We start from the raw sequence: 144,179 nt of genomic DNA, 5'->3' as shown, positions 1-144,179 counted from the left end.
TGCGATTTTGAAATCGATTGTGGATTTGAAAAGCAGAGTAGTAGGGGAAGATTTCATTATATGATACCATTTTTCTCAAACTTGTTGCGTTAGTGGTCAAATCGGCAGTTGTTTGGAATGTAGTGAATCTGCTAATTTTTGACAAGATTTACAGCAGATAGTAACCCACCAACAGTGCCTTTCTAAAACAGCTCTAGTTTCTGATTGGTTGATGCGATTTTGAAATCGATTGTGGATTTGAAAAGCAGAGTAGTAGGGGAAGATTTCATTATATGATACCATTTTTCTCAAACTTGTTGCGTTAGTGGTCAAATCGGCAGTTGTTTGGGATGTAGTGAATCTGCTATTTTCTGACAAGATTTACAGCAGATAGTAACCCACCAACAGTGCCTTTCTAAAACAGCTCTAGTTTCTGATTGTTTGATGCGATTTTGAAATCGATTGTGGATTTGAAAAGCAGAGTAGTAGGGGAAGATTTCATTATATGATACCATTTTTCTCAAACTTGTTGCGTTAGTGGTCAAATCGGCAGTTGTTTGGAATGTAGTGAATCTGCTATTTTCTGACAAGATTTACAGCAGATAGTAACCCACCAACAGTGCCTTTCTAAAACAGCTCTAGTTTCTGATTGGATGATGCGATTTTGAAATCGATTGTGGATTTGAAAAGCAGAGTAGTAGGGGAAGATTTCATTAAATGATACCATTTTTCTCAAACTTGTTGCGTTAGTGGTCAAATCGGCAGTTGTTTGGAATGTAGTGAATCTGCTAATTTTTTACAAGATTTACAGCAGATAGTAACCCACCAACAGTGCCTTTCTAAAACAGCTCTAGTTTCTGATTGGTTGATGCGATTTTGAAATCGATTGTGGATTTGAAAAGCAGAGTAGTAGGGGAAGATTTCATTATATGATACCATTTTTCTCAAACTTGTTGCGTTAGTGGTCAAATCGGCAGTTGTTTGGAATGTAGTGAATCTGCTAATTTTTGACAAGATTTACAGCAGAAAGTAACCCACCAACAGTGCCTTTCTAAAACAGCTCTAGTTTCTGATTGGATGATGCAATTTTGAAATCGATTGTGGATTTGAAAAGCAGAGTAGTAGGGGAAGATTTCATTAAATGATACCATTTTTCTCAAACTTGTTGCGTTAGTGGTCAAATCGGCAGTTGTTTGGAATGTAGTGAATCTGCTAATTTTTGACAAGATTTACAGCAGATAGTAACCCACCAACAGTGCCTTTCTAAAACAGCTCTAGTTTCTGATTGGTTGATGCGATTTTGAAATCGATTGTGGATTTGAAAAGCAGAGTAGTAGGGAAAGATTTCATTATATGATACCATTTTTCTCAAACTTGTTGCGTTAGTGGTCAAATCGGCAGTTGTTTGGAATGTAGTGAATCTGCTAATTTTTTACAAGATTTACAGCAGATAGTGACCCACCAACAGTGCCTTTCTAAAACAGCTCTAGTTTCTGATTGGTTGATGCGATTTTGAAATCGATTGTGGATTTGAAAAGCAGAGTAGTAGGGGAAGATTTCATTATATGATACCATTTTTCTCAAACTTGTTGCGTTAGTGGTCAAATCGGCAGTTGTTTGGAATGTAGTGAATCTGCTAATTTTTGACAAGATTTACAGCAGATAGTAACCCACCAACAGTGCCTTTCTAAAACAGCTCTAGTTTCTGATTGGATGATGCGATTTTGAAATCGATTGTGGATTTGAAAAGCAGAGTAGTAGGGGAAGATTTCATTATATGATACCGTTTTTCTCAAACTTGTTGCGTTAGTGGTCAAATCGGCAGTTGTTTGGAATGTAGTGAATCTGCTAATTTTTGACAAGATTTACAGCAGATAGTAACCCACCAACAGTGCCTTTCTAAAACAGCTCTAGTTTCTGATTGGATGATGCGATTTTGAAATCGATTGTGGATTTGAAAAGCAGAGTAGTAGGGGAAGATTTCATTATATGATACCATTTTTCTCAAACTTGTTGCGTTAGTGGTCAAATCGGCAGTTGTTTGGAATGTAGTGAATCTGCTAATTTTTGACAAGATTTACAGCAGATAGTAACCCACCAACAGTGCCTTTCTAAAACAGCTCTAGTTTCTGATTGGTTGATGCGATTTTGAAATCGATTGTGGATTTGAAAAGCAGAGTAGTAGGGGAAGATTTCATTATATGATACCATTTTTCTCAAACTTGTTGCGTTAGTGGTCAAATCGGCAGTTGTTTGGAATGTAGTGAATCTGCTAATTTTTGACAAGATTTACAGCAGATAGTACCCCCAAACAGTGCCTTTCTAAAACAGCTCTAGTTTCTGATTGGTTGATGCGATTTTGAAATCGATTGTGGATTTGAAAAGCAGAGTAGTAGGGGAAGATTTCATTATATGATACCATTTTTCTCAAACTTGTTGCGTTAGTGGTCAAATCGGCAGTTGTTTGGAATGTAGTGAATCTGCTAATTTTTGACAAGATTTACAGCAGATAGTACCCCCAAACAGTGCCTTTCTAAAACAGCTCTAGTTTCTGATTGGTTGATGCGATTTTGAAATCGATTGTGGATTTGAAAAGCAGAGTAGTAGGGGAAGATTTCATTATATGATACCATTTTTCTCAAACTTGTTGCGTTAGTGGTCAAATCGGCAGTTGTTTGGAATGTAGTGAATCTGCTAATTTTTGACAAGATTTACAGCAGATAGTAACCCACCAACAGTGCCTTTCTAAAACAGCTCTAGTTTCTGATTGGATGATGCGATTTTGAAATCAATTGTGGATTTGAAAAGCAGAGTAGTAGGGGAAGATTTCATTATATGACACCATTTTTCTCAAACTTGTTGCGTTAGTGGTCAAATCGGCAGTTGTTTTGAATGTATTGAATCTGCTAATTTTTGACAAGATTTACAGCAGATAGTAACCCACCAGCAGTGCCTTTCTAAAACAGCTCTAGTTTCTGATTGGTTGATGCGATTTTGAAATCGATTGTGGATTTGAAAAGCAGAGTAGTAGGGGAAGATTTCATTATATGATACCATTTTTCTCAAACTTGTTGCGTTAGTGGTCAAATCGGCAGTTGTTTGGAATGTAGTGAATCTGCTAATTTTTGACAAGATTTACAGCAGATAGTACCCCCAAACAGTGCCTTTCTAAAACAGCTCTAGTTTCTGATTGGTTGATGCGATTTTGAAATCGATTGTGGATTTGAAAAGCAGAGTAGTAGGGGAAGATTTCATTATATGATACCATTTTTCTCAAACTTGTTGCGTTAGTGGTCAAATCGGCAGTTGTTTGGAATGTAGTGAATCTGCTAATTTTTGACAAGATTTACAGCAGATAGTAACCCACCAACAGTGCCTTTCTAAAACAGCTCTAGTTTCTGATTGGATGATGCGATTTTGAAATCAATTGTGGATTTGAAAAGCAGAGTAGTAGGGGAAGATTTCATTATATGATACCATTTTTCTCAAACTTGTTGCGTTAGTGGTCAAATCGGCAGTTGTTTGGAATGTAGTGAATCTGCTAATTTTTGACAAGATTTACAGCAGAAAGTAACCCACCAACAGTGCCTTTCTAAAACAGCTCTAGCTTCTGATTGGATGATGCAATTTTGAAATCGATTGTGGATTTGAAAAGCAGAGTAGTAGGGGAAGATTTCATTAAATGATACCATTTTTCTCAAACTTGTTGCGTTAGTGGTCAAATCGGCAGTTGTTTGGAATGTAGTGAATCTGCTAATTTTTGACAAGATTTACAGCAGATAGTAACCCACCAACAGTGCCTTTCTAAAACAGCTCTAGTTTCTGATTGGTTGATAAGATTTTGAAATCGATTGTGGATTTGAAAAGCAGAGTAGTAGGGGAAGATTTCATTATATGATACCATTTTTCTCAAACTTGTTGCGTTAGTGGTCAAATCGGCAGTTGTTTGGAATGTAGTGAATCTGCTAATTTTTTACAAGATTTACCGCAGATAGTGACCCACCAACAGTGCCTTTCTAAAACAGCTCTAGTTTCTGATTGGTTGATGCGATTTTGAAATCGATTGTGGATTTGAAAAGCAGAGTAGTAGGGGAAGATTTCATTATATGATACCATTTTTCTCAAACTTGTTGCGTTAGTGGTCAAATCGGCAGTTGTTTGGAATGTAGTGAATCTGCTAATTTTTGACAAGATTTACAGCAGATAGTAACCCACCAACAGTGCCTTTCTAAAACAGCTCTAGTTTCTGATTGGATGATGCGATTTTGAAATCGATTGTGGATTTGAAAAGCAGAGTAGTAGGGGAAGATTTCATTATATGATACCGTTTTTCTCAAACTTGTTGCGTTAGTGGTCAAATCGGCAGTTGTTTGGAATGTAGTGAATCTGCTAATTTTTGACAAGATTTACAGCAGATAGTAACCCACCAACAGTGCCTTTCTAAAACAGCTCTAGTTTCTGATTGGATGATGCGATTTTGAAATCGATTGTGGATTTGAAAAGCAGAGTAGTAGGGGAAGATTTCATTATATGATACCATTTTTCTCAAACTTGTTGCGTTAGTGGTCAAATCGGCAGTTGTTTGGAATGTAGTGAATCTGCTAATTTTTGACAAGATTTACAGCAGATAGTACCCCCAAACAGTGCCTTTCTAAAACAGCTCTAGTTTCTGATTGGTTGATGCGATTTTGAAATCGATTGTGGATTTGAAAAGCAGAGTAGTAGGGGAAGATTTCATTATATGATACCATTTTTCTCAAACTTGTTGCGTTAGTGGTCAAATCGGCAGTTGTTTGGAATGTAGTGAATCTGCTAATTTTTGACAAGATTTACAGCAGATAGTACCCCCAAACAGTGCCTTTCTAAAACAGCTCTAGTTTCTGATTGGTTGATGCGATTTTGAAATCGATTGTGGATTTGAAAAGCAGAGTAGTAGGGGAAGATTTCATTATATGATACCATTTTTCTCAAACTTGTTGCGTTAGTGGTCAAATCGGCAGTTGTTTGGAATGTAGTGAATCTGCTAATTTTTGACAAGATTTACAGCAGATAGTAACCCACCAACAGTGCCTTTCTAAAACAGCTCTAGTTTCTGATTGGATGATGCGATTTTGAAATCAATTGTGGATTTGAAAAGCAGAGTAGTAGGGGAAGATTTCATTATATGACACCATTTTTCTCAAACTTGTTGCGTTAGTGGTCAAATCGGCAGTTGTTTTGAATGTATTGAATCTGCTAATTTTTGACAAGATTTACAGCAGATAGTAACCCACCAACAGTGCCTTTCTAAAACAGCTCTAGTTTCTGATTGGTTGATGCGATTTTGAAATCGATTGTGGATTTGAAAAGCAGAGTAGTAGGGGAAGATTTCATTATATGATACCATTTTTCTCAAACTTGTTGCGTTAGTGGTCAAATCGGCAGTTGTTTGGAATGTAGTGAATCTGCTATTTTCTGACAAGATTTACAGCAGATAGTAACCCACCAACAGTGCCTTTCTAAAACAGCTCTAGTTTCTGATTGGATGATGCGATTTTGAAATCGATTGTGGATTTGAAAAGCAGAGTAGTAGGGGAAGATTTCATTAACTGATACCATTTTTCTCAAACTTGTTGCGTTAGTGGTCAAATCGGCAGTTGTTTGGAATGTAGTGAATCTGCTAATTTTTTACAAGATTTACAGCAGATAGTAACCCACCAACAGTGCCTTTCTAAAACAGCTCTAGTTTCTGATTGGTTGATGCGATTTTGAAATCGATTGTGGATTTGAAAAGCAGAGTAGTAGGGGAAGATTTCATTATATGATACCATTTTTCTCAAACTTGTTGCGTTAGTGGTCAAATCGGCAGTTGTTTGGAATGTAGTGAATCTGCTAATTTTTGACAAGATTTACAGCAGATAGTACCCCCAAACAGTGCCTTTCTAAAACAGCTCTAGTTTCTGATTGGTTGATGCGATTTTGAAATCGATTGTGGATTTGAAAAGCAGAGTAGTAGGGGAAGATTTCATTATATGATACCATTTTTCTCAAACTTGTTGCGTTAGTGGTCAAATCGGCAGTTGTTTGGAATGTAGTGAATCTGCTAATTTTTGACAAGATTTACAGCAGATAGTAACCCACCAACAGTGCCTTTCTAAAACAGCTCTAGTTTCTGATTGGATGATGCGATTTTGAAATCAATTGTGGATTTGAAAAGCAGAGTAGTAGGGGAAGATTTCATTATATGACACCATTTTTCTCAAACTTGTTGCGTTAGTGGTCAAATCGGCAGTTGTTTTGAATGTATTGAATCTGCTAATTTTTGACAAGATTTACAGCAGATAGTAACCCACCAACAGTGCCTTTCTAAAACAGCTCTAGTTTCTGATTGGTTGATGCGATTTTGAAATCGATTGTGGATTTGAAAAGCAGAGTAGTAGGGGAAGATTTCATTATATGATACCATTTTTCTCAAACTTGTTGCGTTAGTGGTCAAATCGGCAGTTGTTTGGAATGTAGTGAATCTGCTATTTTCTGACAAGATTTACAGCAGATAGTAACCCACCAACAGAGCCTTTCTAAAACAGCTCTAGTTTCTGATTGGATGATGCGATTTTGAAATCGATTGTGGATTTGAAAAGCAGAGTAGTAGGGGAAGATTTCATTATATGATACCATTTTTCTCAAACTTGTTGCGTTAGTGGTTAAATCGGCAGTTGTTTGGAATGTAGTGAATCTGCTAATTTTTTACAAGATTTACCGCAGATAGTGACCCACCAACAGTGCCTTTCTAAAACAGCTCTAGTTTCTGATTGGTTGATGCGATTTTGAAATCGATTGTGGATTTGAAAAGCAGAGTAGTAGGGGAAGATTTCATTATATGATACCATTTTTCTCAAACTTGTTGCGTTAGTGGTCAAATCGGCAGTTGTTTGGAATGTAGTGAATCTGCTAATTTTTGACAAGATTTACAGCAGATAGTACCCCCAAACAGTGCCTTTCTAAAACAGCTCTAGTTTCTGATTGGTTGATGCGATTTTGAAATCGATTGTGGATTTGAAAAGCAGAGTAGTAGGGGAAGATTTCATTATATGATACCATTTTTCTCAAACTTGTTGCGTTAGTGGTCAAATCGGCAGTTGTTTGGAATGTAGTGAATCTGCTAATTTTTGACAAGATTTACAGCAGATAGTACCCCCAAACAGTGCCTTTCTAAAACAGCTCTAGTTTCTGATTGGATGATGCGATTTTGAAATCAATTGTGGATTTGAAAAGCAGAGTAGTAGGGGAAGATTTCATTATATGACACCATTTTTCTCAAACTTGTTGCGTTAGTGGTCAAATCGGCAGTTGTTTTGAATGTATTGAATCTGCTAATTTTTGACAAGATTTACAGCAGATAGTAACCCACCAACAGTGCCTTTCTAAAACAGCTCTAGTTTCTGATTGGTTGATGCGATTTTGAAATCGATTGTGGATTTGAAAAGCAGAGTAGTAGGGGAAGATTTCATTATATGATACCATTTTTCTCAAACTTGTTGCGTTAGTGGTCAAATCGGCAGTTGTTTGGAATGTAGTGAATCTGCTATTTTCTGACAAGATTTACAGCAGATAGTAACCCACCAACAGTGCCTTTCTAAAACAGCTCTAGTTTCTGATTGGATGATGCGATTTTGAAATCAATTGTGGATTTGAAAAGCAGAGTAGTAGGGGAAGATTTCATTATATGACACCATTTTTCTCAAACTTGTTGCGTTAGTGGTCAAATCGGCAGTTGTTTTGAATGTATTGAATCTGCTAATTTTTGACAAGATTTACAGCAGATAGTAACCCACCAACAGTGCCTTTCTAAAACAGCTCTAGTTTCTGATTGGTTGATGCGATTTTGAAATCGATTGTGGATTTGAAAAGCAGAGTAGTAGGGGAAGATTTCATTATATGATACCATTTTTCTCAAACTTGTTGCGTTAGTGGTCAAATCGGCAGTTGTTTGGAATGTAGTGAATCTGCTATTTTCTGACAAGATTTACAGCAGATAGTAACCCACCAACAGAGCCTTTCTAAAACAGCTCTAGTTTCTGATTGGATGATGCGATTTTGAAATCGATTGTGGATTTGAAAAGCAGAGTAGTAGGGGAAGATTTCATTATATGATACCATTTTTCTCAAACTTGTTGCGTTAGTGGTTAAATCGGCAGTTGTTTGGAATGTAGTGAATCTGCTAATTTTTTACAAGATTTACCGCAGATAGTGACCCACCAACAGTGCCTTTCTAAAACAGCTCTAGTTTCTGATTGGTTGATGCGATTTTGAAATCGATTGTGGATTTGAAAAGCAGAGTAGTAGGGGAAGATTTCATTATATGATACCATTTTTCTCAAACTTGTTGCGTTAGTGGTCAAATCGGCAGTTGTTTGGAATGTAGTGAATCTGCTAATTTTTGACAAGATTTACAGCAGATAGTAACCCACCAACAGTGCCTTTCTAAAACAGCTCTAGTTTCTGATTGGATGATGCGATTTTGAAATCGATTGTGGATTTGAAAAGCAGAGTAGTAGGGGAAGATTTCATTATATGATACCGTTTTTCTCAAACTTGTTGCGTTAGTGGTCAAATCGGCAGTTGTTTGGAATGTAGTGAATCTGCTAATTTTTGACAAGATTTACAGCAGATAGTAACCCACCAACAGTGCCTTTCTAAAACAGCTCTAGTTTCTGATTGGATGATGCGATTTTGAAATCGATTGTGGATTTGAAAAGCAGAGTAGTAGGGGAAGATTTCATTATATGATACCATTTTTCTCAAACTTGTTGCGTTAGTGGTCAAATCGGCAGTTGTTTGGAATGTAGTGAATCTGCTAATTTTTGACAAGATTTACAGCAGATAGTACCCCCAAACAGTGCCTTTCTAAAACAGCTCTAGTTTCTGATTGGTTGATGCGATTTTGAAATCGATTGTGGATTTGAAAAGCAGAGTAGTAGGGGAAGATTTCATTATATGATACCATTTTTCTCAAACTTGTTGCGTTAGTGGTCAAATCGGCAGTTGTTTGGAATGTAGTGAATCTGCTAATTTTTGACAAGATTTACAGCAGATAGTACCCCCAAACAGTGCCTTTCTAAAACAGCTCTAGTTTCTGATTGGATGATGCGATTTTGAAATCAATTGTGGATTTGAAAAGCAGAGTAGTAGGGGAAGATTTCATTATATGACACCATTTTTCTCAAACTTGTTGCGTTAGTGGTCAAATCGGCAGTTGTTTTGAATGTATTGAATCTGCTAATTTTTGACAAGATTTACAGCAGATAGTAACCCACCAACAGTGCCTTTCTAAAACAGCTCTAGTTTCTGATTGGTTGATGCGATTTTGAAATCGATTGTGGATTTGAAAAGCAGAGTAGTAGGGGAAGATTTCATTATATGATACCATTTTTCTCAAACTTGTTGCGTTAGTGGTCAAATCGGCAGTTGTTTGGAATGTAGTGAATCTGCTATTTTCTGACAAGATTTACAGCAGATAGTAACCCACCAACAGTGCCTTTCTAAAACAGCTCTAGTTTCTGATTGGATGATGCGATTTTGAAATCGATTGTGGATTTGAAAAGCAGAGTAGTAGGGGAAGATTTCATTAAATGATACCATTTTTCTCAAACTTGTTGCGTTAGTGGTCAAATCGGCAGTTGTTTGGAATGTAGTGAATCTGCTAATTTTTTACAAGATTTACAGCAGATAGTAACCCACCAACAGTGCCTTTCTAAAACAGCTCTAGTTTCTGATTGGTTGATGCGATTTTGAAATCGATTGTGGATTTGAAAAGCAGAGTAGTAGGGGAAGATTTCATTATATGATACCATTTTTCTCAAACTTGTTGCGTTAGTGGTCAAATCGGCAGTTGTTTGGAATGTAGTGAATCTGCTAATTTTTGACAAGATTTACAGCAGATAGTACCCCCAAACAGTGCCTTTCTAAAACAGCTCTAGTTTCTGATTGGTTGATGCGATTTTGAAATCGATTGTGGATTTGAAAAGCAGAGTAGTAGGGGAAGATTTCATTATATGATACCATTTTTCTCAAACTTGTTGCGTTAGTGGTCAAATCGGCAGTTGTTTGGAATGTAGTGAATCTGCTAATTTTTGACAAGATTTACAGCAGATAGTAACCCACCAACAGTGCCTTTCTAAAACAGCTCTAGTTTCTGATTGGATGATGCGATTTTGAAATCAATTGTGGATTTGAAAAGCAGAGTAGTAGGGGAAGATTTCATTATATGACACCATTTTTCTCAAACTTGTTGCGTTAGTGGTCAAATCGGCAGTTGTTTTGAATGTATTGAATCTGCTAATTTTTGACAAGATTTACAGCAGATAGTAACCCACCAACAGTGCCTTTCTAAAACAGCTCTAGTTTCTGATTGGTTGATGCGATTTTGAAATCGATTGTGGATTTGAAAAGCAGAGTAGTAGGGGAAGATTTCATTATATGATACCATTTTTCTCAAACTTGTTGCGTTAGTGGTCAAATCGGCAGTTGTTTGGAATGTAGTGAATCTGCTATTTTCTGACAAGATTTACAGCAGATAGTAACCCACCTACAGAGCCTTTCTAAAACAGCTCTAGTTTCTGATTGGATGATGCGATTTTGAAATCGATTGTGGATTTGAAAAGCAGAGTAGTAGGGGAAGATTTCATTAAATGATACCATTTTTCTCAAACTTGTTGCGTTAGTGGTCAAATCGGCAGTTGTTTGGAATGTAGTGAATCTGCTAATTTTTGACAAGATTTACAGCAGATAGTAACCCACCAACAGTGCCTTTCTAAAACAGCTCTAGTTTCTGATTGGTTGATGCGATTTTGAAATCGATTGTGGATTTGAAAAGCAGAGTAGTAGGGGAAGATTTCATTATATGATACCATTTTTCTCAAACTTGTTGCGTTAGTGGTCAAATCGGCAGTTGTTTGGAATGTAGTGAATCTGCTAATTTTTTTACAAGATTTACCGCAGATAGTGACCCACCAACAGTGCCTTTCTAAAACAGCTCTAGTTTCTGATTGGTTGATGCAATTTTGAAATCGATTGTGGATTTGAAAAGCAGAGTGGTAGGGGAAGATTTCATTATATGATACCATTTTTCTCAAACTTGTTGCGTTAGTGGTCAAATCGGCAGTTGTTTGGAATGTAGTGAATCTGCTAATTTTTGACAACATTTACAGCAGATAGTAACCCACCAACAGTGCCTTTCTAAAACAGCTCTAGTTTCTGATTGGATGATGCGATTTTGAAATCGATTGTGGATTTGAAAAGCAGAGTAGTAGGGGAAGATTTCATTATATGATACCGTTTTTCTCAAACTTGTTGCGTTAGTGGTCAAATCGGCAGTTGTTTGGAATGTAGTGAATCTGCTAATTTTTGACAAGATTTACAGCAGATAGTAACCCACCAACAGTGCCTTTCTAAAACAGCTCTAGTTTCTGATTGGATGATGCGATTTTGAAATCGATTGTGGATTTGAAAAGCAGAGTAGTAGGGGAAGATTTCATTATATGATACCATTTTTCTCAAACTTGTTGCGTTAGTGGTCAAATCGGCAGTTGTTTGGAATGTAGTGAATCTGCTAATTTTTGACAAGATTTACAGCAGATAGTAACCCACCAACAGTGCCTTTCTAAAACAGCTCTAGTTTCTGATTGGTTGATGCGATTTTGAAATCGATTGTGGATTTGAAAAGCAGAGTAGTAGGGGAAGATTTCATTATATGATACCATTTTTCTCAAACTTGTTGCGTTAGTGGTCAAATCGGCAGTTGTTTGGAATGTAGTGAATCTGCTAATTTTTGACAAGATTTACAGCAGATAGTACCCCCAAACAGTGCCTTTCTAAAACAGCTCTAGTTTCTGATTGGTTGATGCGATTTTGAAATCGATTGTGGATTTGAAAAGCAGAGTAGTAGGGGAAGATTTCATTATATGATACCATTTTTCTCAAACTTGTTGCGTTAGTGGTCAAATCGGCAGTTGTTTTGAATGTATTGAATCTGCTAATTTTTGACAAGATTTACAGCAGATAGTAACCCACCAACAGTGCCTTTCTAAAACAGCTCTAGTTTCTGATTGGTTGATGCGATTTTGAAATCGATTGTGGATTTGAAAAGCAGAGTAGTAGGGGAAGATTTCATTATATGATTCCATTTTTCTCAAACTTGTTGTGTTAGTGGTCAAATCGGCAGTTGTTTGGAATGTAGTGAATCTGCTATTTTCTGACAAGATTTACAGCAGATAGTAACCCACCAACAGTGCCTTTCTAAAACAGCTCTAGTTTCTGATTGGATGATGCGATTTTGAAATCGATTGTGGATTTGAAAAGCAGAGTAGTAGGGGAAGATTTCATTAAATGATACAATTTTTCTCAAACTTGTTGCGTTAGTGGTCAAATCGGCAGTTGTTTGGAATGTAGTGAATCTGCTAATTTTTTACAAGATTTACAGCAGATAGTAACCCACCAACAGTGCCTTTCTAAAACATCTCTAGTTTCTGATTGGTTGATGCGATTTTGAAATCGATTGTGGATTTGAAAAGCAGAGTAGTAGGGGAAGATTTCATTATATGATACCATTTTTCTCAAACTTGTTGCGTTAGTGGTCAAATCGGCAGTTGTTTGGAATGTAGTGAATCTGCTAATTTTTGACAAGATTTACAGCAGAAAGTAACCCACCAACAGTGCCTTTCTTAAACAGCTCTAGTTTCTGATTGGATGATGCGATTTTGAAATCGATTGTGGATTTGAAAAGCAGAGTAGTAGGGGAAGATTTCATTATATGATACCATTTTTCTCGAACTTGTTGCATTAGTGGTCAAATCGGCAGTTGTTTGGAATGTAGTGAATCTGCTAATTTTTGACAAGATTTACAGCAGATAGTAACCCACCAACAGTGCCTTTCTAAAACAGCTCTAGTTTCTGATTGGTTGATGCGATTTTGAAATCGATTGTGGATTTGAAAAGCAGAGTAGTAGGGGAAGATTTCATTATATGATACCATTTTTCTCAAACTTGTTGCGTTAGTGGTCAAATCGGCAGTTGTTTGGAATGTAGTGAATCTGCTAATTTTTGACAAGATTTACAGCAGAAAGTACCCCCAAACAGTGCCTTTCTAAAACAGCTCTAGTTTCTGATTGGTTGATGCGATTTTGAAATCGATTGTGGATTTGAAAAGCAGAGTAGTAGGGGAAGATTTCATTATATGATACCATTTTTCTCAAACTTGTTGCGTTAGTGGTCAAATCGGCAGTTGTTTGGAATGTAGTGAATCTGCTAATTTTTGACAAGATTTACAGCAGATAGTAACCCACCAACAGTGCCTTTCTAAAACAGCTCTAGTTTCTGATTGGTTGATGCGATTTTGAAATCGATTGTGGATTTGAAAAGCAGAGTAGTAGGGGAAGATTTCATTATATGATAACATTTTTCTCAAACTTGTTGCGTTAGTGGTCAAATCGGCAGTTGTTTGGAATGTAGTGAATCTGCTATTTTCTGACAAGATTTACAGCAGATAGTAACCCACCAACAGTGCCTTTCTAAAACAGCTCTAGTTTCTGATTGGATGATGCGATTTTGAAATCGATTGTGGATTTGAAAAGCAGAGTAGTAGGGGAAGATTTCATTAAATGATACCATTTTTCTCAAACTTGTTGCGTTAGTGGTCAAATCGGCAGTTGTTTGGAATGTAGTGAATCTGCTAATTTTTTACAAGATTTACAGCAGATAGTAACCCACCAACAGTGCCTTTCTAAAACAGCTCTAGTTTCTGATTGGTTGATGCGATTTTGAAATCGATTGTGGATTTGAAAAGCAGAGTAGTAGGGGAAGATTTCATTATATGATACCATTTTTCTCAAACTTGTTGCGTTAGTGGTCAAATCGGCAGTTGTTTGGAATGTAGTGAATCTGCTAATTTTTGACAAGATTTACAGCAGATAGTACCCCCAAACAGTGCCTTTCTAAAACAGCTCTAGTTTCTGATTGGTTGATGCGATTTTGAAATCGATTGTGGATTTGAAAAGCAGAGTAGTAGGGGAAGATTTCATTATATGATACCATTTTTCTCAAACTTGTTGCGTTAGTGGTCAAATCGGCAGTTGTTTGGAATGTAGTGAATCTGCTAATTTTTGACAAGATTTACAGCAGATAGTAACCCACCAACAGTGCCTTTCTAAAACAGCTCTAGTTTCTGATTGGATGATGCGATTTTGAAATCAATTGTGGATTTGAAAAGCAGAGTAGTAGGGGAAGATTTCATTATATGACACCATTTTTCTCAAACTTGTTGCGTTAGTGGTCAAATCGGCAGTTGTTTTGAATGTATTGAATCTGCTAATTTTTGACAAGATTTACAGCAGATAGTAACCCACCAACAGTGCCTTTCTAAAACAGCTCTAGTTTCTGATTGGTTGATGCGATTTTGAAATCGATTGTGGATTTGAAAAGCAGAGTAGTAGGGGAAGATTTCATTATATGATACCATTTTTCTCAAACTTGTTGCGTTAGTGGTCAAATCGGCAGTTGTTTGGAATGTAGTGAATCTGCTATTTTCTGACAAGATTTACAGCAGATAGTAACCCACCTACAGAGCCTTTCTAAAACAGCTCTAGTTTCTGATTGGATGATGCGATTTTGAAATCGATTGTGGATTTGAAAAGCAGAGTAGTAGGGGAAGATTTCATTAAATGATACCATTTTTCTCAAACTTGTTGCGTTAGTGGTCAAATCGGCAGTTGTTTGGAATGTAGTGAATCTGCTAATTTTTGACAAGATTTACAGCAGATAGTAACCCACCAACAGTGCCTTTCTAAAACAGCTCTAGTTTCTGATTGGTTGATGCGATTTTGAAATCGATTGTGGATTTGAAAAGCAGAGTAGTAGGGGAAGATTTCATTATATGATACCATTTTTCTCAAACTTGTTGCGTTAGTGGTCAAATCGGCAGTTGTTTGGAATGTAGTGAATCTGCTAATTTTTTTACAAGATTTACCGCAGATAGTGACCCACCAACAGTGCCTTTCTAAAACAGCTCTAGTTTCTGATTGGTTGATGCAATTTTGAAATCGATTGTGGATTTGAAAAGCAGAGTGGTAGGGGAAGATTTCATTATATGATACCATTTTTCTCAAACTTGTTGCGTTAGTGGTCAAATCGGCAGTTGTTTGGAATGTAGTGAATCTGCTAATTTTTGACAAGATTTACAGCAGATAGTAACCCACCAACAGTGCCTTTCTAAAACAGCTCTAGTTTCTGATTGGATGATGCGATTTTGAAATCGATTGTGGATTTGAAAAGCAGAGTAGTAGGGGAAGATTTCATTATATGATACCGTTTTTCTCAAACTTGTTGCGTTAGTGGTCAAATCGGCAGTTGTTTGGAATGTAGTGAATCTGCTAATTTTTGACAAGATTTACAGCAGATAGTAACCCACCAACAGTGCCTTTCTAAAACAGCTCTAGTTTCTGATTGGATGATGCGATTTTGAAATCGATTGTGGATTTGAAAAGCAGAGTAGTAGGGGAAGATTTCATTATATGATACCATTTTTCTCAAACTTGTTGCGTTAGTGGTCAAATCGGCAGTTGTTTGGAATGTAGTGAATCTGCTAATTTTTGACAAGATTTACAGCAGATAGTAACCCACCAACAGTGCCTTTCTAAAACAGCTCTAGTTTCTGATTGGTTGATGCGATTTTGAAATCGATTGTGGATTTGAAAAGCAGAGTAGTAGGGGAAGATTTCATTATATGATACCATTTTTCTCAAACTTGTTGCGTTAGTGGTCAAATCGGCAGTTGTTTGGAATGTAGTGAATCTGCTAATTTTTGACAAGATTTACAGCAGATAGTACCCCCAAACAGTGCCTTTCTAAAACAGCTCTAGTTTCTGATTGGTTGATGCGATTTTGAAATCGATTGTGGATTTGAAAAGCAGAGTAGTAGGGGAAGATTTCATTATATGATACCATTTTTCTCAAACTTGTTGCGTTAGTGGTCAAATCGGCAGTTGTTTTGAATGTATTGAATCTGCTAATTTTTGACAAGATTTACAGCAGATAGTAACCCACCAACAGTGCCTTTCTAAAACAGCTCTAGTTTCTGATTGGTTGATGCGATTTTGAAATCGATTGTGGATTTGAAAAGCAGAGTAGTAGGGGAAGATTTCATTATATGATTCCATTTTTCTCAAACTTGTTGTGTTAGTGGTCAAATCGGCAGTTGTTTGGAATGTAGTGAATCTGCTATTTTCTGACAAGATTTACAGCAGATAGTAACCCACCAACAGTGCCTTTCTAAAACAGCTCTAGTTTCTGATTGGATGATGCGATTTTGAAATCGATTGTGGATTTGAAAAGCAGAGTAGTAGGGGAAGATTTCATTAAATGATACAATTTTTCTCAAACTTGTTGCGTTAGTGGTCAAATCGGCAGTTGTTTGGAATGTAGTGAATCTGCTAATTTTTTACAAGATTTACAGCAGATAGTAACCCACCAACAGTGCCTTTCTAAAACATCTCTAGTTTCTGATTGGTTGATGCGATTTTGAAATCGATTGTGGATTTGAAAAGCAGAGTAGTAGGGGAAGATTTCATTATATGATACCATTTTTCTCAAACTTGTTGCGTTAGTGGTCAAATCGGCAGTTGTTTGGAATGTAGTGAATCTGCTAATTTTTGACAAGATTTACAGCAGAAAGTAACCCACCAACAGTGCCTTTCTTAAACAGCTCTAGTTTCTGATTGGATGATGCGATTTTGAAATCGATTGTGGATTTGAAAAGCAGAGTAGTAGGGGAAGATTTCATTATATGATACCATTTTTCTCGAACTTGTTGCATTAGTGGTCAAATCGGCAGTTGTTTGGAATGTAGTGAATCTGCTAATTTTTGACAAGATTTACAGCAGATAGTAACCCACCAACAGTGCCTTTCTAAAACAGCTCTAGTTTCTGATTGGTTGATGCGATTTTGAAATCGATTGTGGATTTGAAAAGCAGAGTAGTAGGGGAAGATTTCATTATATGATACCATTTTTCTCAAACTTGTTGCGTTAGTGGTCAAATCGGCAGTTGTTTGGAATGTAGTGAATCTGCTAATTTTTGACAAGATTTACAGCAGAAAGTACCCCCAAACAGTGCCTTTCTAAAACAGCTCTAGTTTCTGATTGGTTGATGCGATTTTGAAATCGATTGTGGATTTGAAAAGCAGAGTAGTAGGGGAAGATTTCATTATATGATACCATTTTTCTCAAACTTGTTGCGTTAGTGGTCAAATCGGCAGTTGTTTGGAATGTAGTGAATCTGCTAATTTTTGACAAGATTTACAGCAGATAGTAACCCACCAACAGTGCCTTTCTAAAACAGCTCTAGTTTCTGATTGGATGATGCGATTTTGAAATCAATTGTGGATTTGAAAAGCAGAGTAGTAGGGGAAGATTTCATTATATGACACCATTTTTCTCAAACTTGTTGCGTTAGTGGTCAAATCGGCAGTTGTTTTGAATGTATTGAATCTGCTAATTTTTGACAAGATTTACAGCAGATAGTAACCCACCAACAGTGCCTTTCTAAAACAGCTCTAGTTTCTGATTGGTTGATGCGATTTTGAAATCGATTGTGGATTTGAAAAGCAGAGTAGTAGGGGAAGATTTCATTATATGATTCCATTTTTCTCAAACTTGTTGCGTTAGTGGTCAAATCGGCAGTTGTTTGGAATGTAGTGAATCTGCTATTTTCTGACAAGATTTACAGCAGATAGTAACCCACCAACAGTGCCTTTCTAAAACAGCTCTAGTTTCTGATTGGATGATGCGATTTTGAAATCGATTGTGGATTTGAAAAGCAGAGTAGTAGGGGAAGATTTCATTAAATGATACCATTTTTCTCAAACTTGTTGCGTTAGTGGTCAAATCGGCAGTTGTTTGGAATGTAGTGAATCTGCTATTTTTTTACAAGATTTACAGCAGATAGTAACCCACCAACAGTGCCTTTCTAAAACATCTCTAGTTTCTGATTGGTTGATGCGATTTTGAAATCGATTGTGGATTTGAAAAGCAGAGTAGTAGGGGAAGATTTCATTATATGATACCATTTTTCTCAAACTTGTTGCGTTAGTGGTCAAATCGGCAGTTGTTTGGAATGTAGTGAATCTGCTAATTTTTGACAAGATTTACAGCAGAAAGTAACCCACCAACAGTGCCTTTCTAAAACAGCTCTAGCTTCTGATTGGATGATGCAATTTTGAAATCGATTGTGGATTTGAAAAGCAGAGTAGTAGGGGAAGATTTCATTAAATGATACCATTTTTCTCAAACTTGTTGCGTTAGTGGTCAAATCGGCAGTTGTTTGGAATGTAGTGAATCTGCTAATTTTTGACAAGATTTACAGCAGATAGTAACCCACCAACAGTGCCTTTCTAAAACAGCTCTAGTTTCTGATTGGTTGATGCGATTTTGAAATCGATTGTGGATTTGAAAAGCAGAGTAGTAGGGGAAGATTTCATTATATGATACCATTTTTCTCAAACTTGTTGCGTTAGTGGTCAAATCGGCAGTTGTTTGGAATGTAGTGAATCTGCTATTTTTTTACAAGATTTACCGCAGATAGTGACCCACCAACAGTGCCTTTCTAAAACAGCTCTAGTTTCTGATTGGTTGATGCGATTTTGAAATCGATTGTGGATTGAAAAGCAGAGTAGTAGGGGAAGATTTCATTATATGATACCATTTTTCTCAAACTTGTTGCGTTAGTGGTCAAATCGGCAGTTGTTTGGAATGTAGTGAATCTGCTAATTTTTGACAAGATTTACAGCAGATAGTAACCCACCAACAGTGCCTTTCTAAAACAGCTCTAGTTTCTGATTGGATGATGCGATTTTGAAATCGATTGTGGATTTGAAAAGCAGAGTAGTAGGGGAAGATTTCATTATATGATACCGTTTTTCTCAAACTTGTTGCGTTAGTGGTCAAATCGGCAGTTGTTTGGAATGTAGTGAATCTGCTAATTTTTGACAAGATTTACAGCAGATAGTAACCCACCAACAGTGCCTTTCTAAAACAGCTCTAGTTTCTGATTGGATGATGCGATTTTGAAATCGATTGTGGATTTGAAAAGCAGAGTAGTAGGGGAAGATTTCATTATATGATACCATTTTTCTCGAACTTGTTGCGTTAGTGGTCAAATCGGCAGTTGTTTGGAATGTAGTGAATCTGCTAATTTTTGACAAGATTTACAGCAGATAGTAACCCACCAACAGTGCCTTTCTAAAACAGCTCTAGTTTCTGATTGGTTGATGCGATTTTGAAATCGATTGTGGATTTGAAAAGCAGAGTAGTAGGGGAAGATTTCATTATATGATACCATTTTTCTCAAACTTGTTGCGTTAGTGGTCAAATCGGCAGTTGTTTGGAATGTAGTGAATCTGCTAATTTTTGACAAGATTTACAGCAGATAGTACCCCCAAACAGTGCCTTTCTAAAACAGCTCTAGTTTCTGATTGGTTGATGCGATTTTGAAATCGATTGTGGATTTGAAAAGCAGAGTAGTAGGGGAAGATTTCATTATATGATACCATTTTTCTCAAACTTGTTGCGTTAGTGGTCAAATCGGCAGTTGTTTGGAATGTAGTGAATCTGCTAATTTTTGACAAGATTTACAGCAGATAGTAACCCACCAACAGTGCCTTTCTAAAACAGCTCTAGTTTCTGATTGGATGATGCGATTTTGAAATCAATTGTGGATTTGAAAAGCAGAGTAGTAGGGGAAGATTTCATTATATGACACCATTTTTCTCAAACTTGTTGCGTTAGTGGTCAAATCGGCAGTTGTTTGGAATGTAGTGAATCTGCTAATTTTTGACAAGATTTACAGCAGAAAGTAACCCACCAACAGTGCCTTTCTAAAACAGCTCTAGCTTCTGATTGGATGATGCAATTTTGAAATCGATTGTGGATTTGAAAAGCAGAGTAGTAGGGGAAGATTTCATTAAATTATACCATTTTTCTCAAACTTGTTGCGTTAGTGGTCAAATCGGCAGTTGTTTGGAATGTAGTGAATCTGCTAATTTTTGACAAGATTTACAGCAGAAAGTAACCCACCAACAGTGCCTTTCTAAAACAGCTCTAGCTTCTGATTGGATGATGCAATTTTGAAATCGATTGTGGATTTGAAAAGCAGAGTAGTAGGGGAAGATTTCATTAAATGATACCATTTTTCTCAAACTTGTTGCGTTAGTGGTCAAATCGGCAGTTGTTTGGAATGTAGTGAATCTGCTAATTTTTGACAAGATTTACAGCAGATAGTAACCCACCAACAGTGCCTTTCTAAAACAGCTCTAGTTTCTGATTGGTTGATGCGATTTTGAAATCGATTGTGGATTTGAAAAGCAGAGTAGTAGGGGAAGATTTCATTATATGATTCCATTTTTCTCAAACTTGTTGCGTTAGTGGTCAAATCGGCAGTTGTTTGGAATGTAGTGAATCTGCTATTTTCTGACAAGATTTACAGCAGATAGTAACCCACCAACAGTGCCTTTCTAAAACAGCTCTAGTTTCTGATTGGATGATGCGATTTTGAAATCGATTGTGGATTTGAAAAGCAGAGTAGTAGGGGAAGATTTCATTAAATGATACCATTTTTCTCAAACTTGTTGCGTTAGTGGTCAAATCGGCAGTTGTTTGGAATGTAGTGAATCTGCTAATTTTTTACAAGATTTACAGCAGATAGTAACCCACCAACAGTGCCTTTCTAAAACATCTCTAGTTTCTGATTGGTTGATGCGATTTTGAAATCGATTGTGGATTTGAAAAGCAGAGTAGTAGGGGAAGATTTCATTATATGATACCATTTTTCTCAAACTTGTTGCGTTAGTGGTCAAATCGGCAGTTGTTTGGAATGTAGTGAATCTGCTAATTTTTGACAAGATTTACAGCAGAAAGTAACCCACCAACAGTGCCTTTCTAAAACAGCTCTAGCTTCTGATTGGATGATGCAATTTTGAAATCGATTGTGGATTTGAAAAGCAGAGTAGTAGGGGAAGATTTCATTAAATGATACCATTTTTCTCAAACTTGTTGCGTTAGTGGTCAAATCGGCAGTTGTTTGGAATGTAGTGAATCTGCTAATTTTTGACAAGATTTACAGCAGATAGTAACCCACCAACAGTGCCTTTCTAAAACAGCTCTAGTTTCTGATTGGTTGATGCGATTTTGAAATCGATTGTGGATTTGAAAAGCAGAGTAGTAGGGGAAGATTTCATTATATGATACCATTTTTCTCAAACTTGTTGCGTTAGTGGTCAAATCGGCAGTTGTTTGGAATGTAGTGAATCTGCTAATTTTTTACAAGATTTACCGCAGATAGTGACCCACCAACAGTGCCTTTCTAAAACAGCTCTAGTTTCTGATTGGTTGATGCGATTTTGAAATCGATTGTGGATTGAAAAGCAGAGTAGTAGGGGAAGATTTCATTATATGATACCATTTTTCTCAAACTTGTTGCGTTAGTGGTCAAATCGGCAGTTGTTTGGAATGTAGTGAATCTGCTAATTTTTTACAAGATTTACCGCAGATAGTGACCCACCAACAGTGCCTTTCTAAAACAGCTCTAGTTTCTGATTGGTTGATGCGATTTTGAAATCGATTGTGGATTGAAAAGCAGAGTAGTAGGGGAAGATTTCATTATATGATACCATTTTTCTCAAACTTGTTGCGTTAGTGGTCAAATCGGCAGTTGTTTGGAATGTAGTGAATCTGCTAATTTTTGACAAGATTTACAGCAGATAGTAACCCACCAACAGTGCCTTTCTAAAACAGCTCTAGTTTCTGATTGGATGATGCGATTTTGAAATCGATTGTGGATTTGAAAAGCAGAGTAGTAGGGGAAGATTTCATTATATGATACCGTTTTTCTCAAACTTGTTGCGTTAGTGGTCAAATCGGCAGTTGTTTGGAATGTAGTGAATCTGCTAATTTTTGACAAGATTTACAGCAGATAGTAACCCACCAACAGTGCCTTTCTAAAACAGCTCTAGTTTCTGATTGGATGATGCGATTTTGAAATCGATTGTGGATTTGAAAAGCAGAGTAGTAGGGGAAGATTTCATTATATGATACCATTTTTCTCGAACTTGTTGCGTTAGTGGTCAAATCGGCAGTTGTTTGGAATGTAGTGAATCTGCTAATTTTTGACAAGATTTACAGCAGATAGTAACCCACCAACAGTGCCTTTCTAAAACAGCTCTAGTTTCTGATTGGTTGATGCGATTTTGAAATCGATTGTGGATTTGAAAAGCAGAGTAGTAGGGGAAGATTTCATTATATGATACCATTTTTCTCAAACTTGTTGCGTTAGTGGTCAAATCGGCAGTTGTTTGGAATGTAGTGAATCTGCTAATTTTTGACAAGATTTACAGCAGATAGTACCCCCAAACAGTGCCTTTCTAAAACAGCTCTAGTTTCTGATTGGTTGATGCGATTTTGAAATCGATTGTGGATTTGAAAAGCAGAGTAGTAGGGGAAGATTTCATTATATGATACCATTTTTCTCAAACTTGTTGCGTTAGTGGTCAAATCGGCAGTTGTTTGGAATGTAGTGAATCTGCTAATTTTTGACAAGATTTACAGCAGATAGTAACCCACCAACAGTGCCTTTCTAAAACAGCTCTAGTTTCTGATTGGATGATGCGATTTTGAAATCAATTGTGGATTTGAAAAGCAGAGTAGTAGGGGAAGATTTCATTATATGATTCCATTTTTCTCAAACTTGTTGCGTTAGTGGTCAAATCGGCAGTTGTTTGGAATGTAGTGAATCTGCTATTTTCTGACAAGATTTACAGCAGATAGTAACCCACCAACAGTGCCTTTCTAAAACAGCTCTAGTTTCTGATTGGATGATGCGATTTTGAAATCGATTGTGGATTTGAAAAGCAGAGTAGTAGGGGAAGATTTCATTAAATGATACCATTTTTCTCAAACTTGTTGCGTTAGTGGTCAAATCGGCAGTTGTTTGGAATGTAGTGAATCTGCTAATTTTTTAAAAGATTTACAGCAGAAAGTAATCCACCAACAGTGCCTTTCTAAAACAGCTCTAGCTTCTGATTGGATGATGCAATTTTGAAATCGATTGTGGATTTGAAAAGCAGAGTAGTAGGGGAAGATTTCATTAAATGATACCATTTTTCTCAAACTTGTTGCGTTAGTGGTCAAATCGGCAGTTGTTTGGAATGTAGTGAATCTGCTAATTTTTGACAAGATTTACAGCAGAAAGTAACCCACCAACAGTGCCTTTCTAAAACAGCTCTAGCTTCTGATTGGATGATGCAATTTTGAAATCGATTGTGGATTTGAAAAGCAGAGTAGTAGGGGAAGATTTCATTAAATGATACCATTTTTCTCAAACTTGTTGCGTTAGTGGTCAAATCGGCAGTTGTTTGGAATGTAGTGAATCTGCTAATTTTTTACAAGATTTACCGCAGATAGTGACCCACCAACAGTGCCTTTCTAAAACAGCTCTAGTTTCTGATTGGTTGATGCGATTTTGAAATCGATTGTGGATTTGAAAAGCAGAGTAGTAGGGGAAGATTTCATTATATGATACCATTTTTCTCAAACTTGTTGCGTTAGTGGTCAAATCGGCAGTTGTTTGGAATGTAGTGAATCTGCTAATTTTTGACAAGATTTACAGCAGATAGTAACCCACCAACAGTGCCTTTCTAAAACAGCTCTAGTTTCTGATTGGATGATGCGATTTTGAAATCGATTGTGGATTTGAAAAGCAGAGTAGTAGGGGAAGATTTCATTATATGATACCGTTTTTCTCAAACTTGTTGCGTTAGTGGTCAAATCGGCAGTTGTTTGGAATGTAGTGAATCTGCTAATTTTTGACAAGATTTACAGCAGATAGTAACCCACCAACAGTGCCTTTCTAAAACAGCTCTAGTTTCTGATTGGATGATGCGATTTTGAAATCGATTGTGGATTTGAAAAGCAGAGTAGTAGGGGAAGATTTCATTATATGATACCATTTTTCTCGAACTTGTTGCGTTAGTGGTCAAATCGGCAGTTGTTTGGAATGTAGTGAATCTGCTAATTTTTGACAAGATTTACAGCAGATAGTAACCCACCAACAGTGCCTTTCTAAAACAGCTCTAGTTTCTGATTGGTTGATGCGATTTTGAAATCGATTGTGGATTTGAAAAGCAGAGTAGTAGGGGAAGATTTCATTATATGATACCATTTTTCTCAAACTTGTTGCGTTAGTGGTCAAATCGGCAGTTGTTTGGAATGTAGTGAATCTGCTAATTTTTGACAAGATTTACAGCAGATAGTACCCCCAAACAGTGCCTTTCTAAAACAGCTCTAGTTTCTGATTGGTTGATGCGATTTTGAAATCGATTGTGGATTTGAAAAGCAGAGTAGTAGGGGAAGATTTCATTATATGATACCATTTTTCTCAAACTTGTTGCGTTAGTGGTCAAATCGGCAGTTGTTTGGAATGTAGTGAATCTGCTAATTTTTGACAAGATTTACAGCAGATAGTAACCCACCAACAGTGCCTTTCTAAAACAGCTCTAGTTTCTGATTGGATGATGCAATTTTGAAATCAATTGTGGATTTGAAAAGCAGAGTAGTAGGGGAAGATTTCATTATATGACACCATTTTTCTCAAACTTGTTGCGTTAGTGGTCAAATCGGCAGTTGTTTTGAATGTATTGAATCTGCTAATTTTTGACAAGATTTACAGCAGATAGTAACCCACCAACAGTGCCTTTCTAAAACAGCTCTAGTTTCTGATTGGTTGATGCGATTTTGAAATCGATTGTGGATTTGAAAAGCAGAGTAGTAGGGGAAGATTTCATTATATGATTCCATTTTTCTCAAACTTGTTGCGTTAGTGGTCAAATCGGCAGTTGTTTGGAATGTAGTGAATCTGCTATTTTCTGACAAGATTTACAGCAGATAGTAACCCACCAACAGTGCCTTTCTAAAACAGCTCTAGTTTCTGATTGGATGATGCGATTTTGAAATCGATTGTGGATTTGAAAAGCAGAGTAGTAGGGGAAGATTTCATTAAATGATACCATTTTTCTCAAACTTGTTGCGTTAGTGGTCAAATCGGCAGTTGTTTGGAATGTAGTGAATCTGCTAATTTTTTACAAGATTTACAGCAGATAGTAACCCACCAACAGTGCCTTTCTAAAACATCTCTAGTTTCTGATTGGTTGATGCGATTTTGAAATCGATTGTGGATTTGAAAAGCAGAGTAGTAGGGGAAGATTTCATTATATGATACCATTTTTCTCAAACTTGTTGCGTTAGTGGTCAAATCGGCAGTTGTTTGGAATGTAGTGAATCTGCTAATTTTTGACAAGATTTACAGCAGATAGTAACCCACCAACAGTGCCTTTCTAAAACAGCTCTAGTTTCTGATTGGTTGATGCGATTTTGAAATCGATTGTGGATTTGAAAAGCAGAGTAGTAGGGGAAGATTTCATTATATGATACCATTTTTCTCAAACTTGTTGCGTTAGTGGTCAAATCGGCAGTTGTTTGGAATGTAGTGAATCTGCTAATTTTTTACAAGATTTACCGCAGATAGTGACCCACCAACAGTGCCTTTCTAAAACAGCTCTAGTTTCTGATTGGTTGATGCGATTTTGAAATCGATTGTGGATTTGAAAAGCAGAGTAGTAGGGGAAGATTTCATTATATGATACCATTTTTCTCAAACTTGTTGCGTTAGTGGTCAAATCGGCAGTTGTTTGGAATGTAGTGAATCTGCTAATTTTTGACAAGATTTACAGCAGATAGTAACCCACCAACAGTGCCTTTCTAAAACAGCTCTAGTTTCTGATTGGATGATGCGATTTTGAAATCGATTGTGGATTTGAAAAGCAGAGTAGTAGGGGAAGATTTCATTATATGATACCATTTTTCTCAAACTTGTTGCGTTAGTGGTCAAATCGGCAGTTGTTTGGAATGTAGTGAATCTGCTAATTTTTGACAAGATTTACAGCAGATAGTAACCCACCAACAGTGCCTTTCTAAAACAGCTCTAGTTTCTGATTGGTTGATGCGATTTTGAAATCGATTGTGGATTTGAAAAGCAGAGTAGTAGGGGAAGATTTCATTATATGATACCATTTTTCTCAAACTTGTTGCGTTAGTGGTCAAATCGGCAGTTGTTTGGAATGTAGTGAATCTGCTAATTTTTGACAAGATTTACAGCAGATAGTACCCCCAAACAGTGCCTTTCTAAAACAGCTCTAGTTTCTGATTGGTTGATGCGATTTTGAAATCGATTGTGGATTTGAAAAGCAGAGTAGTAGGGGAAGATTTCATTATATGATACCATTTTTCTCAAACTTGTTGCGTTAGTGGTCAAATCGGCAGTTGTTTGGAATGTAGTGAATCTGCTAATTTTTGACAAGATTTACAGCAGATAGTACCCCCAAACAGTGCCTTTCTAAAACAGCTCTAGTTTCTGATTGGTTGATGCGATTTTGAAATCGATTGTGGATTTGAAAAGCAGAGTAGTAGGGGAAGATTTCATTATATGATACCATTTTTCTCAAACTTGTTGCGTTAGTGGTCAAATCGGCAGTTGTTTGGAATGTAGTGAATCTGCTAATTTTTGACAAGATTTACAGCAGATAGTAACCCACCAACAGTGCCTTTCTAAAACAGCTCTAGTTTCTGATTGGATGATGCGATTTTGAAATCAATTGTGGATTTGAAAAGCAGAGTAGTAGGGGAAGATTTCATTATATGACACCATTTTTCTCAAACTTGTTGCGTTAGTGGTCAAATCGGCAGTTGTTTTGAATGTATTGAATCTGCTAATTTTTGACAAGATTTACAGCAGATAGTAACCCACCAACAGTGCCTTTCTAAAACAGCTCTAGTTTCTGATTGGTTGATGCGATTTTGAAATCGATTGTGGATTTGAAAAGCAGAGTAGTAGGGGAAGATTTCATTATATGATACCATTTTTCTCAAACTTGTTGCGTTAGTGGTCAAATCGGCAGTTGTTTGGAATGTAGTTAATCTGCTAATTTTTGACAAGATTTACAGCAGATAGTATCCCACCAACAGTGCCTTTCTAAAACAGCTCTAGTTTCTGATTGGTTGATGCGATTTTGAAATCGATTGTGGATTTGAAAAGCAGAGTAGTAGGGGAAGATTTCATTATATGATACCATTTTTCTCAAACTTGTTGCGTTAGTGGTCAAATCGGCAGTTGTTTGGAATGTAGTGAATCTGCTAATTTTTGACAAGATTTACAGCAGATAGTACCCCCAAACAGTGCCTTTCTAAAACAGCTCTAGTTTCTGATTGGTTGATGCGATTTTGAAATCGATTGTGGATTTGAAAAGCAGAGTAGTAGGGGAAGATTTCATTATATGATACCATTTTTCTCAAACTTGTTGCGTTAGTGGTCAAATCGGCAGTTGTTTGGAATGTAGTGAATCTGCTAATTTTTGACAAGATTTACAGCAGATAGTAACCCACCAACAGTGCCTTTCTAAAACAGCTCTAGTTTCTGATTGGTTGATGCGATTTTGAAATCGATTGTGGATTTGAAAAGCAGAGTAGTAGGGGAAGATTTCATTATATGATACCATTTTTCTCAAACTTGTTGCGTTAGTGGTCAAATCGGCAGTTGTTTGGAATGTAGTTAATCTGCTAATTTTTGACAAGATTTACAGCAGATAGTATCCCACCAACAGTGCCTTTCTAAAACAGCTCTAGTTTCTGATTGGTTGATGCGATTTTGAAATCGATTGTGGATTTGAAAAGCAGAGTAGTAGGGGAAGATTTCATTATATGATACCATTTTTCTCAAACTTGTTGCGTTAGTGGTCAAATCGGCAGTTGTTTGGAATGTAGTGAATCTGCTAATTTTTGACAAGATTTACAGCAGATAGTACCCCCAAACAGTGCCTTTCTAAAACAGCTCTAGTTTCTGATTGGTTGATGCGATTTTGAAATCGATTGTGGATTTGAAAAGCAGAGTAGTAGGGGAAGATTTCATTATATGACACCATTTTTCTCAAACTTGTTGCGTTAGTGGTCAAATCGGCAGTTGTTTTGAATGTAGTGAATCTGCTATTTTCTGACAAGATTTACAGCAGATAGTAACCCACCAACAGTGCCTTTCTAAAACAGCTCTAGTTTCTGATTGGATGATGCGATTTTGAAATCGATTGTGGATTTGAAAAGCAGAGTAGTAGGGGAAGATTTCATTAAATGATACAATTTTTCTCAAACTTGTTGCGTTAGTGGTCAAATCGGCAGTTGTTTGGAATGTAGTGAATCTGCTAATTTTTGACAAGATTTACAGCAGAAAGTAACCCACCAACAGTGCCTTTCTAAAACAGCTCTAGCTTCTGATTGGATGATGCAATTTTGAAATCGATTGTGGATTTGAAAAGCAGAGTAGTAGGGGAAGATTTCATTAAATGATACCATTTTCCTCAAACTTGTTGCGTTAGTGGTCAAATCGGCAGTTGTTTGGAATGTAGTGAATCTGCTAATTTTTGACAAGATTTACAGCAGATAGTAACCCACCAACAGTGCCTTTCTAAAACAGCTCTAGTTTCTGATTGGTTGATGCGATTTTGAAATCGATTGTGGATTTGAAAAGCAGAGTAGTAGGGGAAGATTTCATTATATGATACCATTTTTCTCAAACTTGTTGCGTTAGTGGTCAAATCGGCAGTTGTTTGGAATGTAGTGAATCTGCTAATTTTTTACAAGATTTACAGCAGATAGTAACCCACCAACAGTGCCTTTCTAAAACAGCTCTAGTTTCTGATTGGTTGATGCGATTTTGAAATCGATTGTGGATTTGAAAAGCAGAGTAGTAGGGGAAGATTTCATTATATGATACCATTTTTCTCAAACTTGTTGCGTTAGTGGTCAAATCGGCAGTTGTTTGGAATGTAGTGAATCTGCTAATTTTTGACAAGATTTACAGCAGATAGTACCCCCAAACAGTGCCTTTCTAAAACAGCTCTAGTTTCTGATTGGTTGATGCGATTTTGAAATCGATTGTGGATTTGAAAAGCAGAGTAGTAGGGGAAGATTTCATTATATGATACCATTTTTCTCAAACTTGTTGCGTTAGTGGTCAAATCGGCAGTTGTTTGGAATGTAGTGAATCTGCTAATTTTTGACAAGATTTACAGCAGATAGTACCCCCAAACAGTGCCTTTCTAAAACAGCTCTAGTTTCTGATTGGTTGATGCGATTTTGAAATCGATTGTGGATTTGAAAAGCAGAGTAGTAGGGGAAGATTTCATTATATGATACCATTTTTCTCAAACTTGTTGCGTTAGTGGTCAAATCGGCAGTTGTTTGGAATGTAGTGAATCTGCTAATTTTTGACAAGATTTACAGCAGATAGTAACCCACCAACAGTGCCTTTCTAAAACAGCTCTAGTTTCTGATTGGATGATGCGATTTTGAAATCAATTGTGGATTTGAAAAGCAGAGTAGTAGGGGAAGATTTCATTATATGACACCATTTTTCTCAAACTTGTTGCGTTAGTGGTCAAATCGGCAGTTGTTTTGAATGTATTGAATCTGCTAATTTTTGACAAGATTTACAGCAGATAGTAACCCACCAACAGTGCCTTTCTAAAACAGCTCTAGTTTCTGATTGGTTGATGCGATTTTGAAATCGATTGTGGATTTGAAAAGCAGAGTAGTAGGGGAAGATTTCATTATATGATACCATTTTTCTCAAACTTGTTGCGTTAGTGGTCAAATCGGCAGTTGTTTGGAATGTAGTTAATCTGCTAATTTTTGACAAGATTTACAGCAGATAGTATCCCACCAACAGTGCCTTTCTAAAACAGCTCTAGTTTCTGATTGGTTGATGCGATTTTGAAATCGATTGTGGATTTGAAAAGCAGAGAAGTAGGGGAAGATTTCATTATATGATACCATTTTTCTCAAACTTGTTGCGTTAGGGGTCAAATCGGCAGTTGTTTGGAATGTAGTGAATCTGCTAATTTTTGACAAGATTTACAGCAGATAGTAAACCACCAACAGTGCCTTTCTAAAACAGCTCTAGTTTCTGATTGGTAGATGCGATTTTGAAATCGATTGTGGATTTGAAAAGCAGAGTAGTAGGGGAAGATTTCATTATATGATACCATTTTTCTCAAACTTGTTGCGTTAGTGGTCAAATCGGCAGTTGTTTGGAATGTAGTGAATCTGCTAATTTTTGACAAGATTTACAGCAGATAGTAACCCACCAACAGTGCCTTTCTAAAACAGCTCTAGTTTCTGATTGGATGATGCGATTTTGAAATCAATTGTGGATTTGAAAAGCAGAGTAGTAGGGGAAGATTTCATTATATGACACCATTTTTCTCAAACTTGTTGCGTTAGTGGTCAAATCGGCAGTTGTTTTGAATGTAGTGAATCTGCTATTTTCTGACAAGATTTACAGCAGATAGTAACCCACCAACAGTGCCTTTCTAAAACAGCTCTAGTTTCTGATTGGATGATGCGATTTTGAAATCGATTGTGGATTTGAAAAGCAGAGTAGTAGGGGAAGATTTCATTAAATGATACAATTTTTCTCAAACTTGTTGCGTTAGTGGTCAAATCGGCAGTTGTTTGGAATGTAGTGAATCTGCTAATTTTTTACAAGATTTACAGCAGATAGTAACCCACCAACAGTGCCTTTCTAAAACAGCTCTAGTTTCTGATTGGTTGATGCGATTTTGAAATCGATTGTGGATTTGAAAAGCAGAGTAGTAGGGGAAGATTTCATTATATGATACCATTTTTCTCAAACTTGTTGCGTTAGTGGTCAAATCGGCAGTTGTTTGGAATGTAGTGAATCTGCTAATTTTTGACAAGATTTACAGCAGAAAGTAACCCACCAACAGTGCCTTTCTAAAACAGCTCTAGCTTCTGATTGGATGATGCAATTTTGAAATCGATTGTGGATTTGAAAAGCAGAGTAGTAGGGGAAGATTTCATTAAATGATACCATTTTTCTCAAACTTGTTGCGTTAGTGGTCAAATCGGCAGTTGTTTGGAATGTAGTGAATCTGCTAATTTTTGACAAGATTTACAGCAGATAGTAACCCACCAACAGTGCCTTTCTAAAACAGCTCTAGTTTCTGATTGGTTGATGCGATTTTGAAATCGATTGTGGATTTGAAAAGCAGAGTAGTAGGGGAAGATTTCATTATATGATACCATTTTTCTCAAACTTGTTGCGTTAGTGGTCAAATCGGCAGTTGTTTGGAATGTAGTGAATCTGCTAATTTTTTACAAGATTTACCGCAGACAGTGACCCACCAACAGTGCCTTTCTAAAACAGCTCTAGTTTCTGATTGGTTGATGCGATTTTGAAATCGATTGTGGATTTGAAAAGCAGAGTAGTAGGGGAAGATTTCATTATATGATACCATTTTTCTCAAACTTGTTGCGTTAGTGGTCAAATCGGCAGTTGTTTGGAATGTAGTGAATCTGCTAATTTTTGACAAGATTTACAGCAGATAGTAACCCACCAACAGTGCCTTTCTAAAACAGCTCTAGTTTCTGATTGGATGATGCGATTTTGAAATCGATTGTGGATTTGAAAAGCAGAGTAGTAGGGGAAGATTTCATTATATGATACCGTTTTTCTCAAACTTGTTGCGTTAGTGGTCAAATCGGCAGTTGTTTGGAATGTAGTGAATCTGCTAATTTTTGACAAGATTTACAGCAGATAGTAACCCACCAACAGTGCCTTTCTAAAACAGCTCTAGTTTCTGATTGGATGATGCGATTTTGAAATCGATTGTGGATTTGAAAAGCAGAGTAGTAGGGGAAGATTTCATTATATGATACCATTTTTCTCAAACTTGTTGCGTTAGTGGTCAAATCGGCAGTTGTTTGGAATGTAGTGAATCTGCTAATTTTTGACAAGATTTACAGCAGATAGTAACCCACCAACAGTGCCTTTCTAAAACAGCTCTAGTTTCTGATTGGTTGATGCGATTTTGAAATCGATTGTGGATTTGAAAAGCAGAGTAGTAGGGGAAGATTTCATTATATGATACCATTTTTCTCAAACTTGTTGCGTTAGTGGTCAAATCGGCAGTTGTTTGGAATGTAGTGAATCTGCTAATTTTTGACAAGATTTACAGCAGATAGTACCCCCAAACAGTGCCTTTCTAAAACAGCTCTAGTTTCTGATTGGTTGATGCGATTTTGAAATCGATTGTGGATTTGAAAAGCAGAGTAGTAGGGGAAGATTTCATTATATGACACCATTTTTCTCAAACTTGTTGCGTTAGTGGTCAAATCGGCAGTTGTTTGGAATGTAGTGAATCTGCTATTTTCTGACAAGATTTACAGCAGATAGTAACCCACCAACAGTGCCTTTCTAAAACAGCTCTAGTTTCTGATTGGATGATGCGATTTTGAAATCGATTGTGGATTTGAAAAGCAGAGTAGTAGGGGAAGATTTCATTAAATGATACCATTTTTCTCAAACTTGTTGCGTTAGTGGTCAAATCGGCAGTTGTTTGGAATGTAGTGAATCTGCTAATTTTTGACAAGATTTACAGCAGATAGTAACCCACCAACAGTGCCTTTCTAAAACAGCTCTAGTTTCTGATTGGATGATGCAATTTTGAAATCGATTGTGGATTTGAAAAGCAGAGTAGTAGGGGAAGATTTCATTATATGATACCATTTTTCTCAAACTTGTTGCGTTAGTGGTCAAATCGGCAGTTGTTTGGAATGTAGTGAATCTGCTAATTTTTGACAAGATTTACAGCAGATAGTAACCCACCAACAGTGCCTTTCTAAAACAGCTCTAGTTTCTGATTGGTAGATGCGATTTTGAAATCGATTGTGGATTTGAAAAGCAGAGTAGTAGGGGAAGATTTCATTATATGATACCATTTTTCTCAAACTTGTTGCGTTAGTGGTCAAATCGGCAGTTGTTTGGAATGTAGTGAATCTGCTAATTTTTGACAAGATTTACAGCAGATAGTAACCCACCAACAGTGCCTTTCTAAAACAGCTCTAGTTTCTGATTGGTTGATGCGATTTTGAAATCGATTGTGGATTTGAAAAGCAGAGTAGTAGGGGAAGATTTCATTATATGATACCATTTTCTCAAACTTGTTGCGTTAGTGGTCAAATCGGCAGTTGTTTGGAATGTAGTGAATCTGCTAATTTTTTACAAGATTTACAGCAGATAGTAACCCACCAACAGTGCCTTTCTAAAACAGCTCTAGTTTCTGATTGGTTGATGCGATTTTGAAATCGATTGTGGATTTGAAAAGCAGAGTAGTAGGGGAAGATTTCATTATATGATACCATTTTTCTCAAACTTGTTGCGTTAGTGGTCAAATCGGCAGTTGTTTGGAATGTAGTGAATCTGCTAATTTTTGACAAGATTTACAGCAGAAAGTAACCCACCAACAGTGCCTTTCTAAAACAGCTCTAGCTTCTGATTGGATGATGCAATTTTGAAATCGATTGTGGATTTGAAAAGCAGAGTAGTAGGGTAAGATTTCATTAAATGATACCATTTTTCTCAAACTTGTTGCGTTAGTGGTCAAATCGGCAGTTGTTTGGAATGTAGTGAATCTGCTAATTTTTGACAAGATTTACAGCAGATAGTAACCCACCAACAGTGCCTTTCTAAAACAGCTCTAGTTTCTGATTGGTTGATGCGATTTTGAAATCGATTGTGGATTTGAAAAGCAGAGTAGTAGGGGAAGATTTCATTATATGATACCATTTTTCTCAAACTTGTTGCGTTAGTGGTCAAATCGGCAGTTGTTTGGAATGTAGTGAATCTGCTAATTTTTTACAAGATTTACCGCAGACAGTGACCCACCAACAGTGCCTTTCTAAAACAGCTCTAGTTTCTGATTGGTTGATGCGATTTTGAAATCGATTGTGGATTTGAAAAGCAGAGTAGTAGGGGAAGATTTCATTATATGATACCATTTTTCTCAAACTTGTTGCGTTAGTGGTCAAATCGGCAGTTGTTTGGAATGTAGTGAATCTGCTAATTTTTGACAAGATTTACAGCAGATAGTAACCCACCAACAGTGCCTTTCTAAAACAGCTCTAGTTTCTGATTGGATGATGCGATTTTGAAATCGATTGTGGATTTGAAAAGCAGAGTAGTAGGGGAAGATTTCATTATATGATACCGTTTTTCTCAAACTTGTTGCGTTAGTGGTCAAATCGGCAGTTGTTTGGAATGTAGTGAATCTGCTAATTTTTGACAAGATTTACAGCAGATAGTAACCCACCAACAGTGCCTTTCTAAAACAGCTCTAGTTTCTGATTGGATGATGCGATTTTGAAATCGATTGTGGATTTGAAAAGCAGAGTAGTAGGGGAAGATTTCATTATATGATACCATTTTTCTCAAACTTGTTGCGTTAGTGGTCAAATCGGCAGTTGTTTGGAATGTAGTGAATCTGCTAATTTTTGACAAGATTTACAGCAGATAGTAACCCACCAACAGTGCCTTTCTAAAACAGCTCTAGTTTCTGATTGGTTGATGCGATTTTGAAATCGATTGTGGATTTGAAAAGCAGAGTAGTAGGGGAAGATTTCATTATATGATACCATTTTTCTCAAACTTGTTGCGTTAGTGGTCAAATCGGCAGTTGTTTGGAATGTAGTGAATCTGCTAATTTTTGACAAGATTTACAGCAGATAGTACCCCCAAACAGTGCCTTTCTAAAACAGCTCTAGTTTCTGATTGGTTGATGCGATTTTGAAATCGATTGTGGATTTGAAAAGCAGAGTAGTAGGGGAAGATTTCATTATATGATACCATTTTTCTCAAACTTGTTGCGTTAGTGGTCAAATCGGCAGTTGTTTGGAATGTAGTGAATCTGCTATTTTCTGACAAGATTTACAGCAGATAGTAACCCACCAACAGTGCCTTTCTAAAACAGCTCTAGTTTCTGATTGGATGATGCGATTTTGAAATCGATTGTGGATTTGAAAAGCAGAGTAGTAGGGGAAGATTTCATTAAATGATACCATTTTTCTCAAACTTGTTGCGTTAGTGGTCAAATCGGCAGTTGTTTGGAATGTAGTGAATCTGCTAATTTTTGACAAGATTTACAGCAGATAGTAACCCACCAACAGTGCCTTTCTAAAACAGCTCTAGTTTCTGATTGGATGATGCAATTTTGAAATCGATTGTGGATTTGAAAAGCAGAGTAGTAGGGGAAGATTTCATTATATGATACCATTTTTCTCAAACTTGTTGCGTTAGTGGTCAAATCGGCAGTTGTTTGGAATGTAGTGAATCTGCTAATTTTTGACAAGATTTACAGCAGATAGTAACCCACCAACAGTGCCTTTCTAAAACAGCTCTAGTTTCTGATTGGTAGATGCGATTTTGAAATCGATTGTGGATTTGAAAAGCAGAGTAGTAGGGGAAGATTTCATTATATGATACCATTTTTCTCAAACTTGTTGCGTTAGTGGTCAAATCGGCAGTTGTTTGGAATGTAGTGAATCTGCTAATTTTTGACAAGATTTACAGCAGATAGTAACCCACCAACAGTGCCTTTCTAAAACAGCTCTAGTTTCTGATTGGTTGATGCGATTTTGAAATCGATTGTGGATTTGAAAAGCAGAGTAGTAGGGGAAGATTTCATTATATGATACCATTTTCTCAAACTTGTTGCGTTAGTGGTCAAATCGGCAGTTGTTTGGAATGTAGTGAATCTGCTAATTTTTGACAAGATTTACAGCAGATAGTAACCCACCAACAGTGCCTTTCTAAAACAGCTCTAGTTTCTGATTGGTTGATGCGATTTTGAAATCGATTGTGGATTTGAAAAGCAGAGTAGTAGGGGAAGATTTCATTATATGATACCATTTTTCTCAAACTTGTTGCGTTAGTGGTCAAATCGGCAGTTGTTTGGAATGTAGTGAATCTGCTAATTTTTGACAAGATTTACAGCAGATAGTAACCCACCAACAGTGCCTTTCTAAAACAGCTCTAGTTTCTGATTGGTTGATGCGATTTTGAAATCGATTGTGGATTTGAAAAGCAGAGTAGTAGGGGAAGATTTCATTAAATGATACCATTTTTCTCAAACTTGTTGCGTTAGTGGTCAAATCGGCAGTTGTTTGGAATGTAGTGAATCTGCTAATTTTTGACAAGATTTACAGCAGATAGTAACCCACCAACAGTGCCTTTCTAAAACAGCTCTAGTTTCTGATTGGATGATGCAATTTTGAAATCGATTGTGGATTTGAAAAGCAGAGTAGTAGGGGAAGATTTCATTATATGATACCATTTTTCCCAAACTTGTTGCGTTAGTGGTCAAATCGGCAGTTGTTTGGAATGTAGTGAATCTGTTAATTTTTGACAAGATTTACAGCAGATAGTAACCCACCAACAGTGCCTTTCTAAAACAGCTCTAGTTTCTGATTGGTAGATGCGATTTTGAAATCGATTGTGGATTTGAAAAGCAGAGTAGTAGGGGAAGATTTCATTATATGATACCATTTTTCTCAAACTTGTTGCGTTAGTGGTCAAATCGGCAGTTGTTTGGAATGTAGTGAATCTGCTAATTTTTGACAAGATTTACAGCAGATAGTAACCCACCAACAGTGCCTTTCTAAAACAGCTCTAGTTTCTGATTGGTTGATGCGATTTTGAAATCGATTGTGGATTTGAAAAGCAGAGTAGTAGGGGAAGATTTCATTAAATGATACCATTTTTCTCAAACTTGTTGCGTTAGTGGTCAAATCGGCAGTTGTTTGGAATGTAGTGAATCTGCTAATTTTTGACAAGATTTACAGCAGATAGTAACCCACCAACAGTGCCTTTCTAAAACAGCTCTAGTTTCTGATTGGATGATGCAATTTTGAAATCGATTGTGGATTTGAAAAGCAGAGTAGTAGGGGAAGATTTCATTATATGATACCATTTTTCCCAAACTTGTTGCGTTAGTGGTCAAATCGGCAGTTGTTTGGAATGTAGTGAATCTGTTAATTTTTGACAAGATTTACAGCAGATAGTAACCCACCAACAGTGCCTTTCTAAAACAGCTCTAGTTTCTGATTGGTAGATGCGATTTTGAAATCGATTGTGGATTTGAAAAGCAGAGTAGTAGGGGAAGATTTCATTATATGATACCATTTTTCTCAAACTTGTTGCGTTAGTGGTCAAATCGGCAGTTGTTTGGAATGTAGTGAATCTGCTAATTTTTGACAAGATTTACAGCAGATAGTAACCCACCAACAGTGCCTTTCTAAAACAGATCTAGTTTCTGATTGGTTGATGCGATTTTGAAATCGAATGTGGATTTGAAAAGCAGAGTAGTAGGGGAAGATTTCATTATATGATACCATTTTTCTCAAACTTGTTGCGTTAGTGGTCAAATCGGCAGTTGTTTGGAATGTAGTGAATCTGCTAATTTTTGACAAGATTTACAGCAGATAGTAACCCACCAACAGTGCCTTTCTAAAACAGCTCTAGTTTCTGATTGGTTGGTGCGATTTTGAAATCGATTGTGGATTTGAAAAGCAGAGTAGTAGGGGAAGATTTCATTATATGATACCATTTTTCTCAAACTTGTTGCGTTAGTGGTCAAATCGGCAGTTGTTTGGAATGTAGTGAATCTGCTAATTTTTGACAAGATTTACAGCAGATAGTAACCCACCAACAGTGCCTTTCTAAAACAGCTCTAGTTTCTGATTGGATGATGCGATTTTGAAATCAATTGTGGATTTGAAAAGCAGAGTAGTAGGGGAAGATTTCATTATATGACACCATTTTTCTCAAACTTGTTGCGTTAGTGGTCAAATCGGCAGTTGTTTTGAATGTATTGAATCTGCTAATTTTTGACAAGATTTACAGCAGATAGTAACCCACCAACAGTGCCTTTCTAAAACAGCTCTAGTTTCTGATTGGATGATGCAATTTTGAAATCGATTGTGGATTTGAAAAGCAGAGTAGTAGGGGAAGATTTCATTATATGATACCATTTTTCTCAAACTTGTTGCGTTAGTGGTCAAATCGGCAGATGTTTGGAATGTAGTGAATCTGCTAATTTTTGACAAGATTTACAGCAGATAGTAACCCACCAACAGTGCCTTTCTAAAACAGCTCTAGTTTCTGATTGGTAGATGCGATTTTGAAATCGATTGTGGATTTGAAAAGCAGAGTAGTAGGGGAAGATTTCATTATATGATACCATTTTTCTCAAACTTGTTGCGTTAGTGGTCAAATCGGCAGTTGTTTGGAATGTAGTGAATCTGCTAATTTTTGACAAGATTTACAGCAGATAGTAACCCACCAACAGTGCCTTTCTAAAACAGCTCTAGTTTCTGATTGGTTGATGCGATTTTGAAATCGATTGTGGATTTGAAAAGCAGAGTAGTAGGGGAAGATTTCATTATATGATACCATTTTTCTCAAACTTGTTAGTTTGTGGTCAAATCGGCAGTTGTTTGGAATGTAGTGAATCTGCTAATTTTTGACAAGATTTACAGCAGATAGTAACCCACCAACAGTGCCTTTCTAAAACAGCTCTAGTTTCTGATTGGTTGATGCGATTTTGAAATCGATTGTGGATTTGAAAAGCAGAGTAGTAGGGGAAGATTTCATTATATGATACCATTTTTCTCAAACTTGTTGCGTTAGTGGTCAAATCGGCAGTTGTTTGGAATGTAGTGAATCTGCTAATTTTTGACAAGATTTACAGCAGATAGTAACCCACCAACAGTGCCTTTCTAAAACAGCTCTAGTTTCTGATTGGTTGATGCGATTTTGAAATCGATTGTGGATTTGAAAAGCAGAGTAGTAGGGGAAGATTTCATTAAATGATACCATTTTTCTCAAACTTGTTGCGTTAGTGGTCAAATCGGCAGTTGTTTGGAATGTAGTGAATCTGCTAATTTTTGACAAGATTTACAGCAGATAGTAACCCACCAACAGTGCCTTTCTAAAACAGCTCTAGTTTCTGATTGGTTGATGCGATTTTGAAATTGATTGTGGATTTGAAAAGCAGAGTAGTAGGGGAAGATTTCATTATATGATACCATTTTTCTCAAACTTGTTGCGTTAGTGGTCAAATCGGCAGTTGTTTGGAATGTAGTGAATCTGCTAATTTTTGACAAGATTTACAGCAGATAGTAACCCACCAACAGTGCCTTTCTAAAACAGCTCTAGTTTCTGATTGGATGATGCGATTTTGAAATCAATTGTGGATTTGAAAAGCAGAGTAGTAGGGGAAGATTTCATTATATGACACCATTTTTCTCAAACTTGTTGCGTTAGTGGTCAAATCGGCAGTTGTTTTGAATGTATTGAATCTGCTAATTTTTGACAAGATTTACAGCAGATAGTAACCCACCAACAGTGCCTTTCTAAAACAGCTCTAGTTTCTGATTGGTTGATGCGATTTTGAAATCGATTGTGGATTTGAAAAGCAGAGTAGTAGGGGAAGATTTCATTATATGATACCATTTTTCTCAAACTTGTTGCGTTAGTGGTCAAATCGGCAGTTGTTTGGAATGTAGTTAATCTGCTAATTTTTGACAAGATTTACAGCAGATAGTATCCCACCAACAGTGCCTTTCTAAAACAGCTCTAGTTTCTGATTGGTTGATGCGATTTTGAAATCGATTGTGGATTTGAAAAGCAGAGAAGTAGGGGAAGATTTCATTATATGATACCATTTTTCTCAAACTTGTTGCGTTAGGGGTCAAATCGGCAGTTGTTTGGAATGTAGTGAATCTGCTAATTTTTGACAAGATTTACAGCAGATAGTGACCCACCAACAGTGCCTTTCTAAAACAGCTCTAGTTTCTGATTGGTAGATGCGATTTTGAAATCGATTGTGGATTTGAAAAGCAGAGTAGTAGGGGAAGATTTCATTATATGATACCATTTTTCTCAAACTTGTTGCGTTAGTGGTCAAATCGGCAGTTGTTTGGAATGTAGTGAATCTGCTATTTTCTGACAAGATTTACAGCAGATAGTAACCCACCAACAGTGCCTTTCTAAAACAGCTCTAGTTTCTGATTGGATGATGCGATTTTGAAATCGATTGTGGATTTGAAAAGCAGAGTAGTAGGGGAAGATTTCATTAAATGATACCATTTTTCTCAAACTTGTTGCGTTAGTGGTCAAATCGGCAGTTGTTTGGAATGTAGTGAATCTGCTAATTTTTGACAAGATTTACAGCAGATAGTAACCCACCAACAGTGCCTTTCTAAAACAGCTCTAGTTTCTGATTGGATGATGCAATTTTGAAATCGATTGTGGATTTGAAAAGCAGAGTAGTAGGGGAAGATTTCATTATATGATACCATTTTTCCCAAACTTGTTGCGTTAGTGGTCAAATCGGCAGTTGTTTGGAATGTAGTGAATCTGTTAATTTTTGACAAGATTTACAGCAGATAGTAACCCACCAACAGTGCCTTTCTAAAACAGCTCTAGTTTCTGATTGGTAGATGCGATTTTGAAATCGATTGTGGATTTGAAAAGCAGAGTAGTAGGGGAAGATTTCATTATATGATACCATTTTTCTCAAACTTGTTGCGTTAGTGGTCAAATCGGCAGTTGTTTGGAATGTAGTGAATCTGCTAATTTTTGACAAGATTTACAGCAGATAGTAACCCACCAACAGTGCCTTTCTAAAACAGCTCTAGTTTCTGATTGGTTGATGCGATTTTGAAATCGATTGTGGATTTGAAAAGCAGAGTAGTAGGGGAAGATTTCATTAAATGATACCATTTTTCTCAAACTTGTTGCGTTAGTGGTCAAATCGGCAGTTGTTTGGAATGTAGTGAATCTGCTAATTTTTGACAAGATTTACAGCAGATAGTAACCCACCAACAGTGCCTTTCTAAAACAGCTCTAGTTTCTGATTGGATGATGCAATTTTGAAATCGATTGTGGATTTGAAAAGCAGAGTAGTAGGGGAAGATTTCATTATATGATACCATTTTTCCCAAACTTGTTGCGTTAGTGGTCAAATCGGCAGTTGTTTGGAATGTAGTGAATCTGTTAATTTTTGACAAGATTTACAGCAGATAGTAACCCACCAACAGTGCCTTTCTAAAACAGCTCTAGTTTCTGATTGGTAGATGCGATTTTGAAATCGATTGTGGATTTGAAAAGCAGAGTAGTAGGGGAAGATTTCATTATATGATACCATTTTTCTCAAACTTGTTGCGTTAGTGGTCAAATCGGCAGTTGTTTGGAATGTAGTGAATCTGCTAATTTTTGACAAGATTTACAGCAGATAGTAACCCACCAACAGTGCCTTTCTAAAACAGATCTAGTTTCTGATTGGTTGATGCGATTTTGAAATCGAATGTGGATTTGAAAAGCAGAGTAGTAGGGGAAGATTTCATTATATGATACCATTTTTCTCAAACTTGTTGCGTTAGTGGTCAAATCGGCAGTTGTTTGGAATGTAGTGAATCTGCTAATTTTTGACAAGATTTACAGCAGATAGTAACCCACCAACAGTGCCTTTCTAAAACAGCTCTAGTTTCTGATTGGTTGGTGCGATTTTGAAATCGATTGTGGATTTGAAAAGCAGAGTAGTAGGGGAAGATTTCATTATATGATACCATTTTTCTCAAACTTGTTGCGTTAGTGGTCAAATCGGCAGTTGTTTGGAATGTAGTGAATCTGCTAATTTTTGACAAGATTTACAGCAGATAGTAACCCACCAACAGTGCCTTTCTAAAACAGCTCTAGTTTCTGATTGGATGATGCGATTTTGAAATCAATTGTGGATTTGAAAAGCAGAGTAGTAGGGGAAGATTTCATTATATGACACCATTTTTCTCAAACTTGTTGCGTTAGTGGTCAAATCGGCAGTTGTTTTGAATGTATTGAATCTGCTAATTTTTGACAAGATTTACAGCAGATAGTAACCCACCAACAGTGCCTTTCTAAAACAGCTCTAGTTTCTGATTGGTTGATGCGATTTTGAAATCGATTGTGGATTTGAAAAGCAGAGTAGTAGGGGAAGATTTCATTATATGATACCATTTTTCTCAAACTTGTTGCGTTAGTGGTCAAATCGGCAGTTGTTTGGAATGTAGTGAATCTGCTAATTTTTGACAAGATTTACAGCAGATAGTAACCCACCAACAGTGCCTTTCTAAAACAGCTCTAGTTTCTGATTGGATGATGCAATTTTGAAATCGATTGTGGATTTGAAAAGCAGAGTAGTAGGGGAAGATTTCATTATATGATACCATTTTTCTCAAACTTGTTGCGTTAGTGGTCAAATCGGCAGATGTTTGGAATGTAGTGAATCTGCTAATTTTTGACAAGATTTACAGCAGATAGTAACCCACCAACAGTGCCTTTCTAAAACAGCTCTAGTTTCTGATTGGTAGATGCGATTTTGAAATCGATTGTGGATTTGAAAAGCAGAGTAGTAGGGGAAGATTTCATTATATGATACCATTTTTCTCAAACTTGTTGCGTTAGTGGTCAAATCGGCAGTTGTTTGGAATGTAGTGAATCTGCTAATTTTTGACAAGATTTACAGCAGATAGTAACCCACCAACAGTGCCTTTCTAAAACAGCTCTAGTTTCTGATTGGTTGATGCGATTTTGAAATCGATTGTGGATTTGAAAAGCAGAGTAGTAGGGGAAGATTTCATTATATGATACCATTTTTCTCAAACTTGTTGCGTTAGTGGTCAAATCGGCAGTTGTTTGGAATGTAGTGAATCTGCTAATTTTTGACAAGATTTACAGCAGATAGTAACCCACCAACAGTGCCTTTCTAAAACAGCTCTAGTTTCTGATTGGTTGATGCGATTTTGAAATCGATTGTGGATTTGAAAAGCAGAGTAGTAGGGGAAGATTTCATTATATGATACCATTTTTCTCAAACTTGTTGCGCTAGTGGTCAAATCGGCAGTTGTTTGGAATGTAGTGAATCTGCTAATTTTTGACAAGATTTACAGCAGATAGTAACCCACCAACAGTGCCTTTCTAAAACAGCTCTAGTTTCTGATTGGTTGATGCGATTTTGAAATCGATTGTGGATTTGAAAAGCAGAGTAGTAGGGGAAGATTTCATTAAATGATACCATTTTTCTCAAACTTGTTGCGTTAGTGGTCAAATCGGCAGTTGTTTGGAATGTAGTGAATCTGCTAATTTTTGACAAGATTTACAGCAGATAGTAACCCACCAACAGTGCCTTTCTAAAACAGCTCTAGTTTCTGATTGGTTGATGCGATTTTGAAATTGATTGTGGATTTGAAAAGCAGAGTAGTAGGGGAAGATTTCATTATATGATACCATTTTTCTCAAACTTGTTGCGTTAGTGGTCAAATCGGCAGTTGTTTGGAATGTAGTGAATCTGCTAATTTTTGACAAGATTTACAGCAGATAGTAACCCACCAACAGTGCCTTTCTAAAACAGCTCTAGTTTCTGATTGGATGATGCGATTTTGAAATCAATTGTGGATTTGAAAAGCAGAGTAGTAGGGGAAGATTTCATTATATGACACCATTTTTCTAAAACTTGTTGCGTTAGTGGTCAAATCGGCAGTTGTTTTGAATGTATTGAATCTGCTAATTTTTGACAAGATTTACAGCAGATAGTAACCCACCAACAGTGCCTTTCTAAAACAGCTCTAGTTTCTGATTGGTTGATGCGATTTTGAAATCGATTGTGGATTTGAAAAGCAGAGTAGTAGGGGAAGATTTCATTATATGATACCATTTTTCTCAAACTTGTTGCGTTAGTGGTCAAATCGGCAGTTGTTTGGAATGTAGTTAATCTGCTAATTTTTGACAAGATTTACAGCAGATAGTATCCCACCAACAGTGCCTTTCTAAAACAGCTCTAGTTTCTGATTGGTTGATGCGATTTTGAAATCGATTGTGGATTTGAAAAGCAGAGAAGTAGGGGAAGATTTCATTATATGATACCATTTTTCTCAAACTTGTTGCGTTAGGGGTCAAATCGGCAGTTGTTTGGAATGTAGTGAATCTGCTAATTTTTGACAAGATTTACAGCAGATAGTGACCCACCAACAGTGCCTTTCTAAAACAGCTCTAGTTTCTGATTGGTAGATGCGATTTTGAAATCGATTGTGGATTTGAAAAGCAGAGTAGTAGGGGAAGATTTCATTATATGATACCATTTTTCTCAAACTTGTTGCGTTAGTGGTCAAATCGGCAGTTGTTTGGAATGTAGTGAATCTGCTATTTTCTGACAAGATTTACAGCAGATAGTAACCCACCAACAGTGCCTTTCTAAAACAGCTCTAGTTTCTGATTGGATGATGCGATTTTGAAATCGATTGTGGATTTGAAAAGCAGAGTAGTAGGGGAAGATTTCATTAAATGATACCATTTTTCTCAAAATGTTGCGTTAGTGGTCAAATCGGCAGTTGTTTGGAATGTAGTGAATCTGCTAATTTTTGACAAGATTTACAGCAGATAGTAACCCACCAACAGTGCCTTTCTAAAACAGCTCTAGTTTCTGATTGGATGATGCAATTTTGAAATCGATTGTGGATTTGAAAAGCAGAGTAGTAGGGGAAGATTTCATTATATGATACCATTTTTCTCAAACTTGTTGCGTTAGTGGTCAAATCGGCAGTTGTTTGGAATGTAGTGAATCTGCTAATTTTTGACAAGATTTACAGCAGATAGTAACCCACCAACAGTGCCTTTCTAAAACAGCTCTAGTTTCTGATTGGTAGATGCGATTTTGAAATCGATTGTGGATTTGAAAAGCAGAGTAGTAGGGGAAGATTTCATTATATGATACCATTTTTCTCAAACTTGTTGCGTTAGTGGTCAAATCGGCAGTTGTTTGGAATGTAGTGAATCTGCTAATTTTTTACAAGATTTACAGCAGATAGTAACCCACCAACAGTGCCTTTCTAAAACAGCTCTAGTTTCTGATTGGTTGATGCGATTTTGAAATCGATTGTGGATTTGAAAAGCAGAGTAGTAGGGGAAGATTTCATTATATGATACCATTTTTCTCAAACTTGTTGCGTTAGTGGTCAAATCGGCAGTTGTTTGGAATGTAGTGAATCTGCTAATTTTTGACAAGATTTACAGCAGATAGTAACCCACCAACAGTGCCTTTCTAAAACAGCTCTAGTTTCTGATTGGTTGATGCGATTTTGAAATCGATTGTGGATTTGAAAAGCAGAGTAGTAGGGGAAGATTTCATTATATGATACCATTTTTCTCAAACTTGTTGCGTTAGTGGTCAAATCGGCAGTTGTTTGGAATGTAGTGAATCTGCTAATTTTTGACAAGATTTACAGCAGATAGTAACCCACCAACAGTGCCTTTCTAAAACAGCTCTAGTTTCTGATTGGATGATGCGATTTTGAAATCAATTGTGGATTTGAAAAGCAGAGTAGTAGGGGAAGATTTCATTATATGACACCATTTTTCTCAAACTTGTTGCGTTATTGGTCAAATCGGCAGTTGTTTTGAATGTATTGAATCTGCTAATTTTTGACAAGATTTACAGCAGATAGTAACCCACCAACAGTGCCTTTCTAAAACAGCTCTAGTTTCTGATTGGTTGATGCGATTTTGAAATCGATTGTGTATTTGAAAAGCAGAGTAGTAGGGGAAGATTTCATTATATGATACCATTTTTCTCAAACTTGTTGCGTTAGTGGTCAAATCGGCAGTTGTTTGGAATGTAGTTAATCTGCTAATTTTTGACAAGATTTACAGCAGATAGTATCCCACCAACAGTGCCTTTCTAAAACAGCTCTAGTTTCTGATTGGTAGATGCGATTTTGAAATCGATTGTGGATTTGAAAAGCAGAGTAGTAGGGGAAGATTTCATTATATGATACCATTTTTCTCAAACTTGTTGCGTTAGTGGTCAAATCGGCAGTTGTTTGGAATGTAGTGAATCTGCTATTTTCTGACAAGATTTACAGCAGATAGTAACCCACCAACAGTGCCTTTCTAAAACAGCTCTAGTTTCTGATTGGATGATGCGATTTTGAAATCGATTGTGGATTTGAAAAGCAGAGTAGTAGGGGAAGATTTCATTAAATGATACCATTTTTCTCAAACTTGTTGCGTTAGTGGTCAAATCGGCAGTTGTTTGGAATGTAGTGAATCTGCTAATTTTTGACAAGATTTACAGCAGATAGTAACCCACCAACAGTGCCTTTCTAAAACAGCTCTAGTTTCTGATTGGATGATGCAATTTTGAAATCGATTGTGGATTTGAAAAGCAGAGTAGTAGGGGAAGATTTCATTATATGATACCATTTTTCTCAAACTTGTTGCGTTAGTGGTCAAATCGGCAGTTGTTTGGAATGTAGTGAATCTGCTAATTTTTGACAAGATCTACAGCAGATAGTAACCCACCAACAGTGCCTTTCTAAAACAGCTCTAGTTTCTGATTGGTAGATGCGATTTTGAAATCGATTGTGGATTTGAAAAGCAGAGTAGTAGGGGAAGATTTCATTATATGATACCATTTTTCTCAAACTTGTTGCGTTAGTGGTCAAATCGGCAGTTGTTTGGAATGTAGTGAATCTGCTAATTTTTGACAAGATTTACAGCAGATAGTAACCCACCAACAGTGCCTTTCTAAAACAGCTCTAGTTTCTGATTGGTTGATGCGATTTTGAAATCGATTGTGGATTTGAAAAGCAGAGTAGTAGGGGAAGATTTCATTATATGATACCATTTTTCTCAAACTTGTTGCGTTAGTGGTCAAATCGGCAGTTGTTTGGAATGTAGTGAATCTGCTAATTTTTGACAAGATTTACAGCAGATAGTAACCCACCAACAGTGCCTTTCTAAAACAGCTCTAGTTTCTGATTGGTTGATGCGATTTTGAAAACGATTGTGGATTTGAAAAGCAGAGTAGTAGGGGAAGATTTCATTATATGATACCATTTTTCTCAAACTTGTTGCGTTAGTGGTCAAATCGGCAGTTGTTTGGAATGTAGTGAATCTGCTAATTTTTGACAAGATTTACAGCAGATAGTAACCCACCAACAGTGCCTTTCTAAAACAGCTCTAGTTTCTGATTGGTTGATGCGATTTTGAAATCGATTGTGGATTTGAAAAGCAGAGTAGTAGGGGAAGATTTCATTAAATGATACAATTTTTCTCAAACTTGTTGCGTTAGTGGTCAAATCGGCAGTTGTTTGGAATGTAGTGAATCTGCTAATTTTTGACAAGATTTACAGCAGATAGTAACCCACCAACAGTGCCTTTCTAAAACAGCTCTAGTTTCTGATTGGATGATGCAATTTTGAAATCGATTGTGGATTTGAAAAGCAGAGTAGTAGGGGAAGATTTCATTATATGATACCATTTTTCTCAAACTTGTTGCGTTAGTGGTCAAATCGGCAGTTGTTTGGAATGTAGTGAATCTGCTAATTTTTGACAAGATTTACAGCAGATAGTAACCCACCAACAGTGCCTTTCTAAAACAGCTCTAGTTTCTGATTGGTAGATGCGATTTTGAAATCGATTGTGGATTTGAAAAGCAGAGTAGTAGGGGAAGATTTCATTATATGATACCATTTTTCTCAAACTTGTTGCGTTAGTGGTCAAATCGGCAGTTGTTTGGAATGTAGTGAATCTGCTAATTTTTGACAAGATTTACAGCAGTTAGTAACCCACCAACAGTGCCTTTCTAAAACAGATCTAGTTTCTGATTGGTTGATGCGATTTTGAAATCGAATGTGGATTTGAAAAGCAGAGTAGTAGGGGAAGATTTCATTATATGATACCATTTTTCTCAAACTTGTTGCGTTAGTGGTCAAATCGGCAGTTGTTTGGAATGTAGTGAATCTGCTAATTTTTGACAAGATTTACAGCAGATAGTAACCCACCAACAGTGCCTTTCTAAAACAGCTCTAGTTTCTGATTGGTTGATGCGATTTTGAAATCGAATGTGGATTTGAAAAGCAGAGTAGTAGGGGAAGATTTCATTATATGATACCGTTTTTCTCAAACTTGTTGCGTTAGTGGTCAAATCGGCAGTTGTTTGGAATTTAGTGAATCTGCTAATTTTTGACAAGATTTACAGCAGATAGTAACCCACCAACAGTGCCTTTCTAAAACAGCTCTAGTTTCTGATTGGTTGATGCGATTTTGAAATCGATTGTGGATTTGAAAAGCAGAGTAGTAGGGGAAGATTTCATTATATGATACCATTTTTCTCAAACTTGTTGCGTTAGTGGTCAAATCGGCAGTTGTTTGGAATGTAGTGAATCTGCTAATTTTTGACAAGATTTACAGCAGATAGTAACCCACCAACAGTGCCTTTCTAAAACAGCTCTAGTTTCTGATTGGTTGATGCGATTTTGAAATCGATTGTGGATTTGAAAAGCAGAGTAGTAGGGGAAGATTTCATTATATGATACCATTTTTCTCAAACTTGTTGCGTTAGTGGTCAAATCGGCAGTTGTTTGGAATGTAGTGAATCTGCTAATTTTTGACAAGATTTACAGCAGATAGTAACCCACCAACAGTGCCTTTCTAAAACAGCTCTAGTTTCTGATTGGATGATGCGATTTTGAAATCAATTGTGGATTTGAAAAGCAGAGTAGTAGGGGAAGATTTCATTATATGACACCATTTTTCTCAAACTTGTTGCGTTATTGGTCAAATCGGCAGTTGTTTTGAATGTATTGAATCTGCTAATTTTTGACTAGATTTACAGCAGATAGTAACCCACCAACAGTGCCTTTCTAAAACAGCTCTAGTTTCTGATTGGTTGATGCGATTTTGAAATCGATTGTGTATTTGAAAAGCAGAGTAGTAGGGGAAGATTTCATTATATGATACCATTTTTCTCAAACTTGTTGCGTTAGTGGTCAAATCAGCAGTTGTTTGGAATGTAGTTAATCTGCTAATTTTTGACAAGATTTACAGCAGATAGTATCCCACCAACAGTGCCTTTCTAAAACAGCTCTAGTTTCTGATTGGTTGATGCGATTTTGAAATCGATTGTGGATTTGAAAAGCAGAGAAGTAGGGGAAGATTTCATTATATGATACCATTTTTCTCAAACTTGTTGCGTTAGGGGTCAAATCGGCAGTTGTTTGGAATGTAGTGAATCTGCTAATTTTTGACAAGATTTACAGCAGATAGTGACCCACCAACAGTGCCTTTCTAAAACAGCTCTAGTTTCTGATTGGTAGATGCGATTTTGAAATCGATTGTGGATTTGAAAAGCAGAGTAGTAGGGGAAGATTTCATTATATGATACCATTTTTCTCAAACTTGTTGCGTTAGTGTTCAAATCGGCAGTTGTTTGGAATGTAGTGAATCTGCTATTTTCTGACAAGATTTACAGCAGATAGTAACCCACCAACAGTGCCTTTCTAAAACAGCTCTAGTTTCTGATTGGATGATGCGATTTTGAAATCGATTGTGGATTTGAAAAGCAGAGTAGTAGGGGAAGATTTCATTAAATGATACCATTTTTCTCAAACTTGTTGCGTTAGTGGTCAAATCGGCAGTTGTTTGGAATGTAGTGAATCTGCTAATTTTTGACAAGATTTACAGCAGATAGTGACCCACCAACAGTGCCTTTCTAAAACAGCTCTAGTTTCTGATTGGTAGATGCGATTTTGAAATCGATTGTGGATTTGAAAAGCAGAGTAGTAGGGGAAGATTTCATTATATGATACCATTTTTCTCAAACTTGTTGCGTTAGTGTTCAAATCGGCAGTTGTTTGGAATGTAGTGAATCTGCTATTTTCTGACAAGATTTACAGCAGATAGTAACCCACCAACAGTGCCTTTCTAAAACAGCTCTAGTTTCTGATTGGATGATGCGATTTTGAAATCGATTGTGGATTTGAAAAGCAGAGTAGTAGGGGAAGATTTCATTAAATGATACCATTTTTCTCAAACTTGTTGCGTTAGTGGTCAAATCGGCAGTTGTTTGGAATGTAGTGAATCTGCTAATTTTTGACAAGATTTACAGCAGATAGTAACCCACCAACAGTGCCTTTCTAAAACAGCTCTAGTTTCTGATTGGATGATGCAATTTTGAAATCGATTGTGGATTTGAAAAGCAGAGTAGTAGGGGAAGATTTCATTATATGATACCATTTTTCTCAAACTTGTTGCGTTAGTGGTCAAATCGGCAGTTGTTTGGAATGTAGTGAATCTGCTAATTTTTGACAAGATCTACAGCAGATAGTAACCCACCAACAGTGCCTTTCTAAAACAGCTCTAGTTTCTGATTGGTAGATGCGATTTTGAAATCGATTGTGGATTTGAAAAGCAGAGTAGTAGGGGAAGATTTCATTATATGATACCGTTTTTCTCAAACTTGTTGCGTTAGTGGTCAAATCGGCAGTTGTTTGGAATTTAGTGAATCTGCTAATTTTTGACAAGATTTACAGCAGATAGTAACCCACCAACAGTGCCTTTCTAAAACAGCTCTAGTTTCTGATTGGTTGATGCGATTTTGAAATCGATTGTGGATTTGAAAAGCAGAGTAGTAGGGGAAGATTTCATTATATGATACCATTTTTCTCAAACTTGTTGCGTTAGTGGTCAAATCGGCAGTTGTTTGGAATGTAGTGAATCTGCTAATTTTTGACAAGATTTACAGCAGATAGTAACCCACCAACAGTGCCTTTCTAAAACAGCTCTAGTTTCTGATTGGTTGATGCGATTTTGAAATCGATTGTGGATTTGAAAAGCAGAGTAGTAGGGGAAGATTTCATTATATGATACCATTTTTCTCAAACTTGTTGCGTTAGTGGTCAAATCGGCAGTTGTTTGGAATGTAGTGAATCTGCTAATTTTTGACAAGATTTACAGCAGATAGTAACCCACCAACAGTGCCTTTCTAAAACAGCTCTAGTTTCTGATTGGATGATGCGATTTTGAAATCAATTGTGGATTTGAAAAGCAGAGTAGTAGGGGAAGATTTCATTATATGACACCATTTTTCTCAAACTTGTTGCGTTATTGGTCAAATCGGCAGTTGTTTTGAATGTATTGAATCTGCTAATTTTTGACTAGATTTACAGCAGATAGTAACCCACCAACAGTGCCTTTCTAAAACAGCTCTAGTTTCTGATTGGTTGATGCGATTTTGAAATCGATTGTGTATTTGAAAAGCAGAGTAGTAGGGGAAGATTTCATTATATGATACCATTTTTCTCAAACTTGTTGCGTTAGTGGTCAAATCAGCAGTTGTTTGGAATGTAGTTAATCTGCTAATTTTTGACAAGATTTACAGCAGATAGTATCCCACCAACAGTGCCTTTCTAAAACAGCTCTAGTTTCTGATTGGTTGATGCGATTTTGAAATCGATTGTGGATTTGAAAAGCAGAGAAGTAGGGGAAGATTTCATTATATGATACCATTTTTCTCAAACTTGTTGCGTTAGGGGTCAAATCGGCAGTTGTTTGGAATGTAGTGAATCTGCTAATTTTTGACAAGATTTACAGCAGATAGTGACCCACCAACAGTGCCTTTCTAAAACAGCTCTAGTTTCTGATTGGTAGATGCGATTTTGAAATCGATTGTGGATTTGAAAAGCAGAGTAGTAGGGGAAGATTTCATTATATGATACCATTTTTCTCAAACTTGTTGCGTTAGTGTTCAAATCGGCAGTTGTTTGGAATGTAGTGAATCTGCTATTTTCTGACAAGATTTACAGCAGATAGTAACCCACCAACAGTGCCTTTCTAAAACAGCTCTAGTTTCTGATTGGATGATGCGATTTTGAAATCGATTGTGGATTTGAAAAGCAGAGTAGTAGGGGAAGATTTCATTAAATGATACCATTTTTCTCAAACTTGTTGCGTTAGTGGTCAAATCGGCAGTTGTTTGGAATGTAGTGAATCTGCTAATTTTTGACAAGATTTACAGCAGATAGTGACCCACCAACAGTGCCTTTCTAAAACAGCTCTAGTTTCTGATTGGTAGATGCGATTTTGAAATCGATTGTGGATTTGAAAAGCAGAGTAGTAGGGGAAGATTTCATTATATGATACCATTTTTCTCAAACTTGTTGCGTTAGTGTTCAAATCGGCAGTTGTTTGGAATGTAGTGAATCTGCTATTTTCTGACAAGATTTACAGCAGATAGTAACCCACCAACAGTGCCTTTCTAAAACAGCTCTAGTTTCTGATTGGATGATGCGATTTTGAAATCGATTGTGGATTTGAAAAGCAGAGTAGTAGGGGAAGATTTCATTAAATGATACCATTTTTCTCAAACTTGTTGCGTTAGTGGTCAAATCGGCAGTTGTTTGGAATGTAGTGAATCTGCTAATTTTTGACAAGATTTACAGCAGATAGTAACCCACCAACAGTGCCTTTCTAAAACAGCTCTAGTTTCTGATTGGATGATGCAATTTTGAAATCGATTGTGGATTTGAAAAGCAGAGTAGTAGGGGAAGATTTCATTATATGATACCATTTTTCTCAAACTTGTTGCGTTAGTGGTCAAATCGGCAGTTGTTTGGAATGTAGTGAATCTGCTAATTTTTGACAAGATCTACAGCAGATAGTAACCCACCAACAGTGCCTTTCTAAAACAGCTCTAGTTTCTGATTGGTAGATGCGATTTTGAAATCGATTGTGGATTTGAAAAGCAGAGTAGTAGGGGAAGATTTCATTATATGATACCATTTTTCTCAAACTTGTTGCGTTAGTGGTCAAATCGGCAGTTGTTTGGAATGTAGTGAATCTGCTAATTTTTGACAAGATTTACAGCAGATAGTAACCCACCAACAGTGCCTTTCTAAAACAGCTCTAGTTTCTGATTGGTTGATGCGATTTTGAAATCGATTGTGGATTTGAAAAGCAGAGTAGTAGGGGAAGATTTCATTATATGATACCATTTTTCTCAAACTTGTTGCGTTAGTGGTCAAATCGGCAGTTGTTTGGAATGTAGTGAATCTGCTAATTTTTGACAAGATTTACAGCAGATAGTAACCCACCAACAGTGCCTTTCTAAAACAGCTCTAGTTTCTGATTGGTTGATGCGATTTTGAAATCGATTGTGGATTTGAAAAGCAGAGTAGTAGGGGAAGATTTCATTAAATGATACCATTTTTCTCAAACTTGTTGCGTTAGTGGTCAAATCGGCAGTTGTTTGGAATGTAGTGAATCTGCTAATTTTTGACAAGATTTACAGCAGATAGTAACCCACCAACAGTGCCTTTCTAAAACAGCTCTAGTTTCTGATTGGTTGATGCGATTTTGAAATCGATTGTGGATTTGAAAAGCAGAGTAGTAGGGGAAGATTTCATTATATGATACAATTTTTCTCAAACTTGTTGCGTTAGTGGTCAAATCGGCAGTTGTTTGGAATGTAGTGAATCTGCTAATTTTTGACAAGATTTACAGCAGATAGTAACCCACCAACAGTGCCTTTCTAAAACAGCTCTAGTTTCTGATTGGTTGATGCGATTTTGAAATCGATTGTGGATTTGAAAAGCAGAGTAGTAGGGGAAGATTTCATTAAATGATACCATTTTTCTCAAACTTGTTGCGTTAGTGGTCAAATCGGCAGTTGTTTGGAATGTAGTGAATCTGCTAATTTTTGACAAGATTTACAGCAGATAGTAACCCACCAACAGTGCCTTTCTAAAACAGCTCTAGTTTCTGATTGGTTGATGCGATTTTGAAATCGATTGTGGATTTGAAAAGCAGAGTAGTAGGGGAAGATTTCATTAAATGATACCATTTTTCTCAAACTTGTTGCGTTAGTGGTCAAATCGGCAGTTGTTTGGAATGTAGTGAATCTGCTAATTTTTGACAAGATTTACAGCAGATAGTAACCCACCAACAGTGCCTTTCTAAAACAGCTCTAGTTTCTGATTGGATGATGCAATTTTGAAATCGATTGTGGATTTGAAAAGCAGAGTAGTAGGGGAAGATTTCATTATATGATACCATTTTTCTCAAACTTGTTGCGTTAGTGGTCAAATCGGCAGTTGTTTGGAATGTAGTGAATCTGCTAATTTTTGACAAGATTTACAGCAGATAGTAACCCACCAACAGTGCCTTTCTAAAACAGCTCTAGTTTCTGATTGGTAGATGCGATTTTGAAATCGATTGTGGATTTGAAAAGCAGAGTAGTAGGGGAAGATTTCATTATATGATACCATTTTTCTCAAACTTGTTGCGTTAGTGGTCAAATCGGCAGTTGTTTGGAATGTAGTGAATCTGCTAATTTTTGACAAGATTTACAGCAGTTAGTAACCCACCAACAGTGCCTTTCTAAAACAGATCTAGTTTCTGATTGGTTGATGCGATTTTGAAATCGAATGTGGATTTGAAAAGCAGAGTAGTAGGGGAAGATTTCATTATATGATACCATTTTTCTCAAACTTGTTGCGTTAGTGGTCAAATCGGCAGTTGTTTGGAATGTAGTGAATCTGCTAATTTTTGACAAGATTTACAGCAGATAGTAACCCACCAACAGTGCCTTTCTAAAACAGCTCTAGTTTCTGATTGGTTGATGCGATTTTGAAATCGAATGTGGATTTGAAAAGCAGAGTAGTAGGGGAAGATTTCATTATATGATACCGTTTTTCTCAAACTTGTTGCGTTAGTGGTCAAATCGGCAGTTGTTTGGAATTTAGTGAATCTGCTAATTTTTGACAAGATTTACAGCAGATAGTAACCCACCAACAGTGCCTTTCTAAAACAGCTCTAGTTTCTGATTGGTTGATGCGATTTTGAAATCGATTGTGGATTTGAAAAGCAGAGTAGTAGGGGAAGATTTCATTAAATGATACCATTTTTCTCAAACTTGTTGCGTTAGTGGTCAAATCGGCAGTTGTTTGGAATGTAGTGAATCTGCTAATTTTTGACAAGATTTACAGCAGATAGTAACCCACCAACAGTGCCTTTCTAAAACAGCTCTAGTTTCTGATTGGATGATGCAATTTTGAAATCGATTGTGGATTTGAAAAGCAGAGTAGTAGGGGAAGATTTCATTATATGATACCATTTTTCTCAAACTTGTTGCGTTAGTGGTCAAATCGGCAGTTGTTTGGAATGTAGTGAATCTGCTAATTTTTGACAAGATTTACAGCAGATAGTAACCCACCAACAGTGCCTTTCTAAAACAGCTCTAGTTTCTGATTGGTAGATGCGATTTTGAAATCGATTGTGGATTTGAAAAGCAGAGTAGTAGGGGAAGATTTCATTATATGATACCATTTTTCTCAAACTTGTTGCGTTAGTGGTCAAATCGGCAGTTGTTTGGAATGTAGTGAATCTGCTAATTTTTGACAAGATTTACAGCAGTTAGTAACCCACCAACAGTGCCTTTCTAAAACAGATCTAGTTTCTGATTGGTTGATGCGATTTTGAAATCGAATGTGGATTTGAAAAGCAGAGTAGTAGGGGAAGATTTCATTATATGATACCATTTTTCTCAAACTTGTTGCGTTAGTGGTCAAATCGGCAGTTGTTTGGAATGTAGTGAATCTGCTAATTTTTGACAAGATTTACAGCAGATAGTAACCCACCAACAGTGCCTTTCTAAAACAGCTCTAGTTTCTGATTGGTTGATGCGATTTTGAAATCGAATGTGGATTTGAAAAGCAGAGTAGTAGGGGAAGATTTCATTATATGATACCGTTTTTCTCAAACTTGTTGCGTTAGTGGTCAAATCGGCAGTTGTTTGGAATTTAGTGAATCTGCTAATTTTTGACAAGATTTACAGCAGATAGTAACCCACCAACAGTGCCTTTCTAAAACAGCTCTAGTTTCTGATTGGTTGATGCGATTTTGAAATCGATTGTGGATTTGAAAAGCAGAGTAGTAGGGGAAGATTTCATTATATGATACCATTTTTCTCAAACTTGTTGCGTTAGTGGTCAAATCGGCAGTTGTTTGGAATGTAGTGAATCTGCTAATTTTTGACAAGATCTACAGCAGATAGTAACCCACCAACAGTGCCTTTCTAAAACAGCTCTAGTTTCTGATTGGTAGATGCGATTTTGAAATCGATTGTGGATTTGAAAAGCAGAGTAGTAGGGGAAGATTTCATTATATGATACCATTTTTCTCAAACTTGTTGCGTTAGTGGTCAAATCGGCAGTTGTTTGGAATGTAGTGAATCTGCTAATTTTTGACAAGATTTACAGCAGATAGTAACCCACCAACAGTGCCTTTCTAAAACAGCTCTAGTTTCTGATTGGTTGATGCGATTTTGAAATCGATTGTGGATTTGAAAAGCAGAGTAGTAGGGGAAGATTTCATTATATGATACCATTTTTCTCAAACTTGTTGCGTTAGTGGTCAAATCGGCAGTTGTTTGGAATGTAGTGAATCTGCTAATTTTTGACAAGATTTACAGCAGATAGTAACCCACCAACAGTGCCTTTCTAAAACAGCTCTAGTTTCTGATTGGTTGATGCGATTTTGAAATCGATTGTGGATTTGAAAAGCAGAGTAGTAGGGGAAGATTTCATTATATGATACCATTTTTCTCAAACTTGTTGCGTTAGTGGTCAAATCGGCAGTTGTTTGGAATGTAGTGAATCTGCTAATTTTTGACAAGATTTACAGCAGATAGTAACCCACCAACAGTGCCTTTCTAAAACAGCTCTAGTTTCTGATTGGTTGATGCGATTTTGAAATCGATTGTGGATTTGAAAAGCAGAGTAGTAGGGGAAGATTTCATTAAATGATACCATTTTTCTCAAACTTGTTGCGTTAGTGGTCAAATCGGCAGTTGTTTGGAATGTAGTGAATCTGCTAATTTTTGACAAGATTTACAGCAGATAGTAACCCACCAACAGTGCCTTTCTAAAACAGCTCTAGTTTCTGATTGGATGATGCAATTTTGAAATCGATTGTGGATTTGAAAAGCAGAGTAGTAGGGGAAGATTTCATTATATGATACCATTTTTCTCAAACTTGTTGCGTTAGTGGTCAAATCGGCAGTTGTTTGGAATGTAGTGAATCTGCTAATTTTTGACAAGATTTACAGCAGATAGTAACCCACCAACAGTGCCTTTCTAAAACAGCTCTAGTTTCTGATTGGTAGATGCGATTTTGAAATCGATTGTGGATTTGAAAAGCAGAGTAGTAGGGGAAGATTTCATTATATGATACCATTTTTCTCAAACTTGTTGCGTTAGTGGTCAAATCGGCAGTTGTTTGGAATGTAGTGAATCTGCTAATTTTTGACAAGATTTACAGCAGTTAGTAACCCACCAACAGTGCCTTTCTAAAACAGATCTAGTTTCTGATTGGTTGATGCGATTTTGAAATCGAATGTGGATTTGAAAAGCAGAGTAGTAGGGGAAGATTTCATTATATGATACCATTTTTCTCAAACTTGTTGCGTTAGTGGTCAAATCGGCAGTTGTTTGGAATGTAGTGAATCTGCTAATTTTTGACAAGATTTACAGCAGATAGTAACCCACCAACAGTGCCTTTCTAAAACAGCTCTAGTTTCTGATTGGTTGATGCGATTTTGAAATCGAATGTGGATTTGAAAAGCAGAGTAGTAGGGGAAGATTTCATTATATGATACCGTTTTTCTCAAACTTGTTGCGTTAGTGGTCAAATCGGCAGTTGTTTGGAATTTAGTGAATCTGCTAATTTTTGACAAGATTTACAGCAGATAGTAACCCACCAACAGTGCCTTTCTAAAACAGCTCTAGTTTCTGATTGGTTGATGCGATTTTGAAATCGATTGTGGATTTGAAAAGCAGAGTAGTAGGGGAAGATTTCATTAAATGATACCATTTTTCTCAAACTTGTTGCGTTAGTGGTCAAATCGGCAGTTGTTTGGAATGTAGTGAATCTGCTAATTTTTGACAAGATTTACAGCAGATAGTAACCCACCAACAGTGCCTTTCTAAAACAGCTCTAGTTTCTGATTGGATGATGCAATTTTGAAATCGATTGTGGATTTGAAAAGCAGAGTAGTAGGGGAAGATTTCATTATATGATACCATTTTTCTCAAACTTGTTGCGTTAGTGGTCAAATCGGCAGTTGTTTGGAATGTAGTGAATCTGCTAATTTTTGACAAGATTTACAGCAGATAGTAACCCACCAACAGTGCCTTTCTAAAACAGCTCTAGTTTCTGATTGGTAGATGCGATTTTGAAATCGATTGTGGATTTGAAAAGCAGAGTAGTAGGGGAAGATTTCATTATATGATACCATTTTTCTCAAACTTGTTGCGTTAGTGGTCAAATCGGCAGTTGTTTGGAATGTAGTGAATCTGCTAATTTTTGACAAGATTTACAGCAGTTAGTAACCCACCAACAGTGCCTTTCTAAAACAGATCTAGTTTCTGATTGGTTGATGCGATTTTGAAATCGAATGTGGATTTGAAAAGCAGAGTAGTAGGGGAAGATTTCATTATATGATACCATTTTTCTCAAACTTGTTGCGTTAGTGGTCAAATCGGCAGTTGTTTGGAATGTAGTGAATCTGCTAATTTTTGACAAGATTTACAGCAGATAGTAACCCACCAACAGTGCCTTTCTAAAACAGCTCTAGTTTCTGATTGGTTGATGCGATTTTGAAATCGAATGTGGATTTGAAAAGCAGAGTAGTAGGGGAAGATTTCATTATATGATACCGTTTTTCTCAAACTTGTTGCGTTAGTGGTCAAATCGGCAGTTGTTTGGAATTTAGTGAATCTGCTAATTTTTGACAAGATTTACAGCAGATAGTAACCCACCAACAGTGCCTTTCTAAAACAGCTCTAGTTTCTGATTGGTTGATGCGATTTTGAAATCGATTGTGGATTTGAAAAGCAGAGTAGTAGGGGAAGATTTCATTATATGATACCATTTTTCTCAAACTTGTTGCGTTAGTGGTCAAATCGGCAGTTGTTTGGAATGTAGTGAATCTGCTAATTTTTGACAAGATTTACAGCAGATAGTAACCCACCAACAGTGCCTTTCTAAAACAGCTCTAGTTTCTGATTGGTAGATGCGATTTTGAAATCGATTGTGGATTTGAAAAGCAGAGTAGTAGGGGAAGATTTCATTATATGATACCATTTTTCTCAAACTTGTTGCGTTAGTGGTCAAATCGGCAGTTGTTTGGAATGTAGTGAATCTGCTAATTTTTGACAAGATTTACAGCAGTTAGTAACCCACCAACAGTGCCTTTCTAAAACAGATCTAGTTTCTGATTGGTTGATGCGATTTTGAAATCGAATGTGGATTTGAAAAGCAGAGTAGTAGGGGAAGATTTCATTATATGATACCATTTTTCTCAAACTTGTTGCGTTAGTGGTCAAATCGGCAGTTGTTTGGAATGTAGTGAATCTGCTAATTTTTGACAAGATTTACAGCAGATAGTAACCCACCAACAGTGCCTTTCTAAAACAGCTCTAGTTTCTGATTGGTTGATGCGATTTTGAAATCGAATGTGGATTTGAAAAGCAGAGTAGTAGGGGAAGATTTCATTATATGATACCGTTTTTCTCAAACTTGTTGCGTTAGTGGTCAAATCGGCAGTTGTTTGGAATTTAGTGAATCTGCTAATTTTTGACAAGATTTACAGCAGATAGTAACCCACCAACAGTGCCTTTCTAAAACAGCTCTAGTTTCTGATTGGTTGATGCGATTTTGAAATCGATTGTGGATTTGAAAAGCAGAGTAGTAGGGGAAGATTTCATTATATGATACCATTTTTCTCAAACTTGTTGCGTTAGTGGTCAAATCGGCAGTTGTTTGGAATGTAGTGAATCTGCTAATTTTTGACAAGATCTACAGCAGATAGTAACCCACCAACAGTGCCTTTCTAAAACAGCTCTAGTTTCTGATTGGTAGATGCGATTTTGAAATCGATTGTGGATTTGAAAAGCAGAGTAGTAGGGGAAGATTTCATTATATGATACCATTTTTCTCAAACTTGTTGCGTTAGTGGTCAAATCGGCAGTTGTTTGGAATGTAGTGAATCTGCTAATTTTTGACAAGATTTACAGCAGATAGTAACCCACCAACAGTGCCTTTCTAAAACAGCTCTAGTTTCTGATTGGTTGATGCGATTTTGAAATCGATTGTGGATTTGAAAAGCAGAGTAGTAGGGGAAGATTTCATTATATGATACCATTTTTCTCAAACTTGTTGCGTTAGTGGTCAAATCGGCAGTTGTTTGGAATGTAGTGAATCTGCTAATTTTTGACAAGATTTACAGCAGATAGTAACCCACCAACAGTGCCTTTCTAAAACAGCTCTAGTTTCTGATTGGTTGATGCGATTTTGAAATCGATTGTGGATTTGAAAAGCAGAGTAGTAGGGGAAGATTTCATTATATGATACCATTTTTCTCAAACTTGTTGCGTTAGTGGTCAAATCGGCAGTTGTTTGGAATGTAGTGAATCTGCTAATTTTTGACAAGATTTACAGCAGATAGTAACCCACCAACAGTGCCTTTCTAAAACAGCTCTAGTTTCTGATTGGTTGATGCGATTTTGAAATCGATTGTGGATTTGAAAAGCAGAGTAGTAGGGGAAGATTTCATTAAATGATACCATTTTTCTCAAACTTGTTGCGTTAGTGGTCAAATCGGCAGTTGTTTGGAATGTAGTGAATCTGCTAATTTTTGACAAGATTTACAGCAGATAGTAACCCACCAACAGTGCCTTTCTAAAACAGCTCTAGTTTCTGATTGGATGATGCAATTTTGAAATCGATTGTGGATTTGAAAAGCAGAGTAGTAGGGGAAGATTTCATTATATGATACCATTTTTCTCAAACTTGTTGCGTTAGTGGTCAAATCGGCAGTTGTTTGGAATGTAGTGAATCTGCTAATTTTTGACAAGATTTACAGCAGATAGTAACCCACCAACAGTGCCTTTCTAAAACAGCTCTAGTTTCTGATTGGTTGATGCGATTTTGAAATCGATTGTGGATTTGAAAAGCAGAGTAGTAGGGGAAGATTTCATTAAATGATACCATTTTTCTCAAACTTGTTGCGTTAGTGGTCAAATCGGCAGTTGTTTGGAATGTAGTGAATCTGCTAATTTTTGACAAGATTTACAGCAGATAGTAACCCACCAACAGTGCCTTTCTAAAACAGCTCTAGTTTCTGATTGGATGATGCAATTTTGAAATCGATTGTGGATTTGAAAAGCAGAGTAGTAGGGGAAGATTTCATTATATGATACCATTTTTCTCAAACTTGTTGCGTTAGTGGTCAAATCGGCAGTTGTTTGGAATGTAGTGAATCTGCTAATTTTTGACAAGATTTACAGCAGATAGTAACCCACCAACAGTGCCTTTCTAAAACAGCTCTAGTTTCTGATTGGTAGATGCGATTTTGAAATCGATTGTGGATTTGAAAAGCAGAGTAGTAGGGGAAGATTTCATTATATGATACCATTTTTCTCAAACTTGTTGCGTTAGTGGTCAAATCGGCAGTTGTTTGGAATGTAGTGAATCTGCTAATTTTTGACAAGATTTACAGCAGTTAGTAACCCACCAACAGTGCCTTTCTAAAACAGATCTAGTTTCTGATTGGTTGATGCGATTTTGAAATCGAATGTGGATTTGAAAAGCAGAGTAGTAGGGGAAGATTTCATTATATGATACCATTTTTCTCAAACTTGTTGCGTTAGTGGTCAAATCGGCAGTTGTTTGGAATGTAGTGAATCTGCTAATTTTTGACAAGATTTACAGCAGATAGTAACCCACCAACAGTGCCTTTCTAAAACAGCTCTAGTTTCTGATTGGTTGATGCGATTTTGAAATCGAATGTGGATTTGAAAAGCAGAGTAGTAGGGGAAGATTTCATTATATGATACCGTTTTTCTCAAACTTGTTGCGTTAGTGGTCAAATCGGCAGTTGTTTGGAATTTAGTGAATCTGCTAATTTTTGACAAGATTTACAGCAGATAGTAACCCACCAACAGTGCCTTTCTAAAACAGCTCTAGTTTCTGATTGGTTGATGCGATTTTGAAATCGATTGTGGATTTGAAAAGCAGAGTAGTAGGGGAAGATTTCATTATATGATACCATTTTTCTCAAACTTGTTGCGTTAGTGGTCAAATCGGCAGTTGTTTGGAATGTAGTGAATCTGCTAATTTTTGACAAGATTTACAGCAGATAGTAACCCACCAACAGTGCCTTTCTAAAACAGCTCTAGTTTCTGATTGGTTGATGCGATTTTGAAATCGATTGTGGATTTGAAAAGCAGAGTAGTAGGGGAAGATTTCATTATATGATACCATTTTTCTCAAACTTGTTGCGTTAGTGGTCAAATCGGCAGTTGTTTGGAATGTAGTGAATCTGCTAATTTTTGACAAGATTTACAGCAGATAGTAACCCACCAACAGTGCCTTTCTAAAACAGCTCTAGTTTCTGATTGGATGATGCGATTTTGAAATCAATTGTGGATTTGAAAAGCAGAGTAGTAGGGGAAGATTTCATTATATGACACCATTTTTCTCAAACTTGTTGCGTTATTGGTCAAATCGGCAGTTGTTTTGAATGTATTGAATCTGCTAATTTTTGACAAGATTTACAGCAGATAGTAACCCACCAACAGTGCCTTTCTAAAACAGCTCTAGTTTCTGATTGGTTGATGCGATTTTGAAATCGATTGTGTATTTGAAAAGCAGAGTAGTAGGGGAAGATTTCATTATATGATACCATTTTTCTCAAACTTGTTGCGTTAGTGGTCAAATCAGCAGTTGTTTGGAATGTAGTTAATCTGCTAATTTTTGACAAGATTTACAGCAGATAGTATCCCACCAACAGTGCCTTTCTAAAACAGCTCTAGTTTCTGATTGGTTGATGCGATTTTGAAATCGATTGTGGATTTGAAAAGCAGAGAAGTAGGGGAAGATTTCATTATATGATACCATTTTTCTCAAACTTGTTGCGTTAGGGGTCAAATCGGCAGTTGTTTGGAATGTAGTGAATCTGCTAATTTTTGACAAGATTTACAGCAGATAGTGACCCACCAACAGTGCCTTTCTAAAACAGCTCTAGTTTCTGATTGGTAGATGCGATTTTGAAATCGATTGTGGATTTGAAAAGCAGAGTAGTAGGGGAAGATTTCATTATATGATACCATTTTTCTCAAACTTGTTGCGTTAGTGGTCAAATCGGCAGTTGTTTGGAATGTAGTGAATCTGCTATTTTCTGACAAGATTTACAGCAGATAGTAACCCACCAACAGTGCCTTTCTAAAACAGCTCTAGTTTCTGATTGGATGATGCGATTTTGAAATCGATTGTGGATTTGAAAAGCAGAGTAGTAGGGGAAGATTTCATTAAATGATACCATTTTTCTCAAACTTGTTGCGTTAGTGGTCAAATCGGCAGTTGTTTGGAATGTAGTGAATCTGCTAATTTTTGACAAGATTTACAGCAGATAGTAACCCACCAACAGTGCCTTTCTAAAACAGCTCTAGTTTCTGATTGGATGATGCAATTTTGAAATCGATTGTGGATTTGAAAAGCAGAGTAGTAGGGGAAGATTTCATTATATGATACCATTTTTCTCAAACTTGTTGCGTTAGTGGTCAAATCGGCAGTTGTTTGGAATGTAGTGAATCTGCTAATTTTTGACAAGATTTACAGCAGATAGTGACCCACCAACAGTGCCTTTCTAAAACAGCTCTAGTTTCTGATTGGTTGATGCGATTTTGAAATCGATTGTGGATTTGAAAAGCAGAGTAGTAGGGGAAGATTTCATTATATGATACCATTTTTCTCAAACTTGTTGCGTTAGTGGTCAAATCGGCAGTTGTTTGGAATGTAGTGAATCTGCTATTTTCTGACAAGATTTACAGCAGATAGTAACCCACCAACAGTGCCTTTCTAAAACAGCTCTAGTTTCTGATTGGATGATGCGATTTTGAAATCGATTGTGGATTTGAAAAGCAGAGTAGTAGGGGAAGATTTCATTAAATGATACCATTTTTCTCAAACTTGTTGCGTTAGTGGTCAAATCGGCAGTTGTTTGGAATGTAGTGAATCTGCTAATTTTTGACAAGATTTACAGCAGATAGTAACCCACCAACAGTGCCTTTCTAAAACAGCTCTAGTTTCTGATTGGATGATGCAATTTTGAAATCGATTGTGGATTTGAAAAGCAGAGTAGTAGGGGAAGATTTCATTATATGATACCATTTTTCTCAAACTTGTTGCGTTAGTGGTCAAATCGGCAGTTGTTTGGAATGTAGTGAATCTGCTAATTTTTGACAAGATTTACAGCAGATAGTAACCCACCAACAGTGCCTTTCTAAAACAGCTCTAGTTTCTGATTGGTTGATGCGATTTTGAAATCGATTGTGGATTTGAAAAGCAGAGTAGTAGGGGAAGATTTCATTATATGATACCATTTTTCTCAAACTTGTTGCGTTAGTGGTCAAATCGGCAGTTGTTTGGAATGTAGTGAATCTGCTAATTTTTGACAAGATTTACAGCAGATAGTAACCCACCAACAGTGCCTTTCTAAAACAGCTCTAGTTTCTGATTGGTTGATGCGATTTTGAAATCGATTGTGGATTTGAAAAGCAGAGTAGTAGGGGAAGATTTCATTAAATGATACCATTTTTCTCAAACTTGTTGCGTTAGTGGTCAAATCGGCAGTTGTTTGGAATGTAGTGAATCTGCTAATTTTTGACAAGATTTACAGCAGATAGTAACCCACCAACAGTGCCTTTCTAAAACAGCTCTAGTTTCTGATTGGTTGATGCGATTTTGAAATCGATTGTGGATTTGAAAAGCAGAGTAGTAGGGGAAGATTTCATTATATGATACAATTTTTCTCAAACTTGTTGCGTTAGTGGTCAAATCGGCAGTTGTTTGGAATGTAGTGAATCTGCTAATTTTTGACAAGATTTACAGCAGATAGTAACCCACCAACAGTGCCTTTCTAAAACAGCTCTAGTTTCTGATTGGTTGATGCGATTTTGAAATCGATTGTGGATTTGAAAAGCAGAGTAGTAGGGGAAGATTTCATTAAATGATACCATTTTTCTCAAACTTGTTGCGTTAGTGGTCAAATCGGCAGTTGTTTGGAATGTAGTGAATCTGCTAATTTTTGACAAGATTTACAGCAGATAGTAACCCACCAACAGTGCCTTTCTAAAACAGCTCTAGTTTCTGATTGGTTGATGCGATTTTGAAATCGATTGTGGATTTGAAAAGCAGAGTAGTAGGGGAAGATTTCATTAAATGATACCATTTTTCTCAAACTTGTTGCGTTAGTGGTCAAATCGGCAGTTGTTTGGAATGTAGTGAATCTGCTAATTTTTGACAAGATTTACAGCAGATAGTAACCCACCAACAGTGCCTTTCTAAAACAGCTCTAGTTTCTGATTGGATGATGCAATTTTGAAATCGATTGTGGATTTGAAAAGCAGAGTAGTAGGGGAAGATTTCATTATATGATACCATTTTTCTCAAACTTGTTGCGTTAGTGGTCAAATCGGCAGTTGTTTGGAATGTAGTGAATCTGCTAATTTTTGACAAGATTTACAGCAGATAGTAACCCACCAACAGTGCCTTTCTAAAACAGCTCTAGTTTCTGATTGGTAGATGCGATTTTGAAATCGATTGTGGATTTGAAAAGCAGAGTAGTAGGGGAAGATTTCATTATATGATACCATTTTTCTCAAACTTGTTGCGTTAGTGGTCAAATCGGCAGTTGTTTGGAATGTAGTGAATCTGCTAATTTTTGACAAGATTTACAGCAGTTAGTAACCCACCAACAGTGCCTTTCTAAAACAGATCTAGTTTCTGATTGGTTGATGCGATTTTGAAATCGAATGTGGATTTGAAAAGCAGAGTAGTAGGGGAAGATTTCATTATATGATACCATTTTTCTCAAACTTGTTGCGTTAGTGGTCAAATCGGCAGTTGTTTGGAATGTAGTGAATCTGCTAATTTTTGACAAGATTTACAGCAGATAGTAACCCACCAACAGTGCCTTTCTAAAACAGCTCTAGTTTCTGATTGGTTGATGCGATTTTGAAATCGAATGTGGATTTGAAAAGCAGAGTAGTAGGGGAAGATTTCATTATATGATACCGTTTTTCTCAAACTTGTTGCGTTAGTGGTCAAATCGGCAGTTGTTTGGAATTTAGTGAATCTGCTAATTTTTGACAAGATTTACAGCAGATAGTAACCCACCAACAGTGCCTTTCTAAAACAGCTCTAGTTTCTGATTGGTTGATGCGATTTTGAAATCGATTGTGGATTTGAAAAGCAGAGTAGTAGGGGAAGATTTCATTAAATGATACCATTTTTCTCAAACTTGTTGCGTTAGTGGTCAAATCGGCAGTTGTTTGGAATGTAGTGAATCTGCTAATTTTTGACAAGATTTACAGCAGATAGTAACCCACCAACAGTGCCTTTCTAAAACAGCTCTAGTTTCTGATTGGATGATGCAATTTTGAAATCGATTGTGGATTTGAAAAGCAGAGTAGTAGGGGAAGATTTCATTATATGATACCATTTTTCTCAAACTTGTTGCGTTAGTGGTCAAATCGGCAGTTGTTTGGAATGTAGTGAATCTGCTAATTTTTGACAAGATTTACAGCAGATAGTAACCCACCAACAGTGCCTTTCTAAAACAGCTCTAGTTTCTGATTGGTAGATGCGATTTTGAAATCGATTGTGGATTTGAAAAGCAGAGTAGTAGGGGAAGATTTCATTATATGATACCATTTTTCTCAAACTTGTTGCGTTAGTGGTCAAATCGGCAGTTGTTTGGAATGTAGTGAATCTGCTAATTTTTGACAAGATTTACAGCAGTTAGTAACCCACCAACAGTGCCTTTCTAAAACAGATCTAGTTTCTGATTGGTTGATGCGATTTTGAAATCGAATGTGGATTTGAAAAGCAGAGTAGTAGGGGAAGATTTCATTATATGATACCATTTTTCTCAAACTTGTTGCGTTAGTGGTCAAATCGGCAGTTGTTTGGAATGTAGTGAATCTGCTAATTTTTGACAAGATTTACAGCAGATAGTAACCCACCAACAGTGCCTTTCTAAAACAGCTCTAGTTTCTGATTGGTTGATGCGATTTTGAAATCGAATGTGGATTTGAAAAGCAGAGTAGTAGGGGAAGATTTCATTATATGATACCGTTTTTCTCAAACTTGTTGCGTTAGTGGTCAAATCGGCAGTTGTTTGGAATTTAGTGAATCTGCTAATTTTTGACAAGATTTACAGCAGATAGTAACCCACCAACAGTGCCTTTCTAAAACAGCTCTAGTTTCTGATTGGTTGATGCGATTTTGAAATCGATTGTGGATTTGAAAAGCAGAGTAGTAGGGGAAGATTTCATTATATGATACCATTTTTCTCAAACTTGTTGCGTTAGTGGTCAAATCGGCAGTTGTTTGGAATGTAGTGAATCTGCTATTTTCTGACAAGATTTACAGCAGATAGTAACCCACCAACAGTGCCTTTCTAAAACAGCTCTAGTTTCTGATTGGATGATGCGATTTTGAAATCGATTGTGGATTTGAAAAGCAGAGTAGTAGGGGAAGATTTCATTATATGATACCATTTTTCTCAAACTTGTTGCGTTAGTGGTCAAATCGGCAGTTGTTTGGAATGTAGTGAATCTGCTAATTTTTGACAAGATTTACAGCAGATAGTAACCCACCAACAGTGCCTTTCTAAAACAGCTCTAGTTTCTGATTGGATGATGCAATTTTGAAATCGATTGTGGATTTCAAAAGCAGAGTAGTAGGGGAAGATTTCATTATATGATACCATTTTTCTCAAACTTGTTGCGTTAGTGGTCAAATCGGCAGTTGTTTGGAATGTAGTGAATCTGCTAATTTTTGACAAGATTTACAGCAGATAGTAACCCACCAACAGTGCCTTTCTAAAACAGATCTAGTTTCTGATTGGTTGATGCGATTTTGAAATCGAATGTGGATTTGAAAAGCAGAGTAGTAGGGGAAGATTTCATTATATGATACCATTTTTCTCAAACTTGTTGCGTTAGTGGTCAAATCGGCAGTTGTTTGGAATGTAGTGAATCTGCTAATTTTTGACAAGATTTACAGCAGATAGTAACCCACCAACAGTGCCTTTCTAAAACAGCTCTAGTTTCTGATTGGTTGATGCGATTTTGAAATCGATTGTGGATTTGAAAAGCAGAGTAGTAGGGGAAGATTTCATTATATGATACCATTTTTCTCAAACTTGCTGCGTTAGTGGTCAAATCGGCAGTTGTTTGGAATGTAGTGAATCTGCTAATTTTTGACAAGATTTACAGCAGATAGTAACCCACCAACAGTGCCTTTCTAAAACAGCTCTAGTTTCTGATTGGTTGATGCGATTTTGAAATCGATTGTGGATCTGAAAAGCAGAGTAGTAGGGGAAGATTTCATTATATGATACCGTTTTTCTCAAACTTGTTGCGTTAGTGGTGAAATCGGCAGTTGTTTGGAATGTAGTGAATCTGCTATTTTTGACAAGATTTACAGCAGATAGTAACCCACCAACAGTGCCTTTCTAAAACAGCTCTAGTTTCTGATAGGATGATGCGATTTTGAAATCGATTGTGGATTTGAAAAGCAGAGTAGTAGGGGAAGATTTCACGATATGATACCATTTTTCTCAAACTTGTTGCGTAAGTGGTCAAATCGGCAGTTGTTTGGAATGTAGTTAATCTGCTAATTTTTGACAAGATTTACAGCAGATAGTAACCCACCAACAGTGCCTTTCTAAAACAGCTCTAGTTTCTGATTGGTTGATGCGATTTTGAAATCGATTGTGGATTTGAAAAGCAGAGAAGTAGGGGAAGATTTCATTATATGATACCATTTTTCTCAAACTTGTTGCGTTAGTGGTCAAATCGGCAGTTGTTTGGAATGTAGTGAATCTGCTAATTTTTGACAAGATTTACAGCAGATAGTAACCCACCAACAGTGCCTTTCTAAAACAGATCTAGTTTCTGATTGGTTGATGCGATTTTGAAATCGAATGTGGATTTGAAAAGCAGAGTAGTAGGGGAAGATTTCATTATATGATACCATTTTTCTCAAACTTGTTGCGTTAGTGGTCAAATCGGCAGTTGTTTGGAATGTAGTGAATCTGCTAATTTTTGACAAGATTTACAGCAGATAGTAACCCACCAACAGTGCCTTTCTAAAACAGCTCTAGTTTCTGATTGGTTGATGCGATTTTGAAATCGATTGTGGATTTGAAAAGCAGAGTAGTAGGGGAAGATTTCATTATATGATACCATTTTTCTCAAACTTGCTGCGTTAGTGGTCAAATCGGCAGTTGTTTGGAATGTAGTGAATCTGCTAATTTTTGACAAGATTTACAGCAGATAGTAACCCACCAACAGTGCCTTTCTAAAACAGCTCTAGTTTCTGATTGGTTGATGCGATTTTGAAATCGATTGTGGATCTGAAAAGCAGAGTAGTAGGGGAAGATTTCATTATATGATACCGTTTTTCTCAAACTTGTTGCGTTAGTGGTGAAATCGGCAGTTGTTTGGAATGTAGTGAATCTGCTATTTTTGACAAGATTTACAGCAGATAGTAACCCACCAACAGTGCCTTTCTAAAACAGCTCTAGTTTCTGATAGGATGATGCGATTTTGAAATCGATTGTGGATTTGAAAAGCAGAGTAGTAGGGGAAGATTTCACTATATGATACCATTTTTCTCAAACTTGTTGCGTAAGTGGTCAAATCGGCAGTTGTTTGGAATGTAGTTAATCTGCTAATTTTTGACAAGATTTACAGCAGATAGTAACCCACCAACAGTGCCTTTCTAAAACAGCTCTAGTTTCTGATTGGTTGATGCGATTTTGAAATCGATTGTGGATTTGAAAAGCAGAGAAGTAGGGGAAGATTTCATTATATGATACCATTTTTCTCAAACTTGTTGAGTTAGTGGTCAAATCGGCAGTTGTTTGGAATGTAGTGAATCTGCTAATTTTTGACAAGATTTACAGCAGATAGTAACCCACCAACAGTGCCTTTCTAAAACAGCTCTAGTTTCTGATTGGAAGATGCGATTTTGAAATCGATTGTGGATTTGAAAAGCAGAGTAGTAGGGGAAGATTTCATTATATGATACCATTTTTCTCAAACTTGTTGCGTTAGTGGTCAAATCGGCAGTTGTTTGGAATGTAGTGAATCTGCTATTTTCTGACAAGATTTACAGCAGATAGTAACCCACCAACAGTGCCTTTCTAAAACAGCTCTAGTTTCTGATTGGATGATGCGATTTTGAAATCGATTGTGGATTTGAAAATCAGAGTAGTAGGGGAAGATTTCATTAAATTATACCATTTTTCTCAAACTTGTTGCGTTAGTGGTCAAATCGGCAGTTGTTTGGAATGTAGTGAATCTGCTAATTTTTGACAAGATTTACAGCAGATAGTAACCCACCAACAGTGCCTTTCTAAAACAGCTCTAGTTTCTGATTGGTAGATGCGATTTTGAAATCGATTGTGGATTTGAAAAGCAGAGTAGTAGGGGAAGATTTCATTATATGATACCATTTTTCTCAAACTTGTTGCGTTAGTGGTCAAATCGGCAGTTGTTTGGAATGTAGTGAATCTGCTAATTTTTTACAAGATTTACAGCAGTTAGTAACCCACCAACAGTGCCTTTCTAAAACAGATCTAGTTTCTGATTGGTTGATGCGATTTTGAAATCGAATGTGGATTTGAAAAGCAGAGTAGTAGGGGAAGATTTCATTATATGATACCATTTTTCTCAAACTTGTTGCGTTAGTGGTCAAATCGGCAGTTGTTTGGAATGTAGTGAATCTGCTAATTTTTGACAAGATTTACAGCAGATAGTAACCCACCAACAGTGCCTTTCTAAAACAGCTCTAGTTTCTGATTGGTTGATGCGATTTTGAAATCGAATGTGGATTTGAAAAGCAGAGTAGTAGGGGAAGATTTCATTATATGATACCGTTTTTCTCAAACTTGTTGCGTTAGTGGTCAAATCGGCAGTTGTTTGGAATGTAGTGAATCTGCTAATTTTTGACAAGATTTACAGCAGATAGTAACCCACCAACAGTGCCTTTCTAAAACAGATCTAGTTTCTGATTGGTTGATGCGATTTTGAAATCGAATGTGGATTTGAAAAGCAGAGTAGTTGGGGAAGATTTCATTATATGATACCATTTTTCTCAAACTTGTTGCGTTAGTGGTCAAATCGGCAGTTGTTTGGAATGTAGTGAATCTGCTATTTTCTGACAAGATTTACAGCAGATAGTAACCCACCAACAGTGCCTTTCTAAAACAGCTCTAGTTTCTGATTGGATGATGCGATTTTGAAATCGATTGTGGATTTGAAAAGCAGAGTAGTAGGGGAAGATTTCATTATATGATACCATTTTTCTCAAACTTGTTGCGTTAGTGGTCAAATCGGCAGTTGTTTGGAATGTAGTGAATCTGCTAATTTTTGACAAGATTTACAGCAGATAGTAACCCACCAACAGTGCCTTTCTAAAACAGCTCTAGTTTCTGATTGGTTGATGCGATTTTGAAATCGATTGTGGATTTGAAAAGCAGAGTAGTAGGGGAAGATTTCATTATATGATACCATTTTTCTCAAACTTGCTGCGTTAGTGGTCAAATCGGCAGTTGTTTGGAATGTAGTGAATCTGCTAATTTTTGACAAGATTTACAGCAGATAGTAACCCACCAACAGTGCCTTTCTAAAACAGCTCTAGTTTCTGATTGGTTGATGCGATTTTGAAATCGATTGTGGATCTGAAAAGCAGAGTAGTAGGGGAAGATTTCATTATATGATACCGTTTTTCTCAAACTTGTTGCGTTAGTGGTGAAATCGGCAGTTGTTTGGAATGTAGTGAATCTGCTATTTTTGACAAGATTTACAGCAGATAGTAACCCACCAACAGTGCCTTTCTAAAACAGCTCTAGTTTCTGATAGGATGATGCGATTTTGAAATCGATTGTGGATTTGAAAAGCAGAGTAGTAGGGGAAGATTTCACTATATGATACCATTTTTCTCAAACTTGTTGCGTAAGTGGTCAAATCGGCAGTTGTTTGGAATGTAGTTAATCTGCTAATTTTTGACAAGATTTACAGCAGATAGTAACCCACCAACAGTGCCTTTCTAAAACAGCTCTAGTTTCTGATTGGTTGATGCGATTTTGAAATCGATTGTGGATTTGAAAAGCAGAGAAGTAGGGGAAGATTTCATTATATGATACCATTTTTCTCAAACTTGTTGAGTTAGTGGTCAAATCGGCAGTTGTTTGGAATGTAGTGAATCTGCTAATTTTTGACAAGATTTACAGCAGATAGTAACCCACCAACAGTGCCTTTCTAAAACAGCTCTAGTTTCTGATTGGAAGATGCGATTTTGAAATCGATTGTGGATTTGAAAAGCAGAGTAGTAGGGGAAGATTTCATTATATGATACCATTTTTCTCAAACTTGTTGCGTTAGTGGTCAAATCGGCAGTTGTTTGGAATGTAGTGAATCTGCTATTTTCTGACAAGATTTACAGCAGATAGTAACCCACCAACAGTGCCTTTCTAAAACAGCTCTAGTTTCTGATTGGATGATGCGATTTTGAAATCGATTGTGGATTTGAAAATCAGAGTAGTAGGGGAAGATTTCATTAAATTATACCATTTTTCTCAAACTTGTTGCGTTAGTGGTCAAATCGGCAGTTGTTTGGAATGTAGTGAATCTGCTAATTTTTGACAAGATTTACAGCAGATAGTAACCCACCAACAGTGCCTTTCTAAAACAGCTCTAGTTTCTGATTGGTAGATGCGATTTTGAAATCGATTGTGGATTTGAAAAGCAGAGTAGTAGGGGAAGATTTCATTATATGATACCATTTTTCTCAAACTTGTTGCGTTAGTGGTCAAATCGGCAGTTGTTTGGAATGTAGTGAATCTGCTAATTTTTGACAAGATTTACAGCAGTTAGTAACCCACCAACAGTGCCTTTCTAAAACAGATCTAGTTTCTGATTGGTTGATGCGATTTTGAAATCGAATGTGGATTTGAAAAGCAGAGTAGTAGGGGAAGATTTCATTATATGATACCGTTTTTCTCAAACTTGTTGCGTTAGTGGTCAAATCGGCAGTTGTTTGGAATGTAGTGAATCTGCTAATTTTTGACAAGATTTACAGCAGATAGTAACCCACCAACAGTGCCTTTCTAAAACAGCTCTAGTTTCTGATTGGTTGATGCGATTTTGAAATCGATTGTGGATTTGAAAAGCAGAGTAGTAGGGGAAGATTTCATTATATGATACCATTTTTCTCAAACTTGTTGCGTTAGTGGTCAAATCGGCAGTTGTTTGGAATGTAGTGAATCTGCTATTTTCTGACAAGATTTACAGCAGATAGTAACCCACCAACAGTGCCTTTCTAAAACAGCTCTAGTTTCTGATTGGATGATGCGATTTTGAAATCGATTGTGGATTTGAAAATCAGAGTAGTAGGGGAAGATTTCATTAAATTATACCATTTTTCTCAAACTTGTTGCGTTAGTGGTCAAATCGGCAGTTGTTTGGAATGTAGTGAATCTGCTAATTTTTGACAAGATTTACAGCAGATAGTAACCCACCAACAGTGCCTTTCTAAAACAGCTCTAGTTTCTGATTGGTAGATGCGATTTTGAAATCGATTGTGGATTTGAAAAGCAGAGTAGTAGGGGAAGATTTCATTATATGATACCATTTTTCTCAAACTTGTTGCGTTAGTGGTCAAATCGGCAGTTGTTTGGAATGTAGTGAATCTGCTAATTTTTGACAAGATTTACAGCAGTTAGTAACCCACCAACAGTGCCTTTCTAAAACAGATCTAGTTTCTGATTGGTTGATGCGATTTTGAAATCGAATGTGGATTTGAAAAGCAGAGTAGTAGGGGAAGATTTCATTATATGATACCGTTTTTCTCAAACTTGTTGCGTTAGTGGTCAAATCGGCAGTTGTTTGGAATGTAGTGAATCTGCTAATTTTTGACAAGATTTACAGCAGATAGTAACCCACCAACAGTGCCTTTCTAAAACAGCTCTAGTTTCTGATTGGTTGATGCGATTTTGAAATCGATTGTGGATTTGAAAAGCAGAGTAGTAGGGGAAGATTTCATTATATGATACCATTTTTCTCAAACTTGTTGCGTTAGTGGTCAAATCGGCAGTTGTTTGGAATGTAGTGAATCTGCTATTTTCTGACAAGATTTACAGCAGATAGTAACCCACCAACAGTGCCTTTCTAAAACAGCTCTAGTTTCTGATTGGATGATGCGATTTTGAAATCGATTGTGGATTTGAAAAGCAGAGTAGTAGGGGAAGATTTCATTATATGATACCATTTTTCTCAAACTTGTTGCGTTAGTGGTCAAATCGGCAGTTGTTTGGAATGTAGTGAATCTGCTAATTTTTGACAAGATTTACAGCAGATAGTAACCCACCAACAGTGCCTTTCTAAAACAGCTCTAGTTTCTGATTGGATGATGCAATTTTGAAATCGATTGTGGATTTCAAAAGCAGAGTAGTAGGGGAAGATTTCATTATATGATACCATTTTTCTCAAACTTGTTGCGTTAGTGGTCAAATCGGCAGTTGTTTGGAATGTAGTGAATCTGCTAATTTTTGACAAGATTTACAGCAGATAGTAACCCACCAACAGTGCCTTTCTAAAACAGATCTAGTTTCTGATTGGTTGATGCGATTTTGAAATCGAATGTGGATTTGAAAAGCAGAGTAGTAGGGGAAGATTTCATTATATGATACCATTTTTCTCAAACTTGTTGCGTTAGTGGTCAAATCGGCAGTTGTTTGGAATGTAGTGAATCTGCTAATTTTTGACAAGATTTACAGCAGATAGTAACCCACCAACAGTGCCTTTCTAAAACAGCTCTAGTTTCTGATTGGTTGATGCGATTTTGAAATCGATTGTGGATTTGAAAAGCAGAGTAGTAGGGGAAGATTTCATTATATGATACCATTTTTCTCAAACTTGCTGCGTTAGTGGTCAAATCGGCAGTTGTTTGGAATGTAGTGAATCTGCTAATTTTTGACAAGATTTACAGCAGATAGTAACCCACCAACAGTGCCTTTCTAAAACAGCTCTAGTTTCTGATTGGTTGATGCGATTTTGAAATCGATTGTGGATTTGAAAAGCAGAGTAGTAGGGGAAGATTTCATTATATGATACCGTTTTTCTCAAACTTGTTGCGTTAGTGGTGAAATCGGCAGTTGTTTGGAATGTAGTGAATCTGCTATTTTTGACAAGATTTACAGCAGATAGTAACCCACCAACAGTGCCTTTCTAAAACAGCTCTAGTTTCTGATAGGATGATGCGATTTTGAAATCGATTGTGGATTTGAAAAGCAGAGTAGTAGGGGAAGATTTCACTATATGATACCATTTTTCTCAAACTTGTTGCGTAAGTGGTCAAATCGGCAGTTGTTTGGAATGTAGTTAATCTGCTAATTTTTGACAAGATTTACAGCAGATAGTAACCCACCAACAGTGCCTTTCTAAAACAGCTCTAGTTTCTGATTGGTTGATGCGATTTTGAAATCGATTGTGGATTTGAAAAGCAGAGAAGTAGGGGAAGATTTCATTATATGATACCATTTTTCTCAAACTTGTTGAGTTAGTGGTCAAATCGGCAGTTGTTTGGAATGTAGTGAATCTGCTAATTTTTGACAAGATTTACAGCAGATAGTAACCCACCAACAGTGCCTTTCTAAAACAGCTCTAGTTTCTGATTGGAAGATGCGATTTTGAAATCGATTGTGGATTTGAAAAGCAGAGTAGTAGGGGAAGATTTCATTATATGATACCATTTTTCTCAAACTTGTTGCGTTAGTGGTCAAATCGGCAGTTGTTTGGAATGTAGTGAATCTGCTATTTTCTGACAAGATTTACAGCAGATAGTAACCCACCAACAGTGCCTTTCTAAAACAGCTCTAGTTTCTGATTGGATGATGCGATTTTGAAATCGATTGTGGATTTGAAAATCAGAGTAGTAGGGGAAGATTTCATTAAATTATACCATTTTTCTCAAACTTGTTGCGTTAGTGGTCAAATCGGCAGTTGTTTGGAATGTAGTGAATCTGCTAATTTTTGACAAGATTTACAGCAGATAGTAACCCACCAACAGTGCCTTTCTAAAACATATTTAGTTTCTGATTGGTTGATGCGATTTTGAAATCGAATGTGGATTTGAAAAGCAGAGTAGTAGGGGAAGATTTCATTATATGATACCGTTTTTCTCAAACTTGTTGCGTTAGTGGTCAAATCGGCAGTTGTTTGGAATGTAGTGAATCTGCTAATTTTTGACAAGATTTACAGCAGATAGTAACCCACCAACAGTGACTTTCTAAAACAGCTCTAGTTTCTGATTGGTTGATGCGATTTTGAAATCGATTGTGGATTTGAAAAGCAGAGAAGTAGGGGAAGATTTCATTATATGATACAATTTTTCTCAAACTTGTTGCGTTAGTGGTCAAATCGGCAGTTGTTTGGAATGTAGTGAATCTGCTAATTTTTGACAAGATTTACAGCAGATAGTAACACACCAACAGTGCCTTTCTAAAACAGCTCTAGTTTCTGATTGGTAGATGCGATTTTGAAATCGATTGTGGATTTGAAAAGCAGAGTAGTAGGGGAAGATTTCATTATATAATACCATTTTTCTCAAACTTGTTGCGTTAGTGGTCAAATCGGCAGTTGTTTGGAATGTAGTGAATCTGCTATTTTCTGACAAGATTTACAGCAGATAGTAACCCACCAACAGTGCCTTTCTAAACAGCTCTAGTTTCTGATTGGATGATGCGATTTTGAAATCGATTGTGGATTTGAAAAGCAGAGTAGTAGGGGAAGATTTCATTAAATGATACAATTTTTCTCAAACTTGTTGCGTTAGTGGTCAAATCGGCAGTTGTTTGGAATGTAGTGAATCTGCTAATTTTTGACAAGATTTACAGCAGATAGTAACCCACCAACAGTGCCTTTCTAAAACAGCTCTAGTTTCTGATTGGATGATGCAATTTTGAAATCGATTGTGGATTTGAAAAGCAGAGTAGTAGGGGAAGATTTCATTAAATTATACCATTTTTCTCAAACTTGTTGCGTTAGTGGTCAAATCGGCAGTTGTTTGGAATGTAGTTAATCTGCTAATTTTTGACAAGATTTACAGCAGATAGTATCCCACCAACAGTGCCTTTCTAAAACAGCTCTAGTTTCTGATTGGTTGATGCGATTTTTAAATCGATTGTGGATTTGAAAAGCAGAGAAGTAGGGGAAGATTTCATTATATGATACCATTTTTCTCAAACTTGTTGCGTTAGTGGTCAAATCGGCAGTTGTTTGGAATGTAGTGAATCTGCTATTTTCTGACAAGATTTACAGCAGATAGTAACCCACCAACAGTGCCTTTCTAAAACAGCTCTAGTTTCTGATTGGATGATGCGATTTTGAAATCGATTGTGGATTTGAAAAGCAGAGTAGTAGGGGAAGATTTCATTAAATTATAACATTTTTCTCAAACTTGTTGCGTTAGTAGTCAAATCGGCAGTTGTTTGGAATGTAGTGAATCTGCTAATTTTTGACAAGATTTACAGCAGATAGTAACCCACCAACAGTGCCTTTCTAAAACAGCTCTAGTTTCTGATTGGATGATGCAATTTTGAAATCGATTGTGGATTTGAAAAGCAGAGTAGTAGGGGAAGATTTCATTATATGATACCATTTTTCTCAAACTTGTTGCGTTAGTGGTCAAATCGGCAGTTGTTTGGAATGTAGTGAATCTGCAAATTTTTGACAAGATTTACAGCAGATAGTAACCCACCAACAGTGCCTTTCTAAAACATATTTAGTTTCTGATTGGTTGATGCGATTTTGAAATCGAATGTGGATTTGAAAAGCAGAGTAGTAGGGGAAGATTTCATTATATGATACCGTTTTTCTCAAACTTGTTGCGTTAGTGGTCAAATCGGCAGTTGTTTGGAATGTAGTGAATCTGCTAATTTTGACAAGATTTACAGCAGATAGTAACCCACCAACAGTGACTTTCTAAAACAGCTCTAGTTTCTGATTGGTTGATGCGATTTTGAAATCGATTGTGGATTTGAAAAGCAGAGAAGTAGGGGAAGATTTCATTATATGATACAATTTTTCTCAAACTTGTTGCGTTAGTGGTCAAATCGGCAGTTGTTTGGAATGTAGTGAATCTGCTAATTTTTGACAAGATTTACAGCAGATAGTAACACACCAACAGTGCCTTTCTAAAACAGCTCTAGTTTCTGATTGGTTGATGCGATTTTGAAATCGATTGTGGATTTGAAAAGCAGAGTAGTAGGGGAAGATTTCATTATATGATACCATTTTTCTCAAACTTGTTGCGTTAGTGGTCAAATCGGCAGTTCTTTTGAATGTAGTGAATCTGCTATTTTCTGACAAGATTTACAGCAGATAGTAACCCACCAACAGTGCCTTTCTAAAACAGCCTTAGTTTCTGATTGGATGATGCGATTTTGAAATCGATTGTGGATTTGAAAAGCAGAGTAGTAGGGGAAGATTTCATTAAATGATACCATTTTTCTCAAACTTGTTGCGTTAGTGGTCAAATCAGCAGTTGTTTGGAATGTAGTGAATCTGCTAATTTTTGACAAGATTTACAGCAGATAGTAACCCACCAACAGTGCCTTTCTAAAACAGCTCTAGTTTCTGATTGGATGATGCAATTTTGAAATCGATTGTGGATTTGAAAAGCAGAGTAGTAGGGGAAGATTTCATTATATGATACCATTTTTCTCAAACTTGTTGCGTTAGTGGTCAAATCGGCAGTTGTTTGGAATGTAGTGAATCTGCTAATTTTTGACAAGATTTACAGCAGATAGTAACCCACCAACAGTGCCTTTCTAAAACAGCTCTAGTTTCTGATTGGTTGATGCGATTTTGAAATCGATTGTGGATTTGAAAAGCAGAGTAGTAGGGGAAGATTTCATTATATGATACCATTTTTCTCAAACTTGTTGCGTTAGTGGTCAAATCGGCGGTTGTTTGGAATGTAGTGAATCTGCTAATTTTTGACAAGATTTACAGCAGATAGTAACCCACCAACAGTGCCTTTCTAAAACAGCTCTAGTTTCTGATTGGTTGATGCGATTTTGAAATCGATTGTGGATTTGAAAAGCAGAGTAGTAGGGGAAGATTTTATTATATCATACCATTTTTCTCAAATTGGTTGCGTTAGTGGTCAAATCGGCAGTTGTTTGGGATGTAGTGAATCTGCTATTTTCTGACAAGATTTACAGCAGATAGTAACCCACCAACAGTGCCTTTGTAAAACAGCGCTAGTTTCTGATTGGTTGATGCGATTTTGAAATCGATTGTGGATTTGAAAAGCAGAGTAGTAGGGGAAGATTTCATTAAATGATACCATTTTTCTCAAACTTGTTGCGTTAGTGGTCAAATCGGCAGTTGTTTGGAATGTAGTGAATCTGCTAATTTTTGACAAGATTTACAGCAGATAGTAACCCACCAACAGTCCCTTTCTAAAACAGCTCTAGTTTCTGATTGGTTGATGCGATTTTGAAATCGATTGTGGATTTGAAAAGCAGAGTAGTAGGGGAAGATTTCATTATATGATACCATTTTTCTCAAACTTGTTGCGTTAGTGGTCAAATCGGCAGTTGTTTGGAATGTAGTGAATCTGCAAATTTTTGACAAGATTTACAGCAGATAGTAACCCAACAACAGTGCCTTTCTAAAACAGCTCTAGTTTCTGATTGGTTGATGCGATTTTGAAATCGATTGTGGATTTGAAAAGCAGAGTAGTAGGGGAAGATTTCATTATATGATACCATTTTTCTCAAACTTGTTGCGTTAGTGGTCAAATCGGCAGTTGTTTGGAATGTAGTGAATCTGCTAATTTTTGACAAGATTTACAGCAGATAGTAACCCACCAACAGTGCCTTTCTAAAACAGCTCTAGTTTCTGATTGGTTGATGCGATTTTGAAATCGATTGTGGATTTGAAAAGCAGAGTAGTAGGGGAAGATTTCATTATATGATACCGTTTTTCTCAAACTTGTTGCGTTAGTGGTGAAATCGGCAGTTGTTTGGAATGTAGTGAATCTGCTAATTTTTGACAGGATTTACAGCAGATAGTAACCCACCAACAGTGCCTTTCTAAAACAGCTCTAGTTTCTGATTGGATGATGCGATTTTGAAATCGATTGTGGATTTGAAAAGCAGAGTAGTAGGGGAAGATTTCACTATATGATACCATTTTTCTCAAACTTGTTGCGTTAGTGGTCAAATCGGCAGTTGTTTGGAATGTAGTTAATCTTCTAATTTTTGACAAGATTTACAGCAGATAGTATCCCACCAACAGTGCCTTTCTAAAACAGCTCTAGTTTCTGATTGGTTGATGCGATTTTGAAATCGATTGTGGATTTGAAAAGCAGAGAAGTAGGGGAAGATTTCATTATATGATACCATTTTTCTCAAACTTGTTGCGTTAGTGGTCAAATCGGCAGTTTTTTGGAATGTAGTGAATCTGCTAATTTTTGACAAGATTTACATCAGATAGTAACCCACCAACAGTGCCTTTCTAAAACAGCTCTAGTTTCTGATTGGTTGATGCGATTTTGAAATAGATTGTGGATTTGAAAAGCAGAGTAGTAGGGGAAGATTTCATTATATGATACCGTTTTTCTCAAACTTGTTGCGTTAGTGGTGAAATCGGCAGTTGTTTGGAATGTAGTTAATCTGCTAATTTTTGACAAGATTTACAGCAGATAGTATCCCACCAACAGTGCCTTTCTAAAACAGCTCTAGTTTCTGATTGGTTGATGCGATTTTGAAATCGATTGTGGATTTGAAAAGCAGAGAAGTAGGGGAAGATTTCATTATATGATACCATTTTTCTCAAACTTGTTGCGTTAGTGGTCAAATCGGCAGTTGTTTGGAATGTAGTGAATCTGCTAATTTTTGACAAGATTTACAGCAGATAGTAACCCAACAACAGTGCCTTTCTAAAACAGCTCTAGTTTCTGATTGGATGATGCAATTTTGAAATCGATTGTGGATTTGAAAAGCAGAGTAGTAGGGGAAGATTTCATTATATGATACCATTTTTCTCAAACTTGTTGCGTTAGTGGTCAAATCGGCAGTTGTTTGGAATGTAGTGAATCTGCAAATTTTTGACAAGATTTACAGCAGATAGTAACCCACCAACAGTGCCTTTCTAAAACAGCTCTAGTTTCTGATTGGTTGATGCGATTTTGAAATCGATTGTGGATTTGAAAAGCAGAGTAGTAGGGGAAGATTTCATTATATGATACCATTTTTCTCAAACTTGTTGCGTTAGTGGTCAAATCGGCAGTTGTTTGGAATGTAGTGAATCTGCTAATTTTTGACAAGATTTACAGCAGATAGTAACCCACCAACAGTGCCTTTCTAAAACAGCTCTAGTTTCTGATTGGTTGATGCGATTTTGAAATCGATTGTGGATTTGAAAAGCAGAGTAGTAGGGGAAGATTTCATTATATGAGACCATTTTTCTCAAACTTGTTGCGTTAGTGGTCAAATCGGCGGTTGTTTGGAATGTAGTGAATCTGCTAATTTTTGACAAGATTTACATTAGATAGTAACCCACCAACAGTGCCTTTCTAAAACAGCTCTAGTTTCTGATTGGTTGATGCGATTTTGAAATCGATTGTGGATTTGAAAAGCAGAGTAGTAGGGGAAGATTTTATTATATCATACCATTTTTCTCAAATTGGTTGCGTTAGTGGTCAAATCGGCAGTTGTTTGGGATGTAGTGAATCTGCTATTTTCTGACAAGATTTACAGCAGATAGTAACCCACCAACAGTGCCTTTCTAAAACAGCGCTAGTTTCTGATTGGTTGATGCGATTTTGAAATCGATTGTGGATTTGAAAAGCAGAGTAGTAGGGGAAGATTTCATTAAATGATACCATTTTTCTCAAACTTGTTGCGTTAGTGGTCAAATCGGCAGTTGTTTGGAATGTAGTGAATCTGCTAATTTTTGACAAGATTTACAGCAGATAGTAACCCACCAACAGTCCCTTTCTAAAACAGCTCTAGTTTCTGATTGGTTGATGCGATTTTGAAATCGATTGTGGATTTGAAAAGCAGAGTAGTAGGGGAAGATTTTATTATATCATACCATTTTTCTCAAATTGGTTGCGTTAGTGGTCAAATCGGCAGTTGTTTGGGATGTAGTGAATCTGCTATTTTCTGACAAGATTTACAGCAGATAGTAACCCAACAACAGTGCCTTTCTAAAACAGCGCTAGTTTCTGATTGGTTGATGCGATTTTGAAATCGATTGTGGATTTGAAAAGCAGAGTAGTAGGGGAAGATTTCATTATATGATACCATTTTTCTCAAACTTGTTGCGTTAGTGGTCAAATCGGCGGTTGTTTGGAATGTAGTGAATCTGCTAATTTTTGACAAGATTTACAGCAGATAGTAACCCACCAACAGTGCCTTTCTAAAACAGCTCTAGTTTCTGATTGGTTGATGCGATTTTGAAATCGATTGTGGATTTGAAAAGCAGAGTAGTAGGGGAAGATTTTATTATATCATACCATTTTTCTCAAATTGGTTGCGTTAGTGGTCAAATCGGCAGTTGTTTGGGATGTAGTGAATCTGCTATTTTCTGACAAGATTTACAGCAGATAGTAACCCACCAACAGTGCCTTTGTAAAACAGCGCTAGTTTCTGATTGGTTGATGCGATTTTGAAATCGATTGTGGATTTGAAAAGCAGAGTAGTAGGGGAAGATTTCATTAAATGATACCATTTTTCTCAAACTTGTTGCGTTAGTGGTCAAATCGGCAGTTGTTTGGAATGTAGTGAATCTGCTAATTTTTGACAAGATTTACAGCAGATAGTAACCCACCAACAGTCCCTTTCTAAAACAGCTCTAGTTTCTGATTGGTTGATGCGATTTTGAAATCGATTGTGGATTTGAAAAGCAGAGTAGTAGGGGAAGATTTCATTATATGATACCATTTTTCTCAAACTTGTTGCGTTAGTGGTCAAATCGGCAGTTGTTTGGAATGTAGTGAATCTGCAAATTTTTGACAAGATTTACAGCAGATAGTAACCCAACAACAGTGCCTTTCTAAAACAGCTCTAGTTTCTGATTGGTTGATGCGATTTTGAAATCGATTGTGGATTTGAAAAGCAGAGTAGTAGGGGAAGATTTCATTATATGATACCATTTTTCTCAAACTTGTTGCGTTAGTGGTCAAATCGGCAGTTGTTTGGAATGTAGTGAATCTGCTAATTTTTGACAAGATTTACAGCAGATAGTAACCCACCAACAGTGCCTTTCTAAAACAGCTCTAGTTTCTGATTGGTTGATGCGATTTTGAAATCGATTGTGGATTTGAAAAGCAGAGTAGTAGGGGAAGATTTCATTATATGATACCGTTTTTCTCAAACTTGTTGCGTTAGTGGTGAAATCGGCAGTTGTTTGGAATGTAGTGAATCTGCTAATTTTTGACAGGATTTACAGCAGATAGTAACCCACCAACAGTGCCTTTCTAAAACAGCTCTAGTTTCTGATTGGATGATGCGATTTTGAAATCGATTGTGGATTTGAAAAGCAGAGTAGTAGGGGAAGATTTCACTATATGATACCATTTTTCTCAAACTTGTTGCGTTAGTGGTCAAATCGGCAGTTGTTTGGAATGTAGTTAATCTTCTAATTTTTGACAAGATTTACAGCAGATAGTATCCCACCAACAGTGCCTTTCTAAAACAGCTCTAGTTTCTGATTGGTTGATGCGATTTTGAAATCGATTGTGGATTTGAAAAGCAGAGAAGTAGGGGAAGATTTCATTATATGATACCATTTTTCTCAAACTTGTTGCGTTAGTGGTCAAATCGGCAGTTTTTTGGAATGTAGTGAATCTGCTAATTTTTGACAAGATTTACATCAGATAGTAACCCACCAACAGTGCCTTTCTAAAACAGCTCTAGTTTCTGATTGGTTGATGCGATTTTGAAATAGATTGTGGATTTGAAAAGCAGAGTAGTAGGGGAAGATTTCATTATATGATACCGTTTTTCTCAAACTTGTTGCGTTAGTGGTGAAATCGGCAGTTGTTTGGAATGTAGTTAATCTGCTAATTTTTGACAAGATTTACAGCAGATAGTATCCCACCAACAGTGCCTTTCTAAAACAGCTCTAGTTTCTGATTGGTTGATGCGATTTTGAAATCGATTGTGGATTTGAAAAGCAGAGAAGTAGGGGAAGATTTCATTATATGATACCATTTTTCTCAAACTTGTTGCGTTAGTGGTCAAATCGGCAGTTGTTTGGAATGTAGTGAATCTGCTAATTTTTGACAAGATTTACAGCAGATAGTAACCCAACAACAGTGCCTTTCTAAAACAGCTCTAGTTTCTGATTGGATGATGCAATTTTGAAATCGATTGTGGATTTGAAAAGCAGAGTAGTAGGGGAAGATTTCATTATATGATACCATTTTTCTCAAACTTGTTGCGTTAGTGGTCAAATCGGCAGTTGTTTGGAATGTAGTGAATCTGCAAATTTTTGACAAGATTTACAGCAGATAGTAACCCACCAACAGTGCCTTTCTAAAACAGCTCTAGTTTCTGATTGGTTGATGCGATTTTGAAATCGATTGTGGATTTGAAAAGCAGAGTAGTAGGGGAAGATTTCATTATATGATACCATTTTTCTCAAACTTGTTGCGTTAGTGGTCAAATCGGCAGTTGTTTGGAATGTAGTGAATCTGCTAATTTTTGACAAGATTTACAGCAGATAGTAACCCACCAACAGTGCCTTTCTAAAACAGCTCTAGTTTCTGATTGGTTGATGCGATTTTGAAATCGATTGTGGATTTGAAAAGCAGAGTAGTAGGGGAAGATTTCATTATATGAGACCATTTTTCTCAAACTTGTTGCGTTAGTGGTCAAATCGGCGGTTGTTTGGAATGTAGTGAATCTGCTAATTTTTGACAAGATTTACATTAGATAGTAACCCACCAACAGTGCCTTTCTAAAACAGCTCTAGTTTCTGATTGGTTGATGCGATTTTGAAATCGATTGTGGATTTGAAAAGCAGAGTAGTAGGGGAAGATTTTATTATATCATACCATTTTTCTCAAATTGGTTGCGTTAGTGGTCAAATCGGCAGTTGTTTGGGATGTAGTGAATCTGCTATTTTCTGACAAGATTTACAGCAGATAGTAACCCACCAACAGTGCCTTTCTAAAACAGCGCTAGTTTCTGATTGGTTGATGCGATTTTGAAATCGATTGTGGATTTGAAAAGCAGAGTAGTAGGGGAAGATTTCATTAAATGATACCATTTTTCTCAAACTTGTTGCGTTAGTGGTCAAATCGGCAGTTGTTTGGAATGTAGTGAATCTGCTAATTTTTGACAAGATTTACAGCAGATAGTAACCCACCAACAGTCCCTTTCTAAAACAGCTCTAGTTTCTGATTGGTTGATGCGATTTTGAAATCGATTGTGGATTTGAAAAGCAGAGTAGTAGGGGAAGATTTTATTATATCATACCATTTTTCTCAAATTGGTTGCGTTAGTGGTCAAATCGGCAGTTGTTTGGGATGTAGTGAATCTGCTATTTTCTGACAAGATTTACAGCAGATAGTAACCCAACAACAGTGCCTTTCTAAAACAGCGCTAGTTTCTGATTGGTTGATGCGATTTTGAAATCGATTGTGGATTTGAAAAGCAGAGTAGTAGGGGAAGATTTCATTAAATGATACCATTTTTCTCAAACTTGTTGCGTTAGTGGTCAAATCGGCAGTTGTTTGGAATGTAGTGAATCTGCTAATTTTTGACAAGATTTACAGCAGATAGTAACCCACCAACAGTCCCTTTCTAAAACAGCTCTAGTTTCTGATTGGTTGATGCGATTTTGAAATCGATTGTGGATTTGAAAAGCAGAGTAGTAGGGGAAGATTTCATTATATGATACCATTTTTCTCAAACTTGTTGCGTTAGTGGTCAAATCGGCAGTTGTTTGGAATGTAGTGAATCTGCAAATTTTTGACAAGATTTACAGCAGATAGTAACCCAACAACAGTGCCTTTCTAAAACAGCTCTAGTTTCTGATTGGTTGATGCGATTTTGAAATCGATTGTGGATTTGAAAAGCAGAGTAGTAGGGGAAGATTTCATTATATGATACCATTTTTCTCAAACTTGTTGCGTTAGTGGTCAAATCGGCAGTTGTTTGGAATGTAGTGAATCTGCTAATTTTTGACAAGATTTACAGCAGATAGTAACCCACCAACAGTGCCTTTCTAAAACAGCTCTAGTTTCTGATTGGTTGATGCGATTTTGAAATAGATTGTGGATTTGAAAAGCAGAGTAGTAGGGGAAGATTTCATTATATGATACCGTTTTTCTCAAACTTGTTGCGTTAGTGGTGAAATCGGCAGTTGTTTGGAATGTAGTGAATCTGCTAATTTTTGACAGGATTTACAGCAGATAGTAACCCACCAACAGTGCCTTTCTAAAACAGCTCTAGTTTCTGATTGGATGATGCGATTTTGAAATCGATTGTGGATTTGAAAAGCAGAGTAGTAGGGGAAGATTTCACTATATGATACCATTTTTCTCAAACTTGTTGCGTTAGTGGTCAAATCGGCAGTTGTTTGGAATGTAGTTAATCTTCTAATTTTTGACAAGATTTACAGCAGATAGTATCCCACCAACAGTGCCTTTCTAAAACAGCTCTAGTTTCTGATTGGATGATGCGATTTTGAAATCGATTGTGGATTTGAAAAGCAGAGTAGTAGGGGAAGATTTCATTAAATGATACAATTTTTCTCAAACTTGTTGCGTTAGTGGTCAAATCGGCAGTTGTTTGGAATGTAGTGAATCTGCTAATTTTTGACAAGATTTACAGCAGATAGTAACCCACCAACAGTGCCTTTCTAAAACAGCTCTAGTTTCTGATTGGATGATGCAATTTTGAAATCGATTGTGGATTTGAAAAGCAGAGTAGTAGGGGAAGATTTCATTAAATTATACCATTTTTCTCAAACTTGTTGCGTTAGTGGTCAAATCGGCAGTTGTTTGGAATGTAGTTAATCTGCTAATTTTTGACAAGATTTACAGCAGATAGTATCCCACCAACAGTGCCTTTCTAAAACAGCTCTAGTTTCTGATTGGTTGATGCGATTTTTAAATCGATTGTGGATTTGAAAAGCAGAGAAGTAGGGGAAGATTTCATTATATGATACCATTTTTCTCAAACTTGTTGCGTTAGTGGTCAAATCGGCAGTTGTTTGGAATGTAGTGAATCTGCTATTTTCTGACAAGATTTACAGCAGATAGTAACCCACCAACAGTGCCTTTCTAAAACAGCTCTAGTTTCTGATTGGATGATGCGATTTTGAAATCGATTGTGGATTTGAAAAGCAGAGTAGTAGGGGAAGATTTCATTAAATTATAACATTTTTCTCAAACTTGTTGCGTTAGTAGTCAAATCGGCAGTTGTTTGGAATGTAGTGAATCTGCTAATTTTTGACAAGATTTACAGCAGATAGTAACCCACCAACAGTGCCTTTCTAAAACAGCTCTAGTTTCTGATTGGATGATGCAATTTTGAAATCGATTGTGGATTTGAAAAGCAGAGTAGTAGGGGAAGATTTCATTATATGATACCATTTTTCTCAAACTTGTTGCGTTAGTGGTCAAATCGGCAGTTGTTTGGAATGTAGTGAATCTGCAAATTTTTGACAAGATTTACAGCAGATAGTAACCCACCAACAGTGCCTTTCTAAAACATATTTAGTTTCTGATTGGTTGATGCGATTTTGAAATCGAATGTGGATTTGAAAAGCAGAGTAGTAGGGGAAGATTTCATTATATGATACCGTTTTTCTCAAACTTGTTGCGTTAGTGGTCAAATCGGCAGTTGTTTGGAATGTAGTGAATCTGCTAATTTTGACAAGATTTACAGCAGATAGTAACCCACCAACAGTGACTTTCTAAAACAGCTCTAGTTTCTGATTGGTTGATGCGATTTTGAAATCGATTGTGGATTTGAAAAGCAGAGAAGTAGGGGAAGATTTCATTATATGATACAATTTTTCTCAAACTTGTTGCGTTAGTGGTCAAATCGGCAGTTGTTTGGAATGTAGTGAATCTGCTAATTTTTGACAAGATTTACAGCAGATAGTAACACACCAACAGTGCCTTTCTAAAACAGCTCTAGTTTCTGATTGGTTGATGCGATTTTGAAATCGATTGTGGATTTGAAAAGCAGAGTAGTAGGGGAAGATTTCATTATATGATACCATTTTTCTCAAACTTGTTGCGTTAGTGGTCAAATCGGCAGTTCTTTTGAATGTAGTGAATCTGCTATTTTCTGACAAGATTTACAGCAGATAGTAACCCACCAACAGTGCCTTTCTAAAACAGCCTTAGTTTCTGATTGGATGATGCGATTTTGAAATCGATTGTGGATTTGAAAAGCAGAGTAGTAGGGGAAGATTTCATTAAATGATACCATTTTTCTCAAACTTGTTGCGTTAGTGGTCAAATCAGCAGTTGTTTGGAATGTAGTGAATCTGCTAATTTTTGACAAGATTTACAGCAGATAGTAACCCACCAACAGTGCCTTTCTAAAACAGCTCTAGTTTCTGATTGGATGATGCAATTTTGAAATCGATTGTGGATTTGAAAAGCAGAGTAGTAGGGGAAGATTTCATTATATGATACCATTTTTCTCAAACTTGTTGCGTTAGTGGTCAAATCGGCAGTTGTTTGGAATGTAGTGAATCTGCTAATTTTTGACAAGATTTACAGCAGATAGTAACCCACCAACAGTGCCTTTCTAAAACAGCTCTAGTTTCTGATTGGTTGATGCGATTTTGAAATCGATTGTGGATTTGAAAAGCAGAGTAGTAGGGGAAGATTTCATTATATGATACCATTTTTCTCAAACTTGTTGCGTTAGTGGTCAAATCGGCGGTTGTTTGGAATGTAGTGAATCTGCTAATTTTTGACAAGATTTACAGCAGATAGTAACCCACCAACAGTGCCTTTCTAAAACAGCTCTAGTTTCTGATTGGTTGATGCGATTTTGAAATCGATTGTGGATTTGAAAAGCAGAGTAGTAGGGGAAGATTTTATTATATCATACCATTTTTCTCAAATTGGTTGCGTTAGTGGTCAAATCGGCAGTTGTTTGGGATGTAGTGAATCTGCTATTTTCTGACAAGATTTACAGCAGATAGTAACCCACCAACAGTGCCTTTGTAAAACAGCGCTAGTTTCTGATTGGTTGATGCGATTTTGAAATCGATTGTGGATTTGAAAAGCAGAGTAGTAGGGGAAGATTTCATTAAATGATACCATTTTTCTCAAACTTGTTGCGTTAGTGGTCAAATCGGCAGTTGTTTGGAATGTAGTGAATCTGCTAATTTTTGACAAGATTTACAGCAGATAGTAACCCACCAACAGTCCCTTTCTAAAACAGCTCTAGTTTCTGATTGGTTGATGCGATTTTGAAATCGATTGTGGATTTGAAAAGCAGAGTAGTAGGGGAAGATTTCATTATATGATACCATTTTTCTCAAACTTGTTGCGTTAGTGGTCAAATCGGCAGTTGTTTGGAATGTAGTGAATCTGCAAATTTTTGACAAGATTTACAGCAGATAGTAACCCAACAACAGTGCCTTTCTAAAACAGCTCTAGTTTCTGATTGGTTGATGCGATTTTGAAATCGATTGTGGATTTGAAAAGCAGAGTAGTAGGGGAAGATTTCATTATATGATACCATTTTTCTCAAACTTGTTGCGTTAGTGGTCAAATCGGCAGTTGTTTGGAATGTAGTGAATCTGCTAATTTTTGACAAGATTTACAGCAGATAGTAACCCACCAACAGTGCCTTTCTAAAACAGCTCTAGTTTCTGATTGGTTGATGCGATTTTGAAATCGATTGTGGATTTGAAAAGCAGAGTAGTAGGGGAAGATTTCATTATATGATACCGTTTTTCTCAAACTTGTTGCGTTAGTGGTGAAATCGGCAGTTGTTTGGAATGTAGTGAATCTGCTAATTTTTGACAGGATTTACAGCAGATAGTAACCCACCAACAGTGCCTTTCTAAAACAGCTCTAGTTTCTGATTGGATGATGCGATTTTGAAATCGATTGTGGATTTGAAAAGCAGAGTAGTAGGGGAAGATTTCACTATATGATACCATTTTTCTCAAACTTGTTGCGTTAGTGGTCAAATCGGCAGTTGTTTGGAATGTAGTTAATCTTCTAATTTTTGACAAGATTTACAGCAGATAGTATCCCACCAACAGTGCCTTTCTAAAACAGCTCTAGTTTCTGATTGGTTGATGCGATTTTGAAATCGATTGTGGATTTGAAAAGCAGAGAAGTAGGGGAAGATTTCATTATATGATACCATTTTTCTCAAACTTGTTGCGTTAGTGGTCAAATCGGCAGTTTTTTGGAATGTAGTGAATCTGCTAATTTTTGACAAGATTTACATCAGATAGTAACCCACCAACAGTGCCTTTCTAAAACAGCTCTAGTTTCTGATTGGTTGATGCGATTTTGAAATAGATTGTGGATTTGAAAAGCAGAGTAGTAGGGGAAGATTTCATTATATGATACCGTTTTTCTCAAACTTGTTGCGTTAGTGGTGAAATCGGCAGTTGTTTGGAATGTAGTTAATCTGCTAATTTTTGACAAGATTTACAGCAGATAGTATCCCACCAACAGTGCCTTTCTAAAACAGCTCTAGTTTCTGATTGGTTGATGCGATTTTGAAATCGATTGTGGATTTGAAAAGCAGAGAAGTAGGGGAAGATTTCATTATATGATACCATTTTTCTCAAACTTGTTGCGTTAGTGGTCAAATCGGCAGTTGTTTGGAATGTAGTGAATCTGCTAATTTTTGACAAGATTTACAGCAGATAGTAACCCAACAACAGTGCCTTTCTAAAACAGCTCTAGTTTCTGATTGGATGATGCAATTTTGAAATCGATTGTGGATTTGAAAAGCAGAGTAGTAGGGGAAGATTTCATTATATGATACCATTTTTCTCAAACTTGTTGCGTTAGTGGTCAAATCGGCAGTTGTTTGGAATGTAGTGAATCTGCAAATTTTTGACAAGATTTACAGCAGATAGTAACCCACCAACAGTGCCTTTCTAAAACAGCTCTAGTTTCTGATTGGTTGATGCGATTTTGAAATCGATTGTGGATTTGAAAAGCAGAGTAGTAGGGGAAGATTTCATTATATGATACCATTTTTCTCAAACTTGTTGCGTTAGTGGTCAAATCGGCAGTTGTTTGGAATGTAGTGAATCTGCTAATTTTTGACAAGATTTACAGCAGATAGTAACCCACCAACAGTGCCTTTCTAAAACAGCTCTAGTTTCTGATTGGTTGATGCGATTTTGAAATCGATTGTGGATTTGAAAAGCAGAGTAGTAGGGGAAGATTTCATTATATGAGACCATTTTTCTCAAACTTGTTGCGTTAGTGGTCAAATCGGCGGTTGTTTGGAATGTAGTGAATCTGCTAATTTTTGACAAGATTTACATTAGATAGTAACCCACCAACAGTGCCTTTCTAAAACAGCTCTAGTTTCTGATTGGTTGATGCGATTTTGAAATCGATTGTGGATTTGAAAAGCAGAGTAGTAGGGGAAGATTTTATTATATCATACCATTTTTCTCAAATTGGTTGCGTTAGTGGTCAAATCGGCAGTTGTTTGGGATGTAGTGAATCTGCTATTTTCTGACAAGATTTACAGCAGATAGTAACCCACCAACAGTGCCTTTCTAAAACAGCGCTAGTTTCTGATTGGTTGATGCGATTTTGAAATCGATTGTGGATTTGAAAAGCAGAGTAGTAGGGGAAGATTTCATTAAATGATACCATTTTTCTCAAACTTGTTGCGTTAGTGGTCAAATCGGCAGTTGTTTGGAATGTAGTGAATCTGCTAATTTTTGACAAGATTTACAGCAGATAGTAACCCACCAACAGTCCCTTTCTAAAACAGCTCTAGTTTCTGATTGGTTGATGCGATTTTGAAATCGATTGTGGATTTGAAAAGCAGAGTAGTAGGGGAAGATTTCATTATATGATACCATTTTTCTCAAACTTGTTGCGTTAGTGGTCAAATCGGCAGTTGTTTGGAATGTAGTGAATCTGCAAATTTTTGACAAGATTTACAGCAGATAGTAACCCAACAACAGTGCCTTTCTAAAACAGCTCTAGTTTCTGATTGGTTGATGCGATTTTGAAATCGATTGTGGATTTGAAAAGCAGAGTAGTAGGGGAAGATTTCATTATATGATACCATTTTTCTCAAACTTGTTGCGTTAGTGGTCAAATCGGCAGTTGTTTGGAATGTAGTGAATCTGCTAATTTTTGACAAGATTTACAGCAGATAGTAACCCACCAACAGTGCCTTTCTAAAACAGCTCTAGTTTCTGATTGGTTGATGCGATTTTGAAATAGATTGTGGATTTGAAAAGCAGAGTAGTAGGGGAAGATTTCATTATATGATACCGTTTTTCTCAAACTTGTTGCGTTAGTGGTGAAATCGGCAGTTGTTTGGAATGTAGTGAATCTGCTAATTTTTGACAGGATTTACAGCAGATAGTAACCCACCAACAGTGCCTTTCTAAAACAGCTCTAGTTTCTGATTGGATGATGCGATTTTGAAATCGATTGTGGATTTGAAAAGCAGAGTAGTAGGGGAAGATTTCACTATATGATACCATTTTTCTCAAACTTGTTGCGTTAGTGGTCAAATCGGCAGTTGTTTGGAATGTAGTTAATCTTCTAATTTTTGACAAGATTTACAGCAGATAGTATCCCACCAACAGTGCCTTTCTAAAACAGCTCTAGTTTCTGATTGGTTGATGCGATTTTGAAATCGATTGTGGATTTGAAAAGCAGAGAAGTAGGGGAAGATTTCATTATATGATACCATTTTTCTCAAACTTGTTGCGTTAGTGGTCAAATCGGCAGTTGTTTGGAATGTAGTGAATCTGCTAATTTTTGACAAGATTTACAGCAGATAGTAACCCACCAACAGTGCCTTTCTAAAACAGCTCTAGTTTCTGATTGGATGATGCAATTTTGAAATCGATTGTGGATTTGAAAAGCAGAGTAGTAGGGGAAGATTTCATTATATGATACCATTTTTCTCAAACTTGTTGCGTTAGTGGTCAAATCGGCAGTTTTTTGGAATGTAGTGAATCTGCTAATTTTTGACAAGATTTACAGCAGATAGTAACCCACCAACAGTGCCTTTCTAAAACAGCTCTAGTTTCTGATTGGTTGATGCGATTTTGAAATAGATTGTGGATTTGAAAAGCAGAGTAGTAGGGGAAGATTTCATTATATGATACCGTTTTTCTCAAACTTGTTGCGTTAGTGGTGAAATCGGCAGTTGTTTGGAATGTAGTTAATCTGCTAATTTTTGACAAGATTTACAGCAGATAGTAACCCACCAACAGTGCCTTTCTAAAACAGCTCTAGTTTCTGATTGGTTGATGCGATTTTGAAATCGATTGTGGATTTGAAAAGCAGAGAAGTAGGGGAAGATTTCATTATATGATACCATTTTTCTCAAACTTGTTGCGTTAGTGGTCAAATCGGCAGTTGTTTGGAATGTAGTGAATCTGCTATTTTCTGACAAGATTTACAGCAGATAGTAACCCAGCAACAGTGCCTTTCTAAAACAGCTCTAGTTTCTGATTGGTTGATGCGATTTTGAAATTGATTGTGGATTTGAAAAGCAGAGAAGTAGGGGAAGATTTCATAATATGACACCATTTTTCTCAAACTTGTTGCGTTAATGGTCAAATTGGCAGTTGTTTGGAATGTAGTGAATCTGCTAATTTTGGACAAGATTTACAGCAGATAGTAACCCACCAACAGTGCCTTTCTAAAACAGCTCTAGTTTCTGATTGGTTGATGCGATTTTGAAATAGATTGTGGATTTGAAAAGCAGAGTAGTAGGGGAAGATTTCATTATATGATACCGTTTTTCTCAAACTTGTTGCGTTAGTGGTGAAATCGGCAGTTGTTTGGAATGTAGTGAATCTGCTAATTTTTGACAAGATTTACAGCAGATAGTAACCCACCAACAGTGCCTTTCTAAAACAGCTCTAGTTTCTGATTGGATGATGCGATTTTGAAATCGATTGTGGATTTGAAAAGCAGAGTAGTAGGGGAAGATTTATTTATATGATACCATTTTTCTCAAACTTGTTGCGTTAGTGGTCAAATCGGCAGTTGTTTGGAATGTAGTGAATCTGCTATTTTCTGACAAGATTTACAGCAGATAGTAACCCAGCAACAGTGCCTTTCTAAAACAGCTCTATTTTCTGATTGGTTGATGCGATTTTGAAATTGATTGTGGATTTGAAAAGCAGAGAAGTAGGGGAAGATTTCATAATATGACACCATTTTTCTCAAACTTGTTGCGTTAATGGTCAAATTGGCAGTTGTTTGGAATGTAGTGAATCTGCTAATTTTGGACAAGATTTACAGCAGATAGTAACCCACCAACAGTGCCTTTCTAAAACAGCTCTAGTTTCTGATTGGTTGATGCGATTTTGAAATAGATTGTGGATTTGAAAAGCAGAGTAGTAGGGGAAGATTTCATTATATGATACCGTTTTTCTCAAACTTGTTGCGTTAGTGGTGAAATCGGCAGTTGTTTGGAATGTAGTGAATCTGCTAATTTTTGACAAGATTTACAGCAGATAGTAACCCACCAACAGTGCCTTTCTAAAACAGCTCTAGTTTCTGATTGGATGATGCGATTTTGAAATCGATTGTGGATTTGAAAAGCAGAGTAGTAGGGGAAGATTTCACTATATGATACCATTTTTCTCAAACTTGTTGCATTAGTGGTCAAATCGGCAGTTGTTTGGAATGTAGTTAATCTTCTAATTTTTGACAAGATTTACAGCAGATAGTATCCCACCAACAGTGCCTTTCTAAAACAGCTCTAGTTTCTGATTGGTTGATGCGATTTTGAAATCGATTGTGGATTTGAAAAGCAGAGAAGTAGGGGAAGATTTCATTATATGATACCGTTTTTCTCAAACTTGTTGCGTTAGTGGTGAAATCGGCAGTTGTTTGGAATGTAGTGAATCTGCTAATTTTTGACAAGATTTACAGCAGATAGTAACCCACCAACAGTGCCTTTCTAAAACAGCTCTAGTTTCTGATTGGATGATGCGATTTTGAAATCGATTGTGGATTTGAAAAGCAGAGTAGTAGGGGAAGATTTCATTAAATGATACCATTTTTCTCAAACTTGTTGCGTTAGTGGTCAAATCGGCAGTTGTTTGGAATGAAGTGAATCTGCTATTTTCTGACAAGATTTACAGCAGATAGTAACCCAACAACAGTGCTTTTCTAAAACAGCTCTAGTTTCTGATTGGATGATGCGATTTTGAAATCGATTGTGGATTTGAAAAGCAGAGTAGTAGGGGAAGATTTATTTATATGATACCATTTTTCTCAAACTTGTTGCGTTAGTGGTCAAATCGGCAGTTGTTTGGAATGTAGTGAATCTGCTATTTTCTGACAAGATTTACAGCAGATAGTAACCCAGCAACAGTGCCTTTCTAAAACAGCTCTAGTTTCTGATTGGTTGATGCGATTTTGAAATTGATTGTGGATTTGAAAAGCAGAGAAGTAGGGGAAGATTTCATAATATGACACCATTTTTCTCAAACTTGTTGCGTTAATGGTCAAATTGGCAGTTGTTTGGAATGTAGTGAATCTGCTAATTTTGGACAAGATTTACAGCAGATAGTAACCCACCAACAGTGCCTTTATAAAACAGCTCTAGTTTCTGATTGGTTGATGCGATTTTGAAATTGATTGTGGATTTGAAAAGCAGAGTAGTAGGGGAAGATTTTATCATATGATACCATTTTTCTCAAACTTGTTGCGTTAGTGGTCAAATCGGCAGTTGTTTGGAATGAAGTGAATCTGCTATTTTCTGACAAGATTTACAGCAGATAGTAACCCAACAACAGTGCTTTTCTAAAACAGCTCTAGTTTCTGATTGGATGATACGATTTTGAAATCGATTGTGGATTTGAAAAGCAGAGTAGTAGGGGAAGATTTAATTATATGATACCATTTTTCTCAAACTTGTTGCGTTAGTGGTCAAATCGGCAGTTGTTTGGAATGTAGTGAATCTGCTTTTTTCTGACAAGATTTACAGCAGATAGTAACCCAGCAACAGTGCCTTACTAAAACAGCTCTAGTTTCTGATTGGTTGATGCGATTTTGAAATTGATCGTGGATTTGAAAAGCAGAGAAGTAGGGGAAGATTTCATTATATGATACCGTTTTTCTCAAACTTGTTGCGTTAGTGGTGAAATCGGCAGTTGTTTGGAATGTAGTGAATCTGCTAATTTTTGACAAGATTTACAGCAGATAGTAACCCACCAACAGTGCCTTTCTAAAACAGCTCTAGTTTCTGATTGGATGATGCGATTTTGAAATCGATTGTGGATTTGAAAAGCAGAGTAGTAGGGGAAGATTTCATTAAATGATACCATTTTTCTCAAACTTGTTGAGTTAGTGGTGAAATCGGCAGTTGTTTGGAATGTAGTGAATCTGCTAATTTTTGACAAGATTTACATCAGATAGTAACCCACCAACAGTGCCTTTCTAAAACAGCTCTAGTTTCTGATTGGATGATGCGATTTTGAAATCGATTGTGGATTTGAAAAGCAGAGTAGTAGGGGAAGATTTCACTATATGATACCATTTTTCTCAAACTTGTTGCATTAGTGGTCAAACCGGCAGTTGTTTGGAATGTAGTTAATCTTCTAATTTTTGACAAGATTTACAGCAGATAGTATCCCACCAACAGTGCCTTTCTAAAACAGCTCTAGTTTCTGATTGGTTGATGCGATTTTGAAATCGATTGTGGATTTGAAAAGCAGAGAAGTAGGGGAAGATTTCATTATATGATACCGTTTTTCGCAAACTTGTTGCGTTAGTGGTGAAATCGGCAGTTGTTTGGAATGTAGTGAATCTGCTAATTTTTGACAAGATTTACAGCAGATAGTAACCCACCAACAGTGCCTTTCTAAAACAGCTCTAGTTTCTGATTGGATGATGCGATTTTGAAATCGATTGTGGATTTGAAAAGCAGAGTAGTAGGGGAAGATTTCATTAAATGATACCATTTTTCTCAAACTTGTTGCGTTAGTGGTCAAATCGGCAGTTGTTTGGAATGAAGTGAATCTGCTATTTTCTGACAAGATTTACAGCAGATAGTAACCCAACAACAGTGCTTTTCTAAAACAGCTCTAGTTTCTGATTGGATGATGCGATTTTGAAATCGATTGTGGATTTGAAAAGCAGAGTAGTAGGGGAAGATTTATTTATATGATACCATTTTTCTCAAACTTGTTGCGTTAGTGGTCAAATCGGCAGTTGTTTGGAATGTAGTGAATCTGCTATTTTCTGACAAGATTTACAGCAGATAGTAACCCAGCAACAGTGCCTTTCTAAAACAGCTCTAGTTTCTGATTGGTTGATGCGATTTTGAAATTGATTGTGGATTTGAAAAGCAGAGAAGTAGGGGAAGATTTCATAATATGACACCATTTTTCTCAAACTTGTTGCGTTAATGGTCAAATTGGCAGTTGTTTGGAATGTAGTGAATCTGCTAATTTTGGACAAGATTTACAGCAGATAGTAACCCACCAACAGTGCCTTTATAAAACAGCTCTAGTTTCTGATTGGTTGATGCGATTTTGAAATTGATTGTGGATTTGAAAAGCAGAGTAGTAGGGGAAGATTTTATCATATGATACCATTTTTCTCAAACTTGTTGCGTTAGTGGTCAAATCGGCAGTTGTTTAGAATGAAGTGAATCTGCTATTTTCTGACAAGATTTACAGCAGATAGTAACCCAACAACAGTGCTTTTCTAAAACAGCTCTAGTTTCTGATTGGATGATACGATTTTGAAATCGATTGTGGATTTGAAAAGCAGAGTAGTAGGGGAAGATTTAATTATATGATACCATTTTTCTCAAACTTGTTGCGTTAGTGGTCAAATCGGCAGTTGTTTGGAATGTAGTGAATCTGCTTTTTTCTGACAAGATTTACAGCAGATAGTAACCCAGCAACAGTGCCTTACTAAAACAGCTCTAGTTTCTGATTGGTTGATGCGATTTTGAAATTGATCGTGGATTTGAAAAGCAGAGAAGTAGGGGAAGATTTCATTATATGATACCGTTTTTCTCAAACTTGTTGCGTTAGTGGTGAAATCGGCAGTTGTTTGGAATGTAGTGAATCTGCTAATTTTTGACAAGATTTACAGCAGATAGTAACCCACCAACAGTGCCTTTCTAAAACAGCTCTAGTTTCTGATTGGTTGATGCGATTTTGAAATAGATTGTGGATTTGAAAAGCAGAGTAGTAGGGGAAGATTTCATTATATGATACCGTTTTTCTCAAACTTGTTGCGTTAGTGGTGAAATCGGCAGTTGTTTGGAATGTAGTGAATCTGCTTTTTTCTGACAAGATTTACAGCAGATAGTAACCCAGCAACAGTGCCTTACTAAAACAGCTCTAGTTTCTGATTGGTTGATGCGATTTTGAAATTGATCGTGGATTTGAAAAGCAGAGAAGTAGGGGAAGATTTCATTATATGATACCATTTTTCTCAAACTTGTTGCGTTAGTGGTCAAATCGGCAGTTGTTTGGAATGTAGTGAATCTGCTATTTTCTGACAAGATTTACAGCAGATAGTAACCCAGCAACAGTGCCTTTCTAAAACAGCTCTAGTTTCTGATTGGTTGATGCGATTTTGAAATAGATTGTGGATTTGAAAAGCAGAGTAGTAGGGGAAGATTTCATTATATGATACCGTTTTTCTCAAACTTGTTGCGTTAGTGGTGAAATCGGCAGTTGTTTGGAATGTAGTGAATCTGCTAATTTTTGACAAGATTTACAGCAGATAGTAACCCACCAACAGTGCCTTTCTAAAACAGCTCTAGTTTCTGATTGGTTGATGCGATTTTGAAATCGATTGTGGATTTGAAAAGCAGAGTAGTAGGGGAAGATTTCATTATATGATACCATTTTTCTCAAACTTGTTGCGTTAGTGGTCAAATCGGCAGTTGTTTGGAATGTAGTGAATCTGCTAATTTTTGACAAGATTTACAGCAGATAGTAACCCACCAACAGTGCCTTTCTAAAACAGCTCTAGTTTCTGATTGGTTGATGCGATTTTGAAATAGATTGTGGATTTGAAAAGCAGAGTAGTAGGGGAAGATTTCATTATATGATACCGTTTTTCTCAAACTTGTTGCGTTAGTGGTGAAATCGGCAGTTGTTTGGAATGTAGTGAATCTGCTAATTTTTGACAAGATTTACAGCAGATAGTAACCCACCAACAGTGCCTTTCTAAAACAGCTCTAGTTTCTGATTGGTTGATGCGATTTTGAAATCGATTGTGGATTTGAAAAGCAGAGAAGTAGGGGAAGATTTCATTATATGATACCATTTTTCTCAAACTTGTTGCGTTAGTGGTCAAATCGGCAGTTGTTTGGAATGTAGTGAATCTGCTAATTTTTGACAAGATTTACAGCAGATAGTAACCCAACAACAGTGCCTTTCTAAAACAGCTCTAGTTTCTGATTGGATGATGCAATTTTGAAATCGATTGTGGATTTGAAAAGCAGAGTAGTAGGGGAAGATTTCATTATATGATACCATTTTTCTCAAACTTGTTGCGTTAGTGGTCAAATCGGCAGTTGTTTGGAATGTAGTGAATCTGCAAATTTTTGACAAGATTTACAGCAGATAGTAACCCAACAACAGTGCCTTTCTAAAACAGCTCTAGTTTCTGATTGGTTGATGCGATTTTGAAATCGATTGTGGATTTGAAAAGCAGAGTAGTAGGGGAAGATTTCATTATATGATACCATTTTTCTCAAACGTGTTGCGTTAGTGGTCAAATCGGCAGTTTTTTGGAATGTAGTGAATCTGCTAATTTTTGACAAGATTTACAGCAGATAGTAACCCACCAACAGTGCCTTTCTAAAACAGCTCTAGTTTCTGATTGGTTGATGCGATTTTGAAATAGATTGTGGATTTGAAAAGCAGAGTAGTAGGGGAAGATTTCATTATATGATACCGTTTTTCTCAAACTTGTTGCGTTAGTGGTGAAATCGGCAGTTGTTTGGAATGTAGTGAATCTGCTAATTTTTGACAAGATTTACAGCAGATAGTAACCCACCAACAGTGCCTTTCTAAAACAGCTCTAGTTTCTGATTGGATGATGCGATTTTGAAATCGATTGTGGATTTGAAAAGCAGAGTAGTAGGGGAAGATTTCACTATATGATACCATTTTTCTCAAACTTGTTGCGTTAGTGGTCAAATCGGCAGTTGTTTGGAATGTAGTTAATCTTCTAATTTTTGACAAGATTTACAGCAGATAGTATCCCACCAACAGTGCCTTTCTAAAACAGCTCTAGTTTCTGATTGGTTGATGCGATTTTGAAATCGATTGTGGATTTGAAAAGCAGAGAAGTAGGGGAAGATTTCATTATATGATACCGTTTTTCTCAAACTTGTTGCGTTAGTGGTGAAATCGGCAGTTGTTTGGAATGTAGTGAATCTGCTAATTTTTGACAAGATTTACAGCAGATAGTAACCCACCAACAGTGCCTTTCTAAAACAGCTCTAGTTTCTGATTGGATGATGCGATTTTGAAATCGATTGTGGATTTGAAAAGCAGAGTAGTAGGGGAAGATTTCATTAAATGATACCATTTTTCTCAAACTTGTTGCGTTAGTGGTCAAATCGGCAGTTGTTTGGAATGAAGTGAATCTGCTATTTTCTGACAAGATTTACAGCAGATAGTAACCCAACAACAGTGCTTTTCTAAAACAGCTCTAGTTTCTGATTGGATGATGCGATTTTGAAATCGATTGTGGATTTGAAAAGCAGAGTAGTAGGGGAAGATTTATTTATATGATACCATTTTTCTCAAACTTGTTGCGTTAGTGGTCAAATCGGCAGTTGTTTGGAATGTAGTGAATCTGCTATTTTCTGACAAGATTTACAGCAGATAGTAACCCAGCAACAGTGCCTTTCTAAAACAGCTCTAGTTTCTGATTGGTTGATGCGATTTTGAAATCGATTGTGGATTTGAAAAGCAGAGTAGTAGGGGAAGATTTCATTATATGATACCATTTTTCTCAAACGTGTTGCGTTAGTGGTCAAATCGGCAGTTTTTTGGAATGTAGTGAATCTGCTAATTTTTGACAAGATTTACAGCAGATAGTAACCCACCAACAGTGCCTTTCTAAAACAGCTCTAGTTTCTGATTGGTTGATGCGATTTTGAAATAGATTGTGGATTTGAAAAGCAGAGTAGTAGGGGAAGATTTCATTATATGATACCGTTTTTCTCAAACTTGTTGCGTTAGTGGTGAAATCGGCAGTTGTTTGGAATGTAGTGAATCTGCTAATTTTTGACAAGATTTACAGCAGATAGTAACCCAACAACAGTGCCTTTCTAAAACAGCTCTAGTTTCTGATTGGTTGATGCGATTTTGAAATCGATTGTGGATTTGAAAAGCAGAGTAGTAGGGGAAGATTTCATTATATGATACCATTTTTCTCAAACGTGTTGCGTTAGTGGTCAAATCGGCAGTTTTTTGGAATGTAGTGAATCTGCTAATTTTTGACAAGATTTACAGCAGATAGTAACCCACCAACAGTGCCTTTCTAAAACAGCTCTAGTTTCTGATTGGTTGATGCGATTTTGAAATAGATTGTGGATTTGAAAAGCAGAGTAGTAGGGGAAGATTTCATTATATGATACCGTTTTTCTCAAACTTGTTGCGTTAGTGGTGAAATCGGCAGTTGTTTGGAATGTAGTGAATCTGCTAATTTTTGACAAGATTTACAGCAGATAGTAACCCACCAACAGTGCCTTTCTAAAACAGCTCTAGTTTCTGATTGGATGATGCGATTTTGAAATCGATTGTGGATTTGAAAAGCAGAGTAGTAGGGGAAGATTTCACTATATGATACCATTTTTCTCAAACTTGTTGCGTTAGTGGTCAAATCGGCAGTTGTTTGGAATGTAGTTAATCTTCTAATTTTTGACAAGATTTACAGCAGATAGTATCCCACCAACAGTGCCTTTCTAAAACAGCTCTAGTTTCTGATTGGTTGATGCGATTTTGAAATCGATTGTGGATTTGAAAAGCAGAGAAGTAGGGGAAGATTTCATTATATGATACCGTTTTTCTCAAACTTGTTGCGTTAGTGGTGAAATCGGCAGTTGTTTGGAATGTAGTGAATCTGCTAATTTTTGACAAGATTTACAGCAGATAGTAACCCACCAACAGTGCCTTTCTAAAACAGCTCTAGTTTCTGATTGGATGATGCGATTTTGAAATCGATTGTGGATTTGAAAAGCAGAGTAGTAGGGGAAGATTTCATTAAATGATACCATTTTTCTCAAACTTGTTGCGTTAGTGGTCAAATCGGCAGTTGTTTGGAATGAAGTGAATCTGCTATTTTCTGACAAGATTTACAGCAGATAGTAACCCAACAACAGTGCTTTTCTAAAACAGCTCTAGTTTCTGATTGGATGATGCGATTTTGAAATCGATTGTGGATTTGAAAAGCAGAGTAGTAGGGGAAGATTTATTTATATGATACCATTTTTCTCAAACTTGTTGCGTTAGTGGTCAAATCGGCAGTTGTTTGGAATGTAGTGAATCTGCTATTTTCTGACAAGATTTACAGCAGATAGTAACCCAGCAACAGTGCCTTTCTAAAACAGCTCTAGTTTCTGATTGGTTGATGCGATTTTGAAATTGATTGTGGATTTGAAAAGCAGAGAAGTAGGGGAAGATTTCATAATATGACACCATTTTTCTCAAACTTGTTGCGTTAATGGTCAAATTGGCAGTTGTTTGGAATGTAGTGAATCTGCTAATTTTGGACAAGATTTACAGCAGATAGTAACCCACCAACAGTGCCTTTCTAAAACAGCTCTAGTTTCTGATTGGTTGATGCGATTTTGAAATAGATTGTGGATTTGAAAAGCAGAGTAGTAGGGGAAGATTTCATTATATGATACCGTTTTTCTCAAACTTGTTGCGTTAGTGGTGAAATCGGCAGTTGTTTGGAATGTAGTGAATCTGCTAATTTTTGACAAGATTTACAGCAGATAGTAACCCACCAACAGTGCCTTTCTAAAACAGCTCTAGTTTCTGATTGGATGATGCGATTTTGAAATCGATTGTGGATTTGAAAAGCAGAGTAGTAGGGGAAGATTAATTAATATGATACCATTTTTCTCAAACTTGTTGCGTTAGTGGTCAAATCGGCAGTTGTTTGGAATGTAGTGAATCTGCTATTTTCTGACAAGATTTACAGCAGATAGTAACCCAGCAACAGTGCCTTTCTAAAACAGCTCTAGTTTCTGATTGGTTGATGCGATTTTGAAATTGATTGTGGATTTGAAAAGCAGAGAAGTAGGGGAAGATTTCATAATATGACACCATTTTTCTCAAACTTGTTGCGTTAATGGTCAAATTGGCAGTTGTTTGGAATGTAGTGAATCTGCTAATTTTGGACAAGATTTACAGCAGATAGTAACCCACCAACAGTGCCTTTCTAAAACAGCTCTAGTTTCTGATTGGTTGATGCGATTTTGAAATAGATTGTGGATTTGAAAAGCAGAGTAGTAGGGGAAGATTTCATTATATGATACCGTTTTTCTCAAACTTGTTGCGTTAGTGGTGAAATCGGCAGTTGTTTGGAATGTAGTGAATCTGCTAATTTTTGACAAGATTTACAGCAGATAGTAACCCACCAACAGTGCCTTTCTAAAACAGCTCTAGTTTCTGATTGGATGATGCGATTTTGAAACCGATTGTGGATTTGAAAAGCAGAGTAGTAGGGGAAGATTTCATTAAATGATACCATTTTTCTCAAACTTGTTGCGTTAGTGGTCAAATCGGCAGTTGTTTGGAATGAAGTGAATCTGCTATTTTTGACAAGATTTACAGCAGATAGTAACCCAACAACAGTGCTTTTCTAAAACAGCTCTAGTTTCTGATTGGATGATGCGATTTTGAAATCGATTGTGGATTTGAAAAGCAGAGTAGTAGGGGAAGATTTATTTATATGATACCATTTTTCTCAAACTTGTTGCGTTAGTGGTCAAATCGGCAGTTGTTTGGAATGTAGTGAATCTGCTATTTTCTGACAAGATTTACAGCAGATAGTAACCCAGCAACAGTGCCTTTCTAAAACAGCTCTAGTTTCTGATTGGTTGATGCGATTTTGAAATTGATTGTGGATTTGAAAAGCAGAGAAGTAGGGGAAGATTTCATAATATGACACCATTTTTCTCAAACTTGTTGCGTTAATGGTCAAATTGGCAGTTGTTTGGAATGTAGTGAATCTGCTAATTTTGGACAAGATTTACAGCAGATAGTAACCCACCAACAGTGCCTTTCTAAAACAGCTCTAGTTTCTGATTGGTTGATGCGATTTTGAAATAGATTGTGGATTTGAAAAGCAGAGTAGTAGGGGAAGATTTCATTATATGATACCGTTTTTCTCAAACTTGTTGCGTTAGTGGTCAAATCGGCAGTTGTTTGGAATGAAGTGAATCTGCTATTTTCTGACAAGATTTACAGCAGATAGTAACCCAACAACAGTGCTTTTCTAAAACAGCTCTAGTTTCTGATTGGATGATGCGATTTTGAAATCGATTGTGGATTTGAAAAGCAGAGTAGTAGGGGAAGATTTATTTATATGATACCATTTTTCTCAAACTTGTTGCGTTAGTGGTCAAATCGGCAGTTGTTTGGAATGTAGTGAATCTGCTATTTTCTGACAAGATTTACAGCAGATAGTAACCCAGCAACAGTGCCTTTCTAAAACAGCTCTAGTTTCTGATTGGTTGATGCGATTTTGAAATTGATTGTGGATTTGAAAAGCAGAGAAGTAGTGGAAGATTTCATAATATGACACCATTTTTCTCAAACTTGTTGCGTTAATGGTCAAATTGGCAGTTGTTTGGAATGTAGTGAATCTGCTAATTTTGGACAAGATTTACAGCAGATAGTAACCCACCAACAGTGCCTTTATAAAACAGCTCTAGTTTCTGATTGGTTGATGCGATTTTGAAATTGATTGTGGATTTGAAAAGCAGAGTAGTAGGGGAAGATTTTATCATATGATACCATTTTTCTCAAACTTGTTGCGTTAGTGGTCAAATCGGCAGTTGTTTGGAATGAAGTGAATCTGCTATTTTCTGACAAGATTTACAGCAGATAGTAACCCAACAACAGTGCTTTTCTAAAACAGCTCTAGTTTCTGATTGGATGATACGATTTTGAAATCGATTGTGGATTTGAAAAGCAGAGTAGTAGGGGAAGATTTAATTATATGATACCATTTTTCTCAAACTTGTTGCGTTAGTGGTCAAATCGGCAGTTGTTTGGAATGTAGTGAATCTGCTTTTTTCTGACAAGATTTACAGCAGATAGTAACCCAGCAACAGTGCCTTACTAAAACAGCTCTAGTTTCTGATTGGTTGATGCGATTTTGAAATTGATCGTGGATTTGAAAAGCAGAGAAGTAGGGGAAGATTTCATTATATGATACCGTTTTTCTCAAACTTGTTGCGTTAGTGGTGAAATCGGCAGTTGTTTGGAATGTAGTGAATCTGCTAATTTTTGACAAGATTTACAGCAGATAGTAACCCACCAACAGTGCCTTTCTAAAACAGCTCTAGTTTCTGATTGGATGATGCGATTTTGAAATCGATTGTGGATTTGAAAAGCAGAGTAGTAGGGGAAGATTTCATTAAATGATACCATTTTTCTCAAACTTGTTGCGTTAGTGGTGAAATCGGCAGTTGTTTGGAATGTAGTGAATCTGCTAATTTTTGACAAGATTTACATCAGATAGTAACCCACCAACAGTGCCTTTCTAAAACAGCTCTAGTTTCTGATTGGATGATGCGATTTTGAAATCGATTGTGGATTTGAAAAGCAGAGTAGTAGGGGAAGATTTCACTATATGATACCATTTTTCTCAAACTTGTTGCATTAGTGGTCAAATCGGCAGTTGTTTGGAATGTAGTTAATCTTCTAATTTTTGACAAGATTTACAGCAGATAGTATCCCACCAACAGTGCCTTTCTAAAACAGCTCTAGTTTCTGATTGGTTGATGCGATTTTGAAATCGATTGTGGATTTGAAAAGCAGAGAAGTAGGGGAAGATTTCATTATATGATACCGTTTTTCTCAAACTTGTTGCGTTAGTGGTGAAATCGGCAGTTGTTTGGAATGTAGTGAATCTGCTAATTTTTGACAAGATTTACAGCAGATAGTAACCCACCAACAGTGCCTTTCTAAAACAGCTCTAGTTTCTGATTGGATGATGCGATTTTGAAATCGATTGTGGATTTGAAAAGCAGAGTAGTAGGGGAAGATTTCATTAAATGATACCATTTTTCTCAAACTTGTTGCGTTAGTGGTCAAATCGGCAGTTGTTTGGAATGAAGTGAATCTGCTATTTTCTGACAAGATTTACAGCAGATAGTAACCCAACAACAGTGCTTTTCTAAAACAGCTCTAGTTTCTGATTGGATGATGCGATTTTGAAATCGATTGTGGATTTGAAAAGCAGAGTAGTAGGGGAAGATTTATTTATATGATACCATTTTTCTCAAACTTGTTGCGTTAGTGGTCAAATCGGCAGTTGTTTGGAATGTAGTGAATCTGCTTTTTTCTTACAAGATTTACAGCAGATAGTAACACAGCAACAGTGCCTTTCTAAAACAGCTCTAGTTTCTGATTGGTTGATGCGATTTTGAAATTGATTGTGGATTTGAAAAGCAGAGAAGTAGGGGAAGATTTCATAATATGACACCATTTTTCTCAAACTTGTTGCGTTAATGGTCAAATTGGCAGTTGTTTGGAATGTAGTGAATCTGCTAATTTTGGACAAGATTTACAGCAGATAGTAACCCACCAACAGTGCCTTTATAAAACAGCTCTAGTTTCTGATTGGTTGATGCGATTTTGAAATTGATTGTGGATTTGAAAAGCAGAGTAGTAGGGGAAGATTTTATCATATGATACCATTTTTCTCAAACTTGTTGCGTTAGTGGTCAAATCGGCAGTTGTTTGGAATGAAGTGAATCTGCTATTTTCTGACAAGATTTACAGCAGATAGTAACCCAACAACAGTGCTTTTCTAAAACAGCTCTAGTTTCTGATTGGATGATACGATTTTGAAATCGATTGTGGATTTGAAAAGCAGAGTAGTAGGGGAAGATTTAATTATATGATACCATTTTTCTCAAACTTGTTGCGTTAGTGGTCAAATCGGCAGTTGTTTGGAATGTAGTGAATCTGCTTTTTTCTGACAAGATTTACAGCAGATAGTAACCCAGCAACAGTGCCTTACTAAAACAGCTCTAGTTTCTGATTGGTTGATGCGATTTTGAAATTGATCGTGGATTTGAAAAGCAGAGAAGTAGGGGAAGATTTCATTATATGATACCGTTTTTCTCAAACTTGTTGCGTTAGTGGTGAAATCGGCAGTTGTTTGGAATGTAGTGAATCTGCTAATTTTTGACAAGATTTACAGCAGATAGTAACCCACCAACAGTGCCTTTCTAAAACAGCTCTAGTTTCTGATTGGATGATGCGATTTTGAAATCGATTGTGGATTTGAAAAGCAGAGTAGTAGGGGAAGATTTCACTATATGATACCATTTTTCTCAAACTTGTTGCATTAGTGGTCAAATCGGCAGTTGTTTGGAATGTAGTTAATCTTCTAATTTTTGACAAGATTTACAGCAGATAGTATCCCACCAACAGTGCCTTTCTAAAACAGCTCTAGTTTCTGATTGGTTGATGCGATTTTGAAATCGATTGTGGATTTGAAAAGCAGAGAAGTAGGGGAAGATTTCATTATATGATACCGTTTTTCTCAAACTTGTTGCGTTAGTGGTGAAATCGGCAGTTGTTTGGAATGTAGTGAATCTGCTAATTTTTGACAAGATTTACAGCAGATAGTAACCCACCAACAGTGCCTTTCTAAAACAGCTCTAGTTTCTGATTGGATGATGCGATTTTGAAATCGATTGTGGATTTGAAAAGCAGAGTAGTAGGGGAAGATTTCATTAAATGATACCATTTTTCTCAAACTTGTTGCGTTAGTGGTCAAATCGGCAGTTGTTTGGAATGAAGTGAATCTGCTATTTTCTGACAAGATTTACAGCAGATAGTAACCCAACAACAGTGCTTTTCTAAAACAGCTCTAGTTTCTGATTGGATGATGCAATTTTGAAATCGATTGTGGATTTGAAAAGCAGAGTAGTAGGGGAAGATTTATTTATATGATACCATTTTTCTCAAACTTGTTGCGTTAGTGGTCAAATCGGCAGTTGTTTGGAATGTAGTGAATCTGCTATTTTCTGACAAGATTTACAGCAGATAGTAACCCAGCAACAGTGCCTTTCTAAAACAGCTCTAGTTTCTGATTGGTTGATGCGATTTTGAAATTGATTGTGGATTTGAAAAGCAGAGAAGTAGGGGAAGATTTCATAATATGACACCATTTTTCTCAAACTTGTTGCGTTAATGGTCAAATTGGCAGTTGTTTGGAATGTAGTGAATCTGCTAATTTTGGACAAGATTTACAGCAGATAGTAACCCACCGACAGTGCCTTTATAAAACAGCTCTAGTTTCTGATTGGTTGATGCGATTTTGAAATTGATTGTGGATTTGAAAAGCAGAGTAGTAGGGGAAGATTTTATCATATGATACCATTTTTCTCAAACTTGTTGCGTTAGTGGTCAAATCGGCAGTTGTTTGGAATGAAGTGAATCTGCTATTTTCTGACAAGATTTACAGCAGATAGTAACCCAACAACAGTGCTTTTCTAAAACAGCTCTAGTTTCTGATTGGATGATACGATTTTGAAATCGATTGTGGATTTGAAAAGCAGAGTAGTAGGGGAAGATTTAATTATATGATACCATTTTTCTCAAACTTGTTGCGTTAGTGGTCAAATCGGCAGTTGTTTGGAATGTAGTGAATCTGCTTTTTTCTGACAAGATTTACAGCAGATAGTAACCCAGCAACAGTGCCTTACTAAAACAGCTCTAGTTTCTGATTGGTTGATGCGATTTTGAAATTGATCGTGGATTTGAAAAGCAGAGAAGTAGGGGAAGATTTCATTATATGATACCGTTTTTCTCAAACTTGTTGCGTTAGTGGTGAAATCGGCAGTTGTTTGGAATGTAGTGAATCTGCTAATTTTTGACAAGATTTACAGCAGATAGTAACCCACCAACAGTGCCTTTCTAAAACAGCTCTAGTTTCTGATTGGATGATGCGATTTTGAAATCGATTGTGGATTTGAAAAGCAGAGTAGTAGGGGAAGATTTCATTAAATGATACCATTTTTCTCAAACTTGTTGCGTTAGTGGTGAAATCGGCAGTTGTTTGGAATGTAGTGAATCTGCTAATTTTTGACAAGATTTACATCAGATAGTAACCCACCAACAGTGCCTTTCTAAAACAGCTCTAGTTTCTGATAGGATGATGCGATTTTGAAATCGATTGTGGATTTGAAAAGCAGAGTAGTAGGGGAAGATTTCACTATATGATACCATTTTTCTCAAACTTGTTGCATTAGTGGTCAAATCGGCAGTTGTTTGGAATGTAGTTAATCTTCTAATTTTTGACAAGATTTACAGCAGATAGTATCCCACCAACAGTGCCTTTCTAAAACAGCTCTAGTTTCTGATTGGTTGATGCGATTTTGAAATCGATTGTGGATTTGAAAAGCAGAGAAGTAGGGGAAGATTTCATTATATGATACCGTTTTTCTCAAACTTGTTGCGTTAGTGGTGAAATCGGCAGTTGTTTGGAATGTAGTGAATCTGCTAATTTTTGACAAGATTTACAGCAGATAGTAACCCACCAACAGTGCCTTTCTAAAACAGCTCTAGTTTCTGATTGGATGATGCGATTTTGAAATCGATTGTGGATTTGAAAAGCAGAGTAGTAGGGGAAGATTTCATTAAATGATACCATTTTTCTCAAACTTGTTGCGTTAGTGGTCAAATCGGCAGTTGTTTGGAATGAAGTGAATCTGCTATTTTCTGACAAGATTTACAGCAGATAGTAACCCAACAACAGTGCTTTTCTAAAACAGCTCTAGTTTCTGATTGGATGATGCGATTTTGAAATCGATTGTGGATTTGAAAAGCAGAGTAGTAGGGGAAGATTTATTTATATGATACCATTTTTCTCAAACTTGTTGCGTTAGTGGTCAAATCGGCAGTTGTTTGGAATGTAGTGAATCTGCTATTTTCTGACAAGATTTACAGCAGATAGTAACCCAGCAACAGTGCCTTTCTAAAACAGCTCTAGTTTCTGATTGGTTGATGCGATTTTGAAATTGATTGTGGATTTGAAAAGCAGAGAAGTAGGGGAAGATTTCATAATATGACACCATTTTTCTCAAACTTGTTGCGTTAATGGTCAAATTGGCAGTTGTTTGGAATGTAGTGAATCTGCTAATTTTGGACAAGATTTACAGCAGATAGTAACCCACCAACAGTGCCTTTATAAAACAGCTCTAGTTTCTGATTGGTTGATGCGATTTTGAAATTGATTGTGGATTTGAAAAGCAGAGTAGTAGGGGAAGATTTTATCATATGATACCATTTTTCTCAAACTTGTTGCGTTAGTGGTCAAATCGGCAGTTGTTTGGAATGAAGTGAATCTGCTATTTTCTGACAAGATTTACAGCAGATAGTAACCCAACAACAGTGCTTTTCTAAAACAGCTCTAGTTTCTGATTGGTTGATGCGATTTTGAAATCGATTGTGGATTTGAAAAGCAGAGAAGTAGGGGAAGATTTCATTATATGATACCGTTTTTCTCAAACTTGTTGCGTTAGTGGTGAAATCGGCAGTTGTTTGGAATGTAGTGAATCTGCTAATTTTTGACAAGATTTACAGCAGATAGTAACCCACCAACAGTGCCTTTCTAAAACAGCTCTAGTTTCTGATTGGATGATGCGATTTTGAAATCGATTGTGGATTTGAAAAGCAGAGAAGTAGGGGAAGATTTCATTATATGATACCGTTTTTCTCAAACTTGTTGCGTTAGTGGTGAAATCGGCAGTTGTTTGGAATGTAGTGAATCTGCTAATTTTTGACAAGATTTACAGCAGATAGTAACCCACCAACAGTGCCTTTCTAAAACAGCTCTAGTTTCTGATTGGATGATGCGATTTTGAAATCGATTGTGGATTTGAAAAGCAGAGTAGTAGGGGAAGATTTCATTAAATGATACCATTTTTCTCAAACTTCTTGCGTTAGTGGTCAAATCGGCAGTTGTTTGGAATGAAGTGAATCTGCTATTTTCTGACAAGATTTACAGCAGATATTAACCCAACAACAGTGCTTTTCTAAAACAGCTCTAGTTTCTGATTGGATGATGCGATTTTGAAATCGATTGTGGATTTGAAAAGCAGAGTAGTAGGGGAAGATTTATTTATATGATACCATTTTTCTCAAACTTGTTGCGTTAGTGGTCAAATCGGCAGTTGTTTGGAATGTAGTGAATCTGCTATTTTCTGACAAGATTTACAGCAGATAGTAACCCAGCAACAGTGCCTTTCTAAAACAGCTCTAGTTTCTGATTGGTTGATGCGATTTTGAAATTGATTGTGGATTTGAAAAGCAGAGAAGTAGGGGAAGATTTCATAATATGACACCATTTTTCTCAAACTTGTTGCGTTAATGGTCAAATTGGCAGTTGTTTGGAATGTAGTGAATCTGCTAATTTTGGACAAGATTTACAGCAGATAGTAACCCACCGACAGTGCCTTTATAAAACAGCTCTAGTTTCTGATTGGTTGATGCGATTTTGAAATTGATTGTGGATTTGAAAAGCAGAGTAGTAGGGGAAGATTTTATCATATGATACCATTTTTCTCAAACTTGTTGCGTTAGTGGTCAAATCGGCAGTTGTTTGGAATGAAGTGAATCTGCTATTTTCTGACAAGATTTACAGCAGATAGTAACCCAACAACAGTGCTTTTCTAAAACAGCTCTAGTTTCTGATTGGATGATACGATTTTGAAATCGATTGTGGATTTGAAAAGCAGAGTAGTAGGGGAAGATTTAATTATATGATACCATTTTTCTCAAACTTGTTGCGTTAGTGGTCAAATCGGCAGTTGTTTGGAATGTAGTGAATCTGCTTTTTTCTGACAAGATTTACAGCAGATAGTAACCCACCAACAGTGCCTTTATAAAACAGCTCTAGTTTCTGATTGGTTGATGCGATTTTGAAATCGATTGTGGATTTGAAAAGCAGAGTAGTAGGGGAAGATTTCATTATATGATACCATTTTTCTCAAACTTGTTGCGTTAGTGGTCAAATCGGCAGTTGTTTGGAATGTAGTGAATCTGCTAATTTTTGACAAGATTTACAGCATATATTAACCCACCAACAGTGCCTTTCTAAAACAGCTCTAGTTTCTGATTGGATGATGCGATTTTGAAATCGATTGTGGATTTTAAAAGCAGAGTAGTAGGGTAAGATTTCATTATATGATACCATTTTTCTCAAACTTGTTGCGTTAGTGGTCAAATCGGCAGTTGTTTGGAATGTAGTGAATCTGCTAATTTTTGACAAGATTTACAGCAGATAGTAACCCACCAACAGTGCCTTACTAAAACAGCTCTAGTTTCTGATTGGTTGATGCGATTTTGAAATCGATTGTGGATTTGAAAAGCAGAGAAGTAGGGGAAGATTTTATCATATGATACCATTTTTCTCAAACTTGTTGCGTTAGTGGTCAAATCGGCAGTTGTTTGGAATGTAGTGAATCTGCTATTTTCTGACAAGATTTACAGCAGATAGTAACCCAGCAACAGTGCCTTTCCAAAACAGCTCTAGTTTCTGATTGGATGATGCGATTTTGAAATCGATTGTGGATTTGAAAAGCAGAGTAGTAGTGGAAGATTTAATTATATGATACCATTTTTCTCAAACTTGTTGCGTTAGTGGTCAAATCGGCAGTTGTTTGGAATGTAGTGAATCTGCTAATTTTTGACAAGATTTACAGCAGATAGTAACCCACCAACAGTCCCTTTCTAAAACAGCTCTAGTTTCTGATTGGTTGATGCGATTTTGAAATCGATTGTGGATTTGAAAAGCAGAGTAGTAGGGGAAGATTTCATTATATGATACCATTTTTCTCAAACTTGTTGCGTTAGTGGTCAAATCGGCAGTTGTTTGGAATGTAGTGAATCTGCAAATTTTTGACAAGATTTACAGCAGATAGTAACCCAACAACAGTGCCTTTCTAAAACAGCTCTAGTTTCTGATTGGTTGATGCGATTTTGAAATCGATTGTGGATTTGAAAAGCAGAGTAGTAGGGGAAGATTTCATTATATGATACCATTTTTCTCAAACTTGTTGCGTTAGTGGTCAAATCGGCAGTTGTTTGGAATGTAGTGAATCTGCTAATTTTTGACAAGATTTACAGCAGATAGTAACCCACCAACAGTGCCTTTCTAAAACAGCTCTAGTTTCTGATTGGTTGATGCGATTTTGAAATAGATTGTGGATTTGAAAAGCAGAGTAGTAGGGGAAGATTTCATTATATGATACCGTTTTTTCTCAAACTTGTTGCGTTAGTGGTGAAATCGGCAGTTGTTTGGAATGTAGTGAATCTGCTAATTTTTGACAAGATTTACAGCAGATAGTAACCCACCAACAGTGCCTTTCTAAAACAGCTCTAGTTTCTGATTGGATGATGCGATTTTGAAATCGATTGTGGATTTTAAAAGCAGAGTAGTAGGGTAAGATTTCATTATATGATACCATTTTTCTCAAACTTGTTGCGTTAGTGGTCAAATCGGCAGTTGTTTGGAATGTAGTGAATCTGCTAATTTTTGACAAGATTTACAGCAGATAGTAACCCACCAACAGTGCCTTACTAAAACAGCTCTAGTTTCTGATTGGTTGATGCGATTTTGAAATCGATTGTGGATTTGAAAAGCAGAGAAGTAGGGGAAGATTTTATCATATGATACCATTTTTCTCAAACTTGTTGCGTTAGTGGTCAAATCGGCAGTTGTTTGGAATGTAGTGAATCTGCTATTTTCTGACAAGATTTACAGCAGATAGTAACCCAGCAACAGTGCCTTTCTAAAACAGCTCTAGTTTCTGATTGGATGATGCGATTTTGAAATCGATTGTGGATTTGAAAAGCAGAGTAGTAGGGGAAGATTTAATTATATGATACCATTTTTCTCAAACTTGTTGCGTTAGTGGTCAAATCGGCAGTTGTTTGGAATGTAGTGAATCTGCTAATTTTTGACAAGATTTACAGCAGATAGTAACCCACCAACAGTCCCTTTCTAAAACAGCTCTAGTTTCTGATTGGTTGATGCGATTTTGAAATCGATTGTGGATTTGAAAAGCAGAGTAGTAGGGGAAGATTTCATTATATGATACCATTTTTCTCAAACTTGTTGCGTTAGTGGTCAAATCGGCAGTTGTTTGGAATGAAGTGAATCTGCTATTTTCTGACAAGATTTACAGCAGATAGTAACCCAACAACAGTGCTTTTCTAAAACAGCTCTAGTTTCTGATTGGATGATACGATTTTGAAATCGATTGTGGATTTGAAAAGCAGAGTAGTAGGGGAAGATTTAATTATATGATACCATTTTTCTCAAACTTGTTGCGTTAGTGGTCAAATCGGCAGTTGTTTGGAATGTAGTGAATCTGCTTTTTTCTGACAAGATTTACAGCAGATAGTAACCCACCAACAGTGCCTTTATAAAACAGCTCTAGTTTCTGATTGGTTGATGCGATTTTGAAATCGATTGTGGATTTGAAAAGCAGAGTAGTAGGGGAAGATTTCATTATATGATACCATTTTTCTCAAACTTGTTGCGTTAGTGGTCAAATCGGCAGTTGTTTGGAATGTAGTGAATCTGCTAATTTTTGACAAGATTTACAGCATATATTAACCCACCAACAGTGCCTTTCTAAAACAGCTCTAGTTTCTGATTGGATGATGCGATTTTGAAATCGATTGTGGATTTTAAAAGCAGAGTAGTAGGGTAAGATTTCATTATATGATACCATTTTTCTCAAACTTGTTGCGTTAGTGGTCAAATCGGCAGTTGTTTGGAATGTAGTGAATCTGCTAATTTTTGACAAGATTTACAGCAGATAGTAACCCACCAACAGTGCCTTACTAAAACAGCTCTAGTTTCTGATTGGTTGATGCGATTTTGAAATCGATTGTGGATTTGAAAAGCAGAGAAGTAGGGGAAGATTTTATCATATGATACCATTTTTCTCAAACTTGTTGCGTTAGTGGTCAAATCGGCAGTTGTTTGGAATGTAGTGAATCTGCTATTTTCTGACAAGATTTACAGCAGATAGTAACCCAGCAACAGTGCCTTTCCAAAACAGCTCTAGTTTCTGATTGGATGATGCGATTTTGAAATCGATTGTGGATTTGAAAAGCAGAGTAGTAGTGGAAGATTTAATTATATGATACCATTTTTCTCAAACTTGTTGCGTTAGTGGTCAAATCGGCAGTTGTTTGGAATGTAGTGAATCTGCTAATTTTTGACAAGATTTACAGCAGATAGTAACCCACCAACAGTCCCTTTCTAAAACAGCTCTAGTTTCTGATTGGTTGATGCGATTTTGAAATCGATTGTGGATTTGAAAAGCAGAGTAGTAGGGGAAGATTTCATTATATGATACCATTTTTCTCAAACTTGTTGCGTTAGTGGTCAAATCGGCAGTTGTTTGGAATGTAGTGAATCTGCAAATTTTTGACAAGATTTACAGCACATAGTAACCCAACAACAGTGCCTTTCTAAAACAGCTCTAGTTTCTGATTGGTTGATGCGATTTTGAAATCGATTGTGGATTTGAAAAGCAGAGTAGTAGGGGAAGATTTCATTATATGATACCATTTTTCTCAAACTTGTTGCGTTAGTGGTCAAATCGGCAGTTGTTTGGAATGTAGTGAATCTGCTAATTTTTGACAAGATTTACAGCAGATAGTAACCCACCAACAGTGCCTTTCTAAAACAGCTCTAGTTTCTGATTGGTTGATGCGATTTTGAAATAGATTGTGGATTTGAAAAGCAGAGTAGTAGGGGAAGATTTCATTATATGATACCGTTTTTTCTCAAACTTGTTGCGTTAGTGGTGAAATCGGCAGTTGTTTGGAATGTAGTGAATCTGCTAATTTTTGACAAGATTTACAGCAGATAGTAACCCACCAACAGTGCCTTTCTAAAACAGCTCTAGTTTCTGATTGGATGATGCGATTTTGAAATCGATTGTGGATTTTAAAAGCAGAGTAGTAGGGTAAGATTTCATTATATGATACCATTTTTCTCAAACTTGTTGCGTTAGTGGTCAAATCGGCAGTTGTTTGGAATGTAGTGAATCTGCTAATTTTTGACAAGATTTACAGCAGATAGTAACCCACCAACAGTGCCTTACTAAAACAGCTCTAGTTTCTGATTGGTTGATGCGATTTTGAAATCGATTGTGGATTTGAAAAGCAGAGAAGTAGGGGAAGATTTTATCATATGATACCATTTTTCTCAAACTTGTTGCGTTAGTGGTCAAATCGGCAGTTGTTTGGAATGTAGTGAATCTGCTATTTTCTGACAAGATTTACAGCAGATAGTAACCCAGCAACAGTGCCTTTCTAAAACAGCTCTAGTTTCTGATTGGATGATGCGATTTTGAAATCGATTGTGGATTTGAAAAGCAGAGTAGTAGGGGAAGATTTAATTATATGATACCATTTTTCTCAAACTTGTTGCGTTAGTGGTCAAATCGGCAGTTGTTTGGAATGTAGTGAATCTGCTAATTTTTGACAAGATTTACAGCAGATAGTAACCCACCAACAGTCCCTTTCTAAAACAGCTCTAGTTTCTGATTGGTTGATGCGATTTTGAAATCGATTGTGGATTTGAAAAGCAGAGTAGTAGGGGAAGATTTCATTATATGATACCATTTTTCTCAAACTTGTTGCGTTAGTGGTCAAATCGGCAGTTGTTTGGAATGTAGTGAATCTGCAAATTTTTGACAAGATTTACAGCAGATAGTAACCCAACAACAGTGCCTTTCTAAAACAGCTCTAGTTTCTGATTGGTTGATGCGATTTTGAAATCGATTGTGGATTTGAAAAGCAGAGTAGTAGGGGAAGATTTCATTATATGATACCATTTTTCTCAAACTTGTTGCGTTAGTGGTCAAATCGGCAGTTGTTTGGAATGTAGTGAATCTGCAAATTTTTGACAAGATTTACAGCAGATAGTAACCCAACATCAGTGCCTTTCTAAAACAGCTCTAGTTTCTGATTGGTTGATGCGATTTTGAAATCGATTGTGGATTTGAAAAGCAGAGTAGTAGGGGAAGATTTCATTATATGATACCGTTTTTCTCAAACTTGTTGCGTTAGTGGTGAAATCGGCAGTTGTTTGGAATGTAGTGAATCTGCTAATTTTTGACAAGATTTACAGCAGATAGTAACCCACCAACAGTGCCTTTCTAAAACAGCTCTAGTTTCTGATTGGATGATGCGATTTTGAAATCGATTGTGGATTTGAAAAGCAGAGTAGTAGGGGAAGATTTCACTATATGATACCATTTTTCTCAAACTTGTTGCGTTAGTGGTCAAATCGGCAGTTGTTTGGAATGTAGTGAATCTGCAAATTTTTGACAAGATTTACAGCAGATAGTAACCCAACAACAGTGCCTTTCTAAAACAGCTCTAGTTTCTGATTGGTTGATGCGATTTTGAAATCGATTGTGGATTTGAAAAGCAGAGTAGTAGGGGAAGATTTCATTATATGATACCATTTTTCTCAAACTTGTTGCGTTAGTGGTCAAATCGGCAGTTGTTTGGAATGTAGTGAATCTGCTAATTTTTGACAAGATTTACAGCAGATAGTAACCCACCAACAGTGCCTTTCTAAAACAGCTCTAGTTTCTGATTGGTTGATGCGATTTTGAAATAGATTGTGGATTTGAAAAGCAGAGTAGTAGGGGAAGATTTCATTATATGATACCGTTTTTCTCAAACTTGTTGCGTTAGTGGTGAAATCGGCAGTTGTTTGGAATGTAGTGAATCTGCTAATTTTTGACAAGATTTACAGCAGATAGTAACCCACCAACAGTGCCTTTCTAAAACAGCTCTAGTTTCTGATTGGATGATGCGATTTTGAAATCGATTGTGGATTTTAAAAGCAGAGTAGTAGGGTAAGATTTCATTATATGATACCATTTTTCTCAAACTTGTTGCGTTAGTGGTCAAATCGGCAGTTGTTTGGAATGTAGTGAATCTGCTAATTTTTGACAAGATTTACAGCAGATAGTAACCCACCAACAGTGCCTTACTAAAACAGCTCTAGTTTCTGATTGGTTGATGCGATTTTGAAATCGATTGTGGATTTGAAAAGCAGAGAAGTAGGGGAAGATTTTATCATATGATACCATTTTTCTCAAACTTGTTGCGTTAGTGGTCAAATCGGCAGTTGTTTGGAATGTAGTGAATCTGCTATTTTCTGACAAGATTTACAGCAGATAGTAACCCAGCAACAGTGCCTTTCTAAAACAGCTCTAGTTTCTGATTGGATGATGCGATTTTGAAATCGATTGTGGATTTGAAAAGCAGAGTAGTAGGGGAAGATTTAATTATATGATACCATTTTTCTCAAACTTGTTGCGTTAGTGGTCAAATCGGCAGTTGTTTGGAATGTAGTGAATCTGCTAATTTTTGACAAGATTTACAGCAGATAGTAACCCACCAACAGTCCCTTTCTAAAACAGCTCTAGTTTCTGATTGGTTGATGCGATTTTGAAATCGATTGTGGATTTGAAAAGCAGAGTAGTAGGGGAAGATTTCATTATATGATACCATTTTTCTCAAACTTGTTGCGTTAGTGGTCAAATCGGCAGTTGTTTGGAATGTAGTGAATCTGCAAATTTTTGACAAGATTTACAGCAGATAGTAACCCAACAACAGTGCCTTTCTAAAACAGCTCTAGTTTCTGATTGGTTGATGCGATTTTGAAATCGATTGTGGATTTGAAAAGCAGAGTAGTAGGGGAAGATTTCATTATATGATACCATTTTTCTCAAACTTGTTGCGTTAGTGGTCAAATCGGCAGTTGTTTGGAATGTAGTGAATCTGCAAATTTTTGACAAGATTTACAGCAGATAGTAACCCAACAACAGTGCCTTTCTAAAACAGCTCTAGTTTCTGATTGGTTGATGCGATTTTGAAATCGATTGTGGATTTGAAAAGCAGAGTAGTAGGGGAAGATTTCATTATATGATACCATTTTTCTCAAACTTGTTGTGTTAGTGGTCAAATCGGCAGTTGTTTGGAATGTAGTGAATATGCAAATTTTTGACAAGATTTACAGCAGATAGTAACCCACCAACAGTGCCTTTCTAAAACAGCTCTAGTTTCTGATTGGTTGATGCGATTTTGAAATAGATTGTGGATTTGAAAAGCAGAGTAGTAGGGGAAGATTTCATTATATGATACCGTTTTTCTCAAACTTGTTGCGTTAGTGGTGAAATCGGCAGTTGTTTGGAATGTAGTGAATCTGCTAATTTTTGACAAGATTTACAGCAGATAGTAACCCACCAACAGTGCCTTTCTAAAACAGCTCTAGTTTCTGATTGGATGATGCGATTTTGAAATCGATTGTGGATTTGAAAAGCAGAGTAGTAGGGGAAGATTTCACTATATGATACCATTTTTCTCAAACTTGTTGCGTTAGTGGTCAAATCGGCAGTTGTTTGGAATGTAGTTAATCTTCTAATTTTTGACAAGATTTACAGCAGATAGTATCCCACCAACAGTGCCTTTCTAAAACAGCTCTAGTTTCTGATTGGTTGATGCGATTTTGAAATCGATTGTGGATTTGAAAAGCAGAGAAGTAGGGGAAGATTTCATTATATGATACCATTTTTCTCAAACTTGTTGCGTTAGTGGTCAAATCGGCAGTTGTTTGGAATGTAGTGAATCTGCTAATTTTTGACAAGATTTACAGCAGATAGTAACCCACCAACAGTGCCTTTCTAAAACAGCTCTAGTTTCTGATTGGATGATGCAATTTTGAAATCGATTGTGGATTTGAAAAGCAGAGTAGTAGGGGAAGATTTCATTATATGATACCATTTTTCTCAAACTTGTTGCGTTAGTGGTCAAATCGGCAGTTGTTTGGAATGTAGTGAATCTGCAAATTTTTGACAAGATTTACAGCAGATAGTAACCCAACAACAGTGCCTTTCTAAAACAGCTCTAGTTTCTGATTGGTTGATGCGATTTTGAAATCGATTGTGGATTTGAAAAGCAGAGAAGTAGGGGAAGATTTCATTATATGATACCATTTTTCTCAAACTTGTTGCGTTAGTGGTCAAATCGGCAGTTGTTTGGAATGCAGTGAATCTGCAAATTTTTGACAAGATTTACAGCAGATAGTAACCCAACAACAGTGCCTTTCTAAAACAGCTCTAGTTTCTGATTGGTTGATGCGATTTTGAAATCGATTGTGGATTTGAAAAGCAGAGAAGTAGGGGAAGATTTCATTATATGATACCATTTTTCTCAAACTTGTTGCGTTAGTGGTCAAATCGGCAGTTGTTTGGAATGTAGTGAATCTGCTAATTTTTGACAAGATTTACAGCAGATAGTAACCCACCAACAGTGCCTTTCTAAAACAGCTCTAGTTTCTGATTGGATGATGCAATTTTGAAATCGATTGTGGATTTGAAAAGCAGAGTAGTAGGGGAAGATTTCATTATATGATACCATTTTTCTCAAACTTGTTGCGTTAGTGGTCAAATCGGCAGTTGTTTGGAATGTAGTGAATCTGCTAATTTTTGACAAGATTTACAGCAGATAGTAACCCAACAACAGTGCCTTTCTAAAACAGCTCTAGTTTCTGATTGGTTGATGCGATTTTGAAATCGATTGTGGATTTGAAAAGCAGAGTAGTAGGGGAAGATTTCATTATATGATACCATTTTTCTCAAACTTGTTGCGTTAGTGGTCAAATCGGCAGTTTTTTGGAATGTAGTGAATCTGCTAATTTTTGACAAGATTTACAGCAGATAGTAACCCACCAACAGTGCCTTTCTAAAACAGCTCTAGTTTCTGATTGGTTGATGCGATTTTGAAATAGATTGTGGATTTGAAAAGCAGAGTAGTAGGGGAAGATTTCATTATATGATACCGTTTTTCTCAAACTTGTTGCGTTAGTGGTGAAATCGGCAGTTGTTTGGAATGTAGTTAATCTGCTAATTTTTGACAAGATTTACAGCAGATAGTATCCCACCAACAGTGCCTTTCTAAAACAGCTCTAGTTTCTGATTGGTTGATGCGATTTTGAAATCGATTGTGGATTTGAAAAGCAGAGAAGTAGGGGAAGATTTCATTATATGATACCATTTTTCTCAAACTTGTTGCGTTAGTGGTCAAATCGGCAGTTGTTTGGAATGTAGTGAATCTGCTAATTTTTGACAAGATTTACAGCAGATAGTAACCCAACAACAGTGCCTTTCTAAAACAGCTCTAGTTTCTGATTGGATGATGCAATTTTTAAATCGATTGTGGATTTGAAAAGCAGAGTAGTAGGGGAAGATTTCATTATATGATACCATTTTTCTCAAACTTGTTGCGTTAGTGGTCAAATCGGCAGTTGTTTGGAATGCAGTGAATCTGCAAATTTTTGACAAGATTTACAGCAGATAGTAACCCAACAACAGTGCCTTTCTAAAACAGCTCTAGTTTCTGATTGGTTGATGCGATTTTGAAATCGATTGTGGATTTGAAAAGCAGAGTAGTAGGGGAAGATTTCATTATATGATACCATTTTTCTCAAACTTGTTGCGTTAGTGGTCAAATCGGCAGTTTTTTGGAATGTAGTGAATCTGCTAATTTTTGACAAGATTTACAGCAGATAGTAACCCACCAACAGTGCCTTTCTAAAACAGCTCTAGTTTCTGATTGGTTGATGCGATTTTGAAATCGATTGTGGATTTGAAAAGCAGAGAAGTAGGGGAAGATTTCATTATATGATACCATTTTTCTCAAACTTGTTGCGTTAGTGGTCAAATCGGCAGTTGTTTGGAATGTAGTGAATCTGCTAATTTTTGACAAGATTTACAGCAGATAGTAACCCAACAACAGTGCCTTTCTAAAACAGCTCTAGTTTCTGATTGGATGATGCAATTTTGAAATCGATTGTGGATTTGAAAACCAGAGTAGTAGGGGAAGATTTCATTATATGATACCATTTTTCTCAAACTTGTTGCGTTAGTGGTCAAATCGGCAGTTGTTTGGAATGTAGTGAATCTGCTAATTTTTGACAAGATTTACAGCAGATAGTAACCCACCAACAGTGCCTTTCTAAAACAGCTCTAGTTTCTGATTGGATGATGCGATTTTGAAATCGATTGTGGATTTGAAAAGCAGAGTAGTAGGGGAAGATTTCACTATATGATACCATTTTTCTCAAACTTGTTGCGTTAGTGGTCAAATCGGCAGTTGTTTGGAATGTAGTTAATCTTCTAATTTTTGACAAGATTTACAGCAGATAGTATCCCACCAACAGTGCCTTTCTAAAACAGCTCTAGTTTCTGATTGGTTGATGCGATTTTGAAATCGATTGTGGATTTGAAAAGCAGAGAAGTAGGGGAAGATTTCATTATATGATACCGTTTTTCTCAAACTTGTTGCGTTAGTGGTGAAATCGGCAGTTGTTTGGAATGTAGTGAATCTGCTAATTTTTGACAAGATTTACAGCAGATAGTAACCCACCAACAGTGCCTTTCTAAAACAGCTCTAGTTTCTGATTGGATGATGCGATTTTGAAATCGATTGTGGATTTGAAAAGCAGAGTAGTAGGGGAAGATTTCATTAAATGTTACCATTTTTCTCAAACTTGTTGCGTTAGTGGTCAAATCGGCAGTTGTTTGGAATGAAGTGAATCTGCTATTTTCTGACAAGATTTACAGCAGATAGTAACCCAACAACAGTGCTTTTCTAAAACAGCTCTAGTTTCTGATTGGATGATGCGATTTTGAAATCGATTGTGGATTTGAAAAGCAGAGTAGTAGGGGAAGATTTATTTATATGATACCATTTTTCTCAAACTTGTTGCGTTAGTGGTCAAATCGGCAGTTGTTTGGAATGTAGTGAATCTGCTATTTTCTGACAAGATTTACAGCAGATAGTAACCCAGCAACAGTGCCTTTCTAAAACAGCTCTAGTTTCTGATTGGTTGATGCGATTTTGAAATTGATTGTGGATTTGAAAAGCAGAGAAGTAGGGGAAGATTTCATAATATGACACCATTTTTCTCAAACTTGTTGCGTTAATGGTCAAATTGGCAGTTGTTTGGAATGTAGTGAATCTGCTAATTTTGGACAAGATTTACAGCAGATAGTAACCCACCAACAGTGCCTTTATAAAACAGCTCTAGTTTCTGATTGGTTGATGCGATTTTGAAATTGATTGTGGATTTGAAAAGCAGAGTAGTAGGGGAAGATTTTATCATATGATACCATTTTTCTCAAACTTGTTGCGTTAGTGGTCAAATCGGCAGTTGTTTGGAATGTAGTGAATCTGCTTTTTTCTGACAAGATTTACAGCAGATAGTAACCCAGCAACAGTGCCTTACTAAAACAGCTCTAGTTTCTGATTGGTTGATGCGATTTTGAAATTGATTGTGGATTTGAAAATCAGAGAAGTAGGGGAAGATTTCATAATATGACACAATTTTTCTCAAACTTGTTGCGTTAGTGGTCAAATTGGCAGTTGTATGGAATGTAGTGAATCTGCTAATTTTTGACAAGATTTACAGCAGATAGTAACCCACCAACAGTGCCTTTATAAAACAGCTCTAGTTTCTGATTGGTTGATGCGATTTTGAAATCGATTGTGGATTTGAAAAGCAGAGTAGTAGGGGAAGATTTCATTATATGATACCATTTTTCTCAAACTTGTTGCGTTAGTGGTCAAATCGGCAGTTGTTTGGAATGTAGTGAATCTGCTAATTTTTGACAAGATTTACAGCATATATTAACCCACCAACAGTGCCTTTCTAAAACAGCTCTAGTTTCTGATTGGATGATGCGATTTTGAAATCGATTGTGGATTTTAAAAGCAGAGTAGTAGGGTAAGATTTCATTATATGATACCATTTTTCTCAAACTTGTTGCGTTAGTGGTCAAATCGGCAGTTGTTTGGAATGTAGTGAATCTGCTAATTTTTGACAAGATTTACAGCAGATAGTAACCCACCAACAGTGCCTTACTAAAACAGCTCTAGTTTCTGATTGGTTGATGCGATTTTGAAATCGATTGTGGATTTGAAAAGCAGAGAAGTAGGGGAAGATTTTATCATATGATACCATTTTTCTCAAACTTGTTGCGTTAGTGGTCAAATCGGCAGTTGTTTGGAATGTAGTGAATCTGCTATTTTCTGACAAGATTTACAGCAGATAGTAACCCAGCAACAGTGCCTTTCTAAAACAGCTCTAGTTTCTGATTGGATGATGCGATTTTGAAATCGATTGTGGATTTGAAAAGCAGAGTAGTAGGGGAAGATTTAATTATATGATACCATTTTTCTCAAACTTGTTGCGTTAGTGGTCAAATCGGCAGTTGTTTGGAATGTAGTGAATCTGCTATTTTCTGACAAGATTTACAGTAGATAGTAACCCAGCAACAGTGCCTTTCTAAAACAGCTCTAGTTTCTGATTGGTTGATGCGATTTTGAAATTGATTGTGGATTTGAAAAGCAGAGAAGTATGGGAAGATTTCATAATATGATACCGTTTTTCTCAAACTTGTTGCGTTAGTGGTGAAATCGGCAGTTGTTTGGAATGTAGTGAATCTTCTAATTTTTGACAAGATTTACAGCAGATAGTATCCCACCAACAGTGCCTTTCTAAAACAGCTCTAGTTTCTGATTGGTTGATGCGATTTTGAAATCGATTGTGGATTTGAAAAGCAGAGAAGTAGGGGAAGATTTCATTATATGATACCGTTTTTCTCAAACTTGTTGCGTTAGTGGTGAAATCGGCAGTTGTTTGGAATGTAGTTAATCTTCTAATTTTTGACAAGATTTACAGCAGATAGTATCCCACCAACAGTGCCTTTCTAAAACAGCTCTAGTTTCTGATTGGTTGATGCGATTTTGAAATCGATTGTGGATTTGAAAAGCAGAGAAGTAGGGGAAGATTTCATTATATGATACCGTTTTTCTCAAACTTGTTGCGTTAGTGGTGAAATCGGCAGTTGTTTGGAATGTAGTGAATCTGCTAATTTTTGACAAGATTTACAGCAGATAGTAACCCACCAACAGTGCCTTTCTAAAACAGCTCTAGTTTCTGATTGGATGATGCGATTTTGAAATCGATTGTGGATTTGAAAAGCAGAGTAGTAGGGGAAGATTTCATTAAATGATACCATTTTTCTCAAACTTGTTGCGTTAGTGGTCAAATCGGCAGTTGTTTGGAATGAAGTGAATCTGCTATTTTCTGACAAGATTTACAGCAGATAGTAACCCAACAACAGTGCTTTTCTAAAACAGCTCTAGTTTCTGATTGGATGATGCGATTTTGAAATCGATTGTGGATTTGAAAAGCAGAGTAGTAGGGGAAGATTTATTTATATGATACCATTTTTCTCAAACTTGTTGCGTTAGTGGTCAAATCGGCAGTTGTTTGGAATGTAGTGAATCTGCTATTTTCTGACAAGATTTACAGCAGATAGTAACCCAGCAACAGTGCCTTTCTAAAACAGCTCTAGTTTCTGATTGGTTGATGCGATTTTGAAATTGATTGTGGATTTGAAAAGCAGAGAAGTAGGGGAAGATTTCATAATATGACACCATTTTTCTCAAACTTGTTGCGTTAATGGTCAAATTGGCAGTTGTTTGGAATGTAGTGAATCTGCTAATTTTTGACAAGATTTACAGCAGATAGTAACCCAACAACAGTGCTTTTCTAAAACAGCTCTAGTTTCTGATTGGATGATACGATTTTGAAATCGATTGTGGATTTGAAAAGCAGAGTAGTAGGGGAAGATTTAATTATATGATACCATTTTTCTCAAACTTGTTGCGTTAGTGGTCAAATCGGCAGTTGTTTGGAATGTAGTGAATCTGCTTTTTTCTGACAAGATTTACAGCAGATAGTAACCCAGCAACAGTGCCTTACTAAAACAGCTCTAGTTTCTGATTGGTTGATGCGATTTTGAAATTGATTGTGGATTTGAAAATCAGAGAAGTAGGGGAAGATTTCATAATATGACACAATTTTTCTCAAACTTGTTGCGTTAGTGGTCAAATTGGCAGTTGTATGGAATGTAGTGAATCTGCTAATTTTTGACAAGATTTACAGCAGATAGTAACCCACCAACAGTGCCTTTATAAAACAGCTCTAGTTTCTGATTGGTTGATGCGATTTTGAAATCGATTGTGGATTTGAAAAGCAGAGTAGTAGGGGAAGATTTCATTATATGATACCATTTTTCTCAAACTTGTTGCGTTAGTGGTCAAATCGGCAGTTGTTTGGAATGTAGTGAATCTGCTAATTTTTGACAAGATTTACAGCATATATTAACCCACCAACAGTGCCTTTCTAAAACAGCTCTAGTTTCTGATTGGATGATGCGATTTTGAAATCGATTGTGGATTTTAAAAGCAGAGTAGTAGGGTAAGATTTCATTATATGATACCATTTTTCTCAAACTTGTTGCGTTAGTGGTCAAATCGGCAGTTGTTTGGAATGTAGTGAATCTGCTAATTTTTGACAAGATTTACAGCAGATAGTAACCCACCAACAGTGCCTTACTAAAACAGCTCTAGTTTCTGATTGGTTGATGCGATTTTGAAATCGATTGTGGATTTGAAAAGCAGAGAAGTAGGGGAAGATTTTATCATATGATACCATTTTTCTCAAACTTGTTGCGTTAGTGGTCAAATCGGCAGTTGTTTGGAATGTAGTGAATCTGCTATTTTCTGACAAGATTTACAGCAGATAGTAACTCCAGCAACAGTGCCTTTCTAAAACAGCTCTAGTTTCTGATTGGATGATGCGATTTTGAAATCGATTGTGGATTTGAAAAGCAGAGTAGTAGGGGAAGATTTAATTATATGATACCATTTTTCTCAAACTTGTTGCGTTAGTGGTCAAATCGGCAGTTGTTTGGAATGTAGTGAATCTGCTATTTTCTGACAAGATTTACAGCAGATAGTAACCCAGCAACAGTGCCTTTCTAAAACAGCTCTAGTTTCTGATTGGTTGATGCGATTTTGAAATTGATTGTGGATTTGAAAAGCAGAGAAGTATGGGAAGATTTCATAATATGACACCATTTTTCTCAAACTTGTTGCGTTAGAGGTCAAATTGACAGTTGTTTGGAATGTAGTGAATCTGCTAATTGTTGTCAAGATTTACAGCAGATAGTAACCCACCAACAGTGCCTTACTAAAACAGCTCTAGTTTCTGATTGATTGATGCGATTTTGAAATCGATTGTGGATTTGAAAAGCAGAGAAGTAGGGGAAGATTTCATCATATGATACCATTTTTCTCAAACTTGTTGCGTTAGTGGTCAAATCGGCAGTTGTTTGGAATGTAGTGAATCTGCTAATTTTTGACAAGATTTACAACAGATAGTAACCCACCAACAGTGCCTTACTAAAACAGCTCTAGTTTCTGATTGGTTGATGCGATTTTGAAATCAATTGTGGATTTGAAAAGCAGAGAAGTAGGGGAAGATTTTATCATATGATAAAAAAAATCTCAAACTTGTTGCGTTAGTGGTCAAATCGGCAGTTGTTTGGAATGTAGTGAATCTGCTAATTTTTGACAAGATTTACAGCAGATAGTAACCCACCAACAGTGCCTTTATAAAACAGCTCTAGTTTCTGATTGGTTGATGCGATTTTGAAATCGATTGTGGATTTGAAAAGCAGAGAAGTAGGGGAAGACTTTATCATATGATACCATTTTTCTCAAATTTGTTGCGTTAGTGGTCAAATCGGCAGTTGTTTGGAATGTAGTGAATCTGCTAATTTTTGACAAGATTTACAGCAGATAGTAACCCACCAACAGTGCCTTTCTAAAACAGCTCTAGTTTCTGATTGGATGATGCGATTTTGAAATCGATTGTGGATTTGAAAAGCAGAGTAGTAGGGGAAGATTTCATTAAATTATACCATTTTTCTCAAACTTGTTGCGTTAGTGGTCAAATCGGCAGTTGTTTGGAATGAAGTGAATCTGCTATTTTCTGACAAGATTTACAGCAGATAGTAACCCAACAACAGTGCTTTTCTAAAACAGCTCTAGTTTCTGATTGGATGATGCGATTTTGAAATCGATTGTGGATTTGAAAAGCAGAGTAGTAGGGGAAGATTTATTTATATGATACCATTTTTCTCAAACTTGTTGCGTTAGTGGTCAAATCGGCAGTTGTTTGGAATGAAGTGAATCTGCTATTTTCTGACAAGATTTACAGCAGATAGTAACCCAACAACAGTGCTTTTCTAAAACAGCTCTAGTTTCTGATTGGATGATGCGATTTTGAAATCGATTGTGGATTTGAAAAGCAGAGTAGTAGGGGAAGATTTATTTATATGATACCATTTTTCTCAAACTTGTTGCGTTAGTGGTCAAATCGGCAGTTGTTTGGAATGTAGTGAATCTGCTATTTTCTGACAAGATTTACAGCAGATAGTAACCCAGCAACAGTGCCTTTCTAAAACAGCTCTAGTTTCTGATTGGTTGATGCGATTTTGAAATTGATTGTGGATTTGAAAAGCAGAGAAGTAGGGGAAGATTTCATAATATGACACCATTTTTCTCAAACTTGTTGCGTTAATGGTCAAATTGGCAGTTGTTTGGAATGTAGTGAATCTGCTAATTTTGGACAAGATTTACAGCAGATAGTAACCCACCAACAGTGCCTTTATAAAACAGCTCTAGTTTCTGATTGGTTGATGCGATTTTGAAATTGATTGTGGATTTGAAAAGCAGAGAAGTATGGGAAGATTTCATAATATGACACCATTTTTCTCAAACTTGTTGCGTTAGAGGTCAAATTGACAGTTGTTTGGAATGTAGTGAATCTGCTAATTGTTGTCAAGATTTACAGCAGATAGTAACCCACCAACAGTGCCTTACTAAAACAGCTCTAGTTTCTGATTGGTTGATGCGATTTTGAAATCAATTGTGGATTTGAAAAGCAGAGAAGTAGGGGAAGATTTTATCATATGATAAAAAAAATCTCAAACTTGTTGCGTTAGTGGTCAAATCGGCAGTTGTTTGGAATGTAGTGAATCTGCTAATTTTTGACAAGATTTACAGCAGATAGTAACCCACCAACAGTGCCTTTATAAAACAGCTCTAGTTTCTGATTGGTTGATGCGATTTTGAAATCGATTGTGGATTTGAAAAGCAGAGAAGTAGGGGAAGACTTTATCATATGATACCATTTTTCTCAAATTTGTTGCGTTAGTGGTCAAATCGGCAGTTGTTTGGAATGTAGTGAATCTGCTAATTTTTGACAAGATTTACAGCAGATAGTAACCCACCAACAGTGCCTTTCTAAAACAGCTCTAGTTTCTGATTGGATGATGCGATTTTGAAATCGATTGTGGATTTGAAAAGCAGAGTAGTAGGGGAAGATTTCATTAAATTATACCATTTTTCTCAAACTTGTTGCGTTAGTGGTCAAATCGGCAGTTGTTTGGAATGAAGTGAATCTGCTATTTTCTGACAAGATTTACAGCAGATAGTAACCCAACAACAGTGCTTTTCTAAAACAGCTCTAGTTTCTGATTGGATGATGCGATTTTGAAATCGATTGTGGATTTGAAAAGCAGAGTAGTAGGGGAAGATTTATTTATATGATACCATTTTTCTCAAACTTGTTGCGTTAGTGGTCAAATCGGCAGTTGTTTGGAATGAAGTGAATCTGCTATTTTCTGACAAGATTTACAGCAGATAGTAACCCAACAACAGTGCTTTTCTAAAACAGCTCTAGTTTCTGATTGGATGATGCGATTTTGAAATCGATTGTGGATTTGAAAAGCAGAGTAGTAGGGGAAGATTTATTTATATGATACCATTTTTCTCAAACTTGTTGCGTTAGTGGTCAAATCGGCAGTTGTTTGGAATGTAGTGAATCTGCTATTTTCTGACAAGATTTACAGCAGATAGTAACCCAGCAACAGTGCCTTTCTAAAACAGCTCTAGTTTCTGATTGGTTGATGCGATTTTGAAATTGATTGTGGATTTGAAAAGCAGAGAAGTAGGGGAAGATTTCATAATATGACACCATTTTTCTCAAACTTGTTGCGTTAATGGTCAAATTGGCAGTTGTTTGGAATGTAGTGAATCTGCTAATTTTGGACAAGATTTACAGCAGATAGTAACCCACCAACAGTGCCTTTATAAAACAGCTCTAGTTTCTGATTGGTTGATGCGATTTTGAAATTGATTGTGGATTTGAAAAGCAGAGTAGTAGGGGAAGATTTTATCATATGATACCATTTTTCTCAAACTTGTTGCGTTAGTGGTCAAATCGGCAGTTGTTTGGAATGAAGTGAATCTGCTATTTTCTGACAAGATTTACAGCAGATAGTAACCCAACAACAGTGCTTTTCTAAAACAGCTCTAGTTTCTGATTGGATGATACGATTTTGAAATCGATTGTGGATTTGAAAAGCAGAGTAGTAGGGGAAGATTTAATTATATGATACCATTTTTCTCAAACTTGTTGCGTTAGTGGTCAAATCGGCAGTTGTTTGGAATGTAGTGAATCTGCTTTTTTCTGACAAGATTTACAGCAGATAGTAACCCAGCAACAGTGCCTTACTAAAACAGCTCTAGTTTCTGATTGGTTGATGCGATTTTGAAATTGATTGTGGATTTGAAAATCAGAGAAGTAGGGGAAGATTTCATAATATGACACAATTTTTCTCAAACTTGTTGCGTTAGTGGTCAAATTGGCAGTTGTATGGAATGTAGTGAATCTGCTAATTTTTGACAAGATTTACAGCAGATAGTAACCCACCAACAGTGCCTTTATAAAACAGCTCTAGTTTCTGATTGGTTGATGCGATTTTGAAATCGATTGTGGATTTGAAAAGCAGAGTAGTAGGGGAAGATTTCATTATATGATACCATTTTTCTCAAACTTGTTGCGTTAGTGGTCAAATCGGCAGTTGTTTGGAATGTAGTGAATCTGCTAATTTTTGACAAGATTTACAGCATATATTAACCCACCAACAGTGCCTTTCTAAAACAGCTCTAGTTTCTGATTGGATGATGCGATTTTGAAATCGATTGTGGATTTTAAAAGCAGAGTAGTAGGGTAAGATTTCATTATATGATACCATTTTTCTCAAACTTGTTGCGTTAGTGGTCAAATCGGCAGTTGTTTGGAATGTAGTGAATCTGCTAATTTTTGACAAGATTTACAGCAGATAGTAACCCACCAACAGTGCCTTACTAAAACAGCTCTAGTTTCTGATTGGTTGATGCGATTTTGAAATCGATTGTGGATTTGAAAAGCAGAGAAGTAGGGGAAGATTTTATCATATGATACCATTTTTCTCAAACTTGTTGCGTTAGTGGTCAAATCGGCAGTTATTTGGAATGTAGTGAATCTGCTATTTTCTGACAAGATTTACAGCAGATAGTAACCTAGCAACAGTGCCTTTCTAAAACAGCTCTAGTTTCTGATTGGATGATGCGATTTTGAAATCGATTGTGGATTTGAAAAGCAGAGTAGTAGGGGAAGATTTAATTATATGATACCATTTTTCTCAAACTTGTTGCGTTAGTGGTCAAATCGGCAGTTGTTTGGAATGTAGTGAATCTGCTATTTTCTGACAAGATTTACAGCAGATAGTAACCCAGCAACAGTGCCTTTCTAAAACAGCTCTAGTTTCTGATTGGTTGATGCGATTTTGAAATTGATTGTGGATTTGAAAAGCAGAGAAGTATGGGAAGATTTCATAATATGACACCATTTTTCTCAAACTTGTTGCGTTAGAGGTCAAATTGACAGTTGTTTGGAATGTAGTGAATCTGCTAATTGTTGTCAAGATTTACAGCAGATAGTAACCCACCAACAGTGCCTTACTAAAACAGCTCTAGTTTCTGATTGATTGATGCGATTTTGAAATCGATTGTGGATTTGAAAAGCAGAGAAGTAGGGGAAGATTTCATCATATGATACCATTTTTCTCAAACTTGTTGCGTTAGTGGTCAAATCGGCAGTTGTTTGGAATGTAGTGAATCTGCTAATTTTTGACAAGATTTACAACAGATAGTAACCCACCAACAGTGCCTTACTAAAACAGCTCTAGTTTCTGATTGGTTGATGCGATTTTGAAATCAATTGTGGATTTGAAAAGCAGAGAAGTAGGGGAAGATTTTATCATATGATAAAAAAAATCTCAAACTTGTTGCGTTAGTGGTCAAATCGGCAGTTGTTTGGAATGTAGTGAATCTGCTAATTTTTGACAAGATTTACAGCAGATAGTAACCCACCAACAGTGCCTTTATAAAACAGCTCTAGTTTCTGATTGGTTGATGCGATTTTGAAATCGATTGTGGATTTGAAAAGCAGAGAAGTAGGGGAAGACTTTATCATATGATACCATTTTTCTCAAATTTGTTGCGTTAGTGGTCAAATCGGCAGTTGTTTGGAATGTAGTGAATCTGCTAATTTTTGACAAGATTTACAGCAGATAGTAACCCACCAACAGTGCCTTTCTAAAACAGCTCTAGTTTCTGATTGGATGATGCGATTTTGAAATCGATTGTGGATTTGAAAAGCAGAGTAGTAGGGGAAGATTTCATTAAATTATACCATTTTTCTCAAACTTGTTGCGTTAGTGGTCAAATCGGCAGTTGTTTGGAATGTAGTGAATCTGCTAATTTTTGACAAGATTTACAGCAGATAGTAACCCACCAACAGTGCCTTTCTAAAACAGCTCTAGTTTCTGATTGGATGATGCAATTTTGAAATCGATTGTGGATTTGAAAAGCAGAGTAGTAGGGGAAGATTTCATTATATGATACCGTTTTTCTCAAACTTGTTGCGTTAGTGGTCAAATCGGCAGTTGTTTGGAATGTAGTGAATCTGCAAATTTTTGACAAGATTTACAGCAGATAGTAACCCACCAACAGTGCCTTTCTAAAACATATTTAGTTTCTGATTGGTTGATGCGATTTTGAAATCGAATGTGGATTTGAAAAGCAGAGTAGTAGGGGAAGATTTCATTATATGATACCGTTTTTCTCAAACTTGTTGCGTTAGTGGTCAAATCGGCAGTTGTTTGGAATGTAGTGAATCTGCAAATTTTTGACAAGATTTACAGCAGATAGTAACCCACCAACAGTGCCTTTCTAAAACATATTTAGTTTCTGATTGGTTGATGCGATTTTGAAATCGAATGTGGATTTGAAAAGCAGAGTAGTAGGGGAAGATTTCATTATATGATACCGTTTTTCTCAAACTTGTTGCGTTAGTGGTCAAATCGGCAGTTGTTTGGAATGTAGTGAATCTGCAAATTTTTGACAAGATTTACAGCAGATAGTAACCCACCAACAGTGCCTTTCTAAAACATATTTAGTTTCTGATTGGTTGATGCGATTTTGAAATCGAATGTGGATTTGAAAAGCAGAGTAGTAGGGGAAGATTTCATTATATGATACCGTTTTTCTCAAACTTGTTGCGTTAGTGGTCAAATCGGCAGTTGTTTGGAATGTAGTGAATCTGCTAATTTTGACAAGATTTACAGCAGATAGTAACCCACCAACAGTGACTTTCTAAAACAGCTCTAGTTTCTGATTGGTTGATGCGATTTTGAAATCGATTGTGGATTTGAAAAGCAGAGAAGTAGGGGAAGATTTCATTATATGATACAATTTTTCTAAAACTTGTTGCGTTAGTGGTCAAATCGGCAGTTGTTTGGAATGTAGTGAATCTGCTAATTTTTGACAAGATTTACAGCAGATAGTGACCCACCAACAGTGCCTTTCTAAAACAGCTCTAGTTTCTGATTGGTTGATGCGATTTTGAAATCGATTGTGGATTTGAAAAGCAGAGTAGTAGGGGAAGATTTCATTATATGATACCATTTTTCTCAAACTTGTTGCGTTAGTGGTCAAATCGGCAGTTGTTTGGAATGTAGTGAATCTGCTAATTTTTGACAAGATTTACAGCAGATAGTGACCCACCAACAGTGCCTTTCTAAAACAGCTCTAGTTTCTGATTGGTTGATGCGATTTTGAAATCGATTGTGGATTTGAAAAGCAGAGTAGTAGGGGAAGATTTCATTATATGATACAATTTTTCTCAAACTTGTTGCGTTAGTGGTCAAATCGGCAGTTGTTTGGAATGTAGTGAATCTGCTAATTTTTTACAAGATTTACAGCAGATAGTAACCCACCAACAGTGCCTTTCTAAAACAGCTCTAGTTTCTGATTGGATGATGCGATTTTGAAATCGATTGTGGATTTGAAAAGCAGAGTAGTAGGGGAAGATTTCATTATATGACACCATTTTTCTCAAACTTGTTGCGTTAGTGGTCAAATCGGCAGTTGTTTTGAATGTAGTGAATCTGCTAATTTTTGACAAGATTTACAGCAGATAGTAACCCACCAACAGTGCTTTTCTAAAACAGCTCTAGTTTCTGATTGGTTGATGCGATTTTGAAATCGATTGTGGATTTGAAAAGCAGAGTAGTAGGGGAAGATTTCATTATATGATACCATTTTTCTCAAACTTGTTGCGTTAGTGGTCAAATCGGCAGTTGTTTGGAATTTAGTGAATCTGCTAATTTTTGACAAGATTTACAGCAGATAGTAACCCACCAACAGTGCCTTTCTAAAACAGCTCTAGTTTCTGATTGGTTGATGCGATTTTGAAATCGATTGTGGATTTGAAAAGCAGAGTAGTAGGGGAAGATTTCATTATATGATACCATTTTTCTCAAACTTGTTGCGTTAGTGGTCAAATCGGCAGTTGTTTGGAATGTAGTGAATCTGCTAATTTTTGACAAGATTTACAGCAGATAGTAACCCACCAACAGTGCCTTTCGAAAACAGCTCTAGTTTCTGATTGGTTGATGCGATTTTGAAATCGATTGTGGATTTGAAAAGCAGAGTAGTAGGGGAAGATTTTATTATATCATACCATTTTTCTCAAATTGGTTGCGTTAGTGGTCAAATCGGCAGTTGTTTGGGATGTAGTGAATCTGCTATTTTCTGACAAGATTTACAGCAGATAGTAACCCACCAACAGTGCCTTTCTAAAACAGCTCTAGTTTCTGATTGGTTGATGCGATTTTGAAATCGATTGTGGATTTGAAAAGCAGAGTAGTAGGGGAAGATTTCATTATATGATACCATTTTTCTCAAACTTGTTGCGTTAGTGGTCAAATCGGCAGTTGTTTGGAATGTAGTGAATCTGCAATTTTTGACAAGATTTACAGCAGATAGTAACCCACCAACAGTGCCTTTCTAAAACAGCTCTAGTTTCTGATTGGATGATGCGATTTTGAAATCAATTGTGGATTTGAAAAGCAGAGAAGTAGGGGAAGATTTCATCATATGACACCATTTTTCTCAAACTTGTTGCGTTAGTGGTCAAATCGGCAGTTGTTTGGAATGTAGTGAATCTGCTAATTTTTGACAAGATTTACAACAGATAGTAACCCACCAACAGTGCCTTTCTAAAACAGCTATAGTTTCTGATTGGTTGATGCGATTTTGAAATCAATTGTGGATTTGAAAAGCAGAGAAGTAGGGGAAGATTTTATCATATGATAAAAAAAATCTCAAACTTGTTGCGTTAGTGGTCAAATCGGCAGTTGTTTGGAATGTAGTGAATCTGCTAATTTTTGACAAGATTTACAGCAGATAGTAACCCACCAACAGTGCCTTTCTAAAACAGCTCTAGTTTCTGATTGGTTGATGCGATTTTGAAATCGATTGTGGATTTGAAAAGCAGAGAAGTAGGGGAAGACTTTATCATATGATACCATTTTTCTCAAATTTGTTGCGTTAGTGGTCAAATCGGCAGTTGTTTGGAATGTAGTGAATCTGCTAATTTTTGACAAGATTTACAGCAGATAGTAACCCACCAACAGTGCCTTTCTAAAACAGCTCTAGTTTCTGATTGGATGATGCGATTTTGAAATCGATTGTGGATTTGAAAAGCAGAGTAGTAGGGGAAGATTTCATTAAATTATACCATTTTTCTCAAACTTGTTGCGTTAGTGGTCAAATCGGCAGTTGTTTGGAATGTAGTGAATCTGCTAATTTTTGACAAGATTTACAGCAGATAGTAACCCACCAACAGTGCCTTTCTAAAACAGCTCTAGTTTCTGATTGGATGATGCGATTTTGAAATCGATTGTGGATTTGAAAAGCAGAGTAGTAGGGGAAGATTTCATTATATGACACCATTTTTCTCAAACTTGTTGCGTTAGTGGTCAAATCGGCAGTTGTTTTGAATGTAGTGAATCTGCTAATTTTTGACAAGATTTACAGCAGATAGTAACCCACCAACAGTGCCTTTCTAAAACAGCTCTAGTTTCTGATTGGTTGATGCGATTTTGAAATCGATTGTGGATTTGAAAAGCAGAGTAGTAGGGGAAGATATCATTATATGATACCATTTTTCTCAAACTTGTTGCGTTAGTGGTCAAATCGGCAGTTGTTTGGAATGTAGTGAATCTGCTAATTTTTGACAAGATTTACAGCAGATAGTAACCCACCAACAGTGCCTTTCTAAAACAGCTCTAGTTTCTGATTGGTTGATGCGATTTTGAAATCGATTGTGGATTTGAAAAGCAGAGTAGTAGGGGAAGATTTCATTATATGATACCATTTTTCTCAAACTTGTTGCGTTAGTGGTCAAATCGGCAGTTGTTTGGAATGTAGTGAATCTGCTAATTTTTGACAAGATTTACAGCAGATAGTAACCCACCAACAGTGCCTTTCGAAAACAGCTCTAGTTTCTGATTGGTTGATGCGATTTTGAAATCGATTGTGGATTTGAAAAGCAGAGTAGTAGGGGAAGATTTCATTATATGACACCATTTTTCTCAAACTTGTTGCGTTAGTGGTCAAATCGGCAGTTGTTTTGAATGTAGTGAATCTGCTAATTTTTGACAAGATTTACAGCAGATAGTAACCCACCAACAGTGCCTTTCTAAAACAGCTCTAGTTTCTGATTGGATGATGCGATTTTGAAATCGATTGTGGATTTGAAAAGCAGAGTAGTAGGGGAAGATTTCATTATATGACACCATTTTTCTCAAACTTGTTGCGTTAGTGGTCAAATCGGCAGTTGTTTTGAATGTAGTGAATCTGCTAATTTTTGACAAGATTTACAGCAGATAGTAACCCACCAACAGTGCCTTTCTAAAACAGCTCTAGTTTCTGATTGGTTGATGCGATTTTGAAATCGATTGTGGATTTGAAAAGCAGAGTAGTAGGGGAAGATTTCATTATATGATACCATTTTTCTCAAACTTGTTGCGTTAGTGGTCAAATCGGCAGTTGTTTTGAATGTAGTGAATCTGCTAATTTTTGACAAGATTTACAGCAGATAGTAACCCACCAACAGTGCCTTTCTAAAACAGCTCTAGTTTCTGATTGGTTGATGCGATTTTGAAATCGATTGTGGATTTGAAAAGCAGAGTAGTAGGGGAAGATTTCATTATATGATACCATTTTTCTCAAACTTGTTGCGTTAGTGGTCAAATCGGCAGTTGTTTGGAATGTAGTGAATCTGCTAATTTTTGACAAGATTTACAGCAGATAGTAACCCACCAACAGTGCCTTTCTAAAACAGCTCTAGTTTCTGATTGGTTGATGCGATTTTGAAATCGATTGTGGATTTGAAAAGCAGAGTAGTAGGGGAAGATTTCATTATATGATACCATTTTTCTCAAACTTGTTGCGTTAGTGGTCAAATCGGCAGTTGTTTGGAATGTAGTGAATCTGCTAATTTTTGACAAGATTTACAGCAGATAGTAACCCACCAACAGTGCCTTTCGAAAACAGCTCTAGTTTCTGATTGGTTGATGCGATTTTGAAATCGATTGTGGATTTGAAAAGCAGAGTAGTAGGGGAAGATTTTATTATATCATACCATTTTTCTCAAATTGGTTGCGTTAGTGGTCAAATCGGCAGTTGTTTGGGATGTAGTGAATCTGCTATTTTCTGACAAGATTTACAGCAGATAGTAACCCACCAACAGTGCCTTTCTAAAACAGCTCTAGTTTCTGATTGGTTGATGCGATTTTGAAATCGATTGTGGATTTGAAAAGCAGAGTAGTAGGGGAAGATTTCATTATATGATACCATTTTTCTCAAACTTGTTGCGTTAGTGGTCAAATCGGCAGTTGTTTGGAATGTAGTGAATCTGCTATTTTCTGACAAGATTTACAGCAGATAGTAACCCACCAACAGTGCCTTTCTAAAACAGCTCTAGTTTCTGATTGGATGATGCGATTTTGAAATCAATTGTGGATTTGAAAAGCAGAGAAGTAGGGGAAGATTTCATCATATGATACCATTTTTCTCAAACTTGTTGCGTTAGTGGTCAAATCGGCAGTTGTTTGGAATGTAGTGAATCTGCTAATTTTTGACAAGATTTACAGCAGATAGTAACCCACCAACAGTGCCTTTCTAAAACAGCTCTAGTTTCTGATTGGTTGATGCGATTTTGAAATCGATTGTGGATTTGAAAAGCAGAGTAGTAGGGGAAGATTTCATTATATGATACCATTTTTCTCAAACTTGTTGCGTTAGTGGTCAAATCGTCAGTTGTTTGGAATGTAGTGAATCTGCTAATTTTTGACAAGATTTACAGCAGATAGTAACCCACCAACAGTGCCTTTCTAAAACAGCTCTAGTTTCTGATTGGATGATGCGATTTTGAAATCGATTGTGGATTTGAAAAGCAGAGTAGTAGTGGAAGATTTTCATTATATGATACCGTTTTTCTCAAACTTGTTGCGTTAGTGGTCAAATCGGCAGTTGTTTGGAATGTAGTGAATCTGCTAATTTTTGACAAGATTTACAGCAGATAGTAACCCACCAACAGTGCCTTTCTAAAACAGCTCTAGTTTCTGATTGGATGATGCGATTTTGAAATCAATTGTGGATTTGAAAAGCAGAGTAGTAGGGGAAGATTTCATTATATGATACCATTTTTCTCAAACTTGTTGCGTTAGTGGTCAAATCGGCAGTTGTTTGGAATGTAGTGAATTTGCTAATTTTTGACAAGATTTACAGCAGATAGTGACCCACCAACAGTGCCTTTCTAAAACCGCTCTAGTTTCTGATTGGTTGATGCGATTTTGAAATCGATTGTGGATTTGAAAAGCAGAGTAGTAGGGGAAGATTTCATTATATGATACAATTTTTCTCAAACTTGTTGCGTTAGTGGTCAAATCGGCAGTTGTTTGGAATGTAGTGAATCTGCTAATTTTTGACAAGATTTACAGCAGATAGTAACCCACCAACAGTGCCTTTCTAAAACAGCTCTAGTTTCTGATTGGATGATGCGATTTTGAAATCGATTGTGGATTTGAAAAGCAGAGTAGTAGGGGAAGATTTCATTATATGACACCATTTTTCTCAAACTTGTTGCGTTAGTGGTCAAATCGGCAGTTGTTTTGAATATAGTGAATCTGCTAATTTTTGACAAGATTTACAGCAGATAGTAACCCACCAACAGTGCCTTTTTAAAACAGCTCTAGTTTCTGATTGGTTGATGCGATTTTGAAATCGATTGTGGATTTGAAAAGCAGAGTAGTAGGGGAAGATTTCATTATATGATACCATTTTTCTCAAACTTGTTGCGTTAGTGGTCAAATCGGCAGTTGTTTGGAATGTAGTGAATCTGCTAATTTTTGACAAGATTTACAGCAGATAGTAACCCACCAACAGTGCCTTTCTAAAACAGCTCTAGTTTCTGATTGGTTGATGCGATTTTGAAATCGATTGTGGATTTGAAAAGCAGAGTAGTAGGGGAAGATTTCATTATATGATACCATTTTTCTCAAACTTGTTGCGTTAGTGGTCAAATCGGCAGTTGTTTGGAATGTAGTGAATCTGCTAATTTTTGACAAGATTTACAGCAGATAGTAACCCACCAACAGTGCCTTTCTAAAACAGCTCTAGTTTCTGATTGGTTGATGCGATTTTGAAATCGATTGTGGATTTGAAAAGCAGAGTAGTAGGGGAAGATTTTATTATATCATACCATTTTTCTCAAACTTGTTGCGTTAGTGGTCAAATCGGCAGTTGTTTGGGATGTAGTGAATCTGCTATTTTCTGACAAGATTTACAGCAGATAGTAACCCACCAACAGTGCCTTTCTAAAACAGCTCTAGTTTCTGATTGGTTGATGCGATTTTGAAATCGATTGTGGATTTGAAAAGCAGAGTAGTAGGGGAAGATTTCATTATATGATACCATTTTTCTCAAACTTGTTGCGTTAGTGGTCAAATCGGCAGTTGTTTGGAATGTAGTGAATCTGCTAATTTTTGACAAGATTTACAGCAGATAGTGACCCACCAACAGTGCCTTTCTAAAACAGCTCTAGTTTCTGATTGGTTGATGCGATTTTGAAATCGATTGTGGATTTGAAAAGCAGAGTAGTAGGGGAAGATTTCATTATATGATACAATTTTTCTCAAACTTGTTGCGTTAGTGGTCAAATCGGCAGTTGTTTGGAATGTAGTGAATCTGCAAATTTTGGACAAGATTTACAGCAGATAGTGACCCACCAACAGTGCCTTTCTAAAACAGCTGTAGTTTCTGATTGGTTGATGCGATTTTGAAATCGATTGTGGATTTGAAAAGCAGAGTAGTAGGGGAAGATTTCATTATATGATACAATTTTTCTCAAACTTGTTGCGTTAGTGGTCAAATCGGCAGTTGTTTGGAATGTAGTGAATCTGCTAATTTTTTACAAGATTTACAGCAGATAGTAACCCACCAACAGTGCCTTTCTAAAACAGCTCTAGTTTCTGATTGGATGATGCGATTTTGAAATCGATTGTGGATTTGAAAAGCAGAGTAGTAGGGGAAGATTTCATTATATGACACCATTTTTCTCAAACTTGTTGCGTTAGTGGTCAAATCGGCAGTTGTTTTGAATGTAGTGAATCTGCTAATTTTTGACAAGATTTCAGCAGATAGTAACCCACCAACAGTGCCTTTCTAAAACAGCTCTAGTTTCTGATTGGTTGATGCGATTTTGAAATCGATTGTGGATTTGAAAAGCAGAGTAGTAGGGGAAGATTTCATTATATGATACCATTTTTCTCAAACTTGTTGCGTTAGTGGTCAAATCGGCAGTTGTTTGGAATGTAGTGAATCTGCTAATTTTTGACAAGATTTACAGCAGATAGTAACCCACCAACAGTGCCTTTCTAAAACAGCTCTAGTTTCTGATTGGTTGATGCGATTTTGAAATCGATTGTGGATTTGAAAAGCAGAGTAGTAGGGGAAGATTTCATTATATTATACAATTTTTCTCAAACTTGTTGCGTTAGTGGTCAAATCGGCAGTTGTTTGGAATGTAGTGAATCTGCTAATTTTTGACAAGATTTACAGCAGATAGTAACCCACCAACAGTGCCTTTCTAAAACAGCTCTAGTTTCTGATTGGTTGATGCGATTTTGAAATCGATTGTGGATTTGAAAAGCAGAGTAGTAGGGGAAGATTTTATTATATCATACCATTTTTCTCAAATTGGTTGCGTTAGTGGTCAAATCGGCAGTTGTTTGGGATGTAGTGAATCTGCTATTTTCTGACAAGATTTACAGCAGATAGTAACCCACCAACAGTGCCTTTCTAAAACAGCTCTAGTTTCTGATTGGTTGATGCGATTTTGAAATCGATTGTGGATTTGAAAAGCAGAGTAGTAGGGGAAGATTTCATTATATGATACCATTTTTCTCAAACTTGTTGCGTTAGTGGTCAAATCGGCAGTTGTTTGGAATGTAGTGAATCTGCTATTTTCTGACAAGATTTACAGCAGATAGTAACCCACCAACAGTGCCTTTCTAAAACAGCTCTAGTTTCTGATTGGATGATGCGATTTTGAAATCGATTGTGGATTTGAAAAGCAGAGTAGTAGGGGAAGATTTCATTATATGATACCATTTTTCTCAAACTTGTTGCGTTAGTGGTCAAATCGGCAGTTGTTTGGAATGTAGTGAATCTGCTAATTTTTGACAAGATTTACAGCAGATAGTAACCCACCAACAGTGCCTTTCTAAAACAGCTCTAGTTTCTGATTGGATGATGCGATTTTGAAATAAATTGTGGATTTGAAAAGCAGAGTAGTAGGGGAAGATTTCATTATATGACACCATTTTTCTCAAACTTGTTGCGTTAGTGGTCAAATCGGCAGTTGTTTGGAATGTAGTGAATCTAATAATTTTTGACAAGATTTACAGCAGATAGTGACCCACCAACAGTGCCTTTCTAAAACAGCTCTAGTTTCTGATTGGTTGATGCGATTTTGAAATCGATTGTGGATTTGAAAAGCAGAGTAGTAGGGGAAGATTTCATTATATGATACAATTTTTCTCAAACTTGTTGCGTTAGTGGTCAAATCGGCAGTTGTTTGGAATGTAGTGAATCTGCTAATTTTTGACAAGATTTACAGCAGATAGTAACCCACCAACAGTGCCTTTCTAAAACAGCTCTAGTTTCTGATTGCATGATGCGATTTTGAAATAGATTGTGGATTTGAAAAGCAGAGTAGTAGGGGAAGATTTCATTATATGATACAATTTTTCTCAAACTTGTTGCGTTAGTGGTCAAATCGGCAGTTGTTTGGAATGTAGTGAATCTGCTAATTTTTGACAAGATTTACAGCAGATAGTAACCCACCAAAAGTGCCTTTCTAAAACAGCTCTAGTTTCTGATTGGTTGATGCGATTTTGAAATCGATTGTGGATTTGAAAAGCAGAGTAGTAGGGGAAGATTTCATTATATGATACCATTTTTCTCAAACTTGTTGCGTTATAGGTCAAATCGGCAGTTGCTTGGAATGTAGTGAATCTGCTAATTTTTGACAAGATTTACAGCAGATAGTGACCCAACAACAGTGCCTTTCTAAAACAGCTCTAGTTTCTGATTGGTTGATGCGATTTTGAAATCGATTGTGGATTTGAAAAGCAGAGTAGTAGGGGAAGATTTCATTATATGATACAATTTTTCTCAAACTTGTTGCGTTAGTGGTCAAATCGGCAGTTGTTTGGAATGTAGTGAATCTGCAAATTTTTTACAAGATTTACAGCAGATAGTAACCCACCAACAGTGCCTTTCTAAACCAGCTCTAGTTTCTGATTGGATGATGCGATTTTGAAATCGATTGTGGATTTGAAAAGCAGAGTAGTAGGGGAAGATTTCATTATATGACACCATTTTTCTCAAACTTGTTGCGTTAGTGGTCAAATCGGCAGTTGTTTTGAATGTAGTGAATCTGCTAATTTTTGACAAGATTTACAGCAGATAGTAACCCACCAACAGTGCCTTTCTAAAACAGCTCTAGTTTCTGATTGGTTGATGCGATTTTGAAATCGATTGTGGATTTGAAAAGCAGAGTAGTAGGGGAAGATTTTATTATATCATACCATTTTTCTCAAATTGGTTGCGTTAGTGGTCAAATCGGCAGTTGTTTGGGATGTAGTGAATCTGCTATTTTCTGACAAGATTTACAGCAGATAGTAACCCACCAACAGTGCCTTTCTAAAACAGCTCTAGTTTCTGATTGGTTGATGCGATTTTGAAATCGATTGTGGATTTGAAAAGCAGAGTAGTAGGGGAAGATTTCATTATATGATACCATTTTTCTCAAACTTGTTGCGTTAGTGGTCAAATCGGCAGTTGTTTGGAATGTAGTGAATCTGCTATTTTCTGACAAGATTTACAGCAGATAGTAACCCACCAACAGTGCCTTTCTAAAACAGCTCTAGTTTCTGATTGGATGATGCGATTTTGAAATCGATTGTGGATTTGAAAAGCAGAGTAGTAGGGGAAGATTTCATT

The sequence above is a fragment of the Coregonus lavaretus genome (assembly GCF_964263955.1).
Source record: "Coregonus lavaretus genome assembly, chromosome: 37".
NCBI lineage: Eukaryota > Metazoa > Chordata > Actinopteri > Salmoniformes > Salmonidae > Coregonus > Coregonus lavaretus.
This window is presented reverse-complemented; position numbering follows the sequence as displayed.